Source organism: Bidens hawaiensis, unplaced genomic scaffold (genome assembly GCF_021521415.1).
Source record: "Bidens hawaiensis isolate Kalapana, Puna unplaced genomic scaffold, B.hawaiensis_p1.1 tig00041609_1, whole genome shotgun sequence".
Classification (NCBI taxonomy): Eukaryota; Viridiplantae; Streptophyta; class Magnoliopsida; order Asterales; family Asteraceae; genus Bidens; species Bidens hawaiensis.
The window spans coordinates 1-144,179 of NW_027497347.1; the positions used below are offsets into that span (position 1 = coordinate 1).

General features: G+C 37.5%; 4 protein-coding genes and 5 pseudogenes across 6 annotated transcripts; 4 read left to right on the forward strand and 5 right to left on the reverse strand.

Moving 5' to 3' along the window:
* Positions 1–12: 12 nt before the first annotated feature.
* LOC143592974 (protein WVD2-like 3) lies at positions 13–1,787 on the reverse strand (annotated as a pseudogene). Its single transcript, XR_013146016.1, has 4 exons — positions 1,138–1,787; positions 956–1,049; positions 284–356; positions 13–198 (listed from the first exon to the last, which is right to left on the reverse strand). The product of XR_013146016.1 is annotated as a protein WVD2-like 3 (transcript).
* A 9,917-nt stretch (positions 1,788–11,704) lies between these two features.
* Positions 11,705–18,658, forward strand: LOC143592986 (calmodulin calcium-dependent NAD kinase-like; annotated as a pseudogene). Its single transcript, XR_013146017.1, has 9 exons — positions 11,705–11,762; positions 11,832–12,017; positions 14,209–14,432; positions 14,549–14,607; positions 16,442–16,675; positions 17,139–17,268; positions 17,371–17,681; positions 17,802–17,950; positions 18,393–18,658. The product of XR_013146017.1 is annotated as a calmodulin calcium-dependent NAD kinase-like (transcript).
* A 13,881-nt stretch (positions 18,659–32,539) lies between these two features.
* Positions 32,540–35,823, forward strand: LOC143592975 (small ribosomal subunit protein uS19x-like). Its single transcript, XM_077072742.1, has 4 exons — positions 32,540–32,584; positions 32,672–32,820; positions 33,935–33,992; positions 35,452–35,823. Exons 1-4 carry the CDS (start codon positions 32,582–32,584, stop codon positions 35,698–35,700), a joined length of 459 nt encoding a protein of 152 aa, XP_076928857.1. The 5' UTR covers positions 32,540–32,581; the 3' UTR covers positions 35,701–35,823.
* Positions 35,824–40,611: 4,788 nt separating this feature from the next.
* Positions 40,612–41,499, forward strand: LOC143592976 (DNA-directed RNA polymerase IV subunit 7 pseudogene; annotated as a pseudogene).
* A 1,825-nt stretch (positions 41,500–43,324) lies between these two features.
* Positions 43,325–44,619, reverse strand: LOC143592985 (uncharacterized). Its single transcript, XM_077072749.1, has one exon. The coding sequence runs from the start codon at positions 44,588–44,590 to the stop codon at positions 43,325–43,327; it is 1,266 nt and encodes a 421-aa protein (XP_076928864.1). The 5' UTR covers positions 44,591–44,619.
* A 19,073-nt stretch (positions 44,620–63,692) lies between these two features.
* LOC143592977 (DNA-directed RNA polymerase V subunit 7-like) lies at positions 63,693–65,851 on the forward strand. The gene is made up of 3 exons (XM_077072743.1): positions 63,693–63,770; positions 64,628–65,210; positions 65,748–65,851. The coding sequence occupies exons 2-3, from the start codon at positions 64,767–64,769 to the stop codon at positions 65,847–65,849; spliced, it is 546 nt and encodes a 181-aa protein (XP_076928858.1). The 5' UTR covers positions 63,693–63,770; positions 64,628–64,766; the 3' UTR covers positions 65,850–65,851.
* A 4,108-nt stretch (positions 65,852–69,959) lies between these two features.
* On the reverse strand, positions 69,960–70,505 carry LOC143592978 (PRA1 family protein F2-like; annotated as a pseudogene).
* Positions 70,506–76,542: 6,037 nt separating this feature from the next.
* Positions 76,543–78,889, reverse strand: LOC143592979 (auxin-responsive protein IAA14-like). The gene is made up of 5 exons (XM_077072744.1): positions 78,486–78,889; positions 77,662–77,894; positions 77,039–77,174; positions 76,883–76,944; positions 76,543–76,793 (listed from the first exon to the last, which is right to left on the reverse strand). Exons 1-5 carry the CDS (start codon positions 78,710–78,712, stop codon positions 76,756–76,758), a joined length of 696 nt encoding a protein of 231 aa, XP_076928859.1. The 5' UTR covers positions 78,713–78,889; the 3' UTR covers positions 76,543–76,755.
* A 56,461-nt stretch (positions 78,890–135,350) lies between these two features.
* Positions 135,351–137,926, reverse strand: LOC143592980 (serine/threonine receptor-like kinase NFP; annotated as a pseudogene).
* Positions 137,927–144,179: the final 6,253 nt, after the last annotated feature.

Below are 144,179 nucleotides of genomic sequence, written 5' to 3' on the forward strand. Positions count from 1 at the left end.
GTCATTAAAATAAAATTATTATCATCGTCATTTTTATTATATTAAAACGTCGATTAGTATTTAGAAGCTAAATGTTTTATAGATTACCTTTTTTAGCTCGAACTTAGGCGGTGGGCCCTCGTGATAAAAGTTTGGCATTGGTTTTGCCTTAAATAATAAACTCTTTCTGAGTTGCTTCAGGGCTGCTTCTTTTTCTTCCTTTTTTAAACAAAAAAGAGAACACAAAATATAAACTTTAAGCTGACATGGCATAGCGATACGTGAAATGAGAAATAATATTTACCTTGGTTCTTGCCTCAAATTGAACTTTCTCCTGCCTCCAGTGCTTGATGTTTCTCTTCTAATTTGGAGTAAAACTGAAGCAAAATGAACACATAATAAATTCGTTTATGTTTGTTTGATTGAATTCGTGTATGGTCATTTATGTTTGTTAGTTTACGTTTGTTTAAGTCCGTCCATTTTCATTCGTTAGTATATTCATGTAAGTTTTTTAGACCCGATACTATTCTACCTTTAATAACCTTTCTTGCACAACATAGTGCACATTTACTTTTAATTGGTTTTAGTTCAGTTATATCCGTTCATCTAGGTAAGGTTATGTTTGCTCATTACATTCATGATCAGTTTGTTTTTGGTGTTAACGAACCAGCGAACATATTCATTTTCTTAACAAACGAACATGAACAAGAAAACCTTGTTCATTCAATTGTTGTTGTTCGCGTTCGATTAGAGTTTAATGAACAAACATGACGTTCATGTTCGTTCAATACGTTTACAACCCAAAATATACAGGTTGAAACAAGCCTACTCAAGTTGACCAGAAACATTTTTGTCCAAAAATTTGATCTTTTATTAATAAGCAGTAACACATTTAGTTTTATGCACAGATTTTTTTTATTTAGCCTACTGGGCCCATTAAACTATTGAAGATAAAACCGTGGAACAAAAATTGTACCTCTTTTCGTCTCTCTGCACGCGTGCTAGACCTGAACACGGGGGCTGATGCAGAAGTGGACTTCGACATTGTTGCCCTTGCTGAGGCAGTAGTTCTTTAATATGGTTAAGACTTAAGAACAAGAAAATACGCAAAACAAAAAAGAAAACCAAACAAAAGAGTAAAAAACAAAGATGGGATACGAGGATGCTACTGAACATGAGTCGTCATCATCTGGATGCTTCTTGTTATCTGGTTGCAAAGGCTTCCTTCGGTTGAATAAGATGACGTGGCAGCAAGATTGCCAGCAGGGCGAGTTCCACAAAGAGCACGTTTTTCAGTAGCAAGAGCGAACGGTTGTGGAACAGTGTGTTTTGTTTTAGCAGATTTGGTTGAATGTTTGACCTTGGTGTTTGACTTCTTACTTTCCCCTTCTTAATGCCACGTGTCGTCTTTTCCTTCACCGAGCAAGTTTCACAGTCTAATGTGTCATTACTTGAATCACCAGAAATATTGTTTGCATGTTTTACGTCTTCGACAATACATTTTTTTACTTCAAACTCTTTAACTTCATCTGCTGTTCGAATATCAGGGTTTAAATTCCCATTAACAGAAACATTGGAATCAATAGTGACAGAATCTACTTCCTTGTCCATACATATGTTATCAACCGCCTCTATTCCCATGGGACTGCATAGATAAAAATGTATTAAAAATAATTACACAAAATAGACTTCCAAGATTATATTAATACAAAAGTAACGCAGATTATCATCAACCAACCATTACATAATACGATAATAGGATAAGATATAGACACAAATAGGGGTGCAAATGAGCCGAGCAACTTGCAAACTACTTGAGTTCAGAATGATTAAATAGCTCGACACGAGCCAAGCTTTTCTGAGCCCGAGCCTCAACTAAAGCTGTTTAATTACCTAGCTCGAGCCTTGTATGGAATCTCGTTTAGGCTCATCGAGGCTCAAGAAACCTTGTGTAATTTTACGGTTTACCTCTTTCAAACTTCTATGTATTAATTTTGACAATGCACAACCAAGCTCGAGCCAAGATTTGGCTAGTTTAAGGTACTACATGAGCCAGAACCAAGTTTAGGTTAGGCTCGTTTAAGGTTTTTCTCAAAATATATAAATATAATTAAAAACGTGTATTCTTAATAAATAATAAACAAGCTCACGTAAGTCAAGACGAGCTCTCGTAAGTCAGAACAAGCCGAGCTCGAGCATAGTCGAGCTGGCTCGAGCTCAGGCCCGCAAGTTTCCACCCACACAAATTATCATCACGAACCATCACATGCATTACGTGTCCATATTTTATATTTATATACCGAACTGGCTAGTTTTTTTTTTTTTTTTTTTGTTGTTGTTGTAATCTCACAGTTCAATAGAAAACAGATTAACATAAGTAATATTAAATTGATACAATAAAGATAATTACAAAGGAAATGCAAATAATGAATCACATAATTTCTCCTAATCATGGTAACCCTAACATATAATCTAACTAATAATATCATCCGATTAGCCAATAATACACAACAACTCCACAAACAATGCTACACCACCCTGTCAAACTCATACCTAATATTTCATCCCGATAATTCGCATCAAACACATTTCTGCTTCCATCTACTCAGCATAATCAAGCTCATTACGTTTTGAGTAAATAATATGCAAATACTAACCTCACAATTTCCAGATTAAACATCCGTATCAAACTTAAATCTAAATCAAAGTCCGAAACTCCGAATCATAACGCCGATCCACAAAAACGAACTCTCAAAAAATCAACAACGAATGCATTATATATTCTCTCTAATAATGCTATCTGATTTCACACAATTAATCAATAATACACCACAACTCCTCCACAAACAATACAATACATCCTGTCAAACTCATACCTGGTACTTTCATCCCAATAATTCACATCAAACAAATTTCTGCTCCCATCTACTCAGCAAAATCAAACTCTAGTTAGGTTAATTTTTTACGTTGCATATTCTAAAACTCATGAATTCACAGTAAACGTGCCTTATAAGTTTATAACGAACTCACAGTCTCAAACCTAAATCAAAATCAGAGTCCGAATCAAAACACCGATCCAGAAAAACGAACACTACAAAAACCAACAGCAAACATAATGTAGTATATTTTCTCTCCAATAATATCATCTGATTTCACACAATTAGTCAACAATACACCACAACAACTCCACAAACAAATCATTTTGTACCAATAACTCGCATTAAACAAATTTCTGCTTCAATCTACTCAGCAAAATCGAGCCAACTCATGATATCACAGTAAACCTTGCCTAATAAGTTAGTTAATAACCACCTCACAGTTTCTAGATTCAACTTCCGTATCAAACCTAAATTAGTATAATGTATTATATATATATATATATATATATCCTGTCTAATTATATCATCTGACTTTAAATTATTAGTCAATAATAATACACCACAACAACTCCACGTTCTCTAAAACTCTCATGAACTCGCAGTAAACCTAACTTAACAAGTCAACAATAACCTCACATTTTACCGATTAACCTTCCGTATCAAACCTAAATCATAATCAGAGTCCGAACCGAATCGAATCGAAACGCTGATTCATAAAACGAACTCTCTGAAAATCAACAACGATTATTATGCATTATATATTCAGTCTAATAATAATATCATCTGATTTCATACAACTAGTCGATAATAATATTAACACACCACAACTACTCCACATTCTCTTAAACTCGGATGAATTCACAGTTAACAATAACCTCGCATTTTACCGATTAAGCTTCCGTATCAAACCTAAATCATAATCAAAAGGCCGATTCATAAAAACGAACTGTACAGAAATCAACGGCGAGTGTAATGTAATGTAGATCTAACTGTACAGAATTCAATGAACATAATAATAATAATAATAATAATAATAACTGAATGAATTTGACGAAAATGTGATGCTTACGGATGAATGAATGAGTCTGATCTGCAAGGAGCAGTTACACGAAGATGATCAGCGAGTGTTTGTTTGTTTGTTTGTTTGTTTGTTTGTATAAATAGTAGGTGTGTCGTGTGTGTGTGTGTGTGTGTGTGTGTGTGTGTGTGTGTGTGTGTTAACGGCGTTAAGAGTTGTAAGTTATTGCCGTTTGGGTGAGTTTTGAAAAATTAACGCGCCGTGATCAAAGGTGTTTTGTGGTTGTAAGTTGTTATTTGGACTTTAATGTTATTTAGAAACCGGGATTTGAGTATTTGACCTTCATATATCACCCATTATGGTGTTTGTGTAAGTCTATATGGTTCGTGTAGGGTTTATACACTTATATGACAAGTGTAAGGATGTGACACACGAAACAGGTTTTTCAAGTCTTATACAGGTCCTCAACAACTCAGGTCCTATATAACTCGTATAGGCGAAAGGTGGTGTGTGAAGATCCATATATTATGTCGTTATTAATCGTTCTTGTGAGTTGTAGTGGACTATGGTCACCAACCACTCGCATTTTTTAGGATTATTTTTTTTTACCACATGTGATATTTCGACACAAGCTTGGTTATCCATATACCATTTCAGGCTTATACGACTCGTATATGTCAATCATTTTGCTAGTTTGTGCAATGCATATGTTAGTTTGTGTTTATGTGCCTTGTATGACCCTATATCACCCGTATAAGCTTGTATAGATACCAGTGGCGAATACAGAAATTTTAAGTACGGGGGGCAAATATAATCCGGTTCATAAAAAGATCCCTGTGGTCCTACACAACGGGAAACCGATATCGGAGTCGCTTTTGACACAACAGGAAACCGATCTCGGAGTCGCTTGTGACACTACGGGAAACCGATCTCGGGGTTGCTTGTGACACTACGGGCAACCGATCTCGGAGCCGCTTGTGATTGTGGAGTACATCGATGATGCATGGTATGTTTAGTGCACTCCTGCAATATTCAAGGCCATTACCATTCATGGAGAAGAGCAAGCTATTGAAGAAGCTCAAGAGCAACTTCAATTTTTAGAAAATGAACTAAATGTGAAAGGTAAGAAGGTTTTTAGAGGTGAAAATATCAAACTTTCATAGAGTCCATACGGGGGGGCTTTCCACCCCCTACTAACATGTTGAATCCGCCTCTGATAGATACTATGAGGATAGTGTATGTATATAACATCTTTCTTTAGTCAGGACATATAATATTGTAAAAAGCAAAATATAAAACTTTTAAAGATTAATTATATATAGTAATATTAAGATATGTGAAATTAATTTTAAAGTAAACAATCATGAGAATCATATAAACAGATAAATAATTGAACATAACATACAAGATAATCATATATAATATGAGAGGAAAGATGGTTGAATAATAGTTGTTAATAAGTCTTTTGACTCAATGACATTGGTGAATCTCTCTTTACCAAGTGGTGAGAGGCAATCGGGTTTTTTTCGTATATATAACACTAAATAAGAAAATTTAAGTGAATCTTACTGGTAAGTCCGCCATTGCACACAAAACTAATATAGTTACAACCATATAGGCACCAAAGAAAAAACATCAAAGACAAGAGGATAAGGTGGGTTGATTATCAATGAGATGTGCATATTCCAACATACGAGTTTAATCCACTAAAATAGTGGCCCCTGCCCTTTGATTACTACTAAACCAAAGTTGATACTTGATAGTACCTTTTGCAACTTTTTTTCATTAATCAAGGTTTTTTCATCATTTTCTTTGATATTTTAAATCAGAACAATTATTCTAATTTGTAAAAGAACCCATTGATTTGCAAAACATGAGTGTTTCTTGCTAAAGGTGTACCTAATCATGTTAAACAATAAGATAAAATAGATTATTATATATGTGGGACAAAACGGTTTAATTAGATTTGTACAAACAGAAAAAAGATGTGGTGTTAGGCAAGAAGCCTAGTATCATGTCATGATTAAGCGGGACTTGTGTTTCTTTGACTATAAAACAACTGAAGCAATAACGGTTGAAAGTTAATTTTGAAACGAGTTAAAAGAAAGTTGAATGAGTTAAAGTGGCAAGTTCAGTTTAATTAATTAGGATTTAATTAATAGTTTGAAAGCTTAGATTAATCTTATTAGTTTTTGATTTTTTGCAAGTTTATCCAGATTAAAATATGTGTTCGTGTTCTTACAAAAGAAGAGATTCAAGAATTCTAATAAACATATATAGTCGACTATATATTGGATTTTTTAAGGGGTTACACATTTTAGGATTATTTTTCTGGGTATTTTTTGGGTAATATCGGGTATAGATTGGGTATTTGAAAAACCAGGTTCCGGGTATTTGTAAAACCCGGTTCAGGTATGGAACCGGTTCGGGTTTTCGGGTGTTACCGGGTACAAACCGGGTCCGGTTACGGGTACCGGTTTTGGTACTGAAATGCATACCCTATCTATACCCTACGGGTAGGGTCGGGTATGGGTTCGGGTATTAAAAACCGGGTATAGAAAAATGGAACCGGTTCCGGGTATTTTTATCGGGTCCGGTTCCGGGTTCGGGTTTTTTGGGCAACTCTATATAAGCCTATAACTAATGTACTGGGCTTGCTTTTACTGTTTTGGGCTTTTGGTGTTATGGGCTTTCAGTATTTTAGGCTCTTAGTGCTTAGGAATATGCCATGCAAAATAATAACTTTTACGTGGAGCGTATTTTTATTTCTAGATTTAACTTCATAGTTCATAACTACTGAATCTCGTACTTTCAATCAACAGACATAAGTCTTTATCACTGGACCAACTGACTTAGTGGCTTGGTGGCATCGGTTCTTCTCTCATGATCGCATGCACTACCTGATTTATACATTACTGTTTGGTAGCGTATGTCATTTTATATCTTCTTATCAAAAAATCTTCATTCCAACTTGTGTCTACGGGTCAATACACACGATCAACAAGAACCATGTAAAAGATTCATAAGATCTTTCCTATATATGTGTTTTGATCCGATGCGTATACTTTTATTATAAGCATTTTTGCTAAAACCAGGGAAAAGATCACCATTAGGTCCTTGATGTCTTGTGTGTGTTCCATTCCACCATATTGACACCTTTCATCCAAGATTCTGACTATTAATGCAGTGTGCAAGGGTTAAACGTGTATAACTTAATTTGAATATATTCAAGTTGTAATAGTAAAAAAGCATATAACTTGATTTGAATATATTCAGATTGGGACTATAGAACATAAACAAATAAAATAATAGAGAAGGGTAGAACTGTCATCAAATAAAAGTAAATAAATATTAGGTATATATGATATGTTCATTTTTGGTCTGTGTATATGATATTTTAAAAGTTTGTAAGAATATATATGAAATTAATCCTTATAAGATATACGAGAGTAAATTACTCATTCATGTGTTTTGGCTGGTTTTACCATTCCACTTTTCAATCCAAAGAAGTATATAACGGTCGGTGGGTTTTAAATTTTAAAACCCTTTTGGTTTCCATTTGTTCGTTTACGGTTTCATTAGTTCATTTGAAAAGTGCTGCTTCTGTTATCACTGAGTGGAGCTAGTAGTCGTTGGTGGGCTTTTTGTTCTCACTGAACGGGGTTATTAGGAACTCCTGGGATGATTGGGGAGGTGTGTCCCTCATTTTAGTCATCTTTTACCCAATGTGGTTTCCATTTGTTCGTTTGGGTTTTCATTTGTTCGTTAGAAAAATGTTGCTTTGTTTTCACTGAACGGGGTTAGCTGCGATTGCTGATCTCTTGTATTCATTGGCCAAGATATTAGGGGACTCATGAGGTGATTAAGGAGGTGAGTCAGTCATTCAATCTTATTTTGCTCGTCGTGTGTCACACCCCCTTCTTAGGCCTAGAAGTGTGATCAATAGTTGGTACCATATTTGTATATAAATCAGAGTTGCGGGTTAATGCGGAAGACTTTAATAAACATGTGGATTTAAAGTTAAAATATTTACATTACAAAGGACGAGACTAAAGTCTCGTTTAGTATTTACTTGTTTATATGTTTTTACAAAAACATCACATTTTAATATTTAAGCAAAATTATCCGAGTCATCGTATTCTTGAGCTTCTTCGTCCTTCAAGCTCTAATCTTGGTTACCTGCAAAATGTTATAAAATACGTCAGCAACGAATGCTGGTGAATATGCTAACGCAAAAATATTTTCTTTACTTAATTACCCCTCGAGACCACGTAAGTCTCGGCCCATCTTGGCTTAGGAATAATCAAGTTACAATAAACATCATTATAAATTCGAGTCTCTACACTAGGTCACCCCAGCAAAACACCGCAGCGTTTCGACGTACTTAGGTACCATAAATATACACAAGGTCATTCTCACTCGAACATACTTTGATTCGGCCCATCGTGGTTGGAGGTCGTGACCAGGCGTGGTGCGATGTGCCCACCGCATACCACATATGTAAGGATCCAGACAAACGTATACTACAGCCTGAGGGCTAGGCTCATACTCTTATTTATAATGTTTTTAGAGACACGTAGCTTCATGTAAAGTTTTACACATAACACGTTTGATTTGTTTGAAAACAAGTTTATAAAAGTGGGGCGTATTCACCTTTCAAATGGGATCGGCTTCCAACACCGTCCGTGAGTCTTTCCTTGCTATCTCGCACCTATAGTACGAATATAACTTTTGTTAGTCGGATATACAATCCGGCTTAAGACCTTTAGTCTTATTTATCTCGATGAACCTTTAGTTCATAATCTCTTTTTACTTTAAAACCTTTAGTTTCAATAGTAATTTATAAACCTATAGTTTATTCATAAAACCCGACGTTTCTTCTTCTTTAAGAAACGTATTCTTTTCTTTATTATTTAAGATTATTCATTAAACTTAAATAATATTTATAACAAATAATTATATATATAATCACACACACACACACACATATATATATACTTTTATATTCCTTTCTTTTCTTTTCTTTTCTTTGTTATTTATTTTTCTTTTATAATCATCGAGTATAATTATGACTTAAGGAATTAAGCCTTTATAATATTTTATTATTATTTTAGTCGGACATTATACCTACCTTAACTCGGCTTATAATTCCCTAGTCACTTGGGCAGCACTTCAACGCCACTTGCTATTCAATGCTCACTTTGATCAACGCTTCACTTCGGCACGCTTCTCGAGACACCAACACTTTTCGGCACGTACTTCGAGACGATCGTCGGGACGTTGGGACAGCACCTCCGTTTTGTTTGGAGTATCGTCGGGGTATTGAACGTTTATCGAGGTTTTGGGGCACGTTTATCGAGGTGAATCGAAGGCACGCTTTTCGAGGTTTAGAGAGAGAGTAGTGAGAGAGTAATGTGTGTGTTTTGGGATGAGATGGATCTGAATTCGTAGCTGCCTATTTATTGGCTGAAATTGGATCCCGTCGCAGTACGCGACAGGTCCTTTGGCAAGCTCGTCGCGTACCGCGACGTAAGCTTGATGAGTCAAGGCATAGACCTGCCACATGGCGACACGTGGCAGGCGCCGAGCCACGTGGCGACACGTGGCGAATCGTGTTGCCATGTGGTGACACGTGGCGGCAGACGTTGCCACCGTGTGCCATGTGGCACGTGTCACGAAGTGTCAGACACCCCATCGCGTACCGCGATGGGTCTCTCTTCTGATCCATCGCATAGCGCGATGGGTCAGGAGATCCAGAATTTTCATTTTAGCCCCTTGAGTTTGGAATTTGGCAAAATTGGTCCATTGACTTTGGAAACTTGACATTTTTTGTAACATCCGGCCCCTCACACCACCAATATTGTCCGCTCTGCCCACGAAGAGCTCACAGATTTGTTTTTGGTTGCCCAAAACGCGTTGGTGATTGAAGAGGCATGACATTACTTATGAACCAGTAATCTCTCTTGTCCACAGCCGATGTGGGATAGCCTAAGAGTGGGATAGCCTAAGAGTGGGACAATGTTGTGTTTGCCAAGGGTGTTACAAACAACCCCCCTTTGAACTCATCTTCCTCGATGAGGCGTGTCCCAACATCCCGAACGGCACAAGAGTGGCTTTGATACCAACTATAACATCCGGCCCCTCGCACCACCAATATTGTCCGCTCTGCCCACGAAGAGCTCACGGATTTGTTTTTGGTTACCCAAAACGCGTTGGTGATTGAAGAGGCATGACATTACTTATGAACCAGTGATCTCTCTTGTTCACGGCCGATGTGGGATAGCCTAAGAGTGGGACAATGTTGTGTTTGCCAAGGGTGTTACATTTTTGGCCCGAAATTTACGTGATGTTACATCGTGGTTTCCATTTCTTTGTTTGGGCTTCCATTTGTTCATCTGAAAAGTGTTGCTTACTATTTTCAATTATCGGGACTATCAGGTACTTGTGGCCTTTTGAAATTGGTTGTTAGTGGATGAGAGAGAAAATGTTGTGATAATGGTATTAAAGTATTTTTTAATTGAAAATCAGAGATAAATGCAGTGATTTTTCGTATTATTTTAGATTTGGAAATATGAGAAGGAATGTTAATGATCTTTGTTGTTTTCTCTCCAAAGTTTAGAGTGGTGGAAGACTGAGTGCCCTTCTCACCCTTAACGTTTTCACGCTCTCTCTTCTCTATGTCAGCTCCACATCAATTTTGTGAAAACTATGAATCCCCCCCGCCATAGAGGATGATCTATGTTAACTTTTGGTGAAATGTAAACACGAACAATATAAATTTAAAAGGTTAAAAACTAAACATGCAATACGAGCAAACATAAGGATTATCCTTTTATTTACAACAAAATATATATTAAACTAAAAGGTTTGAAAAGACTAACCAAATAACAAAGGTTACATCAAATTAAATGAGTTTTTAAGTCACTCGTTCAATTCACCTTTAATATCCTGTCTCTACCAACTAAACACAAAAAAGGAAAAATGAGTAATCAAATCTAAAATAAGATCCAATTTTAAATCATTAGCCTTGAAAATTACTTCATTCCAAGTCTTCCAAATCACCCGCCAATATGTGTAAACAATACACTCTACTGCTTGTTTTTTAGATTTGGTCATCTTTGGCGAGTCAATCCAAATTACCATGTCTTTCGGTTTCATAGATATAGGGCCTGTAATGTTCAGCCAAGACTTGATCAGTCTTCAAACTCGAGAAACAACCTGGCAAGATCCAAAGTTCCAAACACATGCATGTTCCACTGTTTCCTTCTAATTTGAACAAAGTGGACACAGAATATCGAAACCATTGTTGTAAAGATTCACCCGAGTCGACCACTCGTCAAGTAAAGATTCACATGACAAGGATTATCCATGTAATCAACTAAAATAAATGTCATTTCTAATAGATATCCAGGTTCAAACCCCACCAACAACACTTTGGAGTGGGTATGAGTGACTCAATGAATGAAGACTAAGATCTTTGTGATATCCAGTTCGATTCTGAAGGTGCCCGGGTTTTACTACCAGTGGCACTTAGGGCAGGTGAGTTTTCCCTGAAACTGGAGATAACTTGGAGATACTTAGGGCTCCGTACGACTAGGTTGAGCCAGGTGATAGTGGTATTTTGTCATTGTGTCACCCCGTATAGAATACCTACTAGACAACCTCTATTTGTTGGTCATTAAAAAAATAAAAATAAAAAATAAATAGTTGTCATTTTTTTTATGGACAAGTCTAACCACCAAAATTTGTATGCAAGATGGATTGTTACTTTGAATAACCATTGTGTTTTTTTATACTATTATCCCACCTTAAAGTTGTAACTTATAACTCCACTACATATCATCACTTCCCCTTTAATTCTTTTAACAACTCCATAATGATCAACGGTCAGTCTCTCTCTCTCTCTAGTTTTCTCTCTCTCTCTAACTCACACCAGTTGAGTTTTATATATGCAGGTGATTACCGGAGGGTAGTGGTAGCACACATCCTAGTTGCAACCACCATGGGGTTTATATGGGCTGTTGTCACACACCGGCGCCGTAAAAAGATAATATTAGCAAAGCCTGAAAGTGTTGTCCCACGTTTGGATCTTACTGGATCCGGACATGTTGGGAGACTTGAACGGTTTCCTAGTTATGTTGGTAAGCTTTTTCCAACCATATATACATTATAAATTAATATAATTTTTTCTTTATTATTTAATTAATAACACTTCTTTTTATATAGTTAGAATTATATTTTCAATCGCAACCACTTTTAAAAGATGTTATCGTAAAGAAGTATAGGTATGAACAATGAAAACCAAATTTAACCATTCTATTTCTAACCATATATATTATATAACTACATTTAACAATTATTATATTTTCTTTCTCATGTTCAATTAAATATTTTTTTAGTATCTTTATCATTATTTTTGAATCTATGCAATCACAATCACTTTCAGAAAATATTAAAATATTATATAGTATAAAAATTTAAACCCTAAATTTAACTTTTACATATAACAACATTTTCTTTCTCATTTTACAACCATTTATAACCATATCATTTAATTTACAAAACTCCCTCAAATAAATATAAGGAATAGTCTGAGAATGTAACATTTTATCTCTAATTTACTCGCCACCACTTATAACCATACCATATAATTTACAAATTTTTCTTTCATGTTTTTAAATACAAGTTGAGAATACTCTTACAAAGTTATAGGCTTATGGTTACACCTTTAATCGGCTGTTAAAAGTCAAAACAAACTACAGCTTGTATTTAGTTTGTTGTCTTTTCTTGTTTGGTGTGCGCCTACATTTAAGAGCACACATAAAAAAGTTAATTTTTTTAAAAGGTAGTCGTAAAATTATGAGCGTTAATCGTGTCAGGCTACGGGTTGAAATGTGCAATTCAAGCCCGGCTCATATTATAACTAGTGTCAAAGATGTTAGTCCTGACATGCACATAAAATTCGGGCTGACCTGAATATCAATAGTTCAACCGATTTATAAAGAAAAATAAAAGATTAATTTAAAGAAAATAAAGTAGATTTAATTTAGAGTTGTAGAGCAAATGAGTATAACATATGGCAACTTGAAATTTTTTTATTTGATAAAGCTTTCTTTTTCTTATTAAATTTGTATGTAGAATAAAACACATCATAATGACATATTCTTTATAACAAAACATCACATATATATATATATATATATATATATATATATATATATATATAACATTATGTCACTGTTATACACTAAATCACTAACCCAAAAGTTGTTTCACGTAGATTTCACACATTAAAATATCTAAAATTCCTCAACTAAAGTTGAAGTGACCGGCCACTTTGAACAAAAGTCAGAACACAACTCACAACTCACAACTCACAACTCACAAGCCTCCAGTACACTCAATTGTTCAAAACATTAAATAGCAATGTACAATCTGCCCCTTCAAAGACCTAAACCCAATCACTTTAATAAAAAACATATTATTGCACATATGATTTTCATACTAGTTTAGCATGTTATACGACCCCGTAAGTTGTCACGTGTACCAGATCACTTTGTTACGTGTTACATGTACCAGCTCACTTTGTTAACGCTAGCTATGTCAATCACTTTTGTGTACGGCCTATAGGGGTGTGCATTGGTCGGTTTTGAGCCAAACCTATAACCATAACCGATATGTTGGTTAATGGATAACCATAACCATAATCGATCCGTTATGGCGGTTATGGTTAATCAGTTTTGTAGGTTATAGTGAGTCGGTTATGGGTCGGTTAAACGTAACCCAAAAAATGCAACTTAGCTTAAAAGTTTGGTACCAATTATTACAAAAAAAACCACACGACATAATCTAACATATAATCGTTAATATTAATACCAGATATTCAAAAAAAAGAATGACATTATATAATCCAACAATGAAATTCAACTTAATTTGATATATATCGTTGAACCAAAAACATCAAAACGATATAATCCAACAACATGCTTGGTGGAAGTTAATCTTAAGCATATTGTTGGTTAAATAAATGGGTCGGTTCGGTTATGGCGGTTTTGGAATTATTCTTAATCAAAACCGACCCGTATTTGACGGTTTTAAAATTTCATTAAACCGACCCACCGATTATGTCGGTTATCAGTTAAAATCGGTTCGGTTAAGTCGATTATGGTTCGGTTAAACGGTTATGACGGTTAAGTTGCTCACCCCTAACAGCATGTATAAAAACATTAGTGCACAATTGCACAAACGTGCTCGATTAAAACTCCATATATGGCCCCATACGACTATTTAATAAATGGAACACTTTGTTTATATGTTTGTATGTATGTGTAGCAAGGCAAATTGGATTTAGGGATGCAAGCGAGTGTTACGTGCTATGCAAGCTGGCATCAGATTACGTGAGAAGCTCCAAATCGTTTGAAGATGACATGTACACGTATTTTTCAAACGAAAAGCAAGTCGAACAGCTTTCTATGAAGCTTGTTGAGGAGCTTGAAAGATGCATTCTTGGCTATTTTGCATTTCATTGGAGCCATGCTTCTCTTATGATCAGCCAGGTAAAGTTTAAATTTTATGTACAATATTATATCTTATTATAAACACATATTATTATTTGTTTTGAGTTACTAGGCAACATAGGATATTTATTATTTTATTTTTTTTGTGGTGGAAGGTGCTGAACGTTGGATCTGATGAGGGGAAGCTTAAAAACATTGTGTTAATAGCTACAAGGTGACATATCTTATCTTTCTTTTATCTTATGCATATACTATAGTAGTTAGAAGTTAAAAGGGTAAGGTTTATTAATGGACAAATTCACAAGAAGTCCCTTTTATAGATAAAATAGATTTACTTTATGCCCTCACAAATCAAGGGTCCAGAAATGTTTCCTTCAAACACGTTGTTAGCGACGTCTTTTTAGAGTTGGACGACATGTTTGTAGAATCAATAAGCAGGCGTCACTTGTTATCAATAACTCAAGAGACGACTTATTTGCTCAACAAAAGTCTTTGGGACGACCTTTTCTTTAACAAATTAAGTCATCGGGACGACTTGTTTTATTCAACAACTCCTTGGGACGACATGTTTGTTCAACAAACTCATTTGGACAACCTGTTTGTTCACCAAACTTGTCTGAGATGACCTGTTTGCGGTCAGCTGGCGTTATTTGATTGAAGGGAAAATGCGACGTGCGAGTAGAAAAAGCGGTGGCGGAGACGTGTTTGGATGAGACTTTTGAAACTCTTGATTATGAGAACATAAGCGAAATCTCTCTATAAAACAGACATTTTGAAATTTTTCCCTTTATTATAGACAAAAAGTTTTATCGTATAGAAATTACATTTATGTACATAAAATAGCTATTAACTAATTTGCCCATACACTCTTGACTTGCGGGGTTGTCAATTCGGATCCGGAGCTCACCCGGGTCTTTGTCCCACCATGTGTTACACCAGAGAGTTCTGCTCTTGTGGTGGCACAAAGATTGTTAAATGGAAGCCGGTGGTATGGTTTCCCTGGGGAACATCCAAGCTAAACTCTTAAGCTAGCGTGAGCCCAGTTAACACAATATAGTCTGTCTATAGTGGGGCAAATGACGCACCAAATTAGAGAGTGTGTGGCCTAAACACAAAAAAGAAAGTCGATGCTCTAAAAAATGGTTAGTTTTTGTTATTGTATAAAAATAAATAATATAATATAAAATAAAACTGTGTTCTGCTTAGGTGTTGTTCAGCAATCATGTGCTAAACTATTAAGATACCTGACTGATTAAGATGCAACCTCTAAATTAATCAGTATGTTTCTTAAACTTATCCATTAAGAGGCTTCATAAAACATTAAGATGTGTATATTTCAAGTGAACCAAACACACTCTACCTTAGAATCAGTTAAAGGTAGTCTTTTTTTCGAATCATTAATGGTTAGATTATTATGTGTGGTCGGTTGGGCCTGGGATGGAGATGTTGTGCCAGATAATTTATGAAGCTTGGGCTAGGCTTATGAATTTAATTTTGTTAGGTGAAAATGGTTTAATTTATACAAAAAAGTTGATAAAGACTTTATTAGTAATTATATAAAATTTAACCTTAAAACGACTAATTTTGAGAATAAACTCACTTATCAGTAAATGAGTTACTATCATGTAACATGTATTGCAAAAGGTTGCACCTTTGCAAAGGTTAGAAAGCTAAAGATGCTATGGCCCACTCGTAATTTAAATACATGTTGTATAAAAATATTTTCTTAGATAGTGGGATTTGACTATTTAAGTGGGAATATTGTTCATGAATAAACAATTCAATAAGTTGGGAATTGTAGCATTGGAACATGGATGACATTGCATAAACTAGATGGACAATTGGACATGTATGTCATGTAGCAATCATAATTATACAATTTTCTACTCATGAATTATATGATTTCATAATGAAATGCAACACACATAACTTTGTTTTAGTAAACTTTAGAAAGAAGTTCAATTGAGGTCATGTGTTATTTAACTTATTTTAGTTCATTTCAAGTTAACAAACTTTTAATTATTTATGTTACTAATACTAATATGCAGAAAGCAAAGATTTGGGAAAGTTACAAAACATTTAAAAGTGACAAGGGCATTTTCAACAATGGTGGAGGAAATGAAAGCTATAGGTTATAAAACTCCTAAGAAAGGCGATGGTGATGATACCTTTACCGAGGCGAAGGGTCCGGTGGCTCAACGCAATAGACGTCCTGTAATCCTGTTCATGGGTGGTGGCATGGGTGCCGGCAAGAGCACCGTTCTTAAAGAAATCCTAAAAGAGTATGTGAGTTAGGTGTTCATGGATAATTTCCTAGCCCGAATAGCTAATTCTGGTTTTAATTTTTAGAATGACAAACCGAACTGGTTAGGTTCGGTAAGCCAGTCATAGAAGTATATATTTTTTTCTTTTACACATTGATATATATAGAAAAAGACATCTTATTTTTTAGCATACATGTAATACAATAATTATATATATGTTATAATTTGAGCTCTAACTTAAGCGATCCAACAAGCTAGCTAAATGAGACTACAAGTCGAGTTTGCCTTGGCGGGTTGAACTAATTTTCTTTTATTTTTTTAAAATCATTATTTTGTCTCAAAAATTTCGTTAAAATCAATCGACTTGCTTTGTTCTAAATGGTTCAGTTACTTTCAACGGTTTATGAACACCTCTAGGTATCACTATTATCATATTAAGCAAGTGTTTTAAGAAACACACTAAAGTATATATTTATGTTAGGGCATTTTGGTCAAGAGCAGCGCAAAATGCGATAGTGGTCGAAGCCGATGCTTTTAAGGAAAAGGATGTGATTTACCAAGCTCTAAGTTCAAATGGTCATCACAACGAGATGCTTCAAACCGCAGAATTGGTACTTTCACGGATCAAGTCAAACGACATGTTTCAAGATTTTGACATGTACAAAATTTTTTAAAAACTTTTAAGACGTCGATAAATGATACATTTTACATAGGTGCATCAAACATCTACGGATGCAGCTTCATCTTTATTAGTAACGGCTTTAAATGAAGGCTTAGATGTTATCATGGACGGGACATTGTCATGGGAACCCTTTGTGGAGCAAACAATTGCCATGGTGAGATTGGTTCATGAACATCGTTATCGCATGGGTGCCGGCTATAAGGTCTTACAAGACGGAACCATCATTGAAGATTACTGGGAAAGGTGCGAAGACGACGAAGAAGTTAAAGAAAAACTACCTTATAGAATTGAGTTAGTTGGTGTTGTTTGTGATCCTTATCTTGCTGTTACAAGAGGAATTAGGTATGATCTCAAACCTTTTGTTACATTTTGTAAATTGTAACTATTGTTCATATTTTTATTATATATGTTTCAATAATTTTTTATATAATTATAAAAATTATTTATTTTTAAATTGTATAGGAGAGCTATAGCAGTGAAAAGAGCAGTGAGAGTAAATTTACAGCTGAAATCACACAAGAGATTTGCAAATGCATTTCCAAAGTATTGTAAGCTTGTGGACAATGCAAGGCTGGCTATATTGCACCAATGGCATTGGGGTCCCACCAACAGTAAGTTAATATTTTATTTATTTATTTATTCATTTTTTTATAATAGTTTTCTAAGACATGCGTACTCGGCCATCGTTGCGTTCGTTGCGGCGTTTTGTGCCCAAAATCCCCCCCTCGCATTTTGGCTAGGCATTTTGTAACAAGTGTTTCCTACAAAACGCTGGTGTGGCACGAGTTTTGAGGGATTTATGAGAGAGAGGGAGGAGAGAGAGGCGTTTTTGGGTCTTTTTCTTACTACACCGGTACACCCACTTTTTGAAAATGTCCAAAAGCTTACTAAGCGTCACATGGTGTAAAATACCCAGGTGTGTCTAGTTTTGACTACGCATGATCTAAGATAAATTACATTTGATTATGAAGAAAATACATTATTCTTATTAGAATAAGCACATTTGATGACAAAAAATGGTCACTTGTAGCTATTTTCTTGGTTAATATATAGTTGATCGAGTGGAAAGACGACAATAGCAATATGTTAGATCAAATCAAATGTTTGGAAACGTTAAGGGAAATCAACGATGAAGCGGATTCTATATACGAGCTTTATGGTGACCCCATAATGTTAACGGAATCTGGCTCCGTGTGGAAAGAATTTGTACTGAAACCGGATAGAATCGGTCTTCAACGTTATTTGAAAGTTGTGATGGAGAGAATTGAGAATTCAGATTTGTAACATGCATTCTAAAAATCTAAAGATCAAGTTTACTTGTAGTTTTTTTAGATGAGGATTTGTGCATGTTTCATTTTTCAATTGCCAAGTATTAAAATGCATGTTTTAATGTTTTTGAATTTTGAAAGGCCATAAATTGCACAAGTGAAATCATAAAAAAAAATCAGGAAATGAAAGAACTATTTTCATAACAAGAATACAAGATTATACAGGATGTTCTACTTTACACGTTTAATTATTAAAAGTTAACTTTCACTTAAAACTCTATTTCGGTTTTACGGCATTCAATATCCAAATATACATTTGTTATTAACCAAACACACATGACAATATGACATATTATAAAGTATACTATTTTTATAGTCCGTGTAACATACGAAATGATCTAAATTATAAAATTACATAACGTATATAGAAAATGTATTACATCTATATTATGTGTAAATAATTTGACTCTATTTATATCACAAAATGATTTTTTATATGGACTTAATAAAAAAAATGCACGTGCAAAAACGTACCCGAGAACGCTCCTTCTATTGAAATTTCATTCTCAATATCATATATTTATAATTGAAAGAATTTTCGTTATGAACTAATTTTGAGAAGAGAACGTCTCATACAATATGTATTTCATTCTAAATACAGATGATGTGCTGCTTTTATTGATATATTTATCAATTTACCACCAATAGAAGGAAAAGAAACATTAAATTGTAATGACGGATGTTGTTCAAGAACTATGTTTTTATGAGCTACACCATGAAAAATTTTGAAAGGAAGTTTCAAGGGACTTTTAGACTTTGCCATAATGATAAAATAAAAATTACATGTTAACCCTTTCAATTTTGTGAATATATTGTTTCACTTGAGCATAGTTTTGCATGACATGCTTCCCAAACAACGTTCCGATCACCATTGAAGGAAAGTTAACGCTGACACAGAGGTTTCAAATTTGATAAAAGTTTGAATCATTGATATGCCTGCGGGTGGCATATCGAAAGTGTTTGCTATCATTTCTTAAAATTTAATATTAGAGGGAAAAATAGTCAATTTGAAAAATCCCGAACCTTTTGATTATTTCCAAAAATGCCTCGTTCGGTGAAAACAGAAGCGACACTTTTCAAACGAATAAATGAATGCCCTAACGAACAAATGATGACCACGACGAGTAAATGAAGACTTGAATGGGAAAATCAACATCTTAATCATCCCACGGGACCATAATATCCCTGTTTAGTGAAAACAAAGGCCCACGAGTCATTGTGATCCTCGTTCAGTGAAAACATAAGCAACACTTTTCAAACGAACAAATGAATGCTCTAACGAACAAATGATGACCATGGCGAGTAAATGAAGACTTGAATGGGGAACTCAACACCTTGATCATCCAGCGGGACCATAATATCCCTGTTTAGTGAAAACAAAGGCCCACGGGTCGTTGCGAGCCCCGCTCAGTGAAAACAGAAGCGACACTTTTCAAACGAACAAATGAATGCCCTAACGAACATATGATGACCACGACGAGTAAATGGAGACTTAAATGGGGAAATCAACCCCTTAATAATCCCACGAGACCATAATATCCCTGTTCAATGAAAACAAAGCCCCATGAGTCGTTGCGAGCCCCGTTCAGTGAAAACGGAAACAACACTTTTCAAACGAACAAATGAATGCCCTAACGAACAAATGAATGCCCTAACGAACAAATGATGACCACGTCGAGTAAATTAATATTTGAATGAGAACTCAACACCTTAATCATCCCACGGGACCATAATATCCCTGTTTAGTGAAAACAAAGGCCCACGAGTCGTTGCGAGCCCCGTTCAGTGAAAACAGAGGTGACACTTTTCAAATGAACAAATGAATGCCCTAACGAAGATATGATGACCACGACGAGTAAAAGGGGACTTGAATGGGGAAATCAACCCCTTAATTATCCCACGAGACCATAATATTGTGACAATCGTCAATTTCAGGTTAACTCCGTTAACTCAACTCCGTCAATTCAAACTTAAAGATCACTGAATCTATAACGCACACCTCATTACATTTAAACTAGGGTTTAAATGACGCTTAACACTTACTACATGTGTAGTCTTTCGGGAATTGCACCGAAACGCAAACGAGTTGACGCAAACGATTGGTGAATAAACGAAAAACGTCAAAACAATAATTATGTGATAATTATGTGTTAGACTTATGTGTTATGTGATAACATTGTTATAAACGTTAACTCAATGTGCTAGAACTAGTTAATTAAGCTAGAAAAGTAACATTTGGAAGTTGAGGGACTAAAGTGTAACATGTTATTATTATTAATAACAATAAACCCTAACTCTCTCTTCTCCCTTTCACTCTACCCGACGGCAGCCCTCCCCCTCCCCTCTCTCGCGATCGGCAGCCTCACACACACACATATACACAAGATCTTTCAAGTTTGATCGAAGATTAAGGTGCTAGGAAGGTATAAACAACTATCCTATGCATTTTTCTTGCTTAATTTCGATTTTTAATGGGTTAATTGTGAACCCTAGGTTCCGAAAATTTTCATATATGGTGCTCATATGATTTGTTTGATTAGATGATGTATTGATTGTGATTTGATAACTAGAATTAATGTTATCACATGTTAATTGTTTGTGTCTTTGATTTGAGTTCAAGCAAAAACCCTAATCATGTATGTAATGTGTAATTGATGTGCATGGATAGTGATTATGGAGTCTAGAGTGTTATATGAACGGATTATAGTCTATAGATGGTTAATATGTTGAGTTTTGTTGCAAACAGTTTCTGGACAGATTGTGTTGTTGATGTTCAATTGACTGTAATGGGGTGTAAATGTGAAAATTGGTTGAGATTATTGATACTACAGTAAACTAGGTTGAGTCTAGTTTCTAAAGAATATAAATTTGCAATTTTTGAACGTGTAAAAGTTAACTTTTATGATTTTACAAAAACGTTGTGCAAAGCTGAGTTGTTAGACCTGCTGTTAGGTTGTTTTGTAAATATTATATCTCATGAACTACAAGGCCAAATGGGTTGGTTCTACTTCTGAAAGTTAACTTGTTGAGTTAAGAACCAAACCCAATTGGTCTTGCATTTTTTGGATTTTTCATTTAATGGGAATTTCAAATAACATTCTGTTGCGCATGAATTTGACTGTTATGAGCTTGCTGTAATGTTTTGATCATTATGAGAAATCTATGTGGAATAAAAATAAAATAAAATATTTTCTGAAAACCTAACACATGCATGCTTTTTTGATGATTTTTGGTAAATTAATTGAGATGCTATGATCGGTGGAATAGTACAATCTTTCAAGTAGAATTTCTGTCTCGGTGAAACTAGCTGCTGAATTTTGTGAAAATGCATGAAACATGATAATTGCTAGTTAATTGTTATGATTTGACCAAATTTCCCCTGCGGGGAATACTTGCTAAATAGTTGTCGTGTTTTGACGAAATTGCCCTTGCGGGAATAATTGCTAGTTAATTGTTATGTGTGACCAAATTGCCCTTACGGGGAGTAATTGCTAGTGATGTACATTATTAATACATGACACGTAAATAATTGCTCACACATGTAATGTATCACGAATGTACTTGTTAAAGTCACACACGATTCACAAACGAAACACGAAACACATTGTGTGCATAGGTATTATGTGCCGAGTATAGAGACTCGATAATAGTTCCGACACTTAGAAAAATCTCTTTGTTGTTATAGAACGCTAGAGAGAGTTTTTCTGTGACGCGCATCCTTTGGTGATTTATTTTGGGAATTCTTCGCAAACAGTGAGTTCACTTACCCCTCTAAACTATTTTCAAACGCTTTTCACTTGGGGGAGATAACATACTCCGATAAACGCATTTAAGATTTTGTTAATATAAATTATATATCACTTGTAAAGACTAAGTGGCAAACGCAATAACTAAAGTCCTTCATTCACATCGAACCGTTTAATATTGGATAATAGCGAGTCATTGTTGAGTAGTACTACTGGGTTTGACAAACCCCACCCAACGCTAAACTCGACTGGAGTCGAGTGGGTGTAATCTTGGCTAAACACATACCATGGTCGGGATAGACCTGGTGGCAAGGAAAATGATAAACAGTCAGCTTCGGTGTCGAACACTTAGTAATACTTGTTTTATAGGCTAGCTACCTATAGATATATAATTGATTTAACACTATCTGGTAACGCAAAACGCTGAACGCAAAACGCTAAACGCAAAACGCTGAACGCAAAACGCTAAACGCAAAACGCTGAACGCAAAACGCTAAACGCTTTATTTTATACAAACTTGTGAACTCACCAACCCCGTGTTGACACTTTTAGTATGTTATTCTCAGGTAGCCGAGGCGGGCGCGCGGTTTAGGATCATGCATTGCTTGAAACACTTTTAATTATGCAAACTTATTTTAAACTGTTATCATTGGATTTTTAAGTCGTACTGCGTGACGCAACATTGGTTTCTATGGTTTTACGCTTCCGCACTTATTTTCATTTAAACGTTTTAATGGTTTGATTATAACTAATGATTCTGATCCTGTTAGTTCACACCCTCTGACGGTAAAACTCCGTTAGTGGATTTTGAGGATGTGACAGATTGGTATCAGAGCCATTGGTTATAGCGAACTAGAAGCTGCATGCATACTAGACTATAACCGCGACGACCCATTAGTTATAATGATACGCACTGCATATGTTTGTGTAGTCTTTGTAATCTTATCTCTTTACCTCTTTCACTCATACGCGCGCATACACGGCTTACCTGTAGGGATGTCGACGCCACCCTCATCATCATCTGATCAGATGACTCATGCTCATGGGAAGGAGCCGCAGCTACCTACCTCATCGCCACCCCGAGTAGTCCCGGAACTCGAAGCTCCCGCACCGAAGAGGTATCGCTTATCCGGAGGCATGTACGAAAACGAAGTTAGCTGGGATTGGTACCCTAATATGATCAGACGTATGATCTATCGTGAACAAGTTCCCCCATTACCACCCCCGAACCATCCTGCTTACCCCAACACCATACCACCCATAACCGAACCTGTAGAGCGAGTTCTCGCAGCTGTTGTTTCATGCTTGGAGCGTGACGTGGGTTACATGCGCTATACGAGAGCGAACGTTTCCGGACTGTTAAAAGACGGAACCGAGACTAAGGAGGAAATTGCCCGCATGGCAGCGACCATGAAGGAAATGTAGGAGGCTAGTGATCAACAGATGAAGATTATGAGAAAGATGCAAGCCGAAATAATAGACTTGCAAGAGCAACTCCAAGTAGCAAGGACCCGAACCGAGATAGCTCTAGAGCGTTGCGATGTCTTACAAATGCAGATTGCTCAGAACGCAGCCGAACCTGAGGCAGAGCCTGAGGCCGAGCCTGAGGCAGAGCCTGAAGAGGAACCTGAAGAAGATCCCGAAAAGGAACCTGAGGAGGATCCCGAGGAGGAACCTGAAGAGGAACCGGAGGAAGAACCGGCTGAGCCGGAGGCACACTCAGAAGTGTCCTCAGACGATGACATCTGAGAATGATAACACCTAGATGTCTGGAAGAAACGCTGGACACGGTCGCGGTAACATCAACTTAACCGCAGCAGAACTCCAAACCCTGTTGAATGACCATGCGGCGGCAGCTCTAGCCGCACATGTTCAGAATCAAGCTGGAGGTCCAACTGGAACGTGTACTTTCAAGAATTACTTTGACTGCAAGCCCAGTACGTTTAAGGGCACTGAGGGAGCTATAGGCTTCCTGCGTTGGGCTGAGAAGGCCGAATCGGCGTTTGAGATGTGTAATTGTCCCCATGCCAGTAGGGTCAAATTTGCTGCTGGAACACTCGAAGATTCTGCCCTCACTTGGTGGAATTCAAATGTACAGATTCTTGGATTGGAACTAGCTAACGCGATGAACTGGGAGGAGTTCAAAAACATGATGCGAGAGGAGTACTGTCCGAGAGAGGAGATTGCAAAGTTGGAGTCAGAGTTTTGGTCATTGAAGATGGTGGGTTCAGAAATCGAAGCCTACACTACTCGTTCTCACGAGTTAGCCGTGATGTGTCCACGGATGGTAGACCCGCCGAGTAAGAGGATTGAAATGTATATTGATGGGTTAGCACCGCAAATTCAGGGCATGGTGACGTCTTCCAGACCAGCCACGATTCAACAAGCGAGCCGGTTAGCTCACAAACTAACGGATCAAGCAGTGACCCAAGGTGCGCTACCACATAGGGGTTCAACCACTAAGGCCCGTGACAACCCGAACACTGACAACAGCAACAACACTACCGCAAGCCCGAATTCACCCGGAGCTTCAACAATCAGGGTCACAACAACAATAGCAACAGTGGCGGGCAGGGTTCGAGCGGATATGCTGGGAAATATCCGAAGTGCAACAGGTGCAACTATCATCATGCTGGCCCGTGTGACCGTGTCAAGTGTCAGAGATGCGGAAAGATGGGTCACCAGACAAAGGAATGTAGAGGAGACCTTGCGGCAAAGGGTTCTCCTAAACCACCCATGACAACCAAGGGATGTTTTGGGTGTGGACAAGAGGGACATTTTAAGAAAGACTGCCCCAAGCTGAAACAGAACGACAACAATGGAGGTAATGGAAGTGGCAGTGGTGGTGGAAACAATGGTAAAGGAAGAGCTTTTGTTATTGGGTCGGGTCAAGCCCGTAATGATCCGTACGTGGTGACTGGTAAGTTCCCTGTGAACGATTGTTTTGTTTCTGTATTGTTTGACACTGGAGCTGATAGGAGTTTTGTGTCGAAAGCCTTTAGTCAACTCTTAGACCTAACTCCAACCCCGTTAGACGCTAAGTTTCCTGTTGAATTAGCTGACGGTAAGACTATAGTAACGACTCATGTACTTGCGGGATGTAAGTTAAAACTGGCAGGTCATGTCTTTGATATCGACCTTATTCCTTTTACGCTTAGTAGTTTCGATGTCGTTGTCGGCATGGACTGGTTATCCGAGAACCGAGTGGAGATTATATGTCACGAAAAGATAGTCCACATTACTACCCCTTCCGGCGAGATCATTTCGATCCGGGGCGAGAGAAGCGGCATGACCACCAGCGTCATTACCCTCATGAAGGCGCAGAAGTATCTACGAAAGGGTCATCCGGCAATTTTGGCGCATATTGTTGAGAAACCCGCGGAGGAGAAGCGAATTGAAGATATATCGATTGTGCGAGATTTTCCGGAAGTTTTCCCGGAGGATTTGCCTGGACTCCCTCCTATTCGTCAAGTCGAATTCCAAATCGAGTTAACACCCGGTGCAGCACCCATAGCACGAGCCCCGTATCGGCTCGCACCGGCGGAGCTTCAGGAACTGTCCACTCAGTTGCAAGACTTATTGGATAAGGGTTTTATCCGACCTAGCTCATCGCCATGGGGAGCCCCTGTCTTATTTGTCAGAAAGAAGGACGAGACTTTCCGAATGTGCATTGACTACCGGGAGTTGAACAAGGTGACGGTCAAGAACCGTTATCCTTTACCCCGAATTGATGATTTGTTTGACCAGCTTCAAGGATCGAGTTATTACTCAAAGATCGATCTGCGATCTGGATACCATCAGCTAAGAGTGCGCGAAGAAGATATTTCAAAGACGGCTTTCAGAACACGGTATGGTCACTACGAGTTTTCAGTTATGCCTTTTGGTCTAACCAACGCACCAGCCGTATTTATGGATCTCATGAATCGAGTATGCAAGGCGTACCTCGACAAGTTTGTGATTGTGTTTATTGATGATATCCTGGTCTATTCCAAGAACAAGGCAGACCATGAAGAACACTTGAGATTAATTCTGGAATTGTTAAAGAAGGAGCAACTGTACGCTAAGCTCTCGAAATGCGAATTTTGGCTGCGCGAGGTTCACTTCTTAGGACATGTGATCAACGAGAATGGTATCCATGTCGATCCCGGCAAAGTAGAGGCCATCAAAAACTGGGAAGCACCTAAGACTCCGACTGAGGTGCGGCAATTCCTAGGACTGGCTGGCTACTACCGGCATTATATCGAGGGATTTTCAAAGATTTCTCAACCCCTCACCGCTTTGACTCACAAGGGTACTAAGTACAATTGGGGTGACGCACAAGAATCCGCTTTTCAACTGTTGAAAACCAAACTCTGTAGCGCCCCTATTTTAGCCCTCCCCGAGGGAACAGAGAATTTTGAGGTACATTGTGACGCATCGATACAAGGTCTCGGTTGTGTGCTGATGCAACTCGAGAAGGTTATAGCCTATGCCTCTCGACAACTACGGATTCACGAGAAGAACTACACGACCCATGATTTGGAACTCGGAGCTGTGGTGTTTGCCCTTAAGATATGGAGGCATTACTTGTACGGTACCAAGTTTACCATTTACACCGACCACAAGAGTCTCCAGCATATCTACGATCAGAAGGAGCTGAACATGTGACAGCGTCGTTGGGTCGAGCTGCTTAAGGATTATGATTGTGCCATCAAGTACCACCCTGGCAAGGCCAATGTAGTGGCCGACGCTCTCAGCAGAAAAGAAACAGATAAACCCAGACGAGTGCGAGCATTGCAACTCACGATTCATACCAACTTACCTGATCAGATTCGCGATGCACAACTTGAAGCTTTGAAAGATGATAATCTTCCATCGGAACTCATGCGGGGCATGAACAAGCAACTTGGAACCAAATCGGACGGGGTCCGATATTTTGAGAACCGGATTTGGGTTCCACGATACGGAGAGTTGAGAACTCTAGTGATGGACGAAGCTCACAAGTCCCGATATTCTATCCACCCTGGCTCAGATAAAATGTACCGTGACTTAAAGGCACTTTACTGTTGGCCGAACATGAAAGCCGACATTGCCACCTACGTGAGCAAATGCTTGACTTGCGCCCGAGTCAAAATAGAATACCAGAAACCATCTGGCCTACTACAACAACCGGAACTTCCAATGTGGAAATGGGAACACATTTCAATGGATTTTATCACGGGTTTACCTAAGACACCGACGGGATGCGATACCATCTGGGTGATCGTTGACTGGTTGACTAAATCGGCACACTTTTTAGCGATTAAGGAATCAGACAAAATGGAAAGACTGACTCGTGTCTACATGAAAGAAGTGGTGTCTAGACACGGAGTGCCTGTCTCAATCATTTCTGATCGAGATTCCCGTTTCACTTCGCACTTTTGGAAGTCACTGCAAAGCGCACTAGGCACCCGTCTTGATATAAGCACAGCATACCATCCTCAGATGGATGGGCAAAGTGAACGAACTATTCAGACCTTAGAGGACATGTTGCGTGCATGTGTGTTGGATTTCGGAAAAAGTTTGGAACCTCACTTACCTTTGGTAGAATTCTCGTATAATAACAGCTACCACGCAAGTATTAAAGCAGCGCCTTTTGAAGCACTGTACGGACGGAAGTGTCGATCACCTCTCTGCTGGGCAGAGGTGGGTGACAGCCAAATCACTGGTCCAGAACTGGTACTTGAAACTTCGGAAAAGATTGTTCAAATCCGAAACCGCATGGCAGCAACACTAGATCGCCAAAAGAGTTACGCCGACAAGCGCCGAAAACCTCTCGAATTTCAAGTGAATGACCAAGTGTTACTCAAAGTCTCACCTTGGAAAGGTGTGGTTCGCTTTGGGAAGCGAAACAAACTCAACCCCCGATACGTTGGCCCTTATCGAATAACTGAGCGCATTGGTCCGGTGGCGTACCGACTGGACCTACCAACGGAACTCAGCAGCGTACACAATGTATTCCACGTATCCAATTTGAAGAAATGCCTATCTGATGAAACCCAAGTAGTCCCTTTGGACGAACTGCAAGTTGATGAACAGCTACGTTTCATTGAAGAACCAGTTGAAGTTTTTGGACTGGGAAACCAAAACACTCAAGCACAGCAAAATTCCAATCTTTAAGGTTCGTTGGAACTCAAGACGTGGACCGGAGTTCACGTGGGAACGCGAGGATCAAATGATGAAAAAGTATCCTCACCTTTTTGAAGGGCTGACCAAACACCGGAAACCGCGAAACTCGGCAAACCGTCAGAAATCACCGGAGTTATGAATTAAATTTCGGGACGAAATTTCTTTCTACTAGGGGATGATATGACAAACTGAAAATTTTTCTTACTTTTTCAGACACTCATCACGACTTGACTCAAATTTTCGGGACAAAAATTCTTTAACATGGGAATGATGTGACAATCGTCAATTTCAGGTTAACTCCGTTAACTCAACTTCGTCAATTCAAACTTAAAGATCACTGAATCTATAACGCACACCTCATTACATTTAAACTAGGGTTTAAATGACGCTTAACACTTACTACATGTGTAGTCTTTCGGGAATTGCACCGAAACGCAAACGAGTTGACGCAAACGATTGGTGAATAAACGAAAAACGTCAAAACAATAATTATGTGATAATTATGTGTTATGTGATAACATTGTTATAAACGTTAACTCAATGTGCTAGAACTAGTTAATTAAGCTAGAAAAGTAACATTTGGAAGTTGAGGGACTAAAGTGTAACATGTTATTATTATTAATAACAATAAACCCTAACTCTCTCTTCTCCCTTTCACTCTACCCGACGGCAGCCCTCCCCCTCCCCTCTCTCGCGATCGGCAGCCTCACACACACACATATACACAAGATCTTTCAAGTTTGATCGAAGATTAAGGTGCTAGGAAGGTATAAACAACTATCCTATGCATTCTTCTTACTTAATTTCTATTTTTAATGGGTTAATTGTGAACCCTAGGTTCCGAAAATTTTCATATATGGTGCTCATATGATTTGTTTGATTAGATGATGTATTGATTGTGATTTGATAACTAGAATTAATGTTATCACATGTTAATTGTTTGTGTCTTTGATTTGAGTTCAAGCAAAAACCCTAATCATGTATGTAATGTGTAATTGATGTGCATGGATAGTGATTATGGAGTCTAGAGTGTTATATGAACGGATTATAGTCTATAGATGGTTAATATGTTGAGTTTTGTTGCAAACAGTTTCTGGACAGATTGTGTTGTTGATGTTCAATTGACTGTAATGGGGTGTAAATGTGAAAATTGGTTGAGATTATTGATACTACAGTAAACTAGGTTGAGTCTAGTTTCTAAAGAATATAAATTTGCAATTTTTGAACGTGTAAAAGTTAACTTTTATGATTTTACAAAAAGGTTGTGCAAAACTGAGTTGTTAGACCTGCTGTTAGGTTGTTTTGTAAATATTATATCTTATGAAATACAAGGCCAAATGGGTTGGTTCCACTTCTGGAAGTTAACTTGTTGAGTTAAGAACCAAACCCAATTGGTCTTGCATTTTTTGGATTTTTCATTTAACGGAAATTTCAAATAACATTCTGTTGCGCATGAATTTGACTGTTATGAGCTTGCTGTAATGTTTTGATCATTATGAGAAATCTATGTGGAATAAAAATAAAATAAAATATGTTCTGGAAACCTAACACATGCATGCTTTTGTGATGATTTTTGGTAAATTAATTGAGATGCTATGATTGGTGGAATAGTACAATCTTTCAAGTAGAATTTCTGTCTCGGTAAAACTAGCTGCTGAATTTTGTGAAAATGCATGAAACATGATAATTGCTAGTTAATTGTTATGATTTGACCAAATTTCCCCTGGGGGGAATACTTGCTAAATAGTTGTCGTGTTTTGACGAAATTGCCCTTGCGGGAATAATTGCTAGTTAATTGTTATGTGTGACCAAATTGCCCTTACGGGGAGTAATTGCTAGTGATGTACATTATTAATACATGACACGTAAATAATTGCTCACACATGTAATGTATCACGAATGTACTTGTTAAAATCACACACGATTCACAAACGAAACACGAAACACATTGTGTGCATAGGTATTATGTGCCGAGTCTAGAGACTCGATAATAGTTCCGACACTTAGAAAAATCTCTTTGTTGTTATAGAACGCTAGAGAGAGTTTTTCTGTGACGCGCATCCTTTGGTGATTTATTTTGGGAATTCTTCGCAAACAGTGAGTTCACTTACCCCTCTAAACTATTTTCAAACGCTTTTCACTTGGGGGAGATAACATACTCCGATAAACGCATTTAAATTTTGTTAATATAAATTATATATCACTTGTAAAGACTAAGTGGCAAACGCAATAACTAAAGTCCTTCATTCACATCGAACCGTTTAATATTGGATAATAGCGAGTCATTGTTGAGTAGTACTACTGGGTTTGACAAACCCCACCCAACGCTAAACTCGACTGGAGGTCGAGTGGGTGTAATCTTGGCTAAACACATACCATGGTCAGGATAGACCTGGTGGCAAGGCAAATGATAAACAGTCAGCTTCGGTGTCGAACACTTAGTAATACTTGTTTTATAGGCTAGCTACCTATAGATATATAATTGATTTAACACTATCTGGTAACGCAAAACGCTGAACGCAAAACGCTAAACGCAAAACGCTGAACGCAAAACGCTAAACGCAAAACGCTGAACGCAAAACGCTAAACGCTTTATTTTATACAAACTTGTGAACTCACCAACCCCGTGTTGACACTTTTAGTATGTTATTCTCAGGTAGCCGAGGCGGGCGCGCGGTTTAGGATCATGCATTGCTTGAAACACTTTTAATTATGCAAACTTATTTTAAACTGTTATCATTGGGTTTTTAAGTCGTACTGCGTGACGCAACATTGGTTTCTATGGTTTTACGCTTTCACACTTATTTTCATTTAAACGTTTTTATGGTTTGATTATAACTAATGATTCCGATCCTGTTAGTTCACACCCTCTGACGGTAAAACTCCGTTAGTGGATTTTGAGGGTGTGACAAATATCCCCGTTCAGTGAAAACAAAGGCCCATGAGTCATTGCGAGCCCTGTTCAAGAAAAACAGAATCGACACTTTTCAAACGAACAAATGAATGCTCTAACGAACAAATGATGACCATGAAGAGTAAATGAAGACTTGAATTGGGAACTCAACCCCTTAATCATCCCACGAGATCATAATATCATCTTTCAATGAAAACAAAGGCCCACGAGTCGTTCTAGTCCCCTTCTGTGAAAATAGAAGCGACACTTTTCAAACGAACAAATGAATGCCCTAACGAACAAATGATCAACACGGCGAGTAAATGAAGGCTTAAATGAGATTATAACCCACAACTTTTTGGTTGAGAGTCATACCTCTTTACCACCAGAGCTAGTTAGTTGTTATGTAATTAAGTTTAAACATTAAATATACACTTAGTTTTTCATAACAATACATATAAATTTAAAAAATAAAAAAATAAAAAAATTCCGGCCTAGCGGGTAGTTGAGCCTATGGCCGTCGACCACTCTGCTACATGTCATGGCCGTCCTTGCAAGTAGTAAGAATACAAACCTGATCCACAAACCGTCCATAGGGAACAAATTTAGGCCAAACCGGTTTTAGTGTGATATGAGGGTTGTTCACGAGTCGATCCAGAGTCGAGCCAGGGTGGTTTTGAGAACTAAACGGGGCAACTCAAATAAGGCTCTAGCTCTATTTTGAAGTTAAACGAGATTAAGATCGAGCCAACGAGCCGAGCCTATGTCGATTTTGGCTCGGTTACATTAACGAGCCAACACACCTCAGGATGTTTCAAATCAAGTTCTTTTAGCTAGTTTTATTCAAAATTTTACCGAGCGAGTCACGACCCAAGTTTCGAGCTTTTTGAACAGCTCTGAGAAACCGGTTTACCCTGTCCAAACCAAAACTTTTCGTCCATCCATCCAATTGAACTTCTTTAATAATACAATCTAAGCCCAAAACTTAAATCCCAGGCCCAATTAATATTATTACAAACGAAACTTGGCCCAAACCCTAACTTTATATATCCCTAATCTAACCAAATCCTCAGTCACTGCTATCACAAACCCTAGCCGCCAATTCAAGCAATCAAGCAATCAACAACAATGGTAATTCTCAATATGATTCATTTTCCTGTTATTCTCAATTTTATTTATTAAGATCATAATGTATTATTATTATTATTATTACTGCAGGCGGATGTTGAAGTTGACGTGGCAGCAGCCGGAGCACCGAAGAAGAGAACGTTTAAGAAGTTTTCGTTCAGAGGAGTGGATTTGGATGCTTTGCTTGATATGTCTACTGATGAGCTTGTTAAGCTCTTCACTGCTCGTGCTCGCAGAAGGTATATTGTTAATTTTGTGTTTTCTCAATAAATTGCTTAGCAGGTAGTGCGGAAAAATATCTGATATCGGTTAAGGACCGATATCTGAGATATCGGTTATCCCGTAATATATATATTGATAGATAGATAGCATTTTAACATTATTACTTCAGTATACTCATCCTAGCAAGTTTAATACTCGAAATGCTAACATTTATTGAGAAAATGCTATCTATCTATCAATATATATATATATATATATATATTATATTTGACGGGATAACCGCTTAATCGATATCCGATATTTTTCTGCACTACCTGCTAAGCAATTTACCGATATTTGAGATATCGGTTATTAACTTATTATCCTGTTATATATATATATGGCATTGGTTATTAACACACCATATTAGTTATTAGGACACAGTCTGCGTCTATACGGCTTGTATAGGGGTTATAAGAGCCGTATAGGTGCAAAATTTTGTTCTTTTGTGTTGGAGAGTGTTAGGTGTTTGAAGTCTATACGGCTCGTATAGAGTGGAAAAGCTGTCATCCGTACATTAGTTAGTCATCGTAGCTTTTCCACTTTATACGGGCCGTATAGCCCCTATACGAACCGTATAGAGTTCTTAACACACCATGTGGGTGGTGTTTGAATATAACAACTCTATATATATGGTTTGGGTCAAATACAAATAAATATAACGTGCTAATTGTGATAAACTTAATACTTAGCAATGTGCAAAATGCTAACAGTCCTAGCAATTAAGAGCTGATTAAGACTTTAAACATTAACATGGAACATTAAAAATGATAATTAAGACTTCAAACAGGAATATTGTTGATACATTGGTGAATACTTTTGATATTATCGTTATTGATATTTTGAGCGATGGTTTACTAAGGGATGGTTAACTGATATATGACCATTAGATAAATTGTTATTAGGGATGAGCTTAGTACTGTTCCGATACCGACCAGTACCGGTACCGAAGGTAAAAATTCGTGAAATACCGTATCGATACCGATTCCGAAACTCAACTTTACCGGTACCGGTACAGTACCGGTTGCTCATCCCTAATTGTTATTAGTCTGATTTGAATTGTGGTTGTTGATGAGGTTGTTGATGTTGTAGGTTTCAAAGAGGGTTGAAGAGGAAGCCAATGGCTTTGATCAAGAAGCTTAGGAAAGCTGTATGTATTTTTTTTTTATCATTTTAGAGTTATTATATTTATATTTGGTTTTATACTTGTTATGCTATTGATTACATGTTTAGCTTGATTGTGTTGTTTCAAATTTATTTTAGGATATAATGATATACATGGCTTTATGATTAGATTTATTGTTGTTTACGTGATTACCTTAGTAATGGTTATTATTAGGCAAATTTAAATTTTTAAGTTTACTTTATTCCAGCTTGTTTTTGGTGAGGGGTGTATAAAAACATGTTATGTTGTCAATTATGCATTTTATTACCAATTTGTTTTAGATTATGTACATTCACATGAAATATGTGCTTTACTTTGAATTTTTGTTGTGTTTGTTGATGATTAGGTTAGATATGTATCTGCTATAGAAATGATTTTATTTTGTCAAGTTTAACTTTGAAAACTGATTTGTTTATGTTTATTTTTTTAAGAGGTGCCTTTATTATTGTTTTGTTAGCAAATTTAGTTTTTGAAAGTTGAAAGTTGATATGTTATTGCTAAATATATGTTATGTATTTTAAATCATTTTAGCGTTAGTAACTTTCCTTATGCTTATTTAGCTACTAGTTAAATGTGTTGCTTGATTGTTGTAACTAATTTACCGCATGTTATATTCATTTACGTTGATTTGTTTCTGCTTGTTTTGTGTTATTGTGCATAAGGTCATGTTATGGTGCCAACTGTAGCGGCATTTGATTATATTTTGTTCACATTATTGTGTTTTATATATCTTTTATTTATTGTTCAGGAAGAAATAAAAGGAACAACATTATTACATTGAATTAAACATAATTGTATCAAACCCAATCTCTATCCTTTATATTAAATTAAAAAACACATTTTCTTTTAAGTTTTGGTTATTTTTTAAAAATCCCCACATTAAAATCTCTATCTTTAACTTTATCTTACTCGCAAATACTTGCAAAATATCTTTTCCCCTTTTATACACTGACTAAACAAATTAATGGGTTGTATTAGAACTTTTAAATATAGAGTTGTACTTTAGTTTTCTTTGTATTTCTCTGTATATAGAGGTTCCAATGTGAATGCTTATATTCAGCTCTTTAAGATTTTCTGCGTGTGTATAAAAAAGGGGTTGAGTTAAATGTAAGTGTTTGGAAGTAAGATGGAGACTGAGATGGATACTTTGGTGTCTCGGGTTTTTGAAAAATAAACAAAATTTAACCAAATGTGTTTTAAGTTAAATTATAAAGATGGGAGATAGAATTTATGTGAATTCTCTGAGTTATTTGTCTAATATTGTTAAAAGATTTGAAATTTGAAATAGTTTTTTGTTTGTTATTTTTGGTTAACTTAAGCAAAACATTGATTTGATGTTTGTTTTTGTTTAAATAAAGACTACTAATAGTTTTTGATTGTTGCGAATCTCTTTGTTTTTGTGAACTCATCTTCGCGGTTGTTAATGTTAATATTATTTAAACAGAAACGTGAAGCACCAGCTGGTGAGAAGCCAGAGCTTGTGAAGACACACTTGAGAAACATGATCATCGTGCCAGAAATGATCGGTAGCGTTGTTGGTGTTTACAACGGCAAGACATTCAACCAAATTGAAATCAAGCCGGAAATGATTGGTCATTACCTTGCTGAGTTCTCAATCTCATACAAGCCTGTCAAGCACGGTAGACCCGGTATTGGTGCTACCCACTCCTCCAGGTTTATTCCATTGAAATGAGAATGTTGTTTCGATGATTCTGTCTTTATTAACCATATTTGGTATGGAAGACTGATTATTTTTGTTCTCCAAAACTTGTAGTTTGTTTTTATTTCACAAGAGTATGACATTATATGTTTTAAGGATCTTGATTTTTAAGTTGCTTGTGATGTTTTGTGTATTGAAGTATTTGCATTGCTTCAGATTATACTATTCTAGTTCATTATAATATAAGAAACTTACCAATATATTACACAAAAGAATGAATTTGCTGCATTGTCTAAAGTAATCTTACTCCTACCTTAAAACTGTTATTGTTTTAGAGTACTGGCAAAATGATATCAATTATGCTATTTGCTCAGCAGTAACCAGGCAATGACAACCATGCTGCTGCTGTTCTAGTGTTAATTGCGAGTCATTTATGAACCTCTTAGTAGTACCCGCAATACAGTAATGTGAGTGGGGTAGTCCAGTAGTGTGGTTGGGCGAAGTGCATAGTGTGGCATCAAAACGTTACATTACAACTCATTGCACTCAGCCATACGTTGTTTGCTCGCTGACGAGGGTGCTTTACTATTTTTAGGCTCATCACACTCTTTTGTTGATAAGCAAGTTATATTTAGTGATGACTTTAATTTTTATATCATTTTAAGGTTCTACACCTCTACCTGTCATATATGCTGTATAAGTATAAGTTCCTTCCTCAGTTTCTCACATCTTTTCAACTTTCAAACACACTAACACACTACTTTGAACATTAATATATTTTTCATTTTAGCTTTACCTTAATCCTCTTAGTTTATTGTTCTTTAAACATTAATATATTTTTCATTTTAGATTTACTTTAAAGCTAATTGCATTTGTGACAAAAGTTAATAAAACATAACCCTTTCTTTATTTTCAAAGCAAAATTGAAAGCAGCATCTTTATCTCTATCAAGTAAGATTTATCAAACAAGGTCAAGAGATGTATATCAAAGAATTCTGAAAATGTTCATCCAAACACCGTTTGACCCGCCATCTAGCTTTGTATAGCCCGACGACGATTTTTTGATAAATTATATCACACAATGTGAGATTCGTCATTTATTATGAGGCACCATTATTACCTTGCAAGATCCAACAATATTTTTAAGAGCAACATGTACTTGTGAGATCCAGCAGTGGTTATTGTGATGTCCGATGGTATTTAGTGAGATTCGACGAAAATAATTGGTTTAAAAAATTGCCACCTGTCATTAGGGCTGTAAACCAACCGAACACACTGAACTAGACGAGACCTTGTTATGGTCTGTTCATTAAGCTGTTATTGGACAAATGGATGATTCATGAATTCTTTACCGAACGACATTTCGTTTCTCGGTTCGTTAATTAAGGAATTGAGCTTATTTGTGTCCGTTCGTGCTTGTTCACTAATTTAAGAACAAAAATCATTGAATCATCAAAACATCCGGAAGACACCACATAATATAAAAAACCTTAACATATTAATTATAAACATGATTATATAAAAAATAGTAATAGTAAAAAGCAAATAAATAAAATAGTAAAATTCTAATAAATGAACATATATATGTTAACAACCATAACCGGACTGACTGTAAATGAATGTAGCCGAACGAACCTAAACAAACACATAACTGAACATTCACGAAAATAATTGCATGCACACAAATTTTGTTTGTATTCACACGTTAAGCTAATCGAACAAAATTTTTTTGTTCATGTTTTTTTCATTTATTAAAGTGATGAACATAAATGATAAAGAATAATAATATTAATATTACTAGCTATTGAACCTATTGATAAACATAATTTGTCAAATGATAAAAATAATTGAGATTCTTTGTTTGTTGTTTTGACCCATGATTGATAAATAACTATGTTGAATGGGATTAGTGAATATAGTATTGCAAAAGACAAATTATAACATAATTATAAAAATTGTTTTAATTCATAACCCATAATAAATTAGGATGAATAAGATAAAATTGAAGGGAAATTATAACCCGTTTGTTAAAATGGTTTTAATCCATGATCCATGGATATGCAAGATAAATAGGAGGAAATATTGACAGAGAATGAACGTGAATATGATCTAACGTATCATTCTCGTTGTTTTCTTTTATTAGAGCATTCTCAACCCATTCTCTAAAATTGTTAAACCCGTATAATATTAAATATTAAAAAAACCATCAAAATCACCTCTCCAATCCGTTCCCTATTATATGGATGAGCTACATGGCAACTAAAGTAAAACCCTAAATATAGGGACTCAATTTTGATCCATACCATATAATATATGACATATCCTTCGATCAACATTCACTATATAACAAGACTAAAGAGAAAAAAGTAATAAAGAATTAATTTATGGATATGAATAGGGAATAGAATGTGAAAGAATTTTAAAAAATGATTAATAAATTTGTGAAATGGTTTTTTAGCTAAATTATAGGGAAAAATATATGGAATGTGTATAGTTAAATTAGATTAAATATCGGCATGTGACGATGCAATTCCGAGTGCGCACGGTAGCATTAGCATTACCATAAAACACACCTTTTTTGTTTCTTTATAATAATAATAATAATAATAATAATAATAATTTGAATCTCATTACTCCTTACATTACATTTTACATTGCTCTGCTGCTGCATCTCACCACCAACGGCATCAATCTCAGGTTGGATAGGATATTATTATTATTATTTCTCATATTTCAGATCCATATTTTGTTATTTTATATGAAAACTATTATCCGATTTGCTTTTGATTTTGTGTAGTTTATTATGAACGAAAATTTGAGAGGTTAGGGTTAATATTGATGTGAGTTGACCTGAGACCGACCTCGACTAGGCTTATTTTGAGCTATTTTTATAAGTTCGAACTCGGCTCGTGATTCGTGAACCGTTTCTTCAAGCTCGGGCTCGGCTTGTTTGTTATTTATTAATTATTTTATATGCAATTTTAATTGTTTCTTTATATTTTGAGAAAAACCGTAAATGAGCCTAAACTCGGCTGGAGGTCGTTTGCAGTACCGATGATTTATATAATTATATGTAATATAAACCGACCGATTCGGTTCAAATTACAACTCTCCGTCATGTTATTGTTTACGAATCCATCGTATTTCATGAAATTAAGCGTGACAAGTTGTTTGATTTTTGTTTAGCTTGGTTTATGTTGTTTACATGTACTTAGAGCCGAGGGTCTCTCTGGAAGCCACCTCTTTATTCCTTTGGATAGAGGTACGGTGTGCCTACATCCCACCCTCCCCAGACCCTACTTATAGCTTTGCTGTCGGTGGGATTTTACTGGGCATGATTGATTGATTTGGTTTATGTTGTTCTATAGAAGTTTTTAAATTGTGAATGTAGATCATTTTGAACGAAAGTTTGAGACGTTAGGGTTTATATTGATGTGAGTTGACCTGAGACCGAGCTCGACTAGGCTTATTTTGAGCTATTTTTTTAAGTTCGGGCTCGGCTCGTGATTTGTGAACCGTTTCTTCAAGCTCGGGCTCGGCTTGTTTGTTATTTGTTAATTATTTTATATGCAATTTTAATTGTTTCTTTTTATTTTGAGAAAAAACCTTAAATGAGCGTAAGCTCGGCTGCAGGTCGTTTGCTGTACCGATGATTTATGTGATATATTAAGTTGTTAACCGACCGATTCGGTTCAAATTACAACTCTCCGTCATGTTATTGGTTACGAATACATCTTATTTCATGAAATTCAGCGTCACGTGTTGCTTGATTTCGTGTAGCTAGGTTTATGTTCTATAGAAGTTTTTAAGTTGTGAATTTAGCTTATTAAGAACGAGAAATTACGTAGAGTTTGAATTTGAGAGGCTATGGTTAGATTCGAATAGTTTCATGTGAGATGTATAACTATTTGCTGAAAATTTAGCTGCTTATTATCAAGTATTTGGGGGAAAATTTAGCTAAATTAGGGTTTATATAGTTATTATATATATGGAGAATCATGTAAGAAGTTGTAAGAAACATATACGACTGCATACTGAGGTAAAATTAGTACTGCATACCTGTCTATAAGGCGCTAATGGTGAGCCTTGGGTGTAGGCGCACTGCAGAGAGAGGGCCCGAGATAAGCGAGGTGGAGGCGCATAGCATAACCATACGACTTTTTTTTTGGGGGTGTTAGACATGTTTTAGGCTTGTTTAGGGATGCCCTTTAGGATGGTTGTATGCAATTTTTGGATGTTAGAGTTTAGACTAGTTTGCCTTAAATTTTAAGATTTTTGCCTGAATTTTTTAGCATTTGGCGGAATCTCACCGTAATTCGACCAAAATTTGGCTGGAATCTCGCCGGATCGCCTGGATGACAGTATGGCACTTTCTGTGCGCCCGAAGGGTTTTTGACAACATAGCGTATATCTAGCTATAAGTAACTTATTTAAGTTGCATAAATCACTTTCAGACTGCAAATCCAAATTAGTTATTAGACATTTAGAGTGTCTGAGTAGTACTAGTATTCTAGTACAAAACACCACCTAGAAAAATATTATTGGAAATCCTTTTTTGTTTTTGAATTACGAAAGCGAGTTTATTGAATCATTGGCAATTTGGCATTAGCTATAAGTTTGTGAACTTGATTTTGATGGACAATATGCATTTACACTTTTGACTGAACAAATCTATAGTAACCAACAAACTTACCATAATTTTCTCTTATGAGAGTTTGCAAATATTAGGAGGAAGAACATGGCATGTTCACTAATTCAGTTTAAAGTCACTGGCTTGTACTTTAAATAATTAATGTTTACTAATTTTTGGAGTTGTTAGGTTAAAATAAACATGGTATGTATGGTCTACTGTTAGGTTATACAACGAGTATTATTTCACTGATATCTGATAAAAGTTAATTATGGAAATTTTGACTGAAAAGAGTGATCCTTGGGGCTACTGATCTTGTTCGTTTATGACTTTATGCGGAGAGAAACAATGTTTCTGGAAGTGGAATGTGTCCATCAAGTAGTGATTCCAACGAAAGACATCGACTCAAACGGGACAGTCCCGACACGTTTAGTTGTAACCAACCTTTTGAAACGGTTAACAAAATACAAAGCGTTAGAGGGAGTCGGTTACATTCTAGGAGTAACCAAACTGAAAACCATTTGCAAAGAAAAGAGCCACGATTCCACAAAATGCATCCACTTCTCGGTAGCGTTCAACTGTCGCACCCTTTTGCCCATGAAAGGTGAAGTCATGTTTGGCATTGTGCACATGGTGACCCGGACCGGGGTTTTCTTGAAATCCGGGCCCATGGAGCTTGTTTACCTGTCGACTCAAAAGATGCCGAATTATTACTTGGTTGACGAGGGAAAACGCTTGTTTTTAAGTAATGATATGTCAAGGATTGAGGAGGGTGTGGTGATAAGGTTTGTGGTTATGGCAACTAGGTGGAGACAGATGACTTGTGACATTTGTGTTTTGGCTAGTATTGATGGTGACTCGCTTGGGCCGGTTTCTACTGCCGGTTTAGATGGGTTCGATTTGTAGTTTGTTTACGATTGGTTGATACTTGATAGGTGTATAGATTTTGGTGAATGGAGTAAAGTAGGAAGTTGTGATCGTATATACTCTCGTAAAGGTTACATCGAAAGTCAAAGTGAAAGTTATATGCGTTTTGGGAAGTTAAGTTATAGTTACTTTACCTTAAGTTAGGGCTAGTAGATTAAATGTTTAACATGTTTCTATTGTTACATGTATCCATTTTAATATGATGACTGACTACAAGAATGGAAAAAAATGATTTGTGGTATACATTTTATTTTGGTATGTAACTTTTAAATTCATTGATGTTATGGTAAATAAAATTTTTAAGTGTATAATAATGAGTGTATCAAATTGTTGGACCGTTGACATGTTGGTTGAGTCGTTTGACCTTAGAGTGTGATAACTGTGACTGAGGCGACTTGGTTTAACGACTTGACACAATGCTGATCAAATGAAGTTATCGAGCTTTAATTCACCATCCACTATGCTGACAAATGTAAGCGTTATGCTGATCAAATGAAGTTATCGACTTGACACGACTTGACATGTTCGCTTGTTTTTAGTGTTTTGTGACAAATTGTGTACTAAAATCTTGTATTCTTAGATAGAGGCAAATGCGTTGGATTAGAGGTGCACACATAACTTGGTTAACCGGTTTCTAACCGGTTCGTACCTGAAAATGTAATTGGTTACTAGCCGGTCCAATCCTAACCTGTTGCTAACTGATCCTAACCGCCAGTTAGTAACCAGTTTATATTATTGATTATAAAACCGGTTATAAACTGGGGTTAACCGAAGCGGTTAACTGATTTTTTTATTATTATTTTATTAAATTATTAAAAATTGGATTTTTTCCGGTTCACCAGTCCGGTCTAACCGGTCAAAATCGGTTACTACCCGACATGAAAAACCGGTCTACTCGGTTAGTTTGCGCCAAAAGAAAACCGGTTAGTAAAATAACCGGTTAATGGTTAACTGGTTAACCGCTTTGTGCACCTCTATGTCGGATGATTATGTGATGGGCCAATAATCTTTGTTTTCACGAGTCGAACTAAGGTTCTACCAACGTCTCCTCTGATGAGAAAATCGGTCTTGTTGACCACATAGGCGCCACTTGTACACCACGTCATTAAGTTTATATGTATACAACCTTACTATAAAAAAAAGTATTTTGTTTTCTATTAACACATAACTCATTATTAAGTGTACATTCCCAAGTAAAAATTGGCACATGAAAGCTAAATCTAGTTAGAACCTATGATGATATACTCAATTTGGCACTACAATGCACAAAGCGATAATCGAAATAGGGCAATTGAATGCGTGTATTGTAATTTCATCGAATCAAATTGCACCGAAGAATCATAACCGAAAGAGGATGGAAATCATATGTGAAACAAGATTGGGAAAGAGGACAATCACCACCTATTAACAATATTCATTACCTTATTCTCATGAACTGTCCACTTATATTTGATCAAGAGTTTTATCTCACCATACTGTTATGCATTTGGGCGAGTGTTCACGGGCGTTAGCCTTATGTTAGAGTTTTTCAGGGATCGAATGACGAGTGTATTCTAGTAACCCATTTAAAAGATTCGTTGACCATTAAAAAATGGTTTTGAAAATAAAATGAAATAATGAATTGCGTTTAATATATTTTTAAAATTTAACATTTAATTTTGTGACATGTCATTTTCTCACGTACTCTCCTTATAGTCATATATCATGTGACGTTAAATCCCATGTGTCAGCAAGTGTATTTGCAGAACCCAATTGATGAGTTGTGTAAGTGTAAGTTTTACACAAATAATGAAAACTATGGTCCTGAAACACAAAGGATATATTTTTTTCTATAAATGTTACAAGGAGTGTGTTTGGGTGTTTAAAACATTTAGGAAGATATAAGTGTTGTGTCACATCTTTAAATGAGTCAGTTTTCGTGTCACTTTTCCCAACACAAACCCAAAAACCAGAAACCCGAAAAACTAAAACAAGAATTACACCTCCATTTAAAAGAAATAAAATTATACATTATACATATTTCATACATCATTATCATTATATCATTATCAATTACATGTATGTATAGACACATGTATACAACATAATCATACTACATTACTACCCCAAAGTATTCCCACTCCTAAACCCCTCACATTGTCTAAAAGGCCTCGAAACCGGACCACCAGCACTCGCCGGACACGCCATTAGCCCCACCGCGGGCGGGACCATACAATTATAACTTAAACACAACGCCGCCCCACCCGACAACACCATACTGTTATCCACCGGACACCCGGTCAAATAATTATGCTGTAAATACAAAGTCCTCATAATTCCAGCAACCACATTGCTGACATAACTTTCCGGCACCTCACCGGAAAAATGATTATTATTTAAAAACAACGTCTCAACCGTGTTTAAAAAACTCGGTATCTCGCCTGTAATAAAGTTGTGGCTTAGGTCTACGGTCGTTCCACGACCGTAAACCAATGATCTTGACCGTGAGGAAGAAGATGGCGTAAGCACGCCAGAGAAATTATTCCGTTGGAGGAATAATGAAGTAACGGAAGACGTGAATAATATTTCCGGTATGGGCCCACTGAATTTGTTCATGCTTAAATCAAGATAGATTAAATTAGTTGACATCATAAATTGTACTGGTCCCCACAGACCGTTACTAGATAACGACAAGTAACTTAACGTCACCGGAACGTTGTCAGGCAACGTTCCCGTGAGGTTATTTTTACTTATATCTAGATGTATAAGCTTCGACTCGTCGGAGAAGTTGGGTACTTTTCCGACGAGTTTGTTGCTGGAGAGTACGAGTACTTTGAGATCCGGTAATGACGTCAGCTCAGGCGGGATGCTGCCTGTGAGCTGATTGTGGCTAAGATCCAGTGTGTGAAGATATTGAAGCTCAGAGAAAGACGCTGGGATCGTTCCGGTGATCCGGTTGTCGGTTAAAGAAACAATTCTGAGGTTCTTTAACCGGCGACCAATCTCCGATGGGATGAATCCGGTGACGATTCCAGCGTACAGAATCAGTTGTGTCAGCTCGGTGAGCTGGTACACTGATTCCGGAACTGTTCCGGCGAGTCCCGGTAAGCCGGAGAGTCCGGTTCCTAAATACAATGCGGTTACTCGTAACTGAGAACCGATAACGGAACAGGTGACTCCGGAGAATGTCGAACAGGCATATTCCGGTGAGGTGAAGTTCCACGTGGCGAAAAACATGCCGGAGTTGACGTCGGTGAGCGAGTATGTGATTTGTTGAAGTGCAATGAGATCAGTGGTGGCTAATTGTTGTTGGTGAGTTGGTGGAATTGAGAGAAAGAGTGTGAGGATGAGTGTGAGTGAGTGATGGAAAATGTTGCAATGGTTCATTTTTTTTTAGGTTATGGTGAGATGAAGAAACAGAGATGGTTTGGTTTGGTTTGGTTTGGTTTGGTTTTGTTTTGTTTTGTTTTGTATGTATATATATAAATGTTGTAGAAGTGAAGACTGGTGGTCACAAATTTTAATTCTGGAAATAAACTAAAATCCAGATCTCAATATATAGATATAATATGATAACAATATTTTGAAGAGAATAATTTAATGTAGGATATATATTTTATGTTTGGGATGCAAACGAGCCGACTATTTGTGAGTTAATAGAGCTCGGATAGATAAAGAGTTCAAAATGAACCGGGTTTTTTTGAGCTTGTGTCTAGATAAAGCTAGTTTAGCTATCAAGTCTTGTATAGAAAGCTTGTTTAGGCTTGACGGTCGTTGTGGATTTTTAAACTTTTAATTCTTTTGAACTTATATGTTTAATTTATACTACAAAGCCATGCTTTGGTTCATTTAAAGTTTTTTTTCTAGATATATAGAAACAATTAAAAATATATGTAAATTAGCTAATAAGTAATAAAGAATCAAGTCAAGCTTTAAAAAGTAACTAACGAGCCAAGTTGGAGATTTATAAAAATAGTTTCACACAAGTCGTGCTCAAGCTTGTGCTCTTATAAGTCAAAATGAGTCGAGCTTGAATCTAGTTGAGCGTGAGCTTGGCTCATTTGCACCGATAGTTTCTATATAAGATAAAAAGAACATAAAGATATTCGTGAATTGATATTTGTATTAATGGTTAATGGGATCTTGCAAGTTATAAATGATGATGGATATACATGAACTTTAGTTACTATGCTGAAAATATTTTAGTTATTTTGATTTTGAATAAACATGTGTGTTCATTTAAGCTGATTATTTTATCTTGAGCTTTATTAAATGATGTACTATAACTTGACATCATCATTAATGGTGCGGTATGCATGTCATCGATCTTTATTTTATTGTTTTATGTATGTCATAAGATTTTAAATAGTTGTATAAACGATGAGCATTTAAAATCGAGTACCAGTATCGGTATTTTAATCGTATTGAAACATTCACTACGGTATTCTGTACCTATTTTACTTAAAATTTGGTACAAAGAGGTAAAACAAGTATTGATGTCGTGCTGATAGATTATGTACATCATTTTGTACTTATTTTTTCTTGTAAATTGGCACGGATACTTTCGGTTAAGTAAAATACCGATCTCATCACCGGTTATGACTTCAATAAGAGCCTTATAAAGGTGCATATAATATGTATTTAACAAACCAGTTACAATTTTGGATAGTTGAATAATTACTTTACATGTTGCCGAAACCCATGATATAGTTATTCAAACGATGCAACAATGAAAAATATGAGATCCTTCTTGATCAGATCATCCTGGTGTTCATTGATAAACAACTCATTGGGACTAGGGGTGGCAATCTTGACCCAAACCCTTTCAAATGAGTCAATTTGAGTTGTTTTAAAAGTTAAATGAGTTGATTTGGGTAAATTGTTTTAAATAAATGAGTCAAAATGAGTCATTTGAAATTCCATCCTTTTATTTTCGGGTTAAAATGGGTCGACAAGTTCAAAGGAATGGGTCGATGTGGGTTAGTGTCATAAGGAAATGTGACAGGTTTCGGATCGGAACGGGTTTTCGTACAAGACAGGTTTCGGCATGAAACGGGTTTCAGATTGGAACGGATTCGGTTCAGGTTTCAAGCCAACACGAGTTTTCACCCGTGACGTGTTGGGTTTTGGTTTCTTTTGTTTCTTTCTGGTCAATTCCGGACTCGTTTTTGTTCGTTTTTCCAGTTTTGTTTTTGTTCGGTTTAAATTCTTTTAGTTTCGTTTTGATTGATTTTTTCGATTTCGATTGATGTGGTCCGGTTTTGACTTTTTGTTTCTTTGTTTCATTTTCGTCGATTCTTTCGGTTTCGGTTCGATTCTAGGTGTTTTTTTTTTATTTATGGAACGAGGACAACATAGAAAACATTTTAGTGTTTTTACTTTTTTGTTTATAATTTATATTTTGAGTTATAATTTTTTATTATTATTTTTGAATATTTTTTAAGGGTTTTTGATCTAATTAATAGAAAACCCCTCAAAAAAAGTCAAAAAAAAAATTAAAAAAAAATCATAACTTAAATATAAATAAAAAACGAAAACTCTAAAAAGACTAAAATGTTTCCGCCAATATTCTCGTTCACAAAAAAAAAAAAAAAAACCTCAAAACCCGGTTTGACCTTAACCTATTTCGACCCAAACCAAAACAACATTTTTTTTAATTGACCCGTTTTGACCCAAACTCATTCTGACCCATACTCGTTTTGACCCATGACTCATTTCAACCCATGACTCGTTCGACCTAACCCAACCCAACCCATTTGACACCTCTAATTGGGACCATCCTAGATGATTAAGCCAACTTAGATATAGCAAGATCAATATATGTATGTATGCATATGAGCAATTGAGCATATGTAGGATTTATGTGGAGGATGGGGGAATGATGTATTAAATGTAATGGAAACATTATTAAACTAGTTTTATACCCATCGGTATAATGAATTTGTATTCTAAACTTTTTATAAGACAACAAACAAAATGCATGTTCTAACAACCCAAAGGCTAAAGTATTTCAACATGTTGCCCTATTTGCGACCCATGTCCTCAATCCTCATCAACTCACCCCGTCTATGTCAACATGCCACCAATTGTTATTCCTTAATCTATTGAATATGCCCATATAATATACATTAATAAGTGTCATAAAATGTTATTATTTTACAGCCATTATGCAACCTTGTTGAAGAAATCCATCAACCCAAGTTAATGATGACATGTTTGAATATATGCCATTATCTTGATTATTTCAGCCGATTCCTTAGTAATATTAATATATGTCATTATCTTGATTATTTCTAAGAGCAGTCCATGTCTATCTTCTGCTTTTATGTAGTATGCACAGCAAGCTAGAGTCAACCAAAACACAAAAAGTCAACGCAATAGAAGCTGTTCAATTTAAAATAATATAATAATTTAATATAAGTTGTTGCTAGCTAACCTCCTTTTAGGGACGTCATCCTTCACATGCATGTGAGTTGCAATATGCTAATATCAATTGCATGCTGCCATTAAAACAGAAACTTCAATTAACATGATAACACACAGGCTCACAAACAGGGGGTGGGGTGGGGTGGTGTTAATAAAGTTATACCTTCTTGACCCGGAGCTTGTATTCAAAAGCTTCTTCCATTGCAAGTCGACAGCTAGACACCTTAATACCAAAATAAACGTTTTAATTAACTAATCAATAAATAAACAATAACTATTTATTCATGAAATAGAGCATCAGTTGCATATACATACACTGTATCCTCAACGTTACATCCAAATGATCTATAAAACTCAAATTTTTATACTCACAATCGTAATAAAAAACTTGGTTAGTGTACGTGACTATTCCTTCAGTTGTGACAGATCCTTTTTCTACATTCAAGCCTAGATCCTTCAACAACACCTTCATCTGCATTAGTGATATTAGTCAACTTAATGTATCCATAAAAGCTATAATGATTAATCATGTCAAGATATTAATGATTAATGAGTTGGATGTTAATTATTGTATCAATGAGGCCGCCAAATTACCCTGAGTTTAACATGAAAACAATTTCCCCCTTTTGCCACTCTACCTACCACAAATAGCACACAAAATGAAAACAATGATTCAATTAATAAACAAACCGTAATCAGCTCAGCCCTTCAAACACCCTTGAGTAATGATACAATATGTCATGTTCAAAAATGTATTTATATGCAAAAAGTTTACAAGAGTCGTACCTTTGATTCTACAGTTGGCGCGTTGGCGCCAACCAATATATCACTCCAACGTGAGTTAATATATCCTCTTTTGCTACTTCATGTATAACCCTGCAGGATCCCCTATTTGAGTTAATAGTTTTTTTGTTCTTTTGTTGTTAATACAAGCTATTGAATACTCCCAATTAACTTTAATAGGCTGTCCAAACCTGTAAAATATATGTTTTTAAAAGCAATTAGTATTGCCTAATATTCTAGTAACAATAATGGAAAAAAGAGATTTAAGATTGTTACATACAGATGCCTTCCTCCCGTCGATCAAAATAAAAGCATGAGATTCTGTCTTTTTGATAGTAAAACTCACTTCAAAATTAGAACTATAAGGAACTGTTTGTACGATTCCGTCAATGATGAAAACACTTGTTCATCAATATCTTTGTGAGATACAAAATAAGATAATAGCTAAAGAAACCGTTGTGACAGACTTAATTCCAAAGAAAACAAACATTGACTAAACAAATTATCTTATTATTAGATTGTTTATTCACGATCTCCTTTTTTTCTTCTTTTTTTTTTATAATTTGGATTACTTCTTTCATTATATAGAAACATAGATATTACATCAACATAGCAGGTAGGCGGGCAACAAGCTGCGCCGCCACCCCTTTCTGAATTGCAAACCCTAACCTGCTAAAGACATACCCCTGCCTCTTTGGAGTCGACACATTGCTATGCACAACCTGTTGGACCCTGGTTAGGAAACGGATAGCTTCCGGTGCCAAGGAGCCAAAGGTATCAAAAGCCAAAGGGACAAAAACATGTTGGTTCTCTTCGCAGGCTTTAGCATGTTTCTCCACCTTCTTCACGATATGTAAACATAAAAGACAAAATGAATAGACATGTAAATGCAAAATTAATGGGTGTTAGGACATGAAATGTCATGTGTATGTCCCCAGTTCTATCAGGATGGTTCGATATGAAAATAACGATCGTGAAACCAAGTTAACGGACTGAAAATGTCAAAAGAAACTGATTCGATCGAATCAGTGACTGATTCGATCGAACCAGGACTCATTCGATCGAATGAATCAGTGACTGATTCGATCGAACCAGGACTCATTCGATCGGATGAGATACTCATTCGATCGAATCAGTATACGATATATAAACGAAACTTAGGAAATTTCACAAGAGAGAGCACACATTACACACAGTCACGAACCTGCTACTGCCGAAAATCCTCTCTGCCCATCTTCGTCGTGTCGGTCTTTTCCTCCGTCCCTAGGTGTCAAACCGTCTTAGGAATCGTAACCGTGCGTTGTTGATCACCACCGAATCGCCGTGTTAGAGGATTCCGCACTCTAACACGTTGCCCCGTGAATCGTTGGGAAACCGTGTCCCGCACCGGTCCGACAAAGTGGTATCAGAGCCTTTGGTTCTAGATTCACGTTAGATTCGTGGTAAAATTCGTGTTTTTCTCGCGAAAATCGTAATTTTTGCCGGAAAATTCCGAATTTTTGGTGTTTTTGATCTTGGTGTTCGTCGTGTTCTTGTCAAAAACTGTTAAAATTGTCATACTTTGGTGTTTTGATCTTAGAATTGTGTGTTAAAAGTTCGAGTTTCGTCAAGAACGTTCTTCGCGTTCTTCGTGTTCTTCGTATTTTTGGTGGTTTTGATCCGTTTTTTGGTTGGTCTTAAGTTGTTTTTGTGTTAAAAGTCATATTTTGATCTTAAGTTGCTTCTTGATCTTCCAAGATTTGTGTTTTTGATTCAAAATTCGAAAATCCGTCAAAATCTTCTAATTTTGGAATTTCCAGATTTTCCGATCGAACGTGTCTATTTTTGGAACTCATTCGATCGAATAGCCTTCCTATTCGATCGAACAAGTTTAAACTTTGACCGAATCAGTTTTTTCCCGCCGAGAATTACTCCTAGTTCATTCGATCGAACCAGATTTGTTCGACCGAATCAGTTTTTTTTTCCCGCCGAGAATTACTCCTAGTTCATTCGATCGAACCAGATTTGTTCGTTCGATCGAATTAGTCACCATTCGATCGAATAAGTCTTTTATTCGATCCGCCGATTCGATCTTTTTCTTATTCGACTGTCAGAACCCGTTCGATTGAACCAGAAACTCTTTCGATCGAACCTCTCAACTCATTCGATCGAACCAGATTCACTTTCGATCGAATAACTTACAGATCAGCATTTCAGAGAGACATTCGATCGAACCAGAACACATTCGATCGAATAGGTCACTCATCCGATCGAATCAAACCCATTCGATCAACAGTTCAACGTTAAAGCAAAGAAACAAAGATGGCTGCAAGTTCGAGTACCAACAAGAGGATTCAATCGATTCTCGAAAGTGATTCTGAATCGGGAAGCTATAACAAGCCACCAAAGCTAATGACTTTAAACGATTTTACAACCTGGAAGACAAGATTTCAAATTCATATAACAGGTGTGAATCCTGGACTTTGGGAAGCTGTTCAGACAACTTGGGTGCATCCGACAAATGATGATGGTGAGACTTTGAGTTACTTTAGGCTGTCTGAAGATCAAAGGATAGCCTTTGATGCTGAGAAGAAAGCCTTCTCGTTACTGTCACAAGCACTTTCAAGCGATCTCTTCCATCAGTTTAACCAGTTTACAACAGCGTCAACTCTTTGGAACGCACTGGTTGAACGATGTGAAGGATCTGACTCACTTAGAGAAATTCACGCACGGGAGCTCAAGCGTGAATTTGATTTGTTTGGTCCAGAATCGGGAGAAGACATTGAATCATTACTGTCGAGATTCTATCATCTAATGTCAGAACTCAAGTCCTATAATGTCAAAACAACAGGGACTGAAAAGGTTAGATGTCTTGCTCAAGGACTTCCAACCAGCTGGAACACCTTCCTGACAGTAATGAGAAGAAGTCATCAGCTGGAGACGATTCTCCTGTCTGATTTTATTAAAGAAATCAGACAAGAAGAGGCTGAACTAAGAGCCTCCTCCAGAAAACCGAGATCAACTTCTGACAAATCACTCTACATGTCAAAACCTCCTATGTCAGATTCAACTGATCATGCTCCGATGAAGACCGCTTTTGTCTCCTCAACGTCAAATCAATCAAAGGGGACTGAAACGAGATCTTCCGTCCCACCATCAACTTCTGGAAACTCAAGTACTAACTCCGGACCCAAGTCAACGGAGAAAGCAACGTTGAATACTGAAGGCTTGGGAACAGTAACAGTGGAGGTTGCCAAAGAACACATGGCAACTCTAGGCACGATAATTGAGTCCTACAGTTTAATGGTGGCGGGTAAGCTAGGAAATAGTCATCTGGACAGTGATGACTATGAACAGCTTGACGAAGATGATATGGAACGCATAGACATTATGTGGGCTCTTGGCAGTGCGTTCCGAAGGGCCAGAAAGTGGACGAAGAAAACAGGTCAGGCCCTCTCAATAAACAACAAATCCAAGTTCGGCTTTGATAAAAACAAAGTAAAATGCTACAACTGTGGCGAACTTGGTCACTTTGCCAAGGAGTGTTCGAAGCCAAGAAGGGAAGGTCACCAATATCCCTTCCGAACCACTTCATCATCATCCACTCCTGCTGCAGCTGCTGCAACTGTCAACCTTGAGAGACAACTGGTCCCTCAAAATCAAACCGCAGCAAACAACGTCAACATCAACAATGAAACTGCTCTTGCAGTTCAAGGGGATGAAGGCGAGACATGGAACTTCAGCATCAACATGGCTGATGTCACAATAGTAGATGGAAACTCTGAAACCGAGTCTGTTGTTTCCTCGACCAATGAAGAATATATTGTCGATGAACCAGCTGCTGAAGTCCATGAAGAAGAACCTGAGGTTGAAGTGGTATCTTTGGAGATTAAGGAGGATCACGATAAAGAGTCAAATGTTCCTCAAATATCTCCATGTTCGACAATTCCCGCAGAGGCTGCTAAAGTTGAAGAAGTCAACGAAGTAGAGTCTAAAGCAACTTCTGCATCGTTTCTGGAAAAAGCTGGGAATCTTTGCTTTGCATTCATGGCAGAGACATCAAATGCCAAGGTAAGTTCTAACCCATCAACTCCCAAACCAGAAAATGTTAAATGTTTAAAATGTGAATTGTATGAACAAGAAATTCAATCTCTAAAAGAGAGAATTGAAGATCTCGAGGCTTACAAACAAGCAGCCTCAAGATCTTTAATGGAACTGACTGACGCGCTTGCACAGAATAAGGCTTGGAAGCAGAAAGAGTCTGCTTTTAAAGAAAAGATTGATAGCCTTAAGCGTCAGAACAAGGAACTTGAAATATGTGTTCTGAATCAACAAGATTCTATCAATTTTCACATAAATAAGAATAATGTTTTGAAAAAAGAATTGGAAAACTTGAAAGCTGATTTTGAATCATTGAATTTCAAATTAAAAAGTTACTCAAATTCATCTTATTTATTAGAACACATCATTCCCGAGTTCCGAGGCAAAAAGGAAAAAGGCGTGGGATATAACTATGTCCCACCCCCGATCCTGAATCAATTTGCAAGCACACCAGGAGCTGTGCCGGATGATGAATCAAATGATTATATACCCGAGGACACAAACCAAATTTCTAAGTCTAAGGGAAAAGAAGTCATTGACCCGGCTCCTGAGTCCAAACAAAATGTTGTTGCCACAGACTTAGGTTCCACAACTAAGTCGGGCCCACCACCATCTAAGTCAAAGGCAACAACAACAAGAAATTCTCAGAAGAAAAAGTTTAATCCTAAATCTGAGAAAGTCTACGTGGAACATAGTACCCAGTTTGTAAAGGAGGGTAACGTTAATGAAAAACATAATTTCCCAAAACACCCTCCTAGACAAACTACACCCCAAAATATCAAATCCAGGGGGTACTATGATAACCGACAAAAACAGAGTTATTTCTCTCCACCAAGTCAAAGGGGGAGAAACTACTGTTTTTCGTGTGGAGAGGTAGGGCATATAGCAAGATTTTGCTATAAGTACACGGATCCTAAGCAGTACATATCGACTCCGGATCCGAGGTATGCCAAGTCACCTCCTAGGAGGCGACCGACCATTGACGTTCAAGGTCAAGAACGGTTTCACACACCGAGGTCGGTTTCTCCTCGGAAACCTCAGCCAACCTCACCACACCAATCCCCAAACCCCTCAGATCCAAATGTTTCCACTTCGACAAGTGAAACTCAGTCTTCAACCATCTATCTCAAACATGTTGAGAAGAAGACTGACTTTTGGAAACCAAAGAAAACTAACACTGTTGACAACAATGTCAAACCAGAAAACAGTGTTAATGAGGGTAAATGGATTGAATTGTACATTCGTGATGAAAATGGAAAACCCAAGACCGTAAAGGCTTGGGTTTCCAATGATATTTAAACCTTTTGTTTTTGTGTGCAGGTTGCTCTATATGATCCAAGATTCAACATGTGGATCATAGACTCAGGAGCTTCCAGGCACATGACTGGAAACATGAATCTCCTTTCAAGTGTCAGACAAATAAAAGGAGGTGCAGTTTCCTTTGCAGGAAATCAAGGAGGTTATATCACGGCCCAAGGAATTGTGTCTAATGGGCGAATTTCGTTTGAGAAAGTTAATTTCATCAAAGAGTTGGAGAACAACCTGTTGTCGATAAGTCAAATCTGCGACAAAGGTTTCAAAGTTATGTTTGACGACCGAGATTGCCACATCTTGGCTAAGGATTTCAGCTTTCCTGAAGACAAGGTTTTAATGTCAGCTGCACGCCAGAGTGATCTCTACATTCTGGATATGGCTAAGGCAGGGTCATCGTCTCCAACGGCGACATGTTTTGTGTCCAAGGCATCCGAACGTGATACTGTCTTATGGCATAGACGGATGGGACACATAAATGTCAGGAACATGAACAAGCTTGTGCACAACAGACTAGTTGAGGGAGTTAATCTGAGAAGCTTTCGTCTCCCTGATTCGTGTGTGCAGTGCAAAGCAGGAAAGCAAATAAAAAGGTCCCACAAGTCTAAGAGTTTCCACTCGATTGATATTCCGTTGGAACTCCTTCATATGGATCTTTTTGGCCCAATAAGCGTCAAAAGTATCTCTGGGCACTCATACTGTCTAGTGGTTACTGATGAATATTCTAGATTCTCTTGGGTGTTTTTCTTGAAAGTAAAATCAGAAACGTTTGGATGTATACAACTGCTGGTTACAACTATTGAGTCTCAATACAATCTGAAGGTTCGAAGAATGCGGTCAGATAACGGTACAGAATTTAAAAATGTGAATGTTGAAAATTTCTGCAAAGAAAAAGGGATCGTTCAGGAGTTCAGTGCTCCATATGTTCCACAAATGAACGGGGTTGCTGAAAGGAAAAATCGTACGTTAATCGAGACAGCAAGAACAATGTTAGCCGACTCAGTGTTACCTGTTACGTTTTGGAGTGAGGCAATTGCCAACGCCTGTTTCACATTAAATCGGGTAGGCATTGTCAAGCGCCACGGCAAGACAAGTTTCGAGCTTCTTCAACGACGAAGGCCTAACTTAGAGCACCTGGAACCATTCGGAGCTCTTTGCACGTTACTTAAAAGGCACGTTGATAATAAGTTCGAGGAGAAGATTATCAAGGGTTATTTTCTGGGTTACAGCGTACCTCTCAAAAGGGTCTTCAACAGAACAACAAAATTAGTTGAAGAATGGTACCATGTCGATGTTCAACGCTACACAGAACCAGCCAAGGGGACAGGAGAAGACTGGTTGTTTGATTATGACAAATTGTTCAAGTCTTTCAATCTGTATGAGATTGCTATTCAAATGATGTATGAGGCGCAAAATGCACCTCCTGATGAATCTTTGCAATCTTCAACTCATCCTGGTCCGTCATCATCTTCCTCCACAGAGTCTAGCGATCAAGTTCAAGAATCTTCCGAATCTGAATCTGAAGATGAATCTCCAGCAGATGATGTACAATCGGCACCAACTCAGGTTACTTCACAACCTTCATCGTCAAATCAAGAAGTGCCGAATGCAGATCAGCCTCTAACGTCTACTTTAGAGGCACCACAATCCGCTCCAGTTCCTGAGCCGAACTTAACTAACTTGGAACAAAATGTTGTCGTTCCTGACAATCCGGTTGTTAGGACTGAACGTGATCATCCACAAGACAACATTATAGGGGACATTCAACAGGGTGTCAAAACTCGTCGACAGCTGAATTTTGGTCTCTACACAGAAATGATGGAGTCAGGATCAGTTGCTCTTAATGCCCATGAATGCTTCTTAGCACAAGAAGAACCACACAGCACCACCGATGCCCTGAAAGATCCCAACTGGGTCTCAGCCATGCAAGAGGAATTATTGCAGTTTAAAAGACTTGGTGTGTGGAAGCTGGTGGATCTCCCCAAAGGACAGAAGAAAATTGGCACTAAGTGGGTACTAAAATGTAAACGTGACGATCGTGGAGTGATTGTTCGCAACAAAGCCCGCCTGGTGGTCCAAGGGTTTAGGCAAATCGAAGGCCTAGACTACAATGAGGTATATGCTCCGGTTGCTCGTTTGGAGGCAATCCGGATGTTCTTGGGGTATGCATCTTTCAAGAAATTCAAAGTATATCAAATGGACGTCAAGAGTGCCTTTTTGTACGGTCACATCGAAGAGACCGTATATGTGGCACAACCTCCAGGTTTTGAAGACCCATATCACAAGGACAAAGCCTATCTGCTCAACAAGGCTTTGTACGGTCTTCACCAAGCCCCGAGAGCTTGGTATAAAGAACTATCCAAACACCTTCTGAACAACGGGTTTAGAAGGGGAACCATTGACTGCACGCTATTCTCAAAAGAAAAAGAAGGAGATCTAATTATGGTACAAGTGTACGTGGACGACATCATCTTCGGGTCCACGAATAAAACACTTTGTAAGGAGTTCGAACAAGTGATGAAAGAAAAATTTGAAATGAGCTCCATGGGTGAGATGAAGTTCTTCTTAGGACTTCAAGTTGATCAAAAAGATTCCGGTATCTTCATTCACCAGACAAAATACGTCAATGACATCTTGAAACGGTTTGAGATGTTGAGTTCTTCTTCACAGGGAACTCCTTTAGAGGTTAATCACGGGATTAATCCTGACGAGAAGGGTGAATTGATCAATCCAACTCACTATAGAGGGATCATCGGATCTCTAATGTACCTGACTGCTTCTCGGCCAGACATAATGTTTGCTACGTGTCTCTGTGCACGTTACCAGTCAAAGCCGAAGGTCTCCCATCTGATTGCAGTCAAAAGAATTTTGCGTTATCTGAAGGGTACTCCAGATTGGGGTCTTTGGTATCCTTATGATGACAACTTCGATCTTCATGCGTATAGTGATTCGGATTATGGTGGTTGTAAACTCGATTACAAATCAACAACAGCAGGATGTCAGTTCTTTGGAAGTCGTTTAGTAACGTGGCAATGCAAAAAGCAGACGTCAGTCTCCACTTCAACAGCTGAGGCGGAATATATTGCGGCTGCCAGTTGCTGTTCTCAAGTTATTTGGATTCAGCAACAAATGCGTGACTACGGTATTGAATGTTCTACTACTCCCATATATATTGATAATTCTGCTGCAATTTCAATTACCAAAAATCCGGTCCATTTTAGCAAAACGAAGCACATCGAAATTCGATATCACTTCCTTCGTGACTGCTACGAAAAGAAGTTAATCGATGTGATAAAAATCCCCACTCAGGAACAACGCGCTGATCTCTTCACTAAAGCATTTGATAAACCACGGTTTTTATATTTACTAGAGATCAACGGCGTTAAACGTATATCAGATGATGTTCCTGAAGATATCATTTAAATTGTTTTCATTTTTTCTTTTCTTAAAAATTTGAAAAATCCAAAAAGATTTTGTTTTTTTTATAAATTCTAGGGGGAGAAAGGTTTCAAGAAAAACCAAAAACAATATAAAATACAAAAACCCAAAAACATTAAAAAAAAAATTTCAAAATTTTGAGAAGTTGATCTTGTTACAAGAAAGGTGATAGTACACAGACGCTATCATACTGAGACATCAAAAAGATTTGTTATTTCTGTACAGCTTATTTTCTTTTTTCTTATATTAAATTTTTATACATCACTATCGCTTAAAATTATGTCGGTTACCTCAGTTTGATGGACACATTTTCGGATGTGTTTTGGTCCTTACTTCTACTAGTAGATTATGAGGATAGCCATTAACCAGATGACTGAAAGTGATCGGGGCGGGTTTTGATGGGTTTTTATTCTTTCGCTGAAAAATAGTCGGTTATACTTAGTTAGAAGGACACATACTCGTATGTGGTCGGTCCAGTTGATCCATTGGATCTTCAGGATAGCCGTTTACCTGAAGACTTTGACTTGATCGGGGCGAAATAATTTAAACGTTATTTTTTTTAAAAAAAAGGACATTCATATATATTCAGAAAATGAGAAATTGATCCAACCTTGGAAAATGATAGATACACTGATTCTGTGAGCTTAACTAGTGAAGTTATTAGGCTTAAAAGGCTTTAGAACGGTCATTGTGTGTCATGGTAGTTTTTTATGGTGCGTAAAAGTAGATGTGATACAAACTAAATCTACTCGATTTTACGTGGAAACTCCTTAAGAGTTTTGTATGTCTTCATATATATCTTTCCGAATGATAGGCAGAAAAGCGATTACCCAGTCATACACGAGCCCATAAGTGTTCTGATTCCTGTAAAGATAGTGTGTGAAGAAACTGCAGTGATCCAGATTCGGGACTTGCAATTGTTTACTACTCTGAAGTCTATGTAACATTCAAAAAAAAAAAAAAAATAAAAAATAAAAAATTTACCTTATGAGTGATTGAAACATTCTAGAGTTAACAATGTCAAGACTTCTCAATCATGGAGTAAGAAAGAAAACGGGAAGCAGATGAAGACACTTACAACCTTAATCAGACACTATGGGTCAAGGTCAATTCGGGGTGACTTGGGGAAAGCCAAATACGCTTTGAGAATAGATAGGAGGCATCATAATCTCTGAGTTGTTACCCACTTAAATTTTGAGACATAATTGAACCTAACTCGTATCACAGAAACGATGAAAACCATTTTAAGTTATCTACATGCTCACAACCTGTTTCTTTATGTCATAATACAGCTAAACACGGATCTGTGTGACAGTCACGTAATTAGTATGATTCCTGTTCGGATCTTTCTCACAAAAAGAATATTCATTATGTCTTGTTTAACTTCGTATATTCTGTTAAAAAAAAAAAAAAAAAAAAAAAAAAAAAAAAAAAAATTTCCCGAAAAGTCTCAGTAGATAGTCATATACGTCTGTATGATTTCTTATTATAGATCCTTCTCAACCAAAAATAATGTGTTTTAAATTTTTGTACAGCTGTTTATTTCAGTTTGAATATTATAAAAAAAAAAAAAAAAAAAAAAAAAAAAAAAAAAAAACATACAAAAAGATTTTTATTCTGAATTAATTTTTTTTAATTTTATTCTGTTTTTTTTTTAATGAGAAATCATCGTGACAGGTAGTCTGATCCCTGTCTGTTCCTACTAAATGTTTATCCAGTGTGTAGGAATGAAAGAAAACTTCATGCAGGTTGCTAAATGTTCATCTGTGCAACAGGCTGTGCATGAAAGAAAGAATGAAGTGACAAGAAAACCCAAAGATGTTTGAGCCTGATATTTTTCCATTTGTTACTAATGTATTATGATCTATATGTTCTGTAGGAACGAAGCTTCTCAGGATATGCGGAACCTATGGTAAGTCTGACTGACTGAACCATTTGATCTTGAGAGAACTTCATGAAGAAAGGAGTTCGTGGATGCAACGTGCGCACCACTAGCTTTGAGAAAAGAGAGAGTGAGATAACTCCAAGGGGGAGTTACGATCGAGCAAGAGAACTCGATTGATTATAAGTAAATAGAACTGGCTCCAAGGGGGAGTTTGTTAGGACATGAAATGTCATGTGTATGTCCCCAGTTCTATCAGGATGGTTCGATATGAAAATAACGATCGTGAAACCAAGTTAACGGACTGAAAATGTCAAAAGAAACTGATTCGATCGAATCAGTGACTGATTCGATCGAACCAGGACTCATTCGATCGAATGAATCAGTGACTGATTCGATCGAACCAGGACTCATTCGATCGGATGAGATACTCATTCGATCGAATCAGTATACGATATATAAACGAAACTTAGGAAATTTCACAAGAGAGAGCACACATTACACACAGTCACGAACCTGCTACTGCCGAAAATCCTCTCTGCCCATCTTCGTCGTGTCGGTCTTTTCCTCCGTCCCTAGGTGTCAAACCGTCTTAGGAATCGTAACCGTGCGTTGTTGATCACCACCGAATCGCCGTGTTAGAGGATTCCGCACTCTAACACGTTGCCCCGTGAATCGTTGGGAAACCGTGTCCCGCACCGGTCCGACAATGGGAATCAAGAAAATTCAGTTAACCTGCATTGTGTACTGACACCATAGATATTGCATCCATAATTTGAATTAAGAGACTACAAAATGTAACAATTTAGATTAGAGATACAACAAATTATAAATTGGAAACAGAAGACTATGTAAAACTGACCAATTACCGAAAATTAGGGCTCGCACAACCGATAAGCCAAACAATCAATCGGTCTTGGACATGACATTTCAATGAAGATCAAATAGACAATGGGAAGGTTCTCGGACAGACTCATTGGCGACCTTTTTTTTAAGAAAAGAAACTTTGAACGAAATTAAGGAAGAAGCTCATCACTTTTGTAGTGTTGTTAAATAGTAAGGTATAAAAACATTGAACGTGGGAGAGAGGAAACATGGGAGGGAATGCAACCGGAAAAAGAGGAATGGCATAGAAATCGTAACATAGAACTGCAATTATAAAACTGATTATAACCTCTGCTTCTAGAAGGTTTTTCAAGAGTTTAAACGGTTCAGATTTCATCTCAGGCTAATCTAAGGGTTATAATTCATTCAATAGTTAGTTCAATCCACCGGGAACAATATATTATATAATGATACCATTGAAAGATATCAAGTGTGTATACGTATACACAAGGTAAAAATATCTTACTGATATGATACGGTCTGAAAGATAGTGACGAACGACGTATCTTGGCCTTTACGCGGTCAATTGGATTCTTTGGGTATCCATTCAACAAAACCCAAACATATTCCCAAACCGATAAATAGAAAACCCGAGTCCTCGATGGGTAAAAATGACTATACTAATAGATAGATACAAAATACCATCTAGAATTTATTACAACATTATTATTATCTTAACGAGTTACTAACACTATATCAATTACCTTTTCCCTTTTTTAACAACAAAACACCGAACACCTAGATCTATGACAAACAGATCACCACTCTACTAAAAAATCAATACTTTTTGCTGTCAAATTGTCAATCCTACCCCTACATACATGGTTACTTTAATGCTTTTAGCCCAAATTTTATTAAAAAGGGAAGCGCATACAAGTAAGAAAAACCTTATTCAACCTGTGGTCTAGTGGTAGGAGGCTTGAGTTCTTTAATAAAGACCCAAGTTCGAATCCCACTTGTGTCATATTTGGTTGGATATTGACAATGAAGATTTGAGCTAGGCCATGCGCAAAGTTTGTCAGTTCGTACCCTAAGCCCACCCGGGTTTTCGTCCCACCGTGTGTTACGCCAGAGGGTTCTGCTCTTGTAGTGACACAACTATTGTCAAGTGACAGTCGACGGTATGGTTTCCCGAGAAAACGCCCAAGCCAAACTCTGAAGCCAGCGTGAACCCGGTTAAAATAACATAGTCCAACCAGTATAGGACATCGGATCTCTCTAAATTTAAAAAGTACTATACGAAAAAGTTAACGACCTCCCGTAAAGAAAGTCACTTGCTAAAACTAAAATTATTATCATTACTCCGTTGACCGATTAAAAATTAAAGGCCTAGGTTATTTACACACCCTTTTAACATATAATTTATCTATTGGGTACACCCTCTCTAGAGAGGGGGGGGGGGGGTAGAGAGGTGTGTGAATAACACATTCCAAATTAAAACGCACGCTAACACTAGCTCACAAATCTCTCACCAAAATCTTTAGTAAGTATTATTTTCTCAATTCAATACTTTAATTTTCAAATTAATTAAGGTAAAAACAAGTGTTATAATACTATGTTTAGAAGATGATTTGCAACCACATTATTGTTTTATTATATGTAACGCGTGTATCGTAAATTAGTTGTTAGTAGAATTAGGATTTAATGAGTAATTCAGTTTTTTTTTTTAAATAATATTGTTATGCTTCATTATGCTCGAGCTTGGCTTGTAAAGGTAATGTGTAAACGAGCTGCGGCTGAGCTCGAGTTTGGCTCGTGAGTCGTATTTTTCAAGCTCGAGCTCGGCTCGTTTGAACGTATTGTAAAGGTAATGTGTAAACGAGCTGAGGCTGAGCTTGATTAAGCTCGAGCTTGGCTCGTGAGTCGTTTTCTCAAGCTCGAGCTCGGCAAGTTTGAACATATTGTGAAGGTAATGTGTAAACGAGCTGAGCTTGAGCTTGACTCGACTCGTTTTGACTTACTGGAGCTCGAGCTCGGCTTGGCCAGTTTTGAATTACAAGAGCTTGAGCCGAGCTCTCGTGAGTCGCTTTTTAGCTTGAGCTTGGCTCGGCTCAATTGTTTTTTATCAATTTCATCATCATCATCATCATCGTACTCAGTATATCCCACCAATAGCAAAGCTATAGTAGGGTCTGAGGAGGGTAAGATGTAGACAGCCTTACCTCTACCCCATAAGGATAGAGAGGCTGCTTCCAGTGAGACCCCCGGCTCGATAGTAGTTTTGCATCAAGCCTTGGACATAAGGCACATAGCACTCAATCATCGGGACACCGGCTGATCGGTGCATGTACCCTTGTCTTTCGGCTATCAACGCCACTACATGATGCCTGATTAACCGTCCGTCACTTTTAACGTTATTTTCACGAGATTAGTAAAATAACGTCAAAATTAGTGCAATTTCACTTTTGCCCACCCGAGGGTTCACACATATATACATCATATGTGCGCACTGCAAGCAGGGCTATATATATATATATATATATATATATATATATATATAGTTTTTAGTTATTTTTATATATTTTGAGAAAACTGTTAAACAAGCCTATGTTCAGATCAAGCTCGTTTCAGTAATTTAAACGAGCAAAAGCTTAGGTCGAGCTTGGTTGTGCAGTGTGAATTAATACAAGGAAGTCCAAAAGAGTTAAAAAACTTAAAAAATAGTAAAATACACAAGGCTTGTTAAGGCTCCACGAGCCTAAACAATCTTCGCTCGTGCTCGATAACCAAACGAGCATTATATTAGGCTAGGGCTTGGATCGTTTTGAGCTTTTTATTGATCCAATCTCGAGTAGCTCGTGTGCTGCTCGAGTATTAGAAACCCCAAAAGTCAAGGCATGCAATATAAGGTCTTTCTTTGTAATATTGTGTATAAAAACACACTGCAACTTGTAGATGATACAAGGAATCTAATCACATGAATAGAACCTTGAGCATTTAATATCAGCATCCATTGTTCATGTCTATGTTAATGGTTGACTTATATTTTGATATGTTCAATGTTCATATGTTATAAATTTGATTTTGTGCATGATTATTTCATTGTCAGGCGAATGTAACGCTAACCAAACCGAATCTCTAATGTGCTGTAAAACAAATTTTCTTTTATGTAGACTTGTCTATTACGATATCCGTTAGATACGGTATAATTAAGGATTTATCTTTAATGCATACTACCTTCTTAATAGTTCTATGTACAACTACATCTTGGTTTTAAAAAGCAAGAAGAATACTGAGGCGACAAGGTTTAAAACCAAGTCGCAAGAACCTAAAAATTTTGCTGTATAAACATCCCAATATATGTGAGGCGTGCGCCTCGGCTCTGGCCATTTTACATTGCGCTTTTTGTAGAACCTCCGCTGAGGCGCACTTTTAAAACCAAGAACTAGCGTAAAAATATCTTTTGGATTTATAATAATGCTGTAATTCATTATGCAATTTTTGGTATAAAAGACGGACAAAAAATGTTTTTGCAGTCAATCCAACTGTTCCGATTTGTTTTGACCCGTACTTGAAATGACCCGTTAACCTACCCATCTTGCGCACTGGTATGCTGCTGGTTTTACAAGAAAGTAGGTTTGAACAAACAACCTGCAGAAACATATGTAAAATTCATTGGTATCTATAACACTATAATAACCTTAATAACTAAATTTGCATTGATTTTGATTTTGCCATTTTTTTTGTCTCTTGTGGCTTTTATTACCTCCATTGACTGTTGACCAACTGGCCCCCCTTTGTTGCCATAGATCTCATTGTACAGTACTATAGATTATAGAAACAGCCCCCACCCCACACACGCACACGCCAGTCGAACGAAGGACAATAATTGTTATTCATCATTATGCAGTTAATAACCAAATAAGAGCTCAGGCTCAAGATCGGCTTGTTTCAACAGATTAGTAAGGTAATGTGTGACTAGGCTCGAGCTCGGCTCGTTTTGACTTTTAGAGCTTGAGCTCAGCTCGCCATTCGTTTTTTTAAGCTTGAGTTTGCCTCGGGATTGGCTTAATTATTTTTTATTAAATTTTATGCTTTTTAAATAGATTATATATTTCAAGAAAAGTAGAAAACCCTTAAACGAACCTAAGTTTGGCTAGAGCTTGTTTCAGTACATTAAACGTGCCAAAGCTCAGCTCGAGCTCGGCAGAAGTCCAAAAGAGCTAGAAACTTAAAAATACACAAGGCTCGTTAAGGCTCCATGAGCCTAAACGATCTTCCCATACTAGGCTCGAGCTCGGCTCATTTTGACTTATGAGAGCTTGAGCTCGGCTCGCTAGTCGTTTTTATTAAGCTCGACTGCTTGAGTTTGCCTCGGGCTCTGCTGATTTATTTTTTATTAATTTATATACTTTTTTAAATAGATTATATATTTCGAGAAAAGTAGAAAACCCTTAAACGAACCTAAGTTTGGCTAGAGCTCGTTTCAGCACCTTAAACGGGCCAAAGCTCAGCTCAAGCTCGGCCGCTCGGCAGAAGTCTAAACAAGCTAGAAACTTAAAAATACACAAGGCTCGTTAAGGCTCCACGGGCCTAAACCATCTTTCCATACTAGGCTCAAGCTCAAGCTTGATAACCAAACGAGCTTTATTTGAGGCTCGGGCTTGGATCGTTTTGAGCTCGTTTAGAAACAGCCCCCACCCAACACACGCAGACACTAGTCGAACGAAGGACAATATTTATTTTTCATTATTATGCAATTAATAGTTTTAAACCGATTTCTTATCTTGATTATGATAGGTGAAGTAAAATTTGCAAATGTTTCTCAAGGTGCAGTTGAACTGGAATGTGGTTATACCAGCCGAGAACCTCGACATCAAAGGACTGATGTTACAAAAGGCGATTCTAGTCCGTTTGTTAGATGACTTCTCGGCCAAGAAAGCAACTAAAGATCTCGGATACCTTTTGGCGGTAACCACATTGGACAAAATCGGAGAAGGGAAAGTAAGAGAACACACGGGTGACGTTTTATTTCCAGTCAAGTTCACTTGCTTGACCTTTAAGTTATTCAGAGGCGAAGTCATTGAAGGAGTGGTTCACAAGATTCTGAAACATGGTGTGTTCATGAGGTGTGGACCGATCGAGAATCTTTATTTATCCGATCAAAAAGTGAATGATTACCAATACCAGATTGCGGAAAACCCGTGTTTTCTGAACGTGAAAACGGGGTCCAGAATCGAGAAAGACGTGACTATGAGGTGCGTTGTGATAGAATTTGCACTAATAGTATATTGTAATTGTGGAGGGGGGTTAGTGTAATTAGTATCTCTATAAATAAGGCATTAGTCACTAGTGGAGGGTAGGGAATAGAATTGGTTAGTTGTTAGGCTCATTGCCATGTGCATGAGAAGGGCATAGCCCGGGACCACTTGTGGTTATTATCCTTGTAGATCCTTGTGATCAAATCTTTCAATTAAATACAATTATTATCTTTTGATTTTCATCATCGTTGTTATAAACATACCAAAACCCTATCCAATCCCTATCATTGGATAGGGTTTTGGTATGTTTATAACAACGATGATGAAAATCAAAAGATAATAATTGTATTTAACTGAAAGATTTGATCACAAGGATCTACAAGGATAATAACCACAAGTGGTATGCCCTTCTCATTCACATGGCAATGAGCCTAACAACTAACCAATTCTATTCCTTACCCTCCACTAGTGACTAATGCCTTATTTATAGAGATACTAATTACACTAACCCCCCTCCACAATTACAATATACTATTAGTGCAAATTCTATCACGTTGTGATTGGGGTCAAGTACATGGAGGCGCAGAAGGAGTTCCAGGCTGTCGTCGGCTTGGAGGGACATTACCTTGGCCCGGTTTAATACAGTTTTCTTTTGACTGATAATTATGCAGATTTTGATGTAAAAAGACTTAACATTTTGATGTGGTGGAACCTGAAGTTTGTTTGGTCAATGCAAAGCGTGGTCATGTTATCTAGTTGTTTGTAGGGCTGTAAACGAACCGAACGAACACGAACAAGGCCTTGTTCGTGTTCGTTCGGTTCGTTTACAGCCCTATAAACATTCGTTAAGAAAGTAATGTGTTCATGAACACTTGCCGAACGAGATTTTATGTTCGTGTTCGTTCATTAAGGAATTAAACGAACACAAAACGAATTAAATGAATTAAACGAACACGAACTTGGGCATGTTCGTGTTCGTTCATTTAAATTTAAACGAACACGAACACTTAATCGAACAAATATTTATGTTTATGCTCGTTTATTTAAAAAATGAACGTTTATGTTCGTTTGTTTAAAATCTAAACGAATATAACTGAACAAAGATAAATGAACACAAACAAACATAAACGAAAACACTTAAATTAACAAATATAAAACTTTAAGTAGATGACTCATTCAAATAATATTTAATTATTTTTTATTAATACATGAACAAACATTAATAAACAGACAGAAACGAACTATCCGACGAACAATACACGAGCAGTTCACTGAACGTGCAGCTCATTTACGGGCCTAGTTGTTTGAAATCTTTTGGGAATCTTTTTATATCAAGTTGTTAGTTGTATTGAGTGGAAGACAACAAATTATGTTGTCTTTTATGAGTTTGTTCATTTTGTAACTTTGCTTGCAAGGGTGTCTATCATGTTGGGACCGGACATGAACTTGACATCAATTGCAAAATCAATAATGTGGTAAGCTAAAAACCAAAACAATATAAATGGATTATTAAAAATGTTATTCAGAAATGTATTATTTAAGCTTGAAACATAAATATAATGATGAAATCAAGAGAACACATTGTATAATGATTTTCTATGACGGACTCGACTGATTTGTGCATCAGTATCCATGAGGTTTCAAGCCCGATTAGGACCCGAGAAGAGGAAACCGCCACCACAGCGACATGAAGATGGACTTGGACAGGGTGTCTTCTTATATTGTTACTCAAGTCCTTACCACTGACGGTGCCGTATTTTGAAGCAACATTAATAATTTGAAAGCTATAAACCAAAACAATATCAATCGATATGAAAAGTGTAAACTAGGGGTGTGCGTTGTGCGGTTCGGTGCGGTTTTGGGCTATAACCAAATCAAAAACCAAAACTTCAGTTTTTGGATTTTGAAACCATTTGGTTTCGGTTTTTTCGGTTTCGGTTTTTATCATTTGAGCTTGAAAAGTTTACGTCCAAAAAAAGGTTGGCCGAAAATAATTAATTTAGGTATAAAATAATTTGGTTAGTTAACTATTATACACTTAGCATAAAATATATGAGTTACATATTTATTAAATTCTTATAAATAATTTAAAATAAAAAGTAAAAAAAATAAATATCCAGAAATTCGGTTCGGTTTTTATAGAAACATAAAACCAAACCGTCAGTTTTTATCTCGGTTTTGATTTTTCGATTTGAATTTTTTGGTTTCGAATCGGTTTTTTCGGTTTTTTCACACCCCTGTATAAAGCACAAGAGCAATGTAAGCCATAAACAAGACATGCCTAACCCAAATTAGCTCAATTTCAGTAAGGCCCAGTTAAAAGGCTGGGCTGTCTGGTTTAAAGCCCAACAAGTCAACAACCCAATGACAAGGTTGTTCTACACTTCTACTCTTAAGCTTTCTCCTAACAGTAATATATACTACTACATACATACATATCATATAATGATTTTATATGCCCCTGACTGATTTGAGCGTCGGAGTACCCACAAGGTTTCAAGCTCGTGGACCTCATAACGATATATTTTGTGGTTAAAGCAAGTAATGGAACCCGGGTAGACGAAACCGACACCACAATGACACCAAGATGGATATGAAGTCTGAACAGAGTTGTCTTCTCATTGCAGTGTTACCTAAATCCTTATCACTAATGGTGCGACTGCGGTGTTTTGAAAGCAACATCAACAATTTGGAAACTATAATAAGGCCCATGTCAGGGTTCTCTAAACGAGTTTCTTGTGGTCGCATGAGACCCGATGAAATTAAACCAGCACCACGTCACCAAGACGAGTTTATACGAAGATGGATATAAACAGGAGTTGTCTTCTCCTTTCACTAGTATCCAAGTCCTTACCACCAAAGGTGCAATTTTTGGTAGCAACATTAATAATTTTGAAAGCAATAACTAAAATAATATATAATAGATTGAAGAGCAATGATTATCAATGAACATTTGCACTGTTCTAAACCTGCAAACCAAACAAAACCAAACCAAACCTATTTCGGTCCTCAACAATTCACTCAAACCAGCATATGACGAGACAAATCTCAGCTTGAGCTCGTCTATGCAGAGTGAAAACATAATGGTACACTAGGCTAGTTAAGGCTCAACGAGTCAAACCAAGCTTTATTCAAGGGTCTGGCACGATAATGCTCGGCTCATTTCAAGTTTTTTATAAGCTCGGTTCGTTGACACCCCTAAATTCACAAGAATGACTGCAAAGATAACCAAATGAAGATCAATATCCAGTAAATTTCATTGAACGAACACGATTATCATGTCATCAATCAATCAATCTCTTATGTAAACATTAACTACCCATAACATCATCAATCAGGAACCGGAAACCATTATTAAATCAAATCGAAAACTGTAAACCAGAAACCATATTATTTTAAGTTTGAAAAAGAAAAACAATTAAGTAATCAAGAAAAGATCAAAAGAAACTGGACCAGTTTGGCAGACTGGAAACAGGAACACAAATCCGACAAAAGACGCATCACAAACAGGATTTAAATAAGCCAGGCCCGAGCTCGACTATGCTCGTTTGATTTACGAGAGCCTGAGTTTGGGTCGTGAGTCATTTTTCAAGCTTGTGCCCGGCTTCAGATCGGGCTTGAGGTCATGTACAATATCTTAACGAGCCAAAGCTCAAGGTCGAGCTAGGATATGCAGTTTGAAACTAATACATAGAAGTCAAAAGAGTTAAAACTTAACGCTATACTACGATCATTAAGGCTCAACGATCCTAAACAATTTACAAGGCTCGACCATTACTTATAGGCTCGGGCTTAGCTAATTTCAAGCTTTTTATCGATCTGATCTCAACTCATGAGCAGCTTAGCTCATCTCGGGCTTTGCTAATTTCTAGCTTCTTATCGATCTGATCTCAAGTAGCTCACGAGCAGCTTAGCTCGTCTCGGGCTTAGCTAATTTCGAGCTTTTTGTCGAATTGATCTCAATTAGCTCGCGAGCAACTCAACTCGTCTGCACCCCTAATCACAAGCCATACCACAAATATAAATCAAATTCATATCAATATCAAGTATATTTCATTCAAAAAACATGATTATCATCAATCAATCAATCTCTTATGTATACATTAACAACTACTAATCAATCATCACTGAACATTTATATTCTAAACCTGCAAACCAAACACGCCTAAACGACGTTGACAAACGCTATACTACACTCATTTAGGCTCAGACTTAGCTAATTCCTAGCTTTTTATCAACCTTATCTCAAGTAGCTCACGAGCAACTCAACTCGTTTGCACCCGTAATCACAAGCCATACCCACAAATATAAACCAAATTCATATCAATATCAAGTATATTTCATTCGAAAAACATGATTATCATTCATCATTCGATCCCTTATGTGTAACAATAATTAATAACATCACCAATCTATCAATCTAAACCTGCAAACAAAACACGCCTAAACGACCTACAAACGCTATACTACGCTCATTTAGGCTTATGCTAGGGCTCGGGCTTAGCTAATTTCGAGCTTTTTATCAATCTGATCTCAAGTAGCTCACGAGCAACTCAACTCGTCTGCACCCCTAATCACAAGCCATACCACAAATATAAACCAAATTCATATCAATATCAAGTAAATTTCATTGACAAATAACATGATCATCATTCATCATTGTATACATTAACAATAACTAATAGTAACATCATCAATCTATCACTCTATTCCTGCAAACCAAACGTGCCCTTAGATCTTCGCTCCTTCACCAACTCACTCAAACCGGCACATAACTACCTCCGTCCTCATCGACACCAGACAACAACGATCCGTACGGCGACTCGCCACCATCCGGCGCCATCAATATCGCGTGCAAGCTTATCACAAGCACCGATACCAAAACCGACACAAACAAGTTCCACCAAACCCTAGCCACCGCTACGGCAACAACCGTAACAACCGATAACACAATCACAACCGTACGGTCAGTAATCTGTATGTCAAGCACCATCAATGGTTCGGTTCGAGAGACGGTGAAGTAGATCCATAAGGATATGATGATGGTGAGTATTATGGCCTTGATTGGATGAAGGATTAGGGTTAGGATGAAGATGATGAGTGAGATGATGACGTAATTGGCGCGAAAAGTGTGGAGGTTGTTGTGGAAGCGGAGGGAGAGGTCTGGGAGAGATGGAGGAGAGAGAGAGGAAGGAGGTGAGCCATGGACGGATTGATGACGTGGCGGTGGTGGTTGTGGTGGTGGAGTCCATTGGTGTGGTGGTTGTTGTTATGGTTTGTGAGGTTAAGGGTTATTGAAGATGAGCCGTGTATACTCCGTTGTGGGTGTAGGCGTTGGTATAATAATAATAATAATAATAATAATAATAATAATGTTTAGTGTGACAAACTGAAAGACTTAAAAGTCAATAATTATATCATGAAGTTTTTAGTAACGAATTTAGCCTATATGCAGTGAATGAGCTACAAAATAAGGTATTTTGTGTCATGTAACGTATAGTCAGTAAAAAGTAGGTTTTTATTTTATATGTGTAATAATGTTGTAGCCCCTATATGTATATATATAAGTATATATAAGACACATTTGAATATAATAACAATAAAAGAAACGGAAGGAAACAGCGACAACTGACTCCCCCCCCCCCCACACCCAATTTGTCCATTTGTAGCTCAGGGGGCGATGTTGTGCCCCTTTATCGTCCTAAAACCATCATATTTGTCGCCCACTACATTTAGCCTTAAGGTAGTTAGATTCTATCTTACATAAATAAGACGACTATCTAAATAATCAAGGTTACACACATTTTTTATATTTAATTTTCATTTTAAAAATACATAAACACATTTTGGTCCTTAAATCTAGGCATGTTCAAAACGGTTTGGGACTAGGAATCGGAACCGGTTCCTAACCGGTTCCTATATTCAAAACCCCCTTTTAAACCGGTTCCAGGCTCGAACCGGTTAGGGAACCGAACCGGTTCTCCCACCCTCGGACCCCTAACCTATCTAACCGGTTCCTAACCCGGTTCCTGTACCGTAACCGGTTCCAACCGGTTACAGTGAAATTTTTTTTTTTTTCGTTTTTCGTTTGCGATTTGGATTCTAAACTACGATTCGTATTTGTATAACATGAAAAATAAAAAAAACAATTAACATAAAAATAAACAATTAACTGATGAAGAAAAGACAACTACTGAAGATGTTTGCCACTGAAGACAACTACTGAAGGTTGCTACTGAAGACAACTACTGAAGGTTGCCACTGATGACAAGTTGACAACTACTGAAGGTTGCCACTGATGATAACTACTGAAGGTTGCCACTGATGACAACTACTGAAGGTTGCCACTTATCACAACTACTGAAGGTTGCCACTTATCACAACTACTGAAGACTGCCACTGATGAGGAATACTCATCAGTGGGAAAGCTGTCACTGATGAGGAATACTCATCAGTGGGAACAGTCATCAGTTGAATCAGTGGGAAAGCTGCCACTGATGACAACTACTGAAGGTTGCCACCGATATTACCCTGCCACTAAGAGAAAAAGCGGATTCCGAAGCTACCGTAGAAGCTTGGACGGTTAGTAAATCACGGGCCATGGTGGCAAGAATCGGAAACTCGGTTTCATTTACCTTCCACCAAGCCAAAACATCAAAAGTGCCATATTCCTCTTCGGATAAACCGGTAGAGTAATCATTTGCATTTTTTTGCGTTGGAACCTTGACCAACCGATGATTGTGAGGCAGCCATAACAACAAATATGAATATAGAAGAAGAGAAAACAAGAGATTAGAGAACTCAAAACGTTGTAATAGCGTTTTTTTGTATTTTTTTGCGTTCGGGTTTGCGTTTTGAGTGTTGTGATGAACCCATGACACCAAATACAGTGGGGTGCTTGGGGGAGCAAAAAACGGCTATTTTTGACCCCAACGGTCAAAAAACGGCCAAAAAAACGATTTCCAACGGCTATATTCGATCCAACGGCTAGAACCGGTTCCGGATGGTTCGGTTCCAGAACCGGTTCCGGTTCGGTTCCGGTTCCTACCCGCCCCCACTCAGAAATGCAAGAACCGGTCACGGATCATCGGGTTGAATCAGATAGGGTCCGGTTCCTACAAAAAAACGGGTAGGAACCGCTTCGGGTCCGGTTCGGGTCCACCGGTTCGGTTCCAGGAACCGGTTTCGTTGAACATCTCTACTTAAATCTACGAACTGTTATTCTTCTTTGATGATGTGTGATAATAGCCAATAGGGCCTGTCCACTTGGCAATTGGGCTTACTCGATTATTGGTTAGTGAATATAGTGCCTAAAGAAGTAAAGAACCGAGCTTGGGCTAAAAAGCTTGGATTTTGAAGTTATAGGGATTTTGGGTCATTGTCATATATTGGGCTTGTTTACATTTGGTCATAGCACATGTGTTGTGTTTTGAGATTTCGTTAGGATACCGTGACATGTGGATGCTTTTAATAATCAATTCATTGATATTGGGTTAAAACATGGAAAAATAAGATATATTGTTAGGCTATGCGTAGTGGAGGGGCTACAAAATGGACTGTTTTGCGTCATGTGTCGCCCAGTCAGTAAATGGTAGGTTTTATTTTTTGTGTGTAATGGTGTTGTAGCCTAATATATATATATATATATATATATATATATATATCACACATAATAACATAATGATATATATACATGTATATATATCACACACACACATATAATAATAATATAACAAACATGTATATGGGCGACAAGAACCTCTCACCCTTACACATTTCGCCCCTATGTAACGGTGTTGTAGCCCACTACACTCACCCTTAACGTTCTATTAACATGAAAACTGCATAATTAATTACTTTTGAGTACATAAACAATGATAAGAGAGAACCTTTTCAGAACAATCATATAGAAATATATAAATTGTTGGTGATTTGAGTGTCTATCAATAATTCATTATCATTTAAGTGTAATTGGATTGAAACAGAGTGTACATTTGCTTGAGTATTATTCTTATTCCAAGTTATTAGGAACCACAATAGGAGAATTTAAAGATTTTGAGAGAAGGGAAGTGACCATACATGAACACATTATGCGACAATCAAAAGTAATAAGGTCTAGGTTTTAGATCATGTGTGCGATTTTAGTACTATCGAACACATCTCATCTAAGGTTAGATGTGTATCAACTCCCTATTCACTTTCCACACATACAAATAGTTTTTTTTTTTTTGCCATTTTAACACATTGGATATTTTTTAAAACTGACTCGCTTTGACACTGACCGTGTTTACTCGAAACCAACTTTGACCCAACCTAGTTTGTCCCGTTATATGAGCCACCATACCAGCTACGTAGATATATAATATTTGACTATGCTTGGAAGCGTCTACAATTATGATAATTGGCCTAGTGGATTTACATGCGCTAATAGCTTTTAAGCATTTTTTTTTTTTAACCGTGAAACACATTTCCTAAAATTTACTCTTAAAGTATACCTAACTTATAGTTTGTGAGACACGAATCCACACCACTCTAATGGAAATAAACACCCTATACCACTAGGTCAAGAGGTCGTTTATAAATTTTAGTTTATTTAGGGTGCCTTAATATACACATACAAAATTTATTTTATTTTTATTCGAAAAACTTATCGATTAGAATTGAATGATGAAAGTTGTCAAGATTTTGAGCGTTTTTGATTGGTTGAGAACTGATCAGTTTATTTTTGTTAACATTATATTAGGCATGTGAATCTTTGTAAAAAGATGTGAATATTAGACTATTAGTTGTTAGTGATCCCATAAATAGTTTTATTAAACATATATCGGGATATGCATGTGGTTTTAACCACCATCACATAATAATTAATTTCTCTCTTTAAAGTGAGAATGGCGTTTTATAAAATGTAATTAGAGTTGGACTTTAAAAAAGAGCAAAATGTTCTTTTCAAATGCTAATTGTACAATCGAACCAAACGAACACAACCAGGAACATGTTTAAGTTCGTTCCTAAAATTTTAAATGAACATAAACACCTAATCGAACAAATATTTTTATGCATGTTCGTTTGTTTAAAAAATAAGCATGTTTATGTTTGTTCATTTAAATTATAAACGAACAGTTAACGGACATAATTGAACAAACTTAAACTAACAAAAATAAACATAGAAAAAGATAGATGAATGCACGTAAATGAACACAAACAAATAAGTATAAAACATTAAGCAAAATATTCGCCTAAAGTTTCATCTAAAAATGAACATAAACGAACGTCCATGAATATAAATGAACGGAATATGTGTTCTTGTTCGTTTGTTTAAATAAATGAACACAATTTTTTTGTTCATGCTCTTTCCTTTATTAAATGAAAGACCCTAAAAGATTTTTCCGTTAAACAATTCACGAACAGTTTACTGAATGATTTAACTATTTACAGACCTAATTTGTAATATTTGTTTTGGAGCTTATAAAGTATATACATACCCCAAATGCTACAAAAAGGAAAGTTATTTTTTTTCTATGTAATTTATTTTCTCAAAGTTAAAAGTTTAAACTTCTAAAACTTTCTTATATATGTACAAACAATAAATGCACTTTCATATGAACAAACATGTGTCAAGTGTTAATTTATAAGCACTCTTTTAGAAATCCCAACAGAAAATGTTTTAGTTTCTGTTTATCTTTTTACATGAAAGTTATAATTAGATGTTTTTGTTCACACACAAACATGTACTTATATACATGCATATATAAGTTTATCCATAAAAGTACAAATATGCATTAAATTTGATGCTAAAATGTTAGTTACATGTAGTGTTCTTTCATTTCAAATTTCAACATTGAAACAAAAGTACTAAAGTATACAGTTGATGTGTTGTATTAAAAAAACTTTTCTAATTTTTTTTTTATTAGAATTTAGAAACACACGCTTGAATAAAAAACAAACCCGGTTAGAAAATCCTAATTGAAGATATATAAAATCAAAATTACATGATAAGTAACGGGTAAACCACGTTATCCAATAGAAAGTAAATTTATAATTACGAGACGAGAACAACAAAAAAGAAACCAACACAATCGAATAAAAAAAGGCATCTTCAAAGTAGATTTGTGAACCAAAATTAAATCACATCACTCCGAGCTCCCCAGATAACCTACGTGTAATAAAAATGATCGCTTTAACGACCTTTTTTTGTCACCCATTTAGTCAAGTTCAGCCGGTTAATAATATTCTTATGACCTTATTTACTGGGAGTTCCACATGCAACCAACGACCAATCGAATTTCGAATATTAGAATAATACCCTCCGAACCAGACACCCAGGTCGAACAAACCAGACATAAAATATAACGAATATCTATCCCATTATAACTTAAGTTATGTCTAGTGTTGGAAGACAATCCAGATATTAATCTTCCTAGATATATATTTGTTCTATCTAGTAGAAAAAGAATAACTTCCCTTAAATTCTTTTATATATATACTATACGTTAAGAATTACACTTACACTGTGTTCCCGAGTTTCATTTAACTGAAGAAAAGGAAGGAAAATGAGGGATGAAAAAAATATGTTGTGTTCCCGAGTTTCATTTAAGAAAGAAAAATTTAAAAGAGGTATTCCTGAGTTTCATTAAAAGAAAGAAAGGGAGGGGAAGGAAGAGAAAATAATGAGTAAAATAAAAGAATTTGTGTCTTTTCAAATTGGAAAAATTTGGAAGGAAAATAAGTTGAAAAGAAAAAGGAGATACTAAAAGAAAAGAAGAAAAAACTTTTCTTTTCCTTGCTTTTCTTTTCATAAATGAACTCGAGAACACAACGTTATTCTAAAACATATTAATTGATCATTATAATACCCACGGAATTATTTTCTAATATTATTGATTTATTTTTATGAAATATCGAAAAATAAAAAGTGTATGGTCGTGGATGAGTAAACCCATAATTCCATAAACATTCACATGCATTTGTTCCCTCCCTACCACTTGGGGCATGGCTATTTATTATTATAAAATGCCATGCTTCATTAATAATTATCGTTAATTAATTAAATATTCATTTTATTTAAATATATTTTAGTGAAAACAAAATTTAGAAATTAATGTACATATTTGAAAATAACTGGATCTATATCGATAGAAATTACATAAAATTATAGATATGAAACCTGCTTTAATGAGATTATAATAAAGATACATGAACAACAATTTATATAATTCGCGGTATATGAACAAAGATTTATGTAACATATGAATATATAACACTTTTTGAAAACACGAACAACAATTTAATCATCACTCAAAATATATTGTGAGGCACCCAAACACGCGTAAAAAGTTTAAATATTGTATTTTGTCCATTACAAATGTCCCAAATCACCTTTAGACAAATTCTATATACTATGATAATTATTAAAACTTAGGTTCTTTTCTTAAAATAAACAAAAAAAAAACAAATCCAAACACATTAATTAAAACTTTAACAGCTTGATCCACCCATGATGATGCCATAACTTGAATCAAGATTAGGGTTTTGCTTTCGATACGAGTTTAGCTCCTGTTCTTGCATTTCTCCATCGCTCTCGGTGCTACAAAACGATCATTATTAGGGTTTACATAAAATGTAACATGTTTTCAAGATTTAGGGTTTATTGAAAAATAATTGGTAGCTAATTACCTAGTCCAATTGCATCTGATCCCTTCATGATTCGAAGTCGTTTACAAGAATCGACAAACATTCTGGACAAAAGACGAGTTTTGGGATCGCGATAAGAATCATTGTTTGATTTAAATGTATTTATGAATGTTGAATAAGATCAAGAATTGAACTTACTGCCATGGGACATCACCCACAAGCATCCAATCACCATCTTTATCTTCATAACTTGGAACATATTCAGAACTGTTCAGAAGATCCATCAACTTGCTCTCATTCATGAAATCTATCATCCCTTGGGATCCATAATTTCCTGCAAGGTTGATCACATGGAATTTATAAAACTATTATCATATGTGGAAAAGAACAAAAAGTAAAAAAATAAAATAAAAAATCACTTATATCATCATAGCAAGGTGAATAATAAGTTACTAATTTAATGTGTATATAATTACCTCATAAGTTACTCCAATAATTACTCTCCACTATCCCAGAATTAAAACCCTTACACCGACGCATCTTGTTTCATGTTTGTCTTCTACAATTCTGATGTAAACACTACTCTTTTAAGTTTTTGCACTTATCTTTTGTAAACTAACCCATTTTTAGGAGGTTAAAAGAAAAAAAAGCTCGTTAGCGCGCTATTCGGTGAAAGTTATAAATTTGGGTATGGAAAAGATGAAAATGTTCATAGTTTGATTAATTTATGTGACAATTACACTTAAGCAAATTTCAACAACTTGAACAACATGCAATTTTAATTATTAATCATAATTATAATGAACTCAAGATGCACATACCCATGGTGAATGAGCTAAACATCTTGGCCAAAGCATCAGAAAGTTGTTGATAACTTTCATACAATTTGAGGTCCACCTTGCGAAGATAGGGTGCTCCATCCATGGAAACCTTCACAAACGCCGCCACGCTGCCACCACCAGCCACCGCCTTCTCGTTTTCTTCAGTATTGCTCTTTTGAGCCATCACATTCTTCCGATAGTTGCGCACTGGTGGCCATCCTACCACCTGTGCCCTATTAATCCAAATATGATCAAAAGAAATATAAGAATAACAAAAAGAGTTCATAATACATTTTATGTAATTTAGATAAGTAAATTAACAAACTTGTAACTTTATATAAAGAGAACATAAGGATTTCGTAAAACGATTGTTGTTTAAAGTTTAAACATGTAAAAGTTCAAGAACAAATTGATATACGTCACCAAAACAAAAACAAAAACGCACACAAACGATTACTAAATAACTCACAGTAATTATAAAGAAAATATAATTAAACTAAAAATCCTTATCAAAAGTATGTGTTTAACTAGATTGACACATATACTTATTATATGCATCAATAATTAAATTAACAAACTGTTATATTATAAAGAACACAAGAGATAATTTCATTTGAGTGTGTGTGTATATATCTCTATATGAAAATATGGTTCTTTATAAATACTAACACAAATATAAGTATCTTGTGTGTGTTTTATACTTTTATTTCACCGCATTTCAAACAATTACAATAAAGTTGTGACAGGTAAACAAGCAACAAGAAGCTGTGTCGCAACCCCTTTTAGATAACGAGGTATAATTTGAATTGAGAAAAAGAGCATACTTGGCTGGTGGTTTTGTCAAGTCTTTGTTGTTCTTAGTTGAACTTTGCAACTTCTTATCATTCACATCAACTGAAGATGACTGATCATTTGTTTGAAGATTAAGCATAAGATCAACAGTCTCCGAGAACCCGCGTTTCCCGGAGACTTTTAAAGCTGTATCCGCCTGCTCACAGCTTCCAGGTAAGCCAAGACCAAGACATAGCTCAGTTTCCTTGAGGTGCATCATGGTTATAATATTATTTCAAAATCAAAATCAAGTGTTTATTTTTGTACTGCTTCAATTCTTGATTATTGTACTTAGAAGAATATGTGAGAGAGAGAAAGAAAAAGAGTTGTAATGTAATAATAAAGAGGAGAAATGGAATAGAGGTTCATGTGCATATATAACAAAGGGTTGCATAATGTTAACAGACGGATCATATGCAAACTCGTGGAGGTATTGGTGTGAAAAATCATCTAGGATCCAGGGCTTATTATTATTATTATTATTATTATTATTATTATTATTTTTATAAAAGTTTTAAATAATTCAAGTGTCACAAGTTCCAATAATTACTAGTTTATTACCCGATTCCTTCTTTTAAAAACAATATTTAGGTCTCATTGTTTTATATTCAAATGATTGAAGTTGAATTAATTAAAATAGTTATTATACCTTTAATACTATTTGAAAGTTGAAAGTTGTGCGTACGGTAGATAATAAATAGTCAAAATTACAAATTAATTTGGACCTAGACTAATTAAGGTGAAAGGGATACAGTCAAAGAGGTAAATGACAACACGTTGACGATACGGGTAAAAATAGTTTTTTTTTAAATTTTACTTTCACGTACTAGATGATATTATGATGAGTGAAGGAGGCAAAATAATCATTGAGTGGAATGAAGTGGTGTGAAATGATTCGTTTTATTATTAATTAATTATTAATTTTTTAAAAAAAAAATCAGACAAGCATGCATTCATGCCCGCTATCCACATGTAGGAGTGCCTTTCGTGCACTATTCATGTTAAGGGTGTTGCGGTGTTGAGTGTTAAACGAGCTGATGTGGCTCTTTGGCGGTGGGTTTTAGCTCCCCTCGGGCCACAACAAGACTAAGGATAATTTCTTTCGATAGAACAAGTAATCTTATAACATGTATAGAATTATAATATTTTCTAGTAAAAAGGAATAATTTTAAGTTGAAACAAACCACTAAATTTGGAAAAAGAAGATATATTACAGTTATTAATTTGGAAAATTTTATCGAAGTGGCATGATTAGGGGAAGTAGCCAATTGGCACTTGTGGTCCTTTGAATTTAAAAGGCTATATGATCAATTAAACAACTTAGCTACCATACATAGAAAGCTTTTCACTTTACAATCAATATAGAGTACGTATGAAATGTGTATTTTAAAATATTATGAACTAAAAAAGCAAAAGAAAAAACACCTGTGTAAAGCTTTTTTTTTGGGACAAGGCAGATGAAACTAAAAGAAAAAAGGAACCAACAAGAATCAAAGGTTAATATTAACCTAGTTTGGCATAGTAATACTAAAGTGTTGACTAAATATGTATGAGAGTTCAAGTCCCATACAATTAATAACAAAGTGTAGATTTAAGAGTATGATTTGAGAGGGCGCCTACGGGTTCGCGAAGAATTTCGATTAGAGAATTAAACACTTAAATAACTTGGAGTCTTTAGTTTTTGTATTGTTACATTGTAAATTTGTAATTTGACAATACGGCAAGCCGATAGCAACACAAGAAATGTGGGCATTAGTGGTGACAATATAAGCGGTGGCATTACTATTTTAGCGGTGACCCCTATCATATCGCTGATATTACTATTTGTCACCACTAATAATGTTGCCGTTAATACCCATGGTCCGTGTGTGCTCATGCGACACTTGATGTCACCATTGATAACGAGATGGATCCAAGGCCAGGGTTTATTCATACTTGGAGCATTAGCGGCGACATTATTAACCTCGGAAAATGCAATTTTTTTTTTAATTTTTGAGTGACCTTTTTTAAGTTGTTTTTACAACAAAGGCTTCACAAATTTTAGTAATGTATTCTAAATCATACTGTAAAGTATATATTTTAAATATGCAAGTGTTGCGCTTATAACTAACTACATGTATAAAGTATCAACTGACTACAAGTTGAGCAAATAAAATAAACTAAATTATTCATAATATGATAATTGATAGATCTAAGACTAAAGTTCTTCCCCCTTTGAAGTTTCTGTCCACCATCCCATTAATCTTCCAAATGTTGACTTTATTGAGGAAACACACTAATTCTTAATACCATAATTAATGGCTTCCCATGTTCTAGCTTCTTTAGCATGCACTATGAACAAGAATATTGATCATATGAACCCTATAATGTGTCTATCCATCATTCCTTATATATCATTCTCAATTTCTTTTTACAAAATGCATGTTATGTGTCACTTTGTATTATGTTATGTGTCATTTCTTTTTACAACTTATTATATATACTATGTTATCATATATGCCATGTTACATGTTGTGTTTGTTGCGTTTCGTTCTATTAATACAAAATCTAGTATTTAAAATTTAACTACAAAATATAAAATTACAGTTAAGAAAAAATAATACCTAGTGACGAAGTTGTCTTGTTCTTATTTTAGCACATTTCTCGTGAAAATAGAAGTCCTATCAAAACTGTTATCCGATTTATTACTGATCAAATAATGACAGACACTTAGACACACATCAACAATCACTTGAAAAGAATAGATGTTCATCTTATCGGAAAATCTAATCGACTACTAATGTTTTCCCACCAAAAGAAGCACATTTTTAAATATAACAACATTTTTGAAAAAAGGTTTAATTGTTTTTTTGGTTCTCGTCAGTAATCCGTTGGAAATTACCCACAGAATCTGGTCATCAGCAACAGTCTGTCGGTGATATTCATTTGTTTAGTAGTGGCGGCGTTATGAATATATTGAATTGTATTAAATAATATATTATACTTAACAAAAGAAACAATTAATATATCTTGTAAGAACCAAAAATGTAACATGTCATGTGAATGGGGGCTTCTTTAGTTCCCTGACAGTCTGTGTAATCAAAGAGGAAGAGGTCGGTTGGGAACATATCACTGTAGATACATCAATCTTTTGATGAATGTGTATAACATTTACTGTAATTCATTTAATGAAACAATATTAAATGTGTTATTCTATAATTAAATTTACTAGTTTCCTAAAGATGATATATCTCTCTATATGTTCGATCGATGAGTTAATTTGTCATCCGAAACAGACATCACAATCTTATCAGGAGTCAGTACTAGTTAAATGAACTTGACACAAAAATGTTTGAACGCGCAAATTAAGCTTCGGGCAAGCAAAGCGACACATAAACATGTAGCAATATATGTATGTGTAGAATAGTATTGTTTAGCATGGACAAGTGTTATTAGTTTTAGGGCATGCATGGATGGCTATATGTTACTTAGAGACAAGTCACATCTAAGAGAACAAACATGCCTAACCTTATTGTGTCCTTGCTTAACTTCCTCATGACCCAACCTTCTTATATCCTAGCATGTAGTTGAAAATAGTAGCATATGGTAGATCACTTGCATATGAAGGTATTTGTTAGTTCATCAACGTCTAGGTGGAGATTGATAGGGGTGTATTCTATTGAGAACTAGCAACGTTCCATGTGCTACCAAACGACTCAGGATAAACAGTCGACACAGATATTGCATTAATACCTTGTTGATATTTTACATATCTGTTAATCATTATGTGTGGATAAGTTGCTTTGGGGCTTTACGAGCATGTAACAAGGTCTTGTTTAACATGATTTGTTATGGAGTGATTATGTTTAGAACCCGAGTAATTATGAGTTTTCACATATCAATGTGTGTTGGTGACACTGCACTTAAGAGGACTGCTTGTGGTCGTAGACGTTCCTTAAAGTTTTCTATTTTATTTACGGACTACTCCGTTTTCATAAAACAAATCACATGACATAAGTGAAGGTACTTTTTTCTTTTTAAATTGCAACAAAAAGTTAAAAGCTAAATTATTATCACGAAAAAGACACTTAAATCAATAAAAGTTTGCCAACGCCTAATTAGCGATGCATTAAAACGTCCCATATAGAGAAATGTACTTTGTAATATATGTATATATCTATGTTAGATTGATTTATATATATATTATTGTGACCTCTCAATTGAAAAGTTAACTATCTTCTCTCTATGAATCGATTAGCCTTAAAGTGCCTTTTTTATATAACTACCTTAGATTGATAATCATAAACTAAGAAAATGAGACTATATTGAGGATTTGTGAAGCCTTCCTATCCACATGTCTTTCCATGGATATAGTGTCAAAAAACATGTAAACAAGACACTTCATCTTAAGATCTAGGTTATGTCAAAATCATGTAAACATATAAAGGGACTACTCAATCCCCATTATTAGTTTTAACCTTTTTTGTGGGATTCATAATATATACAACCACCAAAAGCAAGCAAAAAAAGTTTACATCTTGATTTTATACCCTAACTTATAAGTTATATATATACATCTTTTTTGGTAGAGCTCTACAATTCCATCAATAATTGATTTGACCGAATATGGGTGTTTGGTGATGCCATTAATATCTTGTTTTGCTACTATAATTTTTTGTGACTAGTCAAAGCTTGTTAGACAGTATTATGATGTACAAAGGAAGAGTATATAATTGATAACTTATGAACAACTTTTTAGTTCTTCTGTTTATTCATTTTTGATATGAGGTTTTTCACATTGAAAAAAAACCCTAAAAATCTTATCCCTAGTAGTTATGTATAAAACTCACTGATAAAGGATTAATGGCATATCCATTATGCATAATAGCATAATTATAATTAAATATGATATTTAGCTTAAAAACTGATTCTTTTATCAGTTAGTTTTATACATAACTACTAGGGATAAGATTTTTGTCCCGAATACCCGTATCTGTACCGATGCAGTCTATTCAATACAGGTGTTTGTACTCGTTTTTATTGATTTTCGGTACGAGTACAATCGGGCACGGGTACTTTCGGTATTTTATACATGTTTGGAATATGTAAAGGTTTTATTGGAATTCGTCATATTTTATATCTAAATTAAATCCTCCAAACGTATTACCTTCGGTATTATGTTGCATTTTGTATGGATTTGATATTATGGTTTACTTTAATATTTTGGTTTTACAGTTTTTTTTGTTTTTGTTTTGAGTTTATGTTTTGATTGTTGTATTAGTAATGCTGGTACATGTACCAATTTAGCTATTTGGTATTCGTCACGCACCCGTACCAGTATCCGAAGCAATTAAAATTATTTATTATTTGTACCGGTACTAGTAAAGTTTTTAAAATAAAAAAAAAATTTGTATGTTCCTTATATACCTTTGTTTTTTATTTATTAGTACCCGTACTGAATTAAAATCGGTATAGTATCAGTACTCAAGATAGTTTAAAGGTCTTTTTAGTACTGTCATATCTAAATCTGTATTTTGTTTCTATTGTACCCAAAGATTAATTTAGTAACACGAGTTTAATAGATATATATTCCATTATTTTTACAACGCATTACAACAAAGTTTTTTTTATTAATGTGTATGTGTATATTATTATGTAGGGTCCATATATACACTTAGAATATAATAAAGATAATAATAATAATAGAAAAATATAAGATAAGTCTTCACCGCTAGAAATACGATTCTAAATGTTGGTGGAAAATGAGACATTGAAAACCATTGTGGGGGATGCCTAGTCCCATGGAATGTCCCTTGTCATATTTAATTACTTATCCTTACACTTTTGCCCTTATGTTCCAAACTAATTACAAATCAATATGTATGGCTGTAAACGAACCGAACGAACACGAACAATGTTATGTTTATGTTTGTTTGTTAAGGAAATAATGTGTTCACAAACACTTATCAAACGAGATTTCATGTTCGTGCCCGTTTTGTTAAGAAAAACGAATATGTTCACGAACGGTTCATGAACACAAACGAACACAAATAACACGTTGTAAGAATTAATAAATTAAAGAATTTAAAATGTTTAGATAAAATAAATAAATATACAAAAAATCTTGCATGAACAACATATACAAACGAATATGAACGAATGCTCATAAACACATTAACGAACGTTCACGAACACAATTAAACAAACGAGGGCTTTGTTCATGTTCGTTTGTTTAACTAACTAAAACGAAATTTCTTGATCATGCGCGTTCATTTATTAAACGAAAACATAAATGAATTTTCCGTCGAACGGTTCACGAACTGTTCACTAAACGTTCGATTTATTTACAACTCTATCTATATGTGTTAAATACATCAAATAATAACCCGCATACACTGAAACTCATAATGTGTTTCAGATCGACCCAACCCTTTGATGCTCATGAATTTAAGCAATACCACGTGACTTGATGAAACTTTAAACAACCATCGACTACAACTTCAATGAGTGTATTTTTTTTTAATTTTCAGAATAGTTCCTATTTTTTTAAGACAAATGTTACAACTTTATACTCACTCTTAAGTTACACCTGAGAGCATTCATATTTAACCCCCTTATTTATGAATCCACGTTACACTTTAAATTACTACATTTTTTCTCTCATTTCAATTAAATAATAGTTTTTTATACCTTTATCATTACCATTTCTTTTTCCTTCACCCACAATTAGGGGTGTTCATCCGGGAAACCCGATCGGGTTTCGGGTTAATCGGGTCGGGTTAGTCGGGTTTTTCTTAAAAGATATTTAACCCGAAACCCGACCCTATTAAGGTTCGAGTTATTCGGGTTACGGGTTAGTCGGGTCGGGTTGGTCGGGTTAATCGGGTTGACCATGTTACTTTATAATTTGAAGTTGATTTTTATGTTTGTAACTCATGGGTTGCAAAATTTCTCATTACACTCAATTTTCAATTTCTTTCACAAGTAATTATGTTATAATTACATATAGGCTTGTAAACGAACCGAACGGATATGAACAAAGGCATGCTCGTGTTGATTCGTTTAATTTTAAACGAATACGATCACGAACACTTAATCAAACAAATATTTGTTTCGTTCGTTAAAAAATGAACATGTTCGTGTTTTTTATGATCGTTCATTTAAAATCTAAACGAACACTTCACGAATATAAAAGAACACAATTAAACAAATATAAACGATCTTGAAGGAACATAAAAGAATAAAAATGAACGCATTTAAATGAACACAAATATAAACATATTATGGTGATATAATTTCTAAATGCAAATAATATATAATAATTTTCTCTAAATGTGTGAACGAACAAGAAAGAACGTAAACAAACTTAAATGAATTATCATAAACGAGTGTTCACGAACATAGATGAACGATTGAAACATTTGTTCATGTTCGTTTGTTTTAAAAGAACTTCGAGTCTAACGGTTCATGAACAAGCAGAAGAATAATTAGCTCATCTATAAAACTTTCAGGATTGACTTTTTGTATTTGAAGTAAAGTATCATCACTAATCGGGTTATTCGGGTTAACTCGAAACCCGATTATTTTTCAAAAATAAACCCAAAAACCGACCCTATCAACAATTCGGGTCAACCCGAATATCCCGATTAATACTTTTTGACCCTATTTAACCCGACCCTAATTAGCTTATTCGGGTTCGGGTCGGGTCGGGTATTTTGGACTCGTACTCACAATTACTTTCAAAATATATTAAAAAATTTTAGGATGTGAACGGTAACTCTGTAAATATACAGAAAAATCATTGTTTTTCTAAAATATAAAAACTCTTCTACTCCCAATACCTTGTTAGACGTAATTTTCAATTTATGAAAATTGAGTTAATTAAACAAATTAACTTGGGTTAAAATAAAATGAGTTATACGTATTTACTTTATGATATCTAGTTAGATTAGTACATAAACATTTGAGTTTTATATATTGTATCATTAGGAGTTTGAGTCCATTTTTAATGAATCATGATCTATATAATCTAATCAAATGTGATTATGATTAATAGTTTGTAATAAGTTTTACAATTATATATATGATAATAAGATTGAGAGTTAATTATTCATTTCAAATTCAGCGCTTACGTTTGGGTAGGTTATATAAGCTCGTTCTTGATACCTCTCATCAAAAAAGAATGCATCTCTATCATGTGAGCTAGCTCAATTTTATTTTTATTTCTCGTTCTCAATTAACAAATTCACGTGTTGGTTTTGTTGGGGACTATATCACCCAATTAGATTAACAATTAGATGAATAGTTGGTGAAGAGTTTGAAAGTATAAAACCATAATCCCATTTCTAAAATTGAATAATTATAGGTTAAAAACAATAACAATATAGAACTTTAAATGCTCACAATTTTATAAATAACTAACATAGTTTAAACTTTAATATTTTAAACATTAATCGATACAAATACAGGTTAGCAAGTCCATCCACTTATTTAACTGGACGTGTTCAAGTTAACTCGTTTTTTAAACGGGTCGTATTCGATCTAACTCGAGTTGTCATACTTGTGCAAACTCCACATATCAAGTAAATCCCGATCTAAAATATAATTAAACAACCGTGACTTAAAAAGTCACGTCATGCATGACGTGAGTTGACATAGGAGGCTTATAATTTATTTAATTATTTATTTAATATAATTAATTATTATTATTAATATTTTTTTTGTCTGGAATGGCAGCTTATAATTTAGTGGTACGTGACTAAGAGAATATTGCTGTGTTTTAAAGCAACATAAATACATTCGATACATTAAACTTCATTTTTTATTAAGTTTATTATTAATTTAATCCACTTAGGTTTAGGTTTTCATAATTTGGTTACCGGTAAAACCAGAATTAAAGTCATTATCTTAGGCTGAGGGGTGTGGGGGCTCTAATGGGGGCGCGAGTGGGGGCTCCAGTCAATAATATTGTGACGTGTGGCAGAGAGAGAAACTGGATAAGGGGGGTGTTGGAGCCCCCGTTGGAGCCCCTGGCCCTGGTGTGGAGGGGCTCCAGCAGGGGCTCCAGCGGATTTTTTTTTTATTTTTTTATAAATATATTCAAAAAACGTATTATTAAAAAAACTCATAAATTATTAAAAAAAACACACATTAAAAAAAAACACATTAATATCTAAAAATAAAATAAAAATTAAAATACTAAAAAAACATTATTCTTATTCTTTGGCTTGGTCTTCTTCGATCAACCTCTTTCGGATACGTTCCTTTTGCTTTTCCATCAGCATTTGATCGACCGGATTTAGGTTACTGAAGTCTCTTGTAAGGAAGTCCAAATCTCTCATTCGACTTTTTTCCTTTTTATCATTAGAGACCACCTCCATGGTTTTGTTGAATTTATTGAGGGATTCAACAAGATCGACGATGTTTACGGCTCCCCCCTCAGCCGGTTTTTTCCCCTTGGCGTCCCTTCCCAATGGCCGCCTCATCGGCGGTGAAGACGTTTCCTCCCCCGCAATGTTTAGGTCGAATCCAACGCGGCAATCCGACCCGGCGGAAGTGCTATACGCTCCAGACGAACTAGTTTTAGTCCGTTTCGGCCCTACTTCCGCATCAAGGTCCGGCGCCACCAGCTCAACCCACTTGGAACACATTTTCAACCTCTCCCACAACTTTAAATCGTCCCACGTCTTCACCATCCCATACCTCCGCAAACACTCCTGCCTCCACTCTTCGACAGTGAAATTGTAAACCGCCAAATCATCACTGCCACTTGGTCTCATACGACCGGCGTTCCTGTTGAAAAGATTAGTAAACAAGCCGACAAAATTTTCTGATTTTGGACCACCGACTCGAAATCATATCGGCGTTTCGCTCTGTACTCCCAACGAGCGTATAGAACGTCTCCCTAACCTTTGTCCAAAAAACCTTGCTTTTTTGGTAGTCGGCTGCAAAATGAATAATTAAATTAGATTTCCAGTTAACTTTTTTATTTAACTTTTTTATTAAAAATCATTTTTAAAAACGTTAAAACAATTACCGCAACGCCGATCCTCAGAAATGACTATCCAAGCCCGACACAAGGCTTCCTTCTCATCCGATGACCACGGAGTGGTTTTCCGTTTCGTCCTCGGAGTCGAAGCCGGTCCCGGCCCGTCCGTTGCAAGTTGTTTTTTCCGGTGGACGCGTCTTCTTGCTCCCGTAGCATCACCGTGTGATTCTTGTGTCTCTGGAATAACAAAGTTAGGAGACGGTTGTATGTTGGATGGTTGAAAGCCGGATGTTTCTTGCGGTCCCGAATAAAACATCGGTTGGTCTGGTGACGACCATAAATCGTCGTCAATATAATCTGAATCTAGGTTTGGGTACCAATTTCCAGACATTTTTGGGTATTATATAGGAGTTTGAGATATTATATAAGAGTTTGTAAGGTGAAATTGTGTTTTGATATGGTTGAAATGGGAGTAATTTGGGGTATTATATAGAGGTTTTAAGGTTTTTTTTTTTTAAAATTCGGAGCTCCAACGTCTCTTTTGGGCGAGCTCAACGGCTCTTTCTCTCTCTTCTCCCGCGACCACACTCACGCCTGCCTGGAGGTTCGCGCTCCGGTGGTGTGGGGTTAGCGCCTGGGGGCGCGAGCGGAGGGGCTCTCGCGCCCAGGTCAGCGCCCCACACCCCTCAGCCTTATGATGAAATGATTTGTTAGTTAAGTCAACATGGCCGTTTAATTATTATCCATTATTATGTTATAATATGTTTTAAAGGAATAACAATTAAACAAAATTTTAATAGAAAATTGTCAGAAAAAAGGTTAAACAATTCATGTTATTTTGCTTAAACATTAATATGTAACAGACTTATTAATGATGTGTTGCACGGATTGAGTAAACGTAATATTATATATTTACTAATAAAAAAGTTATGTTTTTAAAAAATAAACTCGTGTATTAGACGGGTTGGGTAAATATAATGTAATATGTTAACATATATAATCATTAAGATGTATCTTTAAATGATTAAATTTGGGCGTAACAAAATTTTAGATTAATACATGACTAGTTTCATATTAAAGTCAGTTTTTATAACCATGCATAATTAATATCACATTAAATTTATATATATAAAACTAAAATGTTATGTTAAAATATACTTTAAGATTTTTATTACCTAAAAAAATAAAATTGGTGATGTATCGAAAACACTCACATGTCGTGTGTACATTTTCCTAACAATTTAGTCCATTTTTTGTTGCAATATATTATATTAATTAGCTTACTATCAAATTATTATGATGATAATTGAAATATGTAACTACTATTAATCTGTTAGGGTGTGTGTAGTGGACGGGAATAAGGAGCGAAGATGGACGATTTTTTGGAGGAACACCCCCCCCCCGGCGATAATTGGGTGAAAAGGGGCGGGGGCGGGATATATTTGTTGCCGGTTGAAGAAGAAAATAATAATAATATATTAAAACGACCGTTGTGAAACAGTCAAATTTAAAAAAAATAATTAAACAATATATATGTATATATAAACAAACACCCTTCTTCTTCATTTTATATCCATTTTATACACAAATCATACCCAATTTCTTACAAAAAATAAACAAAATGAATCCTAGAAACAACCCGAACCAACCGAACTACCAACTCCCTGCTTTCGGTCAAGCGTATGGTTCGCAATCGAGCCAACCGAACCAACCGAACTACCAATTCCCTCTTTTTGGTCAAACGTATGGTTCGCAATCGAGCCAACCGAACCAACCGAACTACCAATTCCATGGTTTCGGTCAAACGTATGGTTCGCAATCAAGCCAACTGAACCAACCGAACTTACAATGGAACCAACCGAGCCAACCGAACCAACCGAGCTATCTGTATCAACTTTCCGACCCCAACCTAAACATGTACGCCAACTTTCTCAGCCCCCAAAACACAATGTCGGCGTTCGGGTCTACACCACCGGAGTCGGTACCGGATACGCAAACGTCAAAGGCGTCCGGTTCAAGCAAAAAAAAACAACCGGGGGAGACGATGGCGCAACGTGATCCATACAAGCATTGGAACGAGGAGGAGAAGGTGGCCCTTGCAAGGGCTTGGATTAACATTTCGGAGGATCCTGTTGTCGGTAAGTTTTTTAATATTAAGTATTTTTTTAAAATGTATTTAGTGTTTATTAAAATATATACTAATTGTTACAAATAAATTTAATTTGTAGCTAACTTTCAAGCCACCAGTGTAACACCCCGACCAAAGGCGGATTATACATCGGGGCGCCACATATTGTTTCATTACTCGTGACACTATTGGGTGTCAAAATTTAATAAATATATTCATTCACGCACGCGCAACGTAAACACAAGATAACATAAATCAACATAAATCAATATATTATAAGGCAAAATATTCGAACAACAATAACTTGTCTTGATACATTTTAATCTAGGTCCAAAAGTAAAAACGTCCTACGTGTCCACAAGCTCCAAATGTAGCTACAGCAAACCTGAACATGTGTTAAAATAAACGTCAAACACTTGCGTGTTGGTGAGAAATCAAGTTTAATACAATACATAGATAACAATAAATCTGCGCGCAACATGTGTATGTCTGGTTTTCAACAAGGGTGTAATCCGATCGGGACCAACTCTAAGATTCATACTCATAGACTGCCAGTGCTCACAATTGAGCTCACAAACAAGAAAGACTGTGCAAGTGTAAACAAAAGAGAAAATCATAAACGATAGTTCTCCCGTGTTCATCTAATGGTACCATGAGAACTGCGGAATAGACCGACAAGACGGTTAATGATCCACACATACAAATAAACAGCCAAGTCTACGTCCTCAACACATGGGATACTGCGCGACTAAAGTTCATAAACAGTTTAAGACTCTAAGTTTGTACGAACACATGAACATCCCAAAACATTAAAATAAAAAGGGATTAGGTACGAGATTACTCACTTGATAAACGATGCGGTGTAAGATAAAGCAAGAACCAACTTTAAACAAGCACAAGTTAACCTATAAATAAAATTATTGTTTTAATGATTTGATTTAAGTCTTGATTATAAGTTAGCATAATTAATAAGTAAATTATTATATATAATATATATATTACCGGAAAAGCAGGGCAGAACAGGATAGAAGACGAAGGCAAAGAGAGAGGAGACGGCAGAGGAAGAACAACGGCAAGGAGTAAGAGAGAACAGGAGAGTTTAAGTGCTTTGTGTGTGTAGTGTTAGGAAATTATTATTATTATTTATAGGGAAACCCTAGGGAACACAATCCCTAGAAAAGGGGAAAAGATCTCCAAAAAGTAAGATTCCAAAGGCAAAAGATATCAAAAGATATGGCAGCTGCAGGGGGCAAAGGAAAAGCTGACAGGTAACAGTAAACAGGCATGGGCGGGTCAGATAAAGGTACTGGTCAAGCATGGAAAAGCAGATCTCAAAAGATAATGTCAGTCACTTTTTCTGTCAACCAATGGGGTTGGTACGCATGCTGCGCCAAAAGTGGCTTTTCAGACATAAGATAGGTCAGGTCAACAGCACAGAAGATAAGACAACACAAAAGTAAACGGCTGGATTAAACAGAAGAAAAGACTCAAGACATAGCGCGAGAAAGCTTGAGCGCGAAGGCAGACAGAACCAACCTTAACGCGTCGCGGGAAGAACTACATTTCTAAGCGCGCCGCGGGAAGAACTATATTCCATAGCGCGCCGCGGGAAGAACTAAAATCCTTAGCGCGCTGCGGGGACAGTTCGCCTCGCGTATCGCGGTAACAGGTGGTCTTTACGCAGGCTTCCTTGTAAGGAGTCTGGCGCGTGGAGCTGCGCAGACAACCTTAGGCGGGAAGGAACAAAGGACAGTTAGGGGTTCAAGGCTTAAGGGCGGGACGGCGACAAGAGGGAAAAGAAGGCGGAAAGAGAGAAGAAGAGGGACGGGACGGCGGAAAAAAAAGAGAGAGAAAGAGGCGGGAAGGAAAATATATTATTATTATTAAAAGTAAAGTATAAGTATAAATAAATATTAAATCATAAAAGAAAGAGATCGGATCGGAGAAACGGGTACCTGGGTCGGGTCGGATCGGGGCAGATGTCACAGTCTCCCCTACTTTAAGAAATTTCGTCCCGAAATTTATCTCGAAGTAGGTTGCGCAGAGAACAGGTGCGGGTACTTGATCTTCATTTGATCTTCCCTTTCCCATGTAAACTCGGCTCCGCGCTTGGACTCCCAGCGAATTTTCACGATAGGGATGCGACTGCGCTTGGTTTGCTTAACCTCGTGATCCATAATCTCAACAGGCTTCTCAACGAAATGCATGGATTCATCAACTTGAACTTCATCAAGTGGAATGTGAAGGTTCTCGTTGGCTAAACACTTCTTGAGATTGGATACATGGAACGTTGGATGCACATTACTGAGCGCGGGCGGCAGGTCAAGTCTGTAGGCAACTTTTCCTATACGCGCGAGAATCTTAAATGGTCCAACATATCGAGGAGCAAGCTTACCTTTCTTCCCAAAGCGGACAACACCCTTCCAGGGCGACACTTTGAGGAGAACAAGATCACCAACTTGAAATTCGAGAGGCTTTCGCCTACGATCTGCGTAACTCTTCTGTCGGCTTCTGGCAGTCAGCAGATGATCACGGATCTTGGCGATTTTATCGGTTGTCTCTTGAACAAGTTCGGGTCCTGTGATTTGAGCTTCACCCACTTCGCTCCAACAAATCGGGGAGCGGCACTTACGACCGTAAAGTGCCTCAAATGGGGCCATACCGACACTGGAATGATAGCTGTTATTATAAGAGAACTCGACCAGAGGTAGGTGCGAATCCCAATTACCTCCAAAATCAAGAACACTAGATCGGAGCATATCCTCAAGAGTTTGAATAGTTCGCTCAGACTGACCGTCAGTCTGAGGATGATATGCCGTACTCATGTCCAAGCGAGTTCCTAGCGCAGATTGGAGAGATTTCCAAAAGCGAGATATAAAACGGCCATCGCGATCGGATATGATGCTCAAAGGAGTACCATGGCGGCAGACAATTTCCTTGACATAAAGCTGCGCGAGTTGCTCAACACGGTAGTTTTCACGAATGGGCAGAAAGTGAGCAGACTTAGTCAAACGATCCACTATTACCCAAATGCTATCATGTTTGCTTGCTGTCAAAGGTAACTTGGTAATGAAATCCATCGCTATACCTTCCCATTTCCACGTAGGAATTTCTGGTTGTTCGAGCAAACCAGATGGGCGTTGGTGTTCAGCTTTTACCTTAGAACAAGTCAGGCATTTAGCTACGAACACAGCAATATCCTTTTTCATACCGGGCCACCAATAAGTAATGCGCAAATCCTTGTACATCTTATCAGCGCCGGGATGAATAGAATACCGAGATTTATGCGCTTCACTCAGGATATCAGCGCGAAGATTCTCATCAAAGGGAATCCAGATGCGATTGAGATAGCAGAGAATTCCACTCAGATTAGGGACAAAGTGCGCTTCCGCGCCACACGCTAACTCGGCGCGAAGGTTATCATTACTGATGGATGCGCGCTGCGCGTCGCGAATGCGCGATTCAAGGTTGCTTTGGATCGGCGCGAAGTGAAGCTGCGTGCGCGGCAAGATACAGTTAAGCTGGCAGGGTTTGCGGCTGAGCGCATCGGCTACCACATTAGCCTTACCAGGATGATACCGGATTTCACAATCGTAATCGCTGATGAGCTCGTTCCATCGGCGTTGCCTCATGTTAAGTTCCTTCTGATCAAAGATATGCTGAAGGCTTTTATGGTCAGTGTAGAGGATACACTTAGTACCATAAAGGTAGTGTCTCCAGATCTTCAAGGCAAATACCACTGCGCCTAGTTCGAGGTCGTGAGTTGTATAATTCTTCTCGTGAACCTTGAGTTGCCTTGATGCGTAAGCGATAACCTTGCCTCGTTGCATAAGAACACAACCGAGACCTTGGTTGGATGCATCGCAATACACGACAAAATCATCATTACCCTCAGGTAGCGCAAGAACAGGAGCTTCACACAACAAACGCTTGAGCGTCAGAAAGGCTTCTTCTTGCTTCGAGCCCCAAATATACGGTTTACCTTTGTTCGTTAGAGCTGTTAAAGGCAAAGCGATCTTCGAGAAGTTCGAAATGAAGCGCCGGTAATAACCAGCTAAGCCCAGAAAGGAACGGATCTCGGTAGGAGTGGTCGGCGTAATCCAGTTCTTGATTGCTTCAATTTTGGATGGGTCGACATGAATCCCCATCTTGTTCACAACATGACCAAGAAACTGTACTTCATCAGACCAGAATTCACACTTGGAGAGCTTGGCAAAGAGCTGCTCGGCTCTAAGCTTTTGCAATACCAATCGAAGATGTTGCTCATGCTCGGCCTTGGTCTTAGAATAAATCAGAACGTCATCGATAAACACAATCACGAATTTATCCAAGAAAGGCCTACACACCCGATTCATTAGATCCATGAAAACGGCGGGTGCGTTGGTTAAACCGAAGGACATGACCAAGAATTCAAAATGGCCATAACGAGTTCGAAAAGCAGTCTTCGGAACATCTTCATCGCGGATGCGCAACTGGTGATAGCCAGAGCGGAGATCAATCTTGGAGAAACAAGAGGCACCTTGGAGTTGATCAAAGAGGTCGTCAATACGCGGTAAGGGATACCGGTTCTTAATGGTGAGCTTGTTCAACTCGCGGTAATCGATACACATGCGAAACGTACCATCTTTCTTTTTAACGAACAACACCGGAGCACCCCAGGGCGAAGAGCTAGGGCGAATGAATCCTTTAGCGGTCAACTCTTGAAGTTGGCTTGCCAATTCTTGCATCTCAGCGGGCGCAAGACGGTAAGGAGATTTAGCTACGGGGGAAGCACCAGGGACAAGATCAATACGGAACTCGACTTCACGAGCGGGAGGGATACCAGGAAGATCATCAGGAAAAACTTCAGGGAAATCACGCACAACAGGGATATCGCGAAGCTTCTTTTCTTCAGCAGGTTTAACCACATGGGCTAAGAATGCAATACACCTTTTCCGCATGAGCCTTCGGACTTCGGCGCAAGACATAAGTTTAAGACCGCGGGAGGGTTTCTCGCCGTAGATATGAAGATCACCATTTTCTCGAGGAATGCGAATCAACTTCTTGGCGCAAATAAGCGCGATTCTTCGAGAGCCAGTCCATACCAATAATAACATCAAAGCTTCCAAGAGGCATGGGGATGAGGTCGATCAGGAAATCGTTTTCGTTAAGGTTAAGCGTGCAATCCTTAATCACGGAGTTAATTAAAACAGTTTCGCCATTAGCCAATTCAACTGAAAAATTTTCTTTTAAGTTATCGCGCGGTCGCGCAAGCTTCTGCTCAAACGCGCGAGAAATAAAACTTCTATCGGCGCCAGTATCAAAAAGTACGGAAGCATAATGTCCGTTAAGCAAAAATGTACCATTAACTACGTCATTATTCGCTTACGCTTGGTGCGCGGTTATATTAAAAGCTCGTCCGCGTGTCACTTGGTTCGAAATCTGGTTCACCGGATTCGCTTGCGTAATCTGAACTTGTAGCCTTGGGCACGCGTTCCGGAAATGACTGGGATCACCGCAGTTAAAGCACGACCTGGGTCGTGGGTTTTGGTAGGTTGGTTGTGGGTTCTGCGGGTAGACTGGTGGTGTTGGCGCGATTGGGTTGGCGGGAAGGACTCTACAGTTTTCTGCAAGGTGACCAGCGCGGCCACATCGGTTACAAAGTCGACATGGGACTTGAGGTGGGTGGTGGAGTCTACAGGTTGGGCAAAAGGGGTGGTTTCGTGTGTAGGGTTTCTTAGTTGGCGGGGCAGGGAGTGCGGGATTGGTTAGGGCATAGTTGTGGACTACAGGGGGAGTTGGGTAGGCTGACAGGGGTTGAGGGGCGTATACTAGAGGTTGGTAGGCGGGTTGCTGGACTATGGGCGGGCTGGTAAGCGCGTAGACTTGTCTGCGCCTACGTTTCTGGTTATGGTTTGAGGGTTCTGGTTTGGTTTCTGCGGGTTCAGGGACAGTTTTGGTGGGTTTGGTCTTCTCAGTTCCCCGCAGGAACAGGGTTCCTGCTCTGACATGGTTGTCGCTGAGCACAGCGGCCAATTCGATGGCGTCAGAGAGGGTAACTGGGTTTCTGGCCCATACAGAATCTTGAATTTCCATGGGGAGACCCCCAAGGAATTTCTCTATGGCTCGGCGGGAAGGGATAACAAGGTGAGGGACAAGCAGACTTAGTTCATGGAAGCGCGTCGCGTACTCGCGCGCTTCACCGCTGTATTGCTTCAAGTTCCAAAATTCTTCCTCCAGGCGCTTAACTTCGTTGGGAGGGCAGAATTCTCGCGTCAGAATTTCTTTGAATTCCTCCCAGGGCATGCTAGAAGCAGCCTCTGCGCCACGCGCATGAGCTACTCCATTCCACCATGTAAGCGCTCTAGATTCCAGGACACTGGAAGCATATAGGGTTCGTCTGTCAGGAGGGCATTGGGTATGGAGGAAAGTGTTTTCAATCTTCTCGAGCCATTGGAGCATCACGGTGGTGTAACACCCCGACCAAAGGCGGATTATACATCGGGGCGCCACATATTGTTTCATTACTCGTGACACTATTAGGTGTCAATATTTAATAAATATATTCATTCGCGCACGCGCAACGTAAACACAAGATAACATAAATCAACATAAATCATTATATTATAAGACAAAATATTCGAACAATAATAACTTGTCTTGATACATTTTAATCTAGGTTCAAAAGTAAAAACGTCCTACGTGTCCACAAGCTCCAAATGTAGCTACAGCAAACCTGAACATGTGTTAAAATAAAACGTCAAACACTTGCGTGTTGGTGAGAAATCAAGTTTAATACAATACATAGATAACAATAAATCTGCGCGCAACATGTGTATGTCTGGTTTTCAACAAGGGTGTAATCTGATCGGGACCAACTCTAAGATTCATAGACTGCCAGTGCTCACAATTGAGCTCACAAACAAGAAAGACTGTGCAAGTGTAAACAAAAGAGAAAATCATAAACGATAGTTCTCCCGTGTTCATCTAATGGTACCATGAGAACTGCGGAATAGACCGACAAGACGGTTAATGATCCACACATACAAATAAACAGCCAAGTCTACGTCCTCAACACATGGGATACTGCGCGACTAAAGTTCATAAACCGATTAAGACTCTAAGTTTGTATGAACACATGAACATCCCAAAACATTAAAAATAAAAAGGGATTAGATACGAGATTACTCACTTGATAAACGATGCGGTGTAAGATAAAGCAAGAACCAACTTTAAACAAGCACAAGTTAACCTATAAATAAGATTATTGTTTTAATGATTGGTTTTAAGTCTTGATTATAAGTTAGCATAATTAATAAGTAAATTATTATATATAATATATATTACCGGAAAAGCAGGGCAGAACAGGGAGGAAGACGGAGGCAGAGAGGGAGGCGGCAGAGAGAGCAAGGAGGAGGTTAAATTAAGTGTTTGTGTGTGATGTGTTAAGAAAATAACATTATTATTTATAGGGAAACCCTAGGGAACACAATCCCTAGAAAAGGGGAAAAGATCTCAAAAAGCAAAAGATTCCAAAAGCAAAAGATATCAAAAGATATGGCAGCTGCAGGGGACAATGGAAAAGCTGACAGGGAACAGTAAAAGCATGGGCGGGTCAGATAAAGGTACTGGTCAAGCATGGAAAAAGCAGATCTCAAAAGATAATGTCAGTCACTTTTTTTGTCAACCAATGGGGTTGGTGCGCATGCTGCGCCGAAAGTAACTTTTCAGACATAAGATAGGTCAGGTCAACAGCACAGAAGATAAGACATCACAAAAGCAAACGGCTAGATTAAACAGAAGAAAACTCAAAGGGTTTAGCGCGAGAAGGCTCGAGCGCACGCGCGAGGGCGAAGGCAGACAGAACAATCCTTAGCGCGCCGCGGGAAGAATTACCATTCTTAGCGCGCTGCGAAAACAGTTCGCCTCGCGTATCGCAGGAACAACTGGTCTTCGCGCAGGCTTCCTTGTAAGGAGTCTGGCGCGTGGAGCTGCGCAGACAACCTTAGGCGGGAAGAAACAAAGGACACAAAAAGAGAAGGGGTTCAAGGCTTAAGGGCGGGACGGCGACAAGAGAGAAAAGAAGGCGGGAAGGAAAATATTATTATTATTAAAAAATAAAGTATAAGTATAAATAAATATTAAATCATAAAAGAAAGAGATCGGATCGGAGAAACGGGTACCTGGGTCGGGTCGGATCGGGTCAGATGTCACAGTCTCCCCTACTTTAAGAAATTTCGTCCCGAAATTTATCTCGAAGTAGGTTGCGCAGAGAACAGGTGCGGGTACTTGATCTTCATTTGATCTTCCCTTTCCCATGTAAACTCGGCTCCGCGCTTGGACTCCCAGCGAACTTTCACGATAGGGATGCGACTGCGCTTGGTTTGCTTAACCTCGCGATCCATAATCTCAACAGGCTTCTCAACGAAATGCATAGATTCGTCAACTTGAACTTCATCAAGTGGAATGTGAAGGTTCTCGTCAGCTAAACACTTCTTGAGATTGGATACATGGAACGTTGGATGCACATTACTGAGCGCGGGCGGCAGGTCAAGTCTGTAGGCAACTTTTCCCACACGCGCGAGAATCTTAAATGGACCAACATAACGAGGAGCAAGCTTACCTTTCTACCCAAAGCGGACAACACCTTTCCAAGGCGACACTTTGAGGAGAACAAGATCACCAACTTGAAATTCGAGAGGCTTTCGCCTACGATCTGCGTAACTCTTCTGTCGGCTTCTGGCAGTCAGCAGATGATCACGGATCTTGGCGATTTTATCGGTTGTCTCTTGAACAAGTTCGGGTCCTGTGATTTGAGCTTCACCCACTTGGCTCCAACAAATCGGGGAGCGGCACTTACGACCGTAAAGTGCTTCAAATGGGGCCATACCAATACTGGAATGATAGCTGTTATTATAAGAGAACTCGATCAAAGGCAGGTGCGAATCCCAATTACCTCCAAAATCAAGAACACAAGATCGGAGCATATCCTCAAGAGTTTGAATAGTTCGCTCAGACTGTCCGTCAGTCTGAGGATGATATGCCGTACTCATGTCCAAGCGAGTTCCTAGCGCAGATTGGAGAGATTTCCAAAAGCGAGATATAAAACGGCCATCGCGATCGGATATGATGCTCAAAGGAGTACCATGGCGGCAGACAATTTCCTTGACATAGAGCTGCGCGAGTTGTTCAACACGGTAGTTTTCACGAATGGGCAGAAAGTGAGCAGACTTAGTCAAACGATCCACTATTACCCAAATGCTATCATGTTTGCTTGCTGTCAAAGGTAACTTGGTAATAAAGTCCATCGCTATACCTTCCCATTTCCACGTAGGAATTTCTGGTTGTTCGAGCAAACCAGATGGGCGTTGGTGTTCAGCTTTTACCTTAGAACAAGTCAGGCATTTAGCTACGAACACAGCAATATCCTTTTTCATACCGGGCCACCAATAAGTAATGCGCAAATCCTTGTACATCTTATCAGCGCCGGGATGAATAGAATACCGAGATTTATGCGCTTCACTCAGGATATCAGCGCGAAGATTCTCATCAAAGGGAATCCAGATGCGATTGAGATAGCAGAGAATTCCACTCAGATTAAGGACAAAGTGCGCTTCCGCGCCACACGCTAACTCGGCGCGAAGGTTACCATTACTGATGGATGCGCGCTGCGCGTCGCGAATGCGTGATTCAAGATTGCTCTGAATCGGCGCAAAGTGAAGCTGCGTGCGCGGCAAAATACAGTTAAGCTGGCTGGGTTTTCGGCTGAGCGCATCAGCTACCACATTAGCCTTACCAGGATGATACCGGATCTCACAATCGTAATCGCTGATGTGTTCGTTCCATCGGCGTTGCCTCATGTTGAGTTCCTTTTGATCAAAGATATGCTGAAGGCTTTTATGGTCAGTGTAGAGGATACACTTAGTACCATAAAGGTAGTGTCTCCAGATCTTCAAGGCGAATACAACTGCGCCTAGTTCGAGGTTGTGAGTTGTATAATTCTTTTCATTAACCTTGAGTTGCCTTGATGCGTAAGCGATAACCTTGCCTCGTTGCATAAGAACACAACCGAGACCTTGGTTGGATGCATCGCAATACACGACAAAATCTTCATTACCCTCAGGTAGCGCAAGGACAGGAGCTTCACACAACAAACGCTTGAGCGTTAGAAAGGCTTCTTCTTGCTTCGAGCCCCAAACATACGGTTTACCTTTGTGCGTTAGAGCTGTTAAAGGCAAAGCGATCTTCGAGAAGTTCGAAATGAAGCGCCGGTAGTAACCAGCTAAGCCCAGAAAGGAACGGATCTCGGTAGGAGTGGATGGCGTAATCCAGTTCTTGATTGCTTCAATTTTGGATGGGTCGACATGAATCCCCATCTTGTTTACAACATGGCCAAGAAACTGTACTTCATCAGACCAGAATTCACACTTGGAGAGCTTGGCAAAGAGCTGCTCGGCTCTAAGCTTTTGCAATACCAACCGAAGATGTTGCTCATGCTCGGCCTTGGTCTTAGAATAAATCAGAACGTCATCGATAAACACAATCACGAATTTATCCAAGAAAGGCCTACACACCCGATTCATTAGATCCATGAAAACGGCGGGTGCGTTGGTTAAACCGAAGGACATGACCAAGAATTCAAAATGGCCATAACGAGTACGAAAAGCAGTCTTCGGAACATCTTCATCGCAGATGCGCAACTGGTGATAGCCAGAGCGGAGATCAATCTTGGAGAAACAAGAGGCACCTTGGAGTTGATCAAAGAGGTCGTCAATACGCGGTAAGGGATACCGGTTCTTAATGGTGAGTTTGTTCAACTCGCGGTAATCAATACACATGCGAAACGAACCATCTTTCTTTTTAACGAACAACACCGGAGCACCCCAGGGCGAAGAGCTAGGGCGAATGAATCCTTTAGCGGTCAACTCTTGAAGTTGACTTGCCAATTCTTGCATCTCAGCGGGCGCAAGACGGTAAGGAGATTTAGCTACGGGGGAAGCACCAGGGACAAGATCAATACGGAACTCGACTTCACGAGCGGGAGGGATACCAGGAAGATCATCAGGAAAAACTTCAGGGAAATCACGCACAACAGGGATATCGCGAAGCTTCTTTCCTTCATCGGGTTTAACCACATGGGCTAAAAATGCAATACACTTTTTCCGCATGAGCCTTCGGGCTTCGGCGCAAGACATAAGTTTAAGACCACTGGAGGGTTTCTCGCCATAGATGTGAAGATCACCATTTTCTCGAGGAATGCGAATCAACTTCTTGGCGCAAATAACTTCGGCGCGATTATTCGAGAGCCAGTCCATGCCAATAATAACATCAAAGCTTCCAAGAGGCATGGGGATGAGGTCGATTAGAAAATCGTTTTCGTTAAGGTCAAGCGTGCTATCTTTAATCACGGAGTTAATTAAAACAGTTTCACCATTAGCCAATTCAACAGAAAAATTTTCTTTTAAATCGCTGCGCGGTCGCGCAAGCTTCAGCTCAAACGCGCGAGAAATAAAACTTCGATCGGCGCCAGTATCAAAAAGTACAGAAGCATAAAATCCGTTAAGCAAAAATGTACCATTAACTACGTCATTATTCGCTTGCGCTTGGTGCGCGGTTATGTTAAAAGCTCGGCCACGCGCCACTTGGTTCGAAATCTGGTTCACCGGATTCGCTTGCGTAATCTGAACTTGTCGTCTCGGGCACGCGTTCCGGAATTGACTGGGATCACCGCAGTTAAAGCACGATCTGGGTCGTGGGTTTTGGTAGGTTGGTTGTGGGTTCTGCGGGTAGACTGGTGGTGTTGGCGCAATTGGATTGGCGGGAAGAACTCTACAGTTTTCTGCAAGGTGACCAGCGCGGCCACATCGGTTACAAAGTCGACATGGGACTTGAGGTGGGTGGTGGAGTCTACAGGTTGGGCAAAAGGGGTGGTTTCCTGTGTAAGGTTTCTTAGTTGGCGGGGCAGGGAGTGCCGGACTGGTTAAGGCATAGTTATGGACTATAGGGGGAGTTGGGTAGGTCGAAGGTGGGTTAGGCGCGTAAACTGGAGGTTGGTAGGCGGGTTGCTGGACAATGGGTGGGTTGGTAAGCGCATAGGCTTTGCGCCTGCGCTTGAGGTTGTTACGGTTTGAGGGTTCTGGTTTGGTTTCTGTTGGTTCAGGGGCAGTCTTGGTGGGTTTAGTCTTCTCAGCTCCCCGCAGGAACAGGGTTCCTGCTCTGACATGGTTGTCGCTGAGCACAGCGGCCAACTCGATGGCGTCAGATAGGGTTGCTGGGTTTCTGGCCCATACAGAATCTTGAATTTCCATGGGGAGACCCCCAAGGAATTTCTCTATGGCTCGGCGGGAAGGGGTAACAAGGTGAGGGACAAGCAGGCTTAGTTCATGGAAGCGCGTCGCGTACTCGCGCGCTTCACCGCTGTATTGCTTAAGATTCCAAAATTCCTCCTACAGGCGCTTAACTTCGTTGGGAGGGCAGAATTCTCGCGTCAGAATTTCCTTGAATTCCTCCCATGTCATGCTAGAAGCAGCTTCTGCGCCACGCGCATGAGCTACTCCATTCCACCATGTAAGCGCTCTAGATTCCAGGACACTGGAAGCATATAGGGTTCGTCTGTCTGAGGGGCATTGGGTGTGGAGGAAAGTGTTTTTTATCTTCTCGAGCCATTGGAGCATCACGGTGGCTCCTTCAAGACCTGTGAACTTTGGAGGGTTACCCGCGTTAAAGGACTTAATGTTATAACTGGAGGTATTGTTTTGGCTCAAAGCTTGGGCTATTGCGGCGGCCATTTCCTGGGAACGTTGCTGTCTACGCATGCGCGAGGCTTCTCTCCTCTGATGGCGGCGAGATAGTGGAGGTATTCTATAAAAGTTTTAATTTAGTTAATATCTTAGCGCAAAGTTTAATCTTATAAAGCTTGGTTTCGCGGAGTCAGTTACTGTCAAAAGTTAAAAGTAAAATAAATGACCCTAAATGCAGACTTAATAAAGGTAACAAATTCGAATCGAGAATCGACAATTCATGTATCACCATGACTTTCCGAATTCTCAATTTAAAATGACAAGTAAACGAGTATTGGAGATTGACGATTCATGTATCACCATGACTTTTCAATCTTCAATATAAAATATAAGAAAATGAGTATTGGAGGTTGACAATTCATGTATCACCATGACTTTTCAAGTCTCCAACCTCAGAACATAATCGTAAATGGAATTTGGAAATCAACTATTCATGTATCACCATGACTTTTCGGATTTTCAATCCCAACAAACGAATATGTACGTAAAATCAATAAAAATCGAAATTAAGCAAAAATCGAAATATCGCAAAATAAAACATAAAACCATACGCTGCGTCTGTGCAAGCATATTTATAAATAACGAGTAATTAACAATAAGCGCGCAAACATGAGATTTCTCTCATGCGCAAGAAGGGACTCTTAGGTATTCTAGGCCGTTACGTCTAACCACCTATCCTAAAGTCAACGAGCTCTGATACCAATCTGTAACACCCCGACCAAAGGCGGATTATACATCGGGGCGCCACATATTGTTTCATTACTCGTGACACTATTAGGTGTCAATATTTAATAAATATATTCATTCGCGCACGCGCAACGTAAACACAAGATAACATAAATCAACATAAATCATTATATTATAAGACAAAATATTCGAACAATAATAACTTGTCTTGATACATTTTAATCTAGGTTCAAAAGTAAAAACGTCCTACGTGTCCACAAGCTCCAAATGTAGCTACAGCAAACCTGAACATGTGTTAAAATAAAACGTCAAACACTTGCGTGTTGGTGAGAAATCAAGTTTAATACAATACATAGATAACAATAAATCTGCGCGCAACATGTGTATGTCTGGTTTTCAACAAGGGTGTAATCTGATCGGGACCAACTCTAAGATTCATAGACTGCCAGTGCTCACAATTGAGCTCACAAACAAGAAAGACTGTGCAAGTGTAAACAAAAGAGAAAATCATAAACGATAGTTCTCCCGTGTTCATCTAATGGTACCATGAGAACTGCGGAATAGACCGACAAGACGGTTAATGATCCACACATACAAATAAACAGCCAAGTCTACGTCCTCAACACATGGGATACTGCGCGACTAAAGTTCATAAACCGATTAAGACTCTAAGTTTGTATGAACACATGAACATCCCAAAACATTAAAAATAAAAAGGGATTAGATACGAGATTACTCACTTGATAAACGATGCGGTGTAAGATAAAGCAAGAACCAACTTTAAACAAGCACAAGTTAACCTATAAATAAGATTATTGTTTTAATGATTGGTTTTAAGTCTTGATTATAAGTTAGCATAATTAATAAGTAAATTATTATATATAATATATATTACCGGAAAAGCAGGGCAGAACAGGGAGGAAGACGGAGGCAGAGAGGGAGGCGGCAGAGAGAGCAAGGAGGAGGTTAAATTAAGTGTTTGTGTGTGATGTGTTAAGAAAATAACATTATTATTTATAGGGAAACCCTAGGGAACACAATCCCTAGAAAAGGGGAAAAGATCTCAAAAAGCAAAAGATTCCAAAAGCAAAAGATATCAAAAGATATGGCAGCTGCAGGGGACAATGGAAAAGCTGACAGGGAACAGTAAAAGCATGGGCGGGTCAGATAAAGGTACGGGTCAAGCATGGAAAAAGCAGATCTCAAAAGATAATGTCAGTCACTTTTTCTGTCAACCAATGGGGTTGGTGCGCATGCTGCGCCGAAAGTAACTTTTCAGACATAAGATAGGTCAGGTCAACAGCACAGAAGATAAGACATCACAAAAGCAAACGGCTAGATTAAACAGAAGAAAACTCAAAGGGTTTAGCGCGAGAAGGCTCGAGCGCACGCGCGAGGGCGAAGGCAGACAGAACAATCCTTAGCGCGCCGCGGGAAGAATTACCATTCTTAGCGCGCTGCGAAAACAGTTCGCCTCGCGTATCGCAGGAACAACTGGTCTTCGCGCAGGCTTCCTTGTAAGGAGTCTGGCGCGTGGAGCTGCGCAGACAACCTTAGGCGGGAAGAAACAAAGGACACAAAAAGAGAAGGGGTTCAAGGCTTAAGGGCGGGACGGCGACAAGAGAGAAAAGAAGGCGGGAAGGAAAATATTATTATTATTAAAAAATAAAGTATAAGTATAAATAAATATTAAATCATAAAAGAAAGAGATCGGATCGGAGAAACGGGTACCTGGGTCGGGTCGGATCGGGTCAGATGTCACGGGTGGCTCCTTCAAGCCCTGTGAATTTCGGAGGGTTACCCGCATTAAAGGATTTAATATAGTATCCGGAGGGGTTGGGATTATTTCGGTTTAAGGCTTGGGCTATTGCGGCGGCCATTTCCTGGGAACGTTGCTGTCTACGCCTGCGCGAGGCTTCTCTTCTCTGAAATCGGCGAGATAGTGGAGGCATTCTATAAAAGTTTTAATTTTGGTTAATGTCTTAGCGCAAAGTAACATCTTATAAAGCTTGGTTTCGCGGAGTCAGTTACTGTCAAAAGTTAAAGTAAAATAAATGACCCTATATGCAGACTTAATAAAGGTAACAAATTCGAATCAAGAATCGACAATTCATGTATCACCATGACTTTCCGAATTCCCAATTTAAAATATACGAGCCAACGAGTATTGGAGATTGACGATTCATGTATCACCATGATTTTTCAATCTTCAATAAAATATACAAGAAAATGAGTATTGGAGGTTGACAATTCATGTATCACCATGACTTTTCAAGTTTCCAACCTCAGAACATAATCGTAAATGGAAATTGAAAATCAACTATTCATGTATCACCATGACTTTTCGGATTTTCAAATCCAACAAACGAATACGTAAGTAAAATCAATAAAAATCGAAATTCAGCAAAAATCGAAATATCGCGAAATAAATCATAAAATCATATACTGCGCAGGCGCGAGCATATTCATAAATAACGAGTAATTAACAATAAACGCGCAAACATGAGATTTCTCTCATGCGCGAGAAGGGACTCTTAGGTATTCTAGGCCGTTACGTCTAACCACCTATCCTAAAGTCAACGAGCTCTGATACCAATCTGTAACACCCCGACCAAAGGCGGATTATACATCGGGGCGCCACATATTGTTTCATTACTCGTGACACTATTGGGTGTCAAAATTTAATAAATATATTCATTCACGCACGCTCAACGTAAACACAAGATAACATAAATCAACATAAATCAATATATTATAAGGCAAAATATTCGAACAACAATAACTTGTCTTGATACATTTTAATCTAGGTCCAAAAGTAAAAACGTCCTACGTGTCCACAAGCTCCAAATGTAGCTACAGCAAACCTGAACATGTGTTAAAATAAACGTCAAACACTTGAGTGTTGGTGAGAAATCAAGTTTAATACAATACATAGATAACAATAAATCTGCGCGCAACATGTGTATGTCTGGTTTTCAACAAGGGTGTAATCCGATCGGGACCAACTCTAAGATTCATACTCATAGACTGCCAGTGCTCACAATTGAGCTCACAAACAAGAAAGACTGTGCAAGTGTAAACAAAAGAGAAAATCATAAACGATAGTTCTCCCGTGTTCATCTAATGGTACCATGAGAACTGCGGAATAGACCGACAAGACGGTTAATGATCCACACATACAAATAAACAGCCAAGTCTACGTCCTCAACACATGGGATACTGCGCGACTAAAGTTCATAAACAGTTTAAGACTCTAAGTTTGTACGAACACATGAACATCCCAAAACATTAAAATAAAAAGGGATTAGGTACGAGATTACTCACTTGATAAACGATGCGGTGTAAGATAAAGCAAGAACCAACTTTAAACAAGCACAAGTTAACCTATAAATAAAATTATTGTTTTAATGATTTGATTAAGTCTTGATTATAAGTTAGCATAATTAATAAGTAAATTATTATATATAATATATATATTACCGGAAAAGCAGGGCAGAACAGGATAGAAGACGAAGGCAAAGAGAGAGGAGACGGCAGAGGAAGAACAACGGCAAGGAGTAAGAGAGAACAGGAGAGTTTAAGTGCTTTGTGTGTGTAGTGTTAGGAAATTATTATTATTATTTATAGGGAAACCCTAGGGAACACAATCCCTAGAAAAGGGGAAAAGATCTCCAAAAAGTAAGATTCCAAAGGCAAAAGATATCAAAAGATATGGCAGCTGCAGGGGGCAAAGGAAAAGCTGACAGGTAACAGTAAACAGGCATGGGCGGGTCAGATAAAGGTACTGGTCAAGCATGGAAAAGCAGATCTCAAAAGATAATGTCAGTCACTTTTTCTGTCAACCAATGGGGTTGGTACGCATGCTGCGCCAAAAGTGGCTTTTCAGACATAAGATAGGTCAGGTTAACAGCACAGAAGATAAGACAACACAAAAGTAAACGGCTGGATTAAACAGAAGAAAAGACTCAAGACATAGCGCGAGAAAGCTTGAGCGCGAAGGCAGACAGAACCAACCTTAACGCGTCGCGGGAAGAACTACATTTCTAAGCGCGCCGCGGGAAGAACTATATTCCATAGCGCGCCGCGGGAAGAACTAAAATCCTTAGCGCGCTGCGGGGACAGTTCGCCTCGCGTATCGCGGTAACAGGTGGTCTTTACGCAGGCTTCCTTGTAAGGAGTCTGGCGCGTGGAGCTGCGCAGACAACCTTAGGCGGGAAGGAACAAAGGACAGTTAGGGGTTCAAGGCTTAAGGGCGGGACGGCGACAAGAGGGAAAAGAAGGCGGAAAGAGAGAAGAAGAGGGACGGGACGGCGGAAAAAAAAGAGAGAGAAAGAGGCGGGAAGGAAAATATATTATTATTATTAAAAGTAAAGTATAAGTATAAATAAATATTAAATCATAAAAGAAAGAGATCGGATCGGAGAAACGGGTACCTGGGTCGGGTCGGATCGGGGCAGATGTCACAACCGGGGTGTTTGAGAAAAAAGTATTTGAAGCTTGGCTCGCGATAACCGGTAAACCCGAAGACTACCGGGGAAAAGAAGCGGTTCAAGCCCACTGGAAGGGGCTTAACGCCGATTTGTCAAAAAATTGCCGGGATAATTAACCGGTTGAAGGGGTCCGGCTGGCGTAGCGGAAATAACGACGTCGACATTATAGGTCAAGCCTTGAGCGACTTTCGAGCTCAGGGTCACACTGTTGAGCGGCCCGGGAAACCGTTCAAGTATTTGAGTTCTTGGGAAAAGCTACGTCGTTGCTCGAAATGGAATGTGGTACCAACCGTTCCGGCCACCCGACGAGCCGGCTCATCCCGGCCTTCAAAAAGGTCGAAGACATCGTCGTCGACAAATCCGAGAACACCAAACACACCCTCCGATGCTCGTAGCTTCTTCCTCGACGACACGGTCAATTTAGCCGATGATTTGAATATACCCGACGAAGATGAGGTAGAGGAGTTGCCTCGACCACGCGGGAGATCGAGGAAAAATAAGGGGGAAGGTTCGTCGTCAACACGATTCAATACGGAGCCCGTTGAAATAAACGAGTGGGTCGGTCGTTTGGAAACAAATGCCACCGTAATTGGAGCCGACATTCGAGCATCCAACAAACAACAAGAAAAGCTGAACCAGACATTCGAATTAAAACAAATGAAAGACGACTACGAATCCCTCAAAGCGGAGGGGTTTCACGAGGATACCGAATTATTGATGCAACGCCGACGTAAAAAAATGCGCGAATATTACGGATATTAGTTTCTTTTTTAGTTATGTTTTTTTTTCTTTAGTTATGTTTTTTAATATTTTTAGTTATGTATTTTTTTTAGTTATGTTTTTTTTGTATTTCTTTTTAATTTTAATGCATTTTAATTTAATTATTTAAATAAATTGGTTTTTGTTTAATTAGTTTAATTATAAAAAGAAAATAATAAAAAAACACACTGTGGGCCCAACTTGTAGCCCCTACACCATTACACCCCATAAATAAATTTCCACTCCATGCTGACTGAACGCCACGTGTCACAATTCGCCCCTAATTATAACCCCTCCACTACACATAGCCTTATATATAGCCAAATACAAGGTACAGAAGATATATGTGGCAACTCGAGATATAATTTGCTTTATTATTGGCCTATTGGGTAACATTAATTAAAGTGTAAATAACAGAAATAAATTTTCTTTTGTATATATATCTTTTGAAAAAATCATTCACCGGCATGTGCAGCTTATTAATATCAAATTATCAACTTCTTAAAAGAGAAAACAATGAATAACTATATCACAACTAATTATGTACATTTATTTTGGAAGATATTATTATTATTATTATTTTATATTACAGTTTAACTTTAATTTCCTTTGTATTACTTTATAGTTCATACATACATATGTACTTTAGAGCTGATGGTCTCTCTGGAAGCCACATCTTTATCTTTTTGGATAGAGGTACACTGTGCCTACATCCTACTCTTCTTAGACCATACTTATAGATTTGCTGTTGGTGAGACTTCACTAAGTATGATTGATTGATATTTTGGAAGATAGATTCCAATAGCATTTTCAAATGTTGGCCATATATGCATATCAACGTTGACTGAATCGGACTGATAGATGCAAGAGTTATTGATATAACTACAAATAAGTAAATAGGGTTTTCTATTGTATGTGACAATGAAGTTGATCAAACGTATATACTAAATGAATCGTTGTGACGACTAAGGATCACACCGTGTAGAGATAACTGCCTGCCAACTAACTTCTTTATCATCTTGGCTTTAGTCATCTCATTCTATCAATCGTTTCAAAATGGTTTTGTGCCTCCCATCGCAAACAGAAGATAAACAAGCCCGAAAGTAAAAGTAATTTAAAATACAAGACCTAACAAGTTTAAACATAAATAAAATTAACTGACTCAATTCGTTTAAAGTTTAAACATAAATGCATTGTGAAGCACATTTTTTTTAAGGTTTGCCCCATTACTATGTGTGTTGAGTTGTAGAACTTTCTCATACTAGACCAAAGCTTAGTTTGGATTAGGGCTGTCACTTTTACTGAAACCCGAAACCCTATCCAAGAAAATCCGTACCCAAACTGAACTAATCCAACCTGAAAAACCTAAACGCAAGAAAAGACTAACCCGACCCAAAGTAATTCTGGTTTGTTCTTGGGTCTGGTTTATGGGTTTTAGGTCGACCCGAAAACCCGAATAAACTTTTAGTTTAAAACCAAATATATTTTTAGATACATTATGTTAAGTCTTAACCACTAAAGTTATCAGAATATACCATTAATCGACTGTTCTTATTTAACCTATTTTGGATCGATTGTTTATTGTTAATTTATGTTTTCCGTTTATAACTCATGGAAACCTTAACTGAACAATCAAATCACGTCTGATTGAAGATGATCATTGTTGAAGTTTGTTTTACTTTTCTTTTCTTTTGGACTGTTTTATCAGACTATGCTGATTTATTATTTGGCTATTTATCTTATGAACAATGAATATATTGTTTTAATTTCAGCAACTTAGTTTTTACTTTTATTATTATTATATTATTATTATTAATTGTTTTCTATGATACTCAAAACCTGATTAACACAACCCGGAACCCGAAAACCCCGTGAGAGATTTGGGTTGAGTTTTGGGGTCAAGATTTAAAGGATTGAAACCCGAACAATCTGACTCAAAAAACAAACGCAAAGAACACCCCTGGTTTGGATCAAAGCTATAATAAGACATTTATGATAGCGTGCATCTTGATTTTGGTGAATCGGCTCAAAAGCGAACGTGTCTGCTTCATAACACTCTCGTTACGTCATATATACTTATAAGAAGATGAGATAAAGCGTATATCTATCGTGAAATCATTTTAACGTCGAGTCACAGCTTGGTAAGTCGTACTTATGGATATAACGCCGATATATATATCGATAAAGTTGGTCAAGAAATCCTAAACATTAAATGTAAACGATAATCGAATATCAAATAATCGAAAGTCACAACACAATACGTGTGTATGAATCTTGAATAGGTTTCCTTCTGTCATCTTTCTGTCATTAAATCGAATTGACATTATGTGGTCGATATGTAACGTTTGCTAATTCTCTTGAACCTTTATAAATAATGCCAGTCGTGATCTATTGAGAAAATAGATTGATGCTTACCCTGATATTAAACCATTGTGATGGAGAGTAGCTGTGAAATTTAAGTTAACATTAATATGTAGGGAATTTTCAAGTTGTCATGAAAATCAAGTCATAGAAAATTAAGACGTTTTGGTCCAAACTTATGTTTAAATTGTGGCCAGTTTTAAACTATAAATTTGATGGAATACATGTTTTATGGATGTGGTCCAATGGGCATTTCAAGTTCATCATGCATGCCACTTCATGGCATTACAAATCCAATTATTTTTTAGTGTGTTTTGGGTTACAAATCCAACTACAAATCAGCATTTCGAGATAAGTTTTATACCAGTCGACTCGTATCCTTCTTCCGATTAAAGCCCTAAAACATTGGTTTGAAATTCGGAAAACCACTTAATGACGGGAAGTGTTTTTTAACGGAGGTCAATTGAGAGAAAATTAGTCGAAAGATGGACCATTAGCAGAGATTTTTAGAAGTAGAAGAGTATACTGCGGTTTTCGTCCCTATGGTTTGTCCAAATATGCGGTTTTAGTCCAATAGTTTCAAATTTACGATTTTCGTCCTTGTGGTTCCATTTCACCAGCAATTAAACCCGAATTCATTAACCCTGTTAAGTCTGGTCATTAAACCTATCAGCGTACCCTTCACTTGAGGGGTAGTGCTGTCCTTTTTTTCCCAAAACACACCCAATCTCTCACGTGAGGGGGAGTGAGGTTTATTTGGGGAGAAAAAGGACAAAAATGCCCCTCGCGTGAGGGGCACATTGATGGGTTTAATGCCCAAATTTAACGGGGTTAATGAATTTGGGTTTAATTGCAAGTGAAATAAACCATAGGGACGGAAATTGCAAATTTGAAATTATTTGACTAAAACCGCATGTTTGGACAAATCATAGGGACGAAAACCGCAGTTCACTCAAAGTAGAATCATTATCTGCCAATACATAAAGAGTGAGATTATTTATTTACAATTTGCCTTTGAATTCGAATCATAACGAACAAGGATATATAAAACTTTGAGTCGGGCATTGCTGTATGTTCATTTCATTATTTGTAAATTTGTAACCCAGTTTTTTAGCCCAAACTTGAATTGGTTCGAATCATAACATCTCAAATATCTTCAAAGCAACACTTTATATTATAAAAAAAATGTAGGTATATATAGTATCATAGATTGTTTATTTAGAGTTATAATCAAATATATCTCACCGACAAAAACAATAATACAAACGAATGAAACCTCACATCGTGTCATGATTTTATTGTATTTTGAAACATGGATATGAAGTATCTTGGTCCCATTGTCATGTTTCTTGTGTATGTCTAGTGGTTGAATGGTTTCACCAACATCGGACTAGTTTTTGTTATATTATTAACTTATTATTCATGTAACATTTTATAACATGTTAGACCATTTAAAACACCTAGATAAAGAACTCCTACATTACTAGAGTTCTTTTCACCAAGGCCGACCCATTCCTTTTTTACTTGCCCCGAGCCCGATAATTTCTAGATGTTCTCAGAGATGGCCCTGATCATATCTGATTATTACGTTTGAAGTTAGAATTGAAGAAAGAAAGTCAACAAGGTCAACAAAGTTATAGGGGTTTGTTTGTCTTTTCTTAAAGATGTTATAAGCATGTAGTAAAGTTTGGTTGAGGTTTGACATGCGGTTGAAACTTATGAGACTGCTTGTGCTGATTTCCAAACTCAGTTTGTTACCCACAAGCTAACGACTAAATCGGTAATAGGGTTCATAAATAGAGCTTAGAATCAATTGTCCATGTTAAACCTTAGACAAGTGAATCAAGAACACCAAAGACGATATTGCATAAAACGTTTATGTGACTCCTTTCATTAATAAGAAACAATAACGGAAAACTTTTCTACTCTCTCTCTAGTCTAAACAAAAGAAACTTATGATGGGTTTATATAGCACCCACAATTCTAATCCTACTCAAACTAGGAAACACAATCAAACTAAACTTCTAATTTATTTAATAATAAATAAAATAAAACTATGACACCAAGTTATTCAACTTAGTCCATGAACTTTGGATCTTCACCAAACCGGCCCTTGAGATCTTCAGTACTACCCTTATACTTTTCGTATTAACCATTCGGGTCCTTCAAGTTGGGATTGCTCCAAGTTTTACACTCCCTCTCAATACCAACTTCCATTGTTCCTCCAAGATCCTTCACACCTTGTAAAGCTCGTACTTCCTTGAGCTTGATTCTTGGATTTGACTTTATAACACTACCTTCAAGTTTCTTTTTCCTGGTTACAACTGAGCTCGTTTCGAGATTACCATTGTATAGAACCGCATCACCCGGTTTCAGATAGGAAACAACTTTTGCTTTCTTAACTTCATGACCAACTATCATGGTACTCAAAGCAATTCGTCCATCTTCACTCGATGCATGCTCCCTCTTGAACTTAACTCCTTCATTCGTTCGTTCATTCGGATCACCCGAACTTTGCATGAACCTCATGCAAACTCCAACGTCAACTTTGTTGGTTTGTTGATCTTCAACGTTTTCTGTTCCACCATGACAACCCGTAACATGAGACAGAACTACCTCCTCGTGCACTTCATTCAACACGGTTTCTTTCTCGTATTATTCGGTTACCATCACGGTTACGTTTTGATCAACCGCACATTCTTCTTCAAACACAATTTCCTCATCATCTAAATTCAAAATAACAATAGATGATTCCAAAGTTACCTTCAACAGATTCGACTCTGGCACTACTTCCTGACTTGTCCACCAACATGAGTCTTCTTCAAACCATTCATATACCATATTCGGTTTGAATTCGGTATCAACTGTGTATTTTCCTTGAACCTCGGCCATATTAGCCTCAACATCCCACAGTTCTTCTTCTCTAACAACAGCTGCATTACCTTCCTCCATTGGTTCTCGACAGTATTTTTCCATATGCCCTTTGTCACACCCCGACCAAAGGCGGAACATGTCGGGGCGTAACGAATTGTTTGGACAGTAGCTCAAAAGACACTAATTAAAGCGACAATACTTATTTAAGTCATTAATATCAAAACAAGTACACAATTATAATAATCAAAACAAATACATCATATTTATTGTTTTTCTTTGAATAGATATCCTAAGGTTAAACTATTGTCTTCAATCCTTAATAATATCTACTTGTACCTGTAACATGTATAAAAATAAAGTTTGTCAACACAAATGTTAGTGAGAATGCATAAGTTTTAGTTGAGTTATATATATAGATAAAAATCACAATTCATATGTAAATGATGAGTATTACAATTCTTATGAAAATGTAAACAACTAAATAGATGTGGACCCATTCCTATTGATACGGAATCAAAGTACTCGGGTAAGTGTATGATCATACTAGATGAGGATGAGATACCAACCACCAAACATAAAATAAACAATTAAGCACATAGAGCATTATCATAGAGCATGCAATAATCACACATAAACATATATTGAATTGTGTTTAGAATAGTTGTGGAAATAAAAATGTGTAATGTAAATAGGGTATACATGCCACCCCCAAAACTTAAAAGATGAAAAAGGGGGATATGTAAACTCACCTTAATGAGTGGAAATAAACGATGAGACGGTGGTAAGAAGTTAAGATAGAGTCCTCGTGATACGTCGACGAAATTTCCTAATTGTTAACGATAATCTTAATTAATTATAAACAAAATAATAACAAGGCTTACGATGAATATGGTTTAAGTAAAATTTTAAAATGTTATTAGTTAATTTAACTATCAATGAATTTGTAAATGCTAAAAGTAACTAGAGCGTATAAGTTAATAAAACATGACACAACGGTTATAAATCGGCTTGTAGTCGTTTAGGATTTAAATCTTTCATTATTATTATTATTATTATTATTATTATTATTTTATGTTTGCTTTCTTTATATTAATAAAATAGATATTTAATTAATATATACATAAAGTCATAAAAACTAAGACGAAAAAAATGAGTCTTTATAATGAACAAAGATTTGGGTTATTAAGCGAGTTGTTGTCACACATATATATATAAAGATTATGGAGAAAAAATTAAAGTTCAATGACGAGAAACAACAAGCATAGAGGTTCGGTTTATCCATTTTACGTTTATTAAAAGTTATGAACATATATTAATATGAAAGAAAGTTGTTTAAATGTGTTTAAAAAATAAATAATAAAAACCGGGTCCAGGGGGCTCGAACCCGCGCCTGGACCGGTTCCAAGGTTTTAACACAGACGCACCAGCCATCAGGCTAGTGTGTTAATCTTGTTAAGATATCAGTTTGCTTAAATAAGAACAATTACTCACAGAACCCTCCTTCAACAACCAAACCCTAGATCTTTAAATCGTTTCAAATGTTTAGTGTTTGTTAAAATTGATTTAGGGTTTTCGTTTGTTGAATAAAAACGACCAAAAAGCAATGTTTAATTACCGTTAATGCTGAAGTAATGAGGGAGAACGTTCGTTTAGGGTTTGCGGCTTTAGTATGACTTCAAATTTGATCTTACGCTGCTTATCAGTTGAAATTATGTTAGGGGTTTGTGTCGGCTGGTGGTAGAGGTGGTGTGTGCAAGTTTAATTGAAATATAATCGAGTATTTATAGTGTTACAAGGTCAAAAGAGCCGTGGTTCGTGTTTGTTAGGTTAGCTGTCAATCGTTAATAGTTTACCATGTTTAAGGTGTCGGTAGGATCGGATTAAGGTAACCTAATGATTTGGTAAGATCATTTTTTCTGAAAATTGAGGAACAAGAAGGGGGGTGGTCATGGTCGTCGGTGGTGGTAGAGAAAAGGGAGGGAAAGAATAAGATTTTGTTTATTGCTTATTGGTCCTAGATCTATGGTGTCGGATGCAAGATTAGATAAGTTGTTAGTTTAGGGGTTGATTTTGTATAACTCTCATAGTTATTAATAAAAGAAATAAATAAATAAAAACTAAACAAATATGGAACTTTATTGATAAAATACCCGAAATGTTACAAACGTCCGGTTAATAATAATAAAAATTTAAAACGGGTCGTGTTTCCGGGTCCGAAAAATGACGAATGTTACACCCTTTTTGTCCAATCTCGCGACACCCGAGACTGTGTATCGAGTTCTCCAATCTCGCGACACAGATTCTTCACTTTACGGAAATATTGTGCGATCGGAAGATCTCGTGGGAAATCGTCATTAACTCACCTTCGACTAGTTGTAATCGAGCATCGTTCTTCTTCATGAATAAGGTCTCCCGCGTATCCCACGCTTGCTTTGGGTATTCGAGATCTTGAATGTGATCAAGAACATCATCATCAACCGTTGTCTTGATAATAAACATCGCCCGGCCCGCTTTCACCTGCCACTTTCCGATACTACCGTTAATATCGTTCGTGGGTTGTCTCGTCTCGGTACCATTCGTTACCTGCCAAAGATCTTGACCTTGAAGATACGATTTAATGCACGTCGACCACTGTTTGTAGTTACTCTGATTCAGTTTCTTGATTCCCCCACCAACCTGTAACTCTGACATCTTATCGGTTTCTTGACTGTCAAGATTGTCGCGACTGGTTGGTTAATCGTGATCAACGGATCACAAACGGTTGGCCGCTTTATGAACACAAAATTGCAACTTTGACTTTTGGCAGTAGTGGTTATCCTTGAAACTAATTTGCAATATATAATAATATTATATAGATCTTTGATGTTGATTGCTGCTTTTACGAACTCAAAATTATATATTCAAACAACATATAATATATTACGAACTCACCGCCAAGTCCAGCACCTCCTTATTTCTAACGAAACCAAAAATAGTGCGCTTAACTTTTCAGACTTCCGGTCGATCCGTGAATAATTACGGCTAGCGGCTTTTCTCGCTTTTGAATACGATCTGCAGATGGATCTAAATCAATATCTAAGTAGCCTCTGGTCTTCTTCTCTTAGCAATCATGAACCGTTTCTTAACCACGATCGGTTTCTTGGCCTCCTGTGTCTTTGATCGGAACTACTACCGCAATCAAGACTTGTCACCGATCGGAAACACGAGCCTGGATCGTTAGGCTCTGATACCACTTGTTAAACCTTAGACAAGTGAATCAAGAACACCAAAGACGATATTGCATAAAACATTTATGCGACTCCTTTCATTAATAAGACAAGACTGAAAACTTTTCTACTCTCTCTCTGGTCTAAACAAAAAAAACTTATGATGGGTTTATATAGCACCCACAATTCTAATCCTACTCAAACTAGGAAACATAATCAAACTAAACTTTTAATTTATTTAATAATAAATAAAATATAACTGTGACACCAAGTTATTCAACTTGGTCATGAACTTTGGATCTTCACCAAACCGTCCCTTGAGATCTTCCGTACCACCCTTATACTTTTCGTATTAACCATTCGGGTCCTTCAAGTTGGGATTGCTCCAAGTTTTACAGTCCACTTTGGAATTCCTTTCACAACTATATTCGTTTCTTAGTCGTAATCAATAATACGTCTCTGATTTGTTTCATTTCGCCAATTCTTGGTATTAATCATAACACCGATCTATCATAGAATCATAGTTGGGTTCTATTTGGGTCGAACCGGAAGAGCGCAATGAACAAAAGTGCAAAATGAAAGATGTCTTTTGAATGCATGGAGATATTAAAAGGTGTAATATAGAAATTGAATTGGTGGGTCAATTTAAGTTTTTGAGTGCAATGAATAAAGTGGTCCTTGGAAATATATGGCTTTTCCAAAATAATGCCTAGAGATTAAATGCATCAAAAGGTTTACACTAATCACTTTATAAATGTTAGCAGCCGTTCAATTAAGACTGTTTAGGCAGAATTAGCATACAATTATTGTCTCTATCAAGACTATAATTAGAATGTTAATCTCACCTTTAATGGCAAATACCCCGACCAGGCCGTTACCATTGGACCAACAATTGTTGATCCCACCCGCACCTTACTCAAGCGCTTACTGCAGAAAAACGCTGACATCTTTGCGTGGACACCAGCTGACATGACTGGTGTACCCCGAAGTAAGGCGGAGCATAAGCTCAAATGCGATCCGGCTGTTACGCCAATCGTACAAAAGCGCAGGGTAATGGGGCCTGAACAAACTAACGCGTGTAGAAACCAAGTCAAGGAACTCCTTGACGCAGGCATCGTACGCGTTAGTAGATATCAAACATGGGTTGCAAATCCCGTAATGGTACCGAAGAATGACAAACAATGGCGCATGTGCATAGATTTCAAAGATTTGAACAAAGCATGCCCCAAAGATTGTTATCCGTTACCAGAAATTGATCTCAAAGTGGATTCGTTGGCGCCATTTCGCCTTAAATGCTTCTTGGATGCGTATAAGGGGTACCACCAAATCCACATGGCCATTGATGACCAGGACAAAACCGCATTTCGGACGCCCGATGGTACATTTTGTTATAAAATGATGCCATTCGGACTTAAGAATGCAGGGTCCACGTACCAACGACTAATGGACAAAGAGTTTCATGCCCAAATCGGGAGAAACTTGGAAGTCTATATGGATGATTTGGTCATCAAAAGCCTCGAGCCTGAGGCGATGTTGAAAGACATTGAAGAAACTTTCAACACGCTCCGAAAGATAAACATGAAGCTCAACCCGAGCAAGTGTTCATTTGGGATGGAAGAAGGGAAGTTCTTGGGAGTCATTGTTACTAAAGATGGCTTTAGAGCGAACCCTGAAAAGGTCGAAGCCATTGTTAAAATGGAATCACCTACCACCATCAAACAGGCTCAGACACTGAATGGGCGACTAGTCGCACTTAATCGCTTCTTGGCAAACCATGCGGATAAGTCGTTTCCTTTCGTGTCAACACTGAGAAACTGCTTGAAGAAAACGCACTTCCGCTGGACACCAGAAGCGGAAGCAGCTTTTCAGGAGATTCGGTCACGCCTGATCGAACTCCCAACGCTTACAGCACCACAAGCGGGAGAGGAGTTAATCCTATACCTTTCCGCAACAGATAGAGCAACCGGGGCAGTCTTGCTAGTAGAACGAAAGGGCATCCAGATGCCAATCTATTATGTTAGCCGTGTACTAACAGACGTAGAAACCCGGTACTCTACCCTCGAAAAATTGGTCTTAGCACTTATACACGCTTCACGCAGGTTAAGACGATATTTCCAGGGCCACCCAATCACCATTCTCACCAACTTCAAACTCTCAAATGTTCTAGGCAAACCCGAATTATCGGGACGTCTAGCCAAATGGGCAATTGAATTGGGAGAATATGCAATTAAGTACAAGCCAAGACCAGCCATAAAAGGCCAGGTCTTGGCCGATTTTATTGCAGAAGTCCCCGTTTCGCGGGAAAAAGAGTGCCAGGAGGAGGCTCAACCCTCCCCAGCACAGGACGTCAATGATGTCTGGCGACTCTACACTGATGGAGCAGCCAGTAACGAGGGTTCAGGCGCAGGGTTAAAATTAACCAACCCGGCAGGCCAAGAATATACTTACGCTATTCGGCTGGACTTTCCAAGTACGAATAACGAAGCCGAATATGAAGCATTCTTGGCCGGTTTGAGAATTGCGCGTAAGATGGGAGTGAAAAACTTAGAAGCCCACGTGGATTCCATGCTGGTGGCCAACCAAATAAATGGAACATACACGGCTGTGAATGACACCATGGCCCTGTACCTCGCCCAGGCAAAAACCCTTATGCGTGATTTTAGTGATTGTAAAGTCATACACGTCAAGCGCAGCGAAAACAAATCTGCGGATGCGTTAAGCAAGCTTGCATCACTAGCCTTCACCCACTTGGGAAAGGACATCCGCATTGAACTCCTCGAAGCACCATCAGTCCCGCACAAGGAAATTTGTGTCATCCAGAACAATACAGAAACATGGATGACACCAATAATAAATTACCTTGCAGCAGGAATACTACCAGAGTCAAAAACACAGGCAAGAAAACTACGCTGTAAAGCACTGAATTATCAACTCGTCAATGACATCCTTTACAGACGTAACTTTCTTGGCCCACTCTTGAGATGCGTGGACAACCAAGATGCCGACTACCTCCTAAGGGAAGTACACGAAGGCATCTGTGGGGTACACGCAGGCCCCCGCGCTGTTGTAGCCAAGCTAAACAACGCGGGATACTTTTGGCCGGGGATGCATACGGATGCACTGGCATACATCAGAAAATGCAGGTCTTGCCAGCTTTACGCACCTAACACGCATCGCCCAAAAAACGAACTGGTTCCAGTCACTTCTTCGTGGCCATTTCAGAAGTGGGCCATCGATGTGACAGGCCCATTTCCTACAGCAGCAGGAAATGTTCAGTTCCTAGTGGTAGCCATCGACTACTTCACCAAGTGGATAGAAGCAAAACCTTTAGCCCAAACAACCGCAAAGCATATCAAAAAATTTATTTGGGAATTTATAATTTGTCGTTTTGGACTTCCACAGAATTTGGTGAGCGATAACGGCACCAACTTTGCTGACAAGAAGCTACAACAGTGGCTGAAAGAACTTCAAATCACCCACACCTTTACCTCAGTGGCACACCCGCAAGGTAATGGTGAGGTGGAAAGAGCAAACAAGAGCATCGTCGAAGGCATCAAGAAAAGACTTTTGAAACACAGATCCGGCTGGGTGGACGAGCTTCCACACGTCCTTTGGGCAAACAGAACGCTGAAGAAGGCCAGTACAGGGGAAACCCCGTTCAGCCTCACTTATGGCACGGAAGCCATGGTCCCGGTCGAAATTGGTCTACCCTCACCAAGGGTCTTGAGTCAGCCAGAAGACAATGATGCGGAAAGACGGTTGGATCTTATGCTAACCGAGGAACGCAGAGACTTAGCCGCAGTGCGTGAAGAGAATTACAAACGACAAATGCAAAAGTACTACAACACGCGGGTAAAACTCTGCAACTTCAAGGAAGGAGACTACATACTGCGTAACAACGAGGCTTCGAACCAAGAACGCCCAGGAAAGTTGGCCCCAGTCTGGGAAGGGCCATATGTTATCAAACAAGTTCTGGGAAAGGGCGCATACCGGCTCGAAAGGCTCGATGGCACTCCCATCCCAAGAACATGGAATGGAGCTCAATTACGCAAATGTTATATGTAGATCAATTCCAAAACTTGTAAAGAAAAGGCCAAGAGCCACTTCTAATGGAAATGATTCTCCTTTCATAATGTGTTTACCTTTATTCTTATGAACTCCCCACTGGTGCCGGTGTTTACCACAAAGGGGGAGAAGTAAGTCGTTACGTGTGGAAGGCGGCAAAACCCGCATAAACACAACGTTAAAAATAAGGGAAACCTACACGCAGGTATGATGTAAGTAAAGTTTAGCCATCCTTGTAAGTGCAAGTGACGGTCTTATCCGCCCAATCACAAATAAGGAAGCAAAACTTTAAACTATCATTTACCACGTTCAAAGGTTATCCTAAAAAAAAAAAAAAAAAAAAAAAAAAAAAAAAATACAAGGAAAAAAGGAAACCCTACACGCAGGTCAGGTATGGGTAAAGTTTAGCCATCCTACCAAGTGCAAGTGACGGTTCTACCCGCACAATCACGAAGGAGGAAGCGAAACTTTAACCCACTATCAACCACATTCAAAGGTTAACTTATCCTAAATACTTAGAAATGAGGAAAACCTGCACGCAGGTCAGATAAAGGTTAAAGTTTAGCCATCCTACCAAGTGCAAGTGACGGTTCTACCCGCACAATCACGAAAGAGGAAGCGAAACTTTAACCCATCATCAACCACGTTCAAAAGGTTAACTTATTCTAGAACACTTGGAAAATTGCTAACTTAAACTAAGTATGCAAGTCATGAGTTTATAAAGCAAGGAATCCAAAGAAGGAAATAACAATCTTATACGCAAAAAGATTTATATTTCAATAATATATTACAAGAATGGCCGGGTTACTACCCGCCTAGAAGAGAATCTATACAAGTCTAAGCAATGGAAAGGGATCTTCGGGGTCAAGCTTCAGGGCCGCCTCCACTAGGACCCGCTCCGTCAGAAGAACGGGGTGGTTCGAGGAAAGCTTTGAGGACAGCTAACCCATCATCAGCAACAGCTACTTCATCCACCTTTTCCACCACTGGATGCGGGAAGGCGGCGTATTGGTTCAATGCTTGGTCGTAAATGGCTTCGGTATCCACATCGAACAAAGGGAAGTTGGAAGGCGGGACGCCTTTCTCAACAAACCCTAGACCAAGCATGAAGCCGGCCTTTTCCCCATCATCATGAGAAGCGTTGAGGGCTGCGGTCATAGCATCATCGTAGGAGGTCTCTGAAGAGACCCGACGCACAACCTACAAAGAAAAAAATACAAGTATTAGAACCTTTTCTTACAAAAGAAATGCGTGAAGATAAATCTAAACATACCTGAGGCAACGCTTCTCGAAGAAGCCATTGGAGGGCAGCTTGAGCTTCGGTATGGGCGCGTTCGGCTTCGCTCTTGTTAAGGTTGGCAAGTAAAACTTCCTTAGCGGCAGCCTCTTCGACGCCCTTAAGCTTCCGCTCGGTTTGGTCAAGCACCCCCCTCTGGTCCAGGATTTCCTGGAGTTTCTTGGCATCTTCCATTGCCAAGGCATCATGAGCGCGTTGGAGAGCCTATAATTTGCCTTTCAGCTCCTCATTCTCCAAACGCAGAGGCTCAGCAACGGCTTCAGCCTGGGCAGCCCTCTCGGTTGCGTTTCGCGCAGTTTCCCTGGCCAGCCGAAGCTGTTCATTCACAGCTTGGGCAGCCTTGGAACGGGCCTCGAGTCGCACCTGAACTTCAACCTCGAGGGCCTTGAAGGCCTTCTCCTTGGCGGCGGCAGCTGCCGCCAGCTGTTGGTTCTCCTCCCGGAGAGCACGCGCTTCAGATACGTCTTTGGCGCGAGCTACTTTCAACTTGTCGTTTTCACGACAAAGCAGCTCGATGCGCGGCTGCATCCGGGCCTGGAGAACCCGAAGCTCATTGGTTAGCCTACCCTCCTGGTAGCTAGCCATGGCTTCCCCCAACGCACCATGAGGAGCAGCGTGGCGAGCCCAGTCCACGCACTCCACAGGGGTACGAAGGGTTGTTCCTCGGCGTATGTTCCATCGTGGAACATACACTTCATTGGAATCCGACACTGCAAAAGAAACAAAGACAGTAAGGAAAAGATGATAAAAAAAGGGGAAAAACAAAGGAACCCTACGCACCTGTAGGGTCAATGACAGGCCGATATCCGCCAAACCCATCACCTGAACCTAAAGGAAATCCATCCAACAGGTCAGGCAGATGGGAAGGTGGCAAAGATCGGCGGGAAGCCCTGCGCGTACCTGATGGTCCGGCTGTCGGTGCCGGTGGCGCGGGCATGGTGGCAGCCGCCGTGGTCGCCGTCGTGGTCTCCGCCGCGGTCGCCGCCTCCTTAAAAGCAGCAGTAACCGCCGGTTCCGTGAAGGATGCTGTAAAAATCGCACTCACGGCCGGCGGTGACGTCATCTCGGCCGGAACAGTTGGCTCGACGGAACGAGCAACTGGACCAGCGGATGCAGGCGCAGGCGACTGGGTCGACGCCTCAGGAAGGCTGACCGAGCCTACCGTCATTGGCGAGGAGGTACTCCCCTGCGTTTCACCCCGGATTGCGTCAACATCCACGCCTGCACAAAGAGTGTTAAAAAGAAAATTATGAAGTGACAAATCTACAAAGGCATTATGATTATACTTACGGGTTTTCTTGACCCTGAACGTACGGACGGGCGGGGAGGAACCCGATGGAGCCGGCCTCTTGGTACCGGTCACCGTCGTCTTCGTTGGTTCTCCGGAGGTAACGGTCGTAGCCTCCGGAGCAGTGGTCTTCTCACCACCGGGCTTCCCCGCCACCTCTTCACTATCTGACTCCGTGTCAGATAGAACCACTGGATCAGCTGTGGAGGCCTTCTCCTTCCCCTTCACGCCGGCAGCAGTCTTCTTCTTCCGCACAAGGGGAGGACCATCTGCGGATTCCTCAGAAGAAGATAGGATGTAAGGATTTCCAACAGCGGGTACAGCATTGAGGGGTTCGGGATAAAATATCTCCTTACCTGGGCGCCGGTGGCTCAGGATCTCTTGGCCCGGCGGATAGACCTCCACAAACCTATCCGCCGTTTGCTCCAGGATGGGCAACTCATTGTCGTCCAGAGCACGAGTGCCCACCCGCACGGGACTGTCAGCTTCCCGCGGGAACAGGAGCGACTCCAAATTATTCCCCTCTGAAAGAAAAGAAACAGTTAGAAAATAAACTAATATCAGCAAGAAAGACAAGACATACCATAAGGAATAGAGTTCAAACCGTATTCGAGAAGGATAGGAAACCGAGACGCATCCTTCCATACCCGGCTCATCCCCAGCAGCACCATCCCGGACTCCGCAAACCGGAAAACCGGAGATTGGACCCGGGATATCTTCGCGAACCATTCCGCCTCCTGGTAGCTGGAAGCGTGAAGGCTCGGAAGCGCTTGACCCTTCTTGAACTTCATAGCAATGGGGATGGCGCGGGCAGAGATGTAGAAGAACTCCCGCTTCCACGATCGGAGACTGCGCTCGGTCACGCAGATCTTTAAACCCTTAATACGGGTTGTCAGGGTGTACCACCCTTGGACGCACCTCCAAGTATAGAAGGTCATCAGGCGGTCCACGTAGGGCTCAATACCCAGAATCCGGCACACCCACTCGAAGTGCCGGACCTTGGCAATCGCCATCGGATGCACCTCGGTCAGGTGCACCCCGTGCCTCTCCAGGACACGGTACATAAACTTTGTCAATGGGAACCTAAGGTTTCCATAAACAAAGAATGCAGCATATACCCCGATCTTGCCACTGGGGGCATCGTACACAGTCTGGTGAGATTCAGGAAACTCAGGCTCGAGAGACTCGAGCATGAACTTCCTGACGATGTACTGGTACTGATCGACAGGTAGAGCACACTGGCACTCGCCAGCAGTACTCCTATCGTCGGCTACAGCTTCATCATCATGAGAAGACATTTTTGCAGAAAGAAGAGTGATTTCGGGAAAATGCTTGCCTGAAAAAGGGGAGTATTTGCCGGAAATCACTAAGAAGAAGAAGAGAGGTGAAAGTGTGAATTGCAAATAACCCTCTTCCCCTTTATATAGTAATCGCAATTAATGCGGTGAATTTAATGCGGAGGAGAGAGAAATCGACGGTGCAATGAAACTATGACACGTGGCAAAAAGCAAGCTGGCAACAGCTGTTGAAAGGACGTGCCAGTAACTTCGCGGCCACGCGCCCGAAAAAACACGCCCACGCGCCTGAAAAAGCGACTGGAATGACCATGTTCTGTCACGTCACCATAACTTCCTGCACGTCCTGACAGTCAGAAGAAACTGTCGCACGACGTTTCAGATGTTTGGATTGTTCTTATCCTTACCAACCTTTTGAATTTCAAAATTCAAAAAGATTCAAAAGTAAGCGGGAAAACACCCCTTACCTTGGCAACCAAGTAACCATAAGACGGACGCGGGTACAGTGTTAAGGCAAAACCCTTCACATACCTTGCACCCGCAGGGAATTGAAGCCAAGAATACCCCAGCAACAAAGTAACTATAAGACGGGTGCGGGTGCAGTGTTAAGGCAAAACCCTTCACATACCTAGCACCCGCAGGGAATTGATGCCAGGGGCACCTTGAAAGTAAAGTAACCGTAAGACGAGCGCGGGTACAGTGTTCAGGCAAAACCCTTCACGTACCTAGCGCTCCGCAGGGAATTGAAACCAAGAAGGATCTTCTGGGCAATGCTTGCGGAAACGGAAATAACATCCCCGCATAGCGGGAACGTCGAGAACTACATTGTTTGAGGCTCCAGGATGGAATTGGTGGTTTAAACATAATTGATCACTATGTTCAAAACCACTAAAACCTCAAGGAGAATCCACACAAGTGAGACTCAACGCTCCTGACTTGCGAGAAGGTTACATACCTACCCGCATCATACCCAAAGATCAAGCAAAAAAAATCGGGAATTTTTGCAAGTGACATTAGGAAACCCGCGGGAAGAATCCCCACGGAGAACCTTAAAACTAAACCCTTTTCAAAACCCCTTGCTTAAAGTCCAAAGTTCACCTCACTTTATTAAACATTCGTGAGAAGAACATTGGACTGGGGGGACTTGAAGAGGTAGGTCCCAGCAGAGACCAGTTGGTCCCGCAAGACTCACCTTGAACAGGGACGTCTGCGCAAAGGCCATCTGCTCCCGCAGGACCCACCATGCTCATAGAATCTTACGCGCAGTACGCAAGCTGTACACGCAGGGAAAGCCTCCCAATGGTGAAGTACCCCGCCTGTTCCCGCAGCTGCGGATACAAGCCATCAGGGAAGGCTACCCGCAGACAGCAGGGCTACACGCACAAGACACTAGCTACTTCAGCAGTCACGTGAAGGAATGAGCAAGGCAGGAACAATCCCGCCCAAATGAGCCAGTCTGATTCTGAAAGATCTTTTGTACCATACCTACCAAGGTATGGATAGGACAGACGATCTGACCAGAACAGCCCATGAGCCAATCACAGGGTGACAGCTCACCGACAACAGTGCGAGGAGGAGCACCCTCTAGTACTGTTTGTCACTATTAGCCGCTGCCTACTCACCAACCCTTACTGTGGAGCATGCGCAACCTACAGTTGGTGGAATAGTGTTACTGTTGGCCGTAACCTACTCACCAACCAGCATGGCCTGCGTACAATCCACAGTAAGTGGGACGTGCATAGTCTACAGTTGGTGGAATAGTGCAGCCGACTTTGTTACTGTTGGCCGTAACCTACCCACCAACCAGTATGGCCTGTGCGTAATCCACTGTTGGTTGAACAGGAATACTATTCAGCCGGCTGTACCTTCTAGAAAACCTACCTTCGGCTATAAATACTCCAACATCTTGGAATGGTAAGATCATCTGCTATCCAGTTATCTAGCAATCTCTTAATATACACTTATATTCAGAGCAACCTAGTCTGATTCTCACGCCGGAGGGTGGTCACAAGGAGGAACCCCCCCCCTTCTCAGTGACGAGCTTACGGTGTTTGTTTTGCAGGTCTCCTGAAGAACAGCCTTCTCAGCTAGACCTCATTCGTGGGAAACATTACTTAACCCCCAGATTATCTATAATCTGTACCGGGTCACTTAGTGTTTCTTCAGGTTTACACTAATCACTTTATAAATGTTAGCAGCCGTTCAATTAAGACTGTTTAGGCAGAATTAGCATACAATTATTGTCTCTATCAAGACTATAATTAGAATGTTAATCTCACCTTTATTATTAAAAAAAAAAACTTGATTTTTTCAAAGGAAATTACCACTAGTTTGATCTTACTTATCAATAATTGATCATGCTTAAACGCCTCTCTCACAAAACGCCTACACATGAACATTGTGTACAAAGCGTCATGCCCAAAACTTTGGCCGAAAACGGGCCCGGGGGGGGGGGGGGCATTGGCGTTTTGACCCAAAACGCCTCCAAATATATACCACTACGGATGGGCTAAGGAAGTCTATCGATTCACGTATCATTAAGCTCCAAGTCTCCCACCGACAAACCAATTGTATTTATGAGCAATTTGAACTCATGTACTTGTCATTGTTACATTTGTTATTTGTTATAATCATATCAAGCCTTAAGTGGATTATATTATACCACATTTTGAAACACACTTGCATTTTGGGAACCCGTGAAGCTCTCCTTGAAGTTGATCATACGGTTTTTAGTCTTATTAGGTATCACATTTACTTGATCGCCTAATCAGGTAAGAATATCATTCTACTTTTGAGAAACATACCTCAGTGCTCTCGTATATCAAGTACAAAACCTCGAACAATCATTTTAGGTGTTTGTATGCAAAACCCAACCTATTTTTAGCTTAAAATATATGTAAGGCTCGTTTAGTTGGACAACTAATGAACTGAGTACTTAATCGACTAGTTGATTTATACTAAGAACGTATATTGTATGTCATCTCAGCTGTAATACAGTAGGCGAATAATATGTAATGTTTAGTTTGTGTACTTATATTATGTAAAGTTTGTGTGTAAGTTATCTATATTTTGCGATTTATATTATATTAAGTTTTTTTTTTCATTACTGAAAATAAAATTGTATGCTTTGTATCATAGTATCATAGAAGACTAGAAAGGATAGCTGGTATCCAAGAATATTTGATCGAAGCCCGAGTCCATTAGCATGGGTCCAATTGCTCATAGTTTTGACTAATTTGTCAATCCATGGCCCAAGATCACTCTTATTTGTAACCCATCCATTTTAGTCTTTAGACAGTCAACCCAATCTTTTAAGTAGAGGTGCAAAAAAAAAACCGGTTCCGGACCCGACCCGGCAGTTCCTACCTGGAACCGGACCCGACACTACTCTACCCGCGGGTATGACTGGGTTTTGGATTTCCCTCCGGAACTATACCCGGAACCGGTGGAAGCGGTTCCGCCAATACACTGTCAAAACCTTACCCTACCCTACCCGAAACTCGAAGAAAACCCGATGGAACCGGTCAAAACCCGGTCAAATACTCGAATATACTCGGAATCGGTTCCTACTCGGACCCAGTTTTGACTTTTGTTGACCATACCCGGTTCCGGTTCCTAAGAATACCCGGTTTGTGCACCTCTAACTTTAAGTTATCGTCTTTAAGAGCAAAGTCAGGCCCTCAGAACTCAGAACATCCACAATAAGAACCTTGAAAACCACAAAAAAAAACATGTCTAATCACCCGCCATATCATAAAACATTATTCTTTTACAACACCTAAGTCTCACCCAAAAAAAAATCCACAAAAACACCCAAAAACATTCTCACATCATCGCCACATTTTACTTGGGCCCAGTGCATGCAAAAAAGTAAGTTTTGGTAGTTCTTGTGAAAAACCTTTATTAAAAAAATGATTGTTAAAAACAATCCACAGTAAACAAAAAAGGGTGATGCGGACAAACAAGTAAAAAACTTCATAAAAATGCCCCTTATTGGAAATGTTTTTAGAGCATTCTCTCGTGCACTATAGTTATGTGAGTGAGTTTTGTAAATTATGTGGTATAGTTATGACTGTTAGTGAGGAGAGAGAAAATGTTATACGAGAAAGTTAAATCTTGGTTTCATTATTCACCCCGTATAATCTTTTAATATTTTCTGAAAAATGGTTATGAGTAGAGGATAGATAAAAGATAATAATAGAGGTATAAAAGATATTATTTAATTACAATTAAAAATAATAATGAATTTTAATGTTATTATAGGATATCAATAGAGAATGAGCTAAGATGTTCTCAGCTTTTGCACTATAATTTCATTTGTATGTTAACCTTCTTCTATATATATATATATTTAAAAAAATTAAAAAAGAAATAATAATTTTGTAATTATTAGAAAGGAGGTTTTGAGGCTTTTTACAAGTGCCATAATAGTTACGGGCAAATGTAAATAATTACATAACAATATACAACCAATTACTCATAAGAATTTTGCAAGTTTTATTCACATTAATAATTTCGCATGTAACATGTTATATGTAAAACACATCGACGTTTTTGAAGTCGATTCTTTTGAAGTACTAAAAAGTAAAAACTATGCTGAAATTAAAAATGAATAAAATGGTTGACATTATGGTATCTCTTTTTTTTTAAATGGTTTTAAATAAAATAAATGATACTGTCTTAGAACAAAAGTATTATACATTATATAAAAATTATGCAGTTATACCATTATAATTGTATTGTTATATTATTATAAGTGTGTTATAAATATGCTAATAATTTTTGTGCAAGAGTAAACAAAAATAACCCTCTCTTATAAAAGCAACTACGTGGCACATTCTAATTGCAGGAAAAAAAATCCACATTTTAATATATGTGTGTGGTATTCAGTTTCAAGGCATAATATTTTCACTTTTTAGACTAATTTTATGTTATAGTAGTTAATGAACAATTTAACTTAGAATATATATAAATGTTTCTTTTGATTGATGAAATGAATTAGAATTTTGTTTCGGTTGTATGAGGTAATCATATTTGACTTTTTAATTTGTTGTTAGAGCAATTAAATGTAATATCTACCAACATTATTATGGTGGTATATTGGTTGTACTTTCTAATTAATGGAGTGTGTGTTTTTCGGTAAAAAATAACAATGTAGTTTTTTTTTTTGAGATTGAGAACTTGAGTCCGTAGTTGACAACTAGAAATATTTGGAATAGTGAAAAAAAGCATGAGCCCTTGCTACCTCAGTTGACCGGCCAGGGCATGAAAAGACACAAAAAAGGCGAGGGTTCGGGGGCTATTGTCGTCAACTGATGGGCATGTTTATTAAATTTTGTATTTTTAGTTAACATTGTAACTAATCATTTATCTCCATCACACTCAACAACCACATTTCATATCTCACATTTCAGCCCACCATGAATATTGCCGTCTTTTTTTTTGGGGGGGGAAGATGCCTTTCGGTTCGATCACCCCATTAGGCCCGTAGTTTGCAGTTTCTTTTAAGGGGTAATTTCATATTATAGTAAACAAGTTTTAAAAATGTTTCAATTTGGTCACTCAATTTAAAAAAAAAATGTTATAATAAATAATTAAACTTTCAATTTTATTAAATCAAAGGTTTTAAAATGTTTTTTTAGCAGTTTTTTGTTTCACATAGGAAATCTTTTTATATTTTTATTAATGTTGACGTTGAGTGACGACATGAATTTTTTTTTATTATTGAATTTTAATATAATTAACGTTTTTTAAAATTTAACTACATATATTTCAAATTTCGACTCCCACATCTTATCCTCCATTTCTTTCCTGATGCACAAAAATTCGATGAGACTCGATTTGAAAATTTAGTTATCAAATTTGAGGGAAATATGCATGATTGACCTAATTGGAACACTTTTAAAATTTGGTTTCCATTATATGATATGTTCTCTTTTTTTAAATATATACTTAAAAAATATGTGTTCTCAATATTAAATACAATTACCCACTCGTTTAAGGCCGTTTTTATATTAAAAAAAATTTACACAACCCAAATCATAATCTAATAAGATCATTAAAATTTTAATTGTTTAAACATATTTTTCTCATATTTGTCTTGAAAAATTCGTAAATGGCCTTGTATTATAACACATGTTTTTAAATGTGAGAAAGTGCTTTTGCCTTAAAAAAAGTAAATTACATGAATATGACATGCTTTAAGTCGGTGCTGATTTTTATGTGTGACGTTTAATACTGTTTTTTTTTTTTGCATTAATGTTTTTCATAAAAATTAACGCTTTTTGTAACTTTTAAAAAATATAATATTATTTCTTAGAAAAGTAACATATGTAGGAGATGTCACCGCTAAATAATATGTTTATGTCACATAGGGTCCTTAATTTGCTTATAAATAGCACTAGCAAAGGTCTAATATTTTCACAAATAACTTCTTAATTTTACAACCTTTTACAATTAACTATGAGCACAAATTTTATATACATCAAAGATCAAGACTTCAAGTCTGAATTCGATCTAATTCATACGATTATGCCTACAACACATGAATCAAATATTTACCTAGAAGATGATTCGATCATAGTCTGGTCATCTCGAACACAAGTTTTAACATCAAATGAAGTTTCACCTGAAGAATCAAACGTTACAAACCCTGAAGTGCCTGAATCTGCAATCAACCAGTCTCCACCACCACCACCACCACCACCACCGAGGCCAGAAGTATCCTGGACTACAGTCTACCTGTCTCCATCGACACCACCAACTTCTAACATGTATTCGTTGGGAGAACAAGCCACAAGCGAATTACCGAATCAAAGCAACACACAGAGGCTTTACCGTTTCCGTCGACCTGCGGAAAACTCTAACCAATGAATATGTGATCATCGATAGGATATTGAGTTGTGTTTTAAAAAAAGTTTCATCTTTTATGGAATATGTATATATTGTTGATCTTCTATAGGATATTGAGTTATGTTTAAAAATAAGTTTCATCTTTATGGTATATGTATATAGTCTTGATATAATGTTAGTTATGAATAACATAAATTTATATGTTTTTGGATGATGCAGTATACCTATTAGCATGTTAAATTGTAGTTTTTAATCTTTTAAAAAATGGCGCATTTATGTAACGATATTCTTTAATAACTTCCGATTCATAAAATCGAGCTGTAAAGTTATAATATTTATAAACTTTTGCACGATGAAGCATACGTTTTAGCATGTTGTTAAATCGTACTTATTGATTTTTTTGAAAATGGCGCGTTTTTTATAACGGTATTCTTTAATAGTTTTTGAGTCATAAAATCGTAATTCTTTGAAAATGGCGCGTTTTTATAACGGTATTCTTTAATAGTTTTTTAATCATAAAATCGAGTCACGAAGTCATAATACAATGTCTTTATATAACAAAATATTCATGTCTCATCATAAAAAACTAAAGTAATGAAGTATTATGCAAAAATCGGTTGTTATTATAAAACTTGCTATTTATTGTGTTAAAAATAACTCTGTTAAATAATATTGCTTTATTAATATAAGTCAAGACGTGTCAAATGCATGTAGATGATTGCGTAATAAAATGTACAATTAAGTTTTTTTTTTCATTGATCGGCAAATCATATTTGCTAATAAATTATTACATCATTAAGATAACTATGTGTCAAACTAACTTAAATTTATGAGAATCAAAAACTGAATAAAATGTCAAATCTTTTGTTCTTTCGATAGATAAAATTAATTGTAATTATCAACTATTTTTATGAAAATGATTACAGTTCAACTAGTTGAGGTTATTATTTTAAAATAGAGAGTTTCGGGTGTGAAAAAATAAAATAAGAGGTTTTAAATTAGGTAATGGGGTTTTCTCATAAATTATGAGTTTTCAGAGGGTGTTGCAGGTCGGGACTGATAGGACGGACTAATATACGAGCTTCCGTCCAAAGACATGCCAACTTAGCACCCCACAATCTTATACTTAAAATATAAAGATTACAGGGTCGATCAGTGGTCCGTCGATAATTCAAATGAACATAATAAAAAAAGTCAACTATTTGTATGACATAAACATATTTGAGTTTTTAATTTTATTTTGTTGCAATAAATGCAACAACTAATTAATGTAAATGGTTGTAAATGTCTTAATTACCCATTTTGTTTATTCTATAAAGATTAAAAAAAATCATTTTTAAAAATGTTTCATACATAAATTTTTTCATTTTTATAAACTTTACAATTGTTATACCACTTTTTATTTAAAGTATTTTCTAAATATTATGAATAGCAAGAACTAATGAACTCACTTTTTTTAAAACGGCTAATAGTATTAACAAAATACAATTAAATCTACACCAACTATCTCAACCCAACAAGAGGCTTGCTCGGTTTCAAACCCAAACAAACGTGGTTATCTTGATGTGTTTAATGATTTTATCTACCGGAGTCGTCACCCCTCAATATCTTTTCATTTCTAGGTTTCCACAACCACCAACATGTCGAAAAATGACGGCGTACAACACCTTCTTATACTTAAACTTGCTCGATTTAAGGAAAGGACAATTACACCGACCGCACCAACTTACATTAATGTTGCACCGAACACCATATTTCTTTCCAAATTCGTGTTGCAACGTACAATACATTCCAACAATAAATTCTTGTTGGATCCCCAACTGTGACACCCCTTTTCTACAACGCCTCAAATAGGCGGAATTTTATTCACAACAACCCTTCACCCGAACATGTTTACTTTTGGTATCCATTTTAATCAATAACACACATAGCTTCATTGCGAGAAAAATGTACCCGATGTCCCATCTAAGAAGTCGGTAACCTCATTACTATTCAACCCAAGTTTTTAGGAGCAAGCAATGGCCGGTTATATTTCGTGTGTTCAAACATCTATTTTTATTATTTTTGTTTAGCTTCTATTTAGAATTGTGGTACTTCAAGCATTCTTCTGAATTTTAGGTTATAATATGTTAAAAGACACAATTTAAAAGCGTGTAATTCAATAATGTTAAGATTCTCCGACAGTTTCCAAAGGCTTCAAGGCTTGGAAAATTCTAGATTAAAGACCCTTAAAATGATGGAAATATCATCTAAGACTAATATCGAATTCCTAAAATATTCTTAGATGGTCCTATATCATTATTGCTATAAAAACATGTATTTGTAACGACCAAATCCGTAGTAAACACGCAATGGATTTGGTTCATAGGTACAACTCTCATTGCTAATTAATTTGCTATTGGTTTCAGCTACATAATCATATTCTGCGACGGTTTATTGCTACAAAACGAGACATCACTATTCTAACTACGGATTTTGCTATGAAAATATCAGCTACGGATTTTTCTGCTATGGAATTTATAGCTGCAAATTTTAGGAGTTATATTTAATTAAAACCAACCATTTTAGGAGTTTCACATCAACCTTATATCTTACCATGGAACTTATGCTTCATTTTGGTATTAGGCTTGCACTTAATAAATCCTCAAACCCATTGAATGATAGTATTTTAGACATGTAATAAACGATTAAACGTCACATCGGATATCTACATATGCATACAAAATATCAAACCCATTGAATGATAGTATTTTAGACATGTAATAAACGATTAAACGTCACATCGGATATCTACATATGCATACAAAATACTCAAACCGTGAATTATGGTGTTAAGGTCTTTATTCTCAAGAAAAACATGTCGATATCATCTAAGGTGCATATACATATACCATATAATACTCAACAATTACCAAAACAGACCTATCTTGCTAAAACTCGATGTGGTGAAAAGCTATCCTCGGACAAATAGGTGAACAAATCATCACTCTTACACAACGCGTAAACAATGTCCACCATACTTGGTCGTTTTGAAGGATCCTTATGTAAACACGCAATAGCGATTGACATAACATTCATCACTCCGTCCATTGTGCAAGATTCCACCAATATAACATTATCAACAAACCCTTTTAGCATATGTTTATAATTCTCCTCATTCCCATTAAAATTGGCATATGCCTCTACCCATAAAGCCTTTCCCGCTTCATCCACGGCTTCCCTTCCCGAAATAAGCTCAAGTAAAATAACCCCGAATGAAAACACGTCCATTTTAGTAGACACAACTCCATCGGATAAGTATTCGGGGGCAATGTACCCTTGAGTTCCCACAATATGCATTGTTATAGCATTGCATCCCGATTTTGCTAGCCCGAAATTGGCAGTCTTGGCTCTCATTTCTGCATCCAGGAGGATATTATTACTCTTGATGTCTTTATGCACGACTCGTGGTATGGTGTGTTCATGGATGTATTGTAGACCGTTGGCTATATCAATCGCGATTCTTAGCCTTCTTTTCCAACTTAGCCTCTCTGACTTGCTATCGTGAAGTTTTGTATATAGAGATCCGTTTTCGAGATACTCGTAAACAAGATAACAATTTGCATCAGCCGAATCTATACAAAATCCTTCCAAATTCACCAAACTGCCATGATTTATCTTCAAAAGAAAAGTAAACACTAAAAGTTATGGCCATCTAAAACAATATAAAAAAAAGGTAAGTTTCTAGTGACTAATCATTCTCTAACTGTCATATTTGAAGAAAAAAAAATGTATTGTTAACATGTTTTTTTTATGACCTAAACATATAAAAAAGTAGAAAAGCATATTTTCATTGACCAATATCCTTCCTTCATCCGCCGTTTTGTAGAAGGCGCCACCCACCAAATAAAGCCCAAAGCGCCCAGGGGTCGGTGTACGCCTGCGCTATGTGGTGTTTTAGGCTACACACAACGCACACCATGCACGGTCTAAGTCTAAGCAATAGTCTTGACGCACTGTCTAGCCCGATTTTATGATCTCTAAATCTTTCATTTTCTTTATTGTAGTCATTTATATCACTTTTGAATTAATTTACATGTTTATTTATGTTATTTATTTCAATATTTGTAACTATTTTGTAAAATTTGAAAAACCTACTAAACTTAAATTTTCCTATAAAGTAATGTTTTATTCCTACTTGAGAGAATTCTAAAAAAAATTATCTATGCTTTTGTTGTTCATCATTAATTCAACTTTCTTAACTTCAAAAAATCGTCAATATGTTTTATGAAGTAATCTTGAGTGAATGAAAGATGAAGTGATATGTACCTTTTGCAAGATCTTGAGTTCTTCACAAGCATTCCACTTCATCCTCTTGATTGCATACCACTTCCCATCAATACAACCCTTAAAAACTGACCCTTGGATCACACTTCATCAAATCCATCTGTTGCTTCATACAACTCTTCAATACTATACACTTTATATTTATCCAAACAATTTGAAACATCAGCCATAAGACCAACTCCCACTTCAAATTTCTTACTCTCTACATCTTTTTTATTCTTTTCTACCCTATTTTTCCATTTAGACTCTCTATATGCCCAAAAACCACTCATCAAAAGTAGCAGAACTCCACAAACTCCAAGTCCAACTCCCAATCCAATAACCTCACCTTTTCTGTCACGCTTTTGATCCGATGAGACGGTAATTGGTGGAGGTTGTGAGAGCTCGGGAAGCCGCAAAACAGGCACGAAAACGGTGTCGGAAGGTCGAATATTATCACCATTTGTTTCTACTATAGAGTTTGTTGTTGTCCCAAATCTTGAAGCTATGGAAGATATGGTGTCATATGGTTCAAAAATATATGAAATGAGATAATTAATATTATTTTGAAGTTGGGTTTTTGTGGGGCACTTGCAAAATATTGGAAAGGTTACATCTTGGCCTATGGTGAGGTTTATAGGGACAAGGGTAGGATTGACTCCACTGATTGGTAACTTGTGAGGTTGTGAAAGAGGCTAGTGGACACAAGATAAAAAGTGTCACCTGCCTTGATAGTGTAGTTGATACTAGCATATGATATATTTGTAGTTGTGTTAAGTGAGTTGCATGTGCAAGTGAGTGGAATAAAGAGGGCTTGGTTAGGTGAAAGAGGTGAGGTTAGAGATGTTAAGTTGCTTGGTTTCGCGATCATGGGGCGGCTCACGGCGAATAGATCGCTTATTGAAGCTAAGTCGAGTTGGTTCGGACCCATGGGTCGAAAGAAGGCGTAGGTTTGGCAAGAGGGTGTGGTTTGGTTAATATTGCATGCATAGCCAGTGGTGTTTGGAGGTAAGGCTTGTGGGAATGAATGTTTGAAGAAGTTTTGAAGGTGCAAAAGGAAGAAAAACAAAAGGAGTCTCATTGTTTTTTCTTTTCTTTTTTTTTTTGGTATTTTGTGATGGTGTTGTTTTGAGAAGATAAGTGATGAATTCATTGAATTGAACTAATGAAGTCACATGGGACTCTATTCAAAGTTTGATGGTACTAGAAAGGAAAGTCTTGGTCAAGCATGACACTAAAGTCTACCCATACAAAATATGATGACCATGGCGGCTCAACAAGGCCGGGCCCACTAAATTACTCTTGGGTCAAGGGTGTAAGTTTTTAAAACACGCGTAACTATGACGTTATAACTCATTCTTTCTGTATATAACCCATCTTTTTAAAATATTTATCAGTTTATCAAACAAAAAGAAAACAAAAACGAGAAAACCAAACATGGAGCATGTAGCGTTACGTGTGGGGAGCATCAAGGATGGCTCAACCTCAACATCGCATGACTTACATGCAACCTTTGTGTTAGCCACACCAAGATTGTCTTAACCTCAAAGTTGCATGACATGCATGCAACCTCTATGTCAGTCACATATGGATATAGCCTATACAGGAATAAGCGTTAGAGACACTCTTATAAACTAATTTGTATGTCATGGTCGGTTAATATGATATGTTTATTATCGAAACTTGCTTAGTTCATTATTTTTCGGATATTGAACATATTAATATATATGATAAAATAAACTTGACAAGAAGTAGTTAATCTTAATTTTCTTCGGTTAAGGTAAAGTTTGAAGCTTTTGTTGTTTTTTTTTTAATTTTACGTGCAAGAATCTTAGTTACTCTCTTTTACCGAGTTTGTCTTTTTTATTCTACGTACAAGAATCTTAGTTACTTTTTTTTACCGAGTTTTTGTTAACAGAAAAGCTAACGAAAACACAATTATATCCAATAAATAAAACATGAATTATTTATTTACAAGATATCTTAACAAATATTTCAATAACTATACCCGATAAAACTCATATTATTAATTGCTAAGTCAATGAAATTTTTTGTGGCTGTCAAGTTGGGAAAATAGTGTATTTTAGCATTCCAATAAACGTATGATATAGATTGTATTTGTTTTTAATATTGATATATACTTATATATAGATCATGTGTGACGTGGGTCGATGAATGATGGGGTGGCTTATAAAAATTAATAATAGAATGCTGACGTTTGGATCCAACAGAAAGCATTTGTTAAGTAGAGTTCTTTTTATTTTAAAAATTACTTATTACCTGATTGAAAAAAATATTCACTTAATAACATGTACACGAATAACTGTTTAGTTATTTTTAAATGGGTACGTGTTTAAAAGGTATAAGATATCGTTGAGGAAAAACTAACATTTTTTAGCAACTAAACAGTTATACACTACGGGGTTTGTACATAAAAGCTTTTTTCAGGTCTGTCGTACACGATACGTACGGGTGACACAATTTCGAATTAAAGACAACATGTGTGTCACACCCCGAAAACCTTAACTTAACACAGCGGAAGTCTTAACTTTAATTCGTCGGGTTATGACAGACGCCGATAGTCAACAATAATAAACAATTAATAATAAAAGCATCATCTTTTATTATAAGGAAATATTTTACAACATCAGAGTTTACTACACGTGCTAATGCACGGTTTACAACACATCACTTTTGTTCAAACACCCCACGCTCTCGTTTCCATACCATCTCGAAACCTTCACTTTACTGCAAAGCATATTTAAATAATATTTGGGTCAACACGAATGTTGGTGAGTTATTCTTGAGAAGAAAAACTTATTATATAAATATAAACAATTTATATATAAACAACACATGAATATAATGGTGTACGGCCATTATACTCCCAATTAAAGACCGATCAAACACGGTACACACAATAACGAAACCCGCATTTAACCTTTAAGCACAAAAAGCGTTAGTTGTAGACTAGCTACGAATACAACGCGTGTATGACTACCAATTTGATAACTCGAAACGTACCATACTCAAAATATTTTCACTTTTAACCCAACGCGAATGGAAGTGGGGGGCGTCACCCCGATAGATCTACCAACATTTCTGTGCCTGCTGTCCGGTTAACAGTTATTTAACCAAATTGATTCATCCAACAATAACGACAATTTGTAGTATAATGCGTTTTCAAAACATATATATATAAATACGAATATAGATATACAATATGCTTTTCGGAGGAAGAACTCACCTTTGATTTCAGTGTTCGAATAAACTCTTGTTCCTATATTAGTACACGTTCGTTAATCTTAAATTTGACTAAAATATACATATTCTTATTCTAAAATCCACACAAGCATATAACACATAAAGTTTACTACTTATAAACTTATAATTCTATACTTAAAAATATAAACAAGTAATAATCAACTAATAATTGTTTTATTTAATAATTTAATTTAATTATTAAAATTTATAAAAATTATTACCTTTAGTTGCTGGAGTGTTTTGGAAAAGTTCAAGTTATTATTTTATTTAAAACTTTGACTCTATTATAATCGGTTTTGTCGGTTTTGCCGGTTTCGTCGGTTTTGAGCTTAAAAACGAACCGGTTGTCCTTTTTACGAAACTTTTAGTTTTAAATTATCTAAAACACTTTTTATATAGTTTTTAGTTAAGTTTTATTGGTTTTTCAATAAAAATGTTTTGGTTTTTATTTTATTGCCAATTTCTTAAAAATGCCAATTTTTAACGTTTTCGCGTCGGTTTTCGCGACACGAACCGTGTTGGTTTAAGTTTTGCTATTCTTGACTTTTCTTATACTTTAACTTATGTTAAATATAAGAATATTATGACTTTAGGAGCTGTTTTAATTCAGTTCCAAAAACTCATGTCGGTTTACCTTAAAAGTCGAACTTTCCGACCGTTAAAGTCACCGACAAGCTATTTAAGTTACAATGTCAAAACCAAACCATTTGGTACAGCAAATATACATATAATAACAAATAATATATCATCATATACATGTTTGATCATCTAGCACCAAGTATGCACACAAAACAAATTTCTAATTACACATACTCAAAACCTTAACTTAAGTCTTCAACTACACAATGAACATGTTATTTCTATGTCTCTACAAGGTGTTTATGTACCAAAATTTCCAGATCTTAATAACCCATATTAACCTCTTATTTCATCCCATTATCATCTTTAAAACAAACACATTCTTGATTCTTTAACAACAAAGTTTCTTTATTTAGTAAGTTGTTTGCTAATTCAATTATTGTGTTAGCTAATCAATCCTTTAATCATGCATCCTATCTTAGTTTCAAGTTGCCATTAATAACAAATTGATCACATTCATCACAAGTATTCACATCAAAATCCAAATTCCAACTTTTCTTAAATTAAAGTTTCCTTATTTAGTAATTTTAACAATCTTTGTTAATCTTCAAGTTCTAACTATTAATTCTAGCATATAACCTCTCTTACTTTCAATTAAGTTATTCCATATCACTTTTGATTCATCAATCCATCCAAAATCCATAATTAATCCAAATCCCAAAAATCCTCAAATTTCAATTATGAACAAACTCTTGTTTTGTTTATCTCTAACAACAATTTCTCAATAATTCATGTCCATATTATCAATCCTTTTTATCAATAACTAACCAAAAATTCTTCCTAACATTAAACTCAAACATCAATTTCATCCATGATTACACTTAAATACCAACTATTTAACAATGTTTCTAATCAATCTTAACAATCAAAGTATGAACTTCAAGATGAATGTATGTAAGTATAAGTGGGTTTAATCCTTCCTCTTACACATACACACATACTCACGGCTCATACACACACACACAAACATCCATAAATTTCAAACTTTCAAGCTTCAATCAAATTCAATAACAACCAACATCAACCTTAAATCAAAACTTACTTGGAGATTTGAAAGATGAGAATGGTGATATTATTGAGTTGAGAATGGTGTACTTTTTCCTTAATCTCTTTCTAATTTTCTTGATCTTATTCTTGATTTGAACCTCCATGATTTCTTGATTATGTAAGTGTGTGTTAATATTTGAATTTGTGTTGGTGTGTGTGTGATTAGGGGTGTTTGGCCGTAGCTTTTTAAGGAAGAGGAAGAGAGTGGGTAGAGTGGTGAGTGGGTTAGTAGAGTGAGAGGTGGAGGAGTGGGGTTGGTACAACACAACATCTTCTAGAAGGTGTTAATGATGGGTGTGGTGATTTGGTGATTGGGGATTGGAGAATGAAGGAGGTGGTTTTGATGAGGTGTTAAGGGTGGGGCCGGTCCAAAGGGGAAAGGGTGGGAAAAATGTGGGTTTTAAACAATAATCTTAAGTTTCCGTTTTAACGTCTAACGAATTTTAGCTAATCAAACGAATCCCGTTCCTAATAATTTTTGTCAGACTTTGAACGAAATTGGATTCTAGATAATAGAAGCCTAAGAAACTAATTTTTGGAAATAGTTGTCGTTGGGTCCGTTCCGGGTCGTCCACCGACACTTAGTTTACTTATTTTGCAATTTTAGTGATTCAAGCCTTCTAAAATTAAGTTTATACATTGTCTCTAATACTTTAATAAGTATTTTAATTTTTCGAAATCATTTAGCCTGTATAAGGATTTATTTACTTTTTGACTCATTACCCGAGGTTATTCCACGTCAGGCTTGTTACGTGGCGATATTTGCACTTTTTGTTGACTTTGGAATGTCTAGATTACTAATAAAGAAGATTTTTCTCATAATGACAAAATTTTTATTGCTAATCGAGATTATAGTAGTCGCGGTTTTGGCTAATTTTTAGCCGGGTGTCACATTCTCCCCTCCTTTAAGAATTTTCGTCCCGAAAATTTAGGAGGTAGTACTCGAGTCTGATTTTACCAGAGATAGGTGAAGGTATATTATTTTCATATGATGTAGATATTCCTAAGTGAATTTAGGACCAAGTCTTGAATTCCACTTGACTTTGACTAACTTGATTTAATTTCGCCTAAGCTTATGAGTGTTTTTATTCATAACTTATGCAGGTTCTTCCATGAATCGAATCATGATGTCCACATGGACTCCTATTGATAGGAATGATTAGCGATTTTTCAGATAAACATTTCCTTAAATTTAATACATGGAACATGTCACTTATTCTATTAACTATTGGAGGTAATTCGAGCCTACACACAATTGGACCAGCTCGATTGGCGATAAAGAGTCCAATATAATGAAGACTCAATTTCCCTCTAGCTTAGCTTAGTAATGTGATGGTTGAAAACTTCTGTTTCCGTATAAGGCTATCAATGGTGGGATTGTAATACTGGAAGACAATTACTTAAAGAAGATAAGCCAATGGTAGGCGAGTATTTCATAGGTTCTTGGAGAGTTAACCCGATCCTTGACATAGAAAGCCGTATTAGAGTTCAAATGCACCTGTAAATTCACAATTATGTTCCAGACCATAATTGTCAATTTACCTTACAATATTACTCTAGCATTCTTTCCATTAGGAATCAATTATTTTCTCCATTATTTTTTTCAAATGGTTAGAGAATGAACTAATCGTTTTGCTATTACCTAGAGAGTGTCGTGCTTACTTTGGTGTTTGTGAGACTTCATTTATGAAATCTATGATGAATTGAGCATTTAGACTTATGCGTTCATCTAATACTAATTCACATAAATTTTCATATCTAGGCATCTAAACATTATTCAATCAGTTTTAGATATCTATTTCTTCAAGGCTTTGTACTTTTCCAATCTGAGTTGTAAAACTTGTTAAAACGTACATATATGTGAAGGATTTTCTTTTATACTCAATCCTCGGCTACAATATTCATTTTACCTGCGTGGTAACAAATATCGCAATTGTAATTATTGAGTAGTTCTACTTCAATGGGCTAATTCTATTTGATCTACAACACATAGAAAACCCTCATAGTTGGTGTATACTTTGTTCTATAAAAAGAGGGGTTTCTTCAAGTCTTAAGAGTAAAAACGTCAACTCTTAGCTCAAAATGTGAGTTGTATAACGCTTCTTATGCACATCGAGTTATAATGATGCATGGACTATCATCTTTTGTCTTTCTGCCTAAGCATACATACAAGACCTAAGCGTAGAACATCACAATCACTACAAATCTATGTGCTCTTTATGGGAGGGGCAAGATAGTGCATTACAAAATTTTGGCTCAGTAATTGAGAAGGTTCTTCTTATCTTATTGTTTCAGACATATTTCTTATCCTTTTGGGTTATATCGTCAAAAGTCAACCTAATCTTGACTATGCATCTCAAAAAAATTCCCAGTAGGGCCAAAAA

What these genes read in the sequence shown, in the direction of transcription:
- LOC143592975 (XM_077072742.1), top strand. An exon ending in ACTGCTCGTGCTCGCAGAAG is followed by an intron (nt 32,821 to 33,934) that starts GTATATTGTTAA and finishes TTGATGTTGTAG; the next exon opens with GTTTCAAAGAGGGTTGAAGA. An exon ending in TCAAGAAGCTTAGGAAAGCT is followed by an intron (nt 33,993 to 35,451) that starts GTATGTATTTTT and finishes TTATTTAAACAG; the next exon opens with AAACGTGAAGCACCAGCTGG.
- LOC143592985 (XM_077072749.1), bottom strand. Translation starts at nt 44,590, where the DNA reads ATGAACCATTGCAACATTTTCCATCACTCACTCACACTCATCCTCACA.
- LOC143592977 (XM_077072743.1), top strand. Translation starts at nt 64,767, where the DNA reads ATGTTTCTCAAGGTGCAGTTGAACTGGAATGTGGTTATACCAGCCGAG. An exon ending in AAGACGTGACTATGAGGTGC is followed by an intron (nt 65,211 to 65,747) that starts GTTGTGATAGAA and finishes ATATACTATTAG; the next exon opens with TGCAAATTCTATCACGTTGT.
- LOC143592979 (XM_077072744.1), bottom strand. Translation starts at nt 78,712, where the DNA reads ATGATGCACCTCAAGGAAACTGAGCTATGTCTTGGTCTTGGCTTACCT. An exon ending in GTGGGTGATGTCCCATGGCA is followed by an intron (nt 76,945 to 77,038) that starts GTAAGTTCAATT and finishes TCTTTTGTCCAG; the next exon opens with AATGTTTGTCGATTCTTGTA. An exon ending in ATCAGATGCAATTGGACTAG is followed by an intron (nt 76,794 to 76,882) that starts GTAATTAGCTAC and finishes ATCGTTTTGTAG; the next exon opens with CACCGAGAGCGATGGAGAAA.